Genomic DNA, 144,179 nt, shown 5'->3' on the forward strand with positions numbered 1-144,179 from the left:
TATAGTAGTTACATGTCCCCTCATATATTTCCAGTATACCCCAACTGTTTTTATTGTTATTATTCAGTGGTAAAAATAATTTTTAGAATATATTCTAAAATCACTTTTAAAAGTGTTAAAGCACTTTTGAACATGTGGATCTTTTTCTTATTGAAATTGCATCTCCAGTGTGCTATCACTCTATGCCAAGATTTTGTAAAATAACTGAACTAGACTTATTGAGTCAAATTTTTCAACAGCAGTATTTAGTAAATAACTCAATATCAGACAAAAGAAGCCCATTATTGACCTGTTAAGAGTAAAGGATTTTTCATCTTTTTCTATATTTGTGTTTGATTATTGCTGATGCTGCTAAACCTGACTATCTGATTTTAGCTCTTCAGTCTCATTCTGTATTGAGACATGACTCTTTCTCTGTGGGACCTTTTAACACAAGGTTTCACAACTATTTAAATCATTTCAAAAGTTCCTTCTATGGTTTTCTTCAGCTAGAAGTCTTCCATTAAACACTCTGTGGTCATATAGTTAAATCCTACCACACCCTTTCATCACTGATTGAAATCCTAAAATGCATGTTTAAACTGGTACCTCCTCTGAATTGTACATAACTCTTGCTTTCCATGATGCAATATTCATCTTTCGTGCCTCAATTTAGGTTTTCTTCAAAATATTTTCATAGATGTAGTCTCATTCTTGCTGGGAAAATCCCATGGACAGAGGAGCCTGTTGGGCTACAATCCGTGGGGTCACAAGGAATTGAACACGACTGAGCGCCTGAGCACACAACATAGAACATCTCAGAGAAACTCACTGCCGAGCCTAATCTAGCCACCCCAAGGATGGCCTGCACAGACACTCACCAAGCAGAGCAGGACGTTGACTGTTGGCTTCACGCCAGCTACTTCTCTCAGATCCTCTTTTGCCTGCTCATTCAACTAAGGCATAACACAGGCCAAGGTAACATGGCCCTCTGTTACCTTGCAGCAAACCATTGCTCTCACATAGGATTGCCTAAAAATAGGTATAAATCAGAAAATTAAACAGCAATGCATATGATGTTATTGTGATCTTACCAGTATAAATCTGAATTAATCTTAACCCCAAATGATACATATTAACAGGTAACAAACTTTATTCTAGACACATAAAGAGAAAATAGGTCAAAATGTGTGAACTGTACTAAATAAATATTTCCTATAATTTTAAGTTGGGACATGTAGAGTAAGTTTAAAATATATAATTAATATTAATATTATCAGTTATATGTAAGAATATGGACTATCTATTAAAGACATGATTTTAATTGTAAAAATTTAGAAAAACATATACAAAATAATCAATAGTAATTATCTCTGAAAGTGATGAGATGACAAATGAAAAACATCACTTTCAATTTGTTTTTGGTTGAGTATGCTTTAGGTTTATGAGAAAATTAAAGACATATCAAAAATAAGACCAACTGCCCATTTAGAAAGAAACATATCAAACATATCAGGGATTTGGAAATATATTTTTAATACATGTAACTGAAATATGTTAGTGTGCTAAATGTAGATAAAATTCCTAGAGTCAAAAGCACCAACAAAAATAAAATGATAATTCAATGAGGATGCATATCATTGAAGAGGAAGTGGTCATTTAGTGCACAAATATATATATATTAATACATGATAGAATATAAAATGTAAATGTGTTATATGCATATACACAGTTTATTGACAGTTTTTTCACATAAGTATAATTCATATTTATGGTATGAATGAATGTAATATGCATTATTTATATTGCATGTTATATAAATATTATATATATATTATATTACCTATTTATATTAAATATTTTATATATAATAGCACATTTAAATATGGGACTTCCTTGGTATCTCATATGGTAAAGAATCTGCCTGCAATGCAGGAGACCCAGGTTACAATAAATCATATATGTAATATATCACATATATGTTACATGTGTAATAATGGGTATATATAATTATATATAGCATATGTATAACATATATACAACATATTATAATATATATTATATATTATTTTATATGTTATATAAAATAATATATATATATAATACACTGTATATATATAATACACACATTGTATATGTAATATGTATTATATATGTTATATACATATCCAATAGTGTATGTTTATTGTATATAAAAACTCAAATCCAAAGGTAAAGAGGGAAATGCAAATTTAAAGCACAGCAATGCCATTTTATTCAACTAAGGGAATAAAATAGTTAAAAATTCTCCTGATACAGGAAAATGATGTGCCTATACTGAACTATTATACATGTGCAGTAAGAGATATAGAATAGTGCAGTTATAGAATAGTGCAAATGAAAATAATCCAAATATCAATGAAACAAATAGTTAAGTAAATTATTTGTATTCATCCAAAATATGTTATACAGCAGAGAACATAAATATAATAGAGATACAGGCTTGAGCATGGGTGAATCTCACAAATTATTTTAAGCAAAAAAGCAAATTGAAGAATATATGGAGTATAATTCTATTTATATAAAGTTCAAAAACAAGCAAAATAAAATATTATTTATATATGTATATTTGGTTAAAATGTGAAAAGCAACATAATTAATGTAAAATGTAATGTTGTGATTCCTTGAAGTTTGAGACACAGGGTTGCTGTCAGGAAGGGGTATAAGGTCAACGAAAAAGGTACTGATAATATTTTATTTCAAATATGAGTGGTGGGTACATGGATGTTCATTTATACTTACTTTATTTAACTCATGAATTCTATCATTTACATTATGCTCGTAAAATAAGAAAAGGTTTTTTAACAAATTTATCAAATATAATTAATTATACTTTACTAAGAGTGTTACAAGGGGCTTCCCAGGTGGTGCTAATGGTAAAGAACCCACCTGCCAATGCAGGTGGATCCTGGCAGGCCACAGTCCATGGAATCCCAAAGAGTCAGACAAAACTGAAGTGACTCAGCACACACACACACACATTTTTGGTAACTTACTAAAGACATTGTAATCTGGTGTGTGCCAGTTATTTACCAGAGATATTCTTGGAAAATAGTAATTATGCTATTATGCTATTATTCCTGTACTATCTTGCATTTTTTCATAAATATCTAATTATTTCAAAATACTTTCTGTATATTTGGATGCAAAGTGAAAGATGAGCAAATTATTTAAATAATATCACCTGATCAGAATTTCTATATGTTCCTAAACCAGAATTATTATGCAAAGTGCAATTATCTCAAGTAGTGTCCTTTCTGTAAATGTCAGAGAGAGAGAAAATAAACTTAAGGTCATATTCAGCTGTATTTTCCTAATCATTAATTATTTTCATAAATATTTTTGAACCTTTGCAATTCACAGTTTTATAAACTGTATAAAACTAAGCTACACATGCATCCATTCCCCTACCAGAAAGCAGGGAGATATGGAGATGTTCTGCATCACCCCACAGTCTGGTACACTGTATATTGTTGGAGATTTCAATGGTAGGGAACAGCATAGTTATCCACTTATGGCAAGTCTCAATGGGAGAATAAATATGTAAGAGCTGAGATTCTAGAGTAAGGCCATACTTTCATCAGCAGAGACTCATATGTCTTTTAAAATTCTTGGCATGTCAAGGCCTTGGCAGAAAGAGAACATTTTGATCATGGAATACCATGTGACCATGCACCTAAAACTTCTCATTATGATCTGGGTTCTGTTGATCTTACCAAGTCACAAAGATAATACATATCCAGAAGCAAACCATCACAAGAATGAACTAGTATATCCAGGATTGAGTCTGAGAATGACCAAAAGGCATGTGTAAAATGCAATAGCAGATGAGTAGACCAGATGCCCGTGTCACCCACCAAAGTTGTACCAGTTCAACTTACTGTTTGTTCCTGTCCAATGGGAAGGTTCCACGTGACCAACTGAAGGAGGAAGAAAAAGCCCAAGATTAAATTTCAGATTTTTTAAATCAAAGTATAGTTGATTTGCAATATTAGTTTTAGGTTTACAACATAGTGATTCAAATTTTTTGTAGATTATACTCCATTTAAAGTTATTATAAAATATTGGCTATATTCTCTTTTCTGTACAATATTTCCTTGTGGCTTGTTGATTTTATAGATAGTTGTTTGTACCTCTTACTGTCCTATCTCTATCTTGCTCCTCCTCACTTCCCTCTTCCCACTGGTAACCACTAGTTTGTTCTCTATATCTGTGAGTCTATCTCTATTTTTGTTATATGCATTTATTTGTTGAACCTTTTATATTCTACATATAAGTGATAGCATAGAGTAATTTTCTTTCTCTGACTAATGTCATCGAGATAATACCCTCCAGGTACTTAGGTTGCTTCCCTATCTTGGGATACACAATAGTGTATATCATGCTGCTCTGAACATTGGGGTGCAGGTTTCTTTGTTAATTAGCATTTTCATTTCTTAAGATATATACCAAAGAATGGAATTGCTAGGTCATATGGCAGTTTTAATTTTAGTTGCTTGAAGAATCTCCATACTGTTTACCACCATGGCTGAACCAATTTAGATTCCCCAGCAATGTATAAGAGTTCCCTTTTCTTCACATCTTTGCCGACATTTCTTATTAATGATCTTTTTCATGATACTCATTCTGCCAGGTATAAGGTGACATCTCGTGGATTTTTCTTCATTTCTCTGATCATTAGCGATGTGGAGCATCTTTTCATGAGTCTTTTTGCCATCTATATTTCTTCTTTGGAAAAATGTCCATTCCAGTCTTCTGTCCATTTTTTAAATTGGGTTGCATTTATTTTTTTGAGTGGTATGAATTGTTAATATATTTTGTTGATCACTTATTGGTTGTATAATTGGTGACATTTTTCTCCCATATTGTAGGTTGTGTTTTCATTTTGATGATGGTTTCCTTTGCTGTGCAAAAATTTTTAAGTTTAACAAAGTCCCATTTGTTTACTTTTGGTTTCCTTTGTCTCGTAGATAGATAAAAAAAATGCTATGATTTATGCTAAAGAGTGTTCTGCCTATATTTTCTCCTAGGTGTTTTCGGCTTCTGGTCTTACCTTTAGGTCTTTAATCCATTTTGAGGGTTTTGTTTGTTTGTTTTTTATGGTACGAGTGAATGTAATTTCATTATTTAGCATGTAGATGTCAAATTTTTGCAGCTTACTTGTTGAAGAAGCTATCTTTTCCTCATTGTATATAGTTTTGTCTCCTTTGTCCTAGATTATTTGACCATAAGTGCATAGGTTTAGTTCTAGGTTCTCCATTCTATTAAATTGATATGGATCTACATTTTTAAAACGTATTTTCTATTTTTCCTCAAATTCTTACTTACTATTAAAATAAATTCCATAGTAATAATAGCCTCAGATTGTCTTCCAGAAAAAAAGTAATATAGGGTAAGTTGGATAAGAAGAATGAAATATTAGCTGTTATTATAAGTCAAATTTGTATTATTAACATTTCTGTATATTATATCATTTGCAGAAGGAAATGGCAACCTGCTCCAGTATTCTTGCCTGGAGAATACATGGACAGAGGAGCCTGGCAGGCTACTGTCCAAGGGGTCGCAAGAGTTGGACACAATTTAGTGACTAAACCACCACATATTCTATTTATAATTCAGTTGCTCTGCTTTTGTTATTTCAGTGAAAATAAACACATGCTCTTTTGAAAACACAAATAATAAGTCCTGGTGGCACAGTGGCAGAGAATCTGCCTGCCAATGAGGGAGATGCAAGAGGATGTGGGTCCGATCCCTGGGTTGAGAATATCCTCTGGAGTAGGAAATGGCAACCCACTCCAGTATTCTTGTCTGGAAAATTCCATGGACAGAGGAGCCTGGCTGGCTACAGTCTGTGAGGTTGGGTTGCAAAGACTGAGCACAGACACACAAGTGACTGAACTGGATTTTCTGGACTAAGTAAACCAATTTTGGGGAGCCTGTTATATGTAAAAGATTTTTCCAAATCACATTTGAAAAAAATTTTCTAACAAGTGTGTTACCATTTTATTGTCTTAGCAGTTGCTCATATATGTAATTTCTTCTAGACTCCATGATCAATTTTCCTTTTCTTCTTCAAATACTACAGTTTGTTTTTATTGTTGATTCTTAGTCTCCCCCTCCCCTCTTCCCTTTGCTCTGCTCCCCACACCCCTGCTTCCTCTCCCTCTTCCTATAGTTTCTAACTTTTCTGTTGGAGAGAAAACAAAATAAAGTAACATAGCAACCCATCATGAGATGTTTTCGTATCAATATCTTAATGGGGCAAATATTATCAATTCTTCTACATTAAAAATAATATAGATTATAAACTATAAGTTTGCTCTGGAATTAGATTGCCTGGATTTGAATGTCAACTTCAACACTTGCTAGTTGTGTAAATCCTGTTTACTACTCTTTTTCTGTAGTATTTTGTAAAATAATTTATAAAGTAGGAATTTTTATATTAATAGTAACCACCTCATAGGGTTGCTTTGAGATTAAATAATATGTTTAAAGACAGAGTACAATTCCCAACACTGAAAAAGCTCTCAGTGAATGCTAGCTATTTATTTAATGCTCTTGGATTCTTCCATTTCTTTAGCATTAATAAACATATGTAGAAATAGAAAAGGCCTGCTTGTCAAAGCCCTTGGTTGCTGGTGGGTTGTTTATTATGGTATTGAAAATAGGCAGCAGTTAATTTTTACCTGGTAATTCTCTTTTCCTTCTTCTTCCCTGAACTCCCATGATATTATGTCAAACTTTTTTCTGTGTGTTCTAAAGCAATTGAGAGTTTTATTTAAAGAATAACACATGAAAATAAGGCAACCAGATATTATAAATTTGATTTTACTCCAAGATGCCAAAAAAACAAACCAAAAAACAAATACCAGTGTTTTCTGAAGCAAATGGAGTTTAGGACAGATGCTCACAACAGGAAGAAACACTGAGGTTTTTCAAATTACTAAAGAGATCTGATGAGCAGATTCTCTTGCTCTTGCTTTTCAAAAAGCAGCAGAGGATGTTTAAATTTCCACCTAATGCTGTGAAGTGTCTGCTTTTTCTGTTTTTCTTGCAGACTTGTTTCTACAAAACCAGAAGAGACCCATTGCGTCATATCCAAACATTTCATATCACAGTATCATATTCTCATATCTGTGCAATTGTAATGACTGATCTTCTATGTTCAGAGCTCTCCCCTCAGAGACTGCTGGCTTGTTTATAGTTTAGCTGCAATTGGGTCAGATAATTACTCTTAAGGCAATGACAGTACAGTTATGTGGTAGCAGCATAATGCCTTACAGATGAGACTGTAGTCAGGATGCTTGTCAACTTTTTTTTATGGAAAGTATCAAGGCCAACCTTATAGTCCAATAACTAGAAACAGTGTAGTATAAAGTTTAAGGATGCAGTGTGATTGGGTTAGAACCTTAACTCTGCCATATTCTAGTGGCTGAAACTCTCTGAGCATTGATTTTCTCATCACTATAAATAGGCATAATGACAGTACTGGCAACAATAAATGTACTTTTAAACCTCATTCTCAATAAGCATTAGTTATTACTACTATCTTATGCCTACCATTAGATGCAAATGTTAAGTTCTGATGCCTGATTTTCCTGCCAGGTAGAGAAACACCCAAAGAGTAAAACTCTTGACCCTTCTATATGTATTCACACAAACGCCTCCAGAGAAGAAGGGTGAGTTGACTAGTGCATTTCAGAACACAGCCAAACATAGATAACGATGCTCCCTCCTACTTTTCTCTGGAGACCTTCAAGAGACAGATCTCCTACTCCATTACTCTATTCTGTAAATGTTTTCCAGAGAAGGCCACTCGGAGGGAAGCTTATGATTTTTCACTTAATGACTAGACAAATTAGTAAGTAATTACTTGATTCATTAAATCTAATTTTTTGAGTCATTCTTAAAACCTCAGTGTTGCCAAAGTGTCACCTAAGTCATTTACTCCAGTATCAGCTAATCTTTTCATTTTGAAATTGTCTAGAGGGGGGGGGGGGGGGAAAACAACTTAGAATTTTAAGGTGATTTTAGCCTCCTCAAAGCTCTGTATCTCCTAATCTAGTGTATACTCTTAGGGACCAAGTTTTAATTATCCTTGATTCCCAATTATCTTTGAATGTCAGCTAAAGTTCCTGGTATGTAGTACATTTTATAGTTTATATATAACATTTTTCATAATAAGTTCCTATATCCAGGTTAGGATACAACCATTTAGCTTCAAGCCTGCCACTCTCACTTTTCATACAACCTACTGTGATCTGTCACTTCATTCCTTGCCATCAGAAAATAACACTACCAAGATGCACTGAACTATTTGCTTTGTGTTCAGCTCATTCCTAGAGACACTGCTTAGGATTCAATTTTTCTTTGAAGTTTCTCTGAGCAGTGGAGTCAGCAAATATTTATTGAGCATTATATGTCTCCTACACTGGGTAAAAAATTGATAAATATGACAATATATTTCTAGCATAATGGAATAGACAAGCCCATTATAAACATATTTATGATTTAAATGAGTATGTATTTGTAACACGCTGGTGTAACTTAAAGGAGAAAATGTTAAAGCCTTGAACCCAGTTCAAGTAAAACTGACAGAGTCTGAAAAACATTTAGAATAAACATAATGTCATTTTTATCTTGAAGAGTGTTTTGAAGACAGAAGAGATGTATGGATGTATAAAACAGTGTCGTTTTCAAGATGGGCAAGCAAATGTTAATGGCAGGATATAAACCAGATTAAATTTGAAGAGACTTCCTGAGATCTGTCATTTTTAAAGTCTACTTCAAGCAATATTGAAGGGATAGGATAATGACAGGAAAGATACAGAGCAAAACTAGAGTGCTCTGAGAAGCGAGTGGCAGATGAGTAAGTGGAGACTTGAACAAGTTTGAATAAAAAGGTGAAGAGAGATTTGTTAAAGGGAAATGTTGGAAAAATATTTTTAGGATGGGCAAATTTGGATGTGTTTACTGACTGAGAGGAACAAAAATTAGATAAGTGTGTGGTAAATCATAGTATCCAAAGAGATGGCTGGCTTTTCCCCTGAGCTTCTGAGAGATGCTCTCTAAGCACTTGAAATGTCCTATCTTTATAGGATTGTCTTTGTTGGCCAAGGGACATTATTAAGTCTAAGAATGTGGTTTAAGATAGGACTTTAAGTCATGCATTCTCAGTCTGACCTCCAAGGTGTTGCAGACTGAGGTTGCCATATAGGCAGTTGACCATACAGCCCCAGTAAAAATCTTTGGACATCAAGGCTTCGATAGACTTCCCTGGTCAACAGTGTTGCACGTGCTTGTAACACACAGATGAGACTCTTCTCCACAGGCAGAGGACCATGGAAGCTTCATGGTTGACACTTTCCTGGGTTCTGCCTTTTGTGCCCTCCTCTCTTGGCAGATTTCGATCATATGGTTTTCTGGTGATGATCCATAACTTTGAATATAACAGCTTTCAGTAAGTTCTGTAAGTCCTTCTAGTGAATTTACCAACCCTGAGGGCAATTTGGGAACCCTCCACCCCCGAACTTGCAGTTGGTACCAGAAGTGAGGGCAGTCTTGCAGACTCTGCTCCTTCTATCTTTTTAAAAAGGATGTTGAAAGCTAATAAGAATGCATATCCAGCCAATCAAGGTAGTGAAATAATGCAATAAGGATAAGAATTGTGTAGCAGGTATATATTTGTCCAGCTGGGAGGCACCACATTCTTGATACTTTGAGGGTAAGAGAACATGGCATGGGTGGTGTGGTGTAGAAGAACTTATAAAAGGATGAAAAGTTCTTGGGATTTATAGTAGAGGAACCCATTGTTCTTCATGAATGAAAGAGAATTTGTCTTATAAGTGGTTTTAATAAAGGTTAAAATAAGGATACTGAAGAATGAAAAAAACCTGCAAAAGAAACTAAGAGGTGTTGTGGTCAGCCAAATGAGGTCAGAGACAACCAAAAAACTGTAAGTCAAGCCAATCTTTAAATGTGAATATTTACCCACAGCACAGCTTTATTCCTCCTTTTCCATTTCTGCGCAGTCAACTGTGAGCTCTATCAAGTCTTCTGCCACAGCAGGGCACCAAGGCAGCAGTGGGTAGAGAGAAGGTATTCTGTGAGCAGAGTGCTTATTGAGAGATGCTTCTTGAGGGAGGTAGAGAAGGAGTTAGATAAGAAGAAACTTTTGGGCTTTGTTTTCAGATAGTTCCAGTTAATATATGATACCACCCAAAGGGAAGAACTATTAATAGATAATTTGTGCATTTGTGCTCAGTCACTTCAATCATGTCTGACCCTTTGTAACCTCATGGACCATAAGGTTACATGGGCTCCTCTGCTGGGCTCCTCTGTCCATGGGGTTTTCCAGGCAAGAATACTGGAGTGGGTTGCCAAGTCCTCCTCCAGGGGATCTTCCCAACCCAGGGATCAAACCCATGTCTCCTGTGTCTGCTGTGTTGCAGGGGGACTCTTTACCACTGCACCACTGGGGAAACCCCATATTGACACCGCTGGAAGAGAAAAAGCTAGATGATTGGTTGCCAATTAATAGGCAATAATGCAGCTACTACACCATGGACAGGAAGGAGGATGTCTGGACCTGTTGGATTTTCTGGGTACTCACCTGTCCAAAATTCAAGTGAAAACTATAACAAGCCAAAATAAAAATATCCACTAATGACAGCCTCCTTAGGAGTGCGTATTTTTGCCTTTCTGCCAAATAAATAGGTATGTCAAGTTTAGGTTCTGGATGAGGGCAAAGCAAACACTGAGTTGAAACTGGGAAAAGGAAGTTATGACTCCTAACTCCAGCCACATAAACAGTTTCAGGCTGAGGATAATAGTAACTGTGCATATTTTTCTTCCTTGCTTTGATATTTAATTGCATTAAATATTTTTTCTTCCATTTCCCACTATCTGATAATAGATATAAGTTGTGTAAATAACATTTGACTCTATAATTCAGCATTTAAGTTTCAGTATATAAACTGTTGTTACTAGGCAGAGAGAGAAAAACATTACCCCTTTTAGGGAAAATGTCAGCATGCGTGTGACTGCACAAAGAGCAAATACATCACATCAGGCAGGCAGACTGCTGTTATCCTCTTCATTCAGAAGTGAACTGTGTGTCAACAGGTCGCCTATAAATACAGATTTGAAATGGTGTAGACCGCTGGGTTGTCTGTCATCAATTTATTCCCTTTTCTGGTCTCCTTTGCCTCACAGAAAATAACACAGAGCTTAATTTTGCAAAATCCCCTTTCACATATGGTTTCAGGTTAGAGTTTGACATTGAACGACATTCACGAGTGATTTACAAGGGAAAGACAAATCTATTCCTCAGGGACAGTTGAATTGAAGTGAACTTCCTGGCAGGCTTTTGAGAAGAGACAGCTGCCACGGACTGAGGTGGATGGTGAGAGCTTAGCAAAGATCTTTAAAAATTGCACTTACTTTATTTTGAGTTCTTGAGAACCACACTCTTCAGGATTTGAGGTGGAGATATTCATTAGAAGCTTCTATGTTCATCACTCACTCCTCAATTGTTGCCAATTGGGTGAACCTGTAATTCCCAAATTAATGTCTTTATCTCTGGAATACATGTCCTTGCTTTTATTTTCCTAACCAAACCCTGACAGAAATAGCAGATAATTTCATTATGTAGATGTGGAAATGTGCTAGAATCTTATTTAGTGGGTTTTTATATGAATTGAATCATGTGAAATTTGTCCCAGGGTTTAGGAAATCAAATTTATTTGAGATTACTTAAAAATATTTATGTTGGTCATTTGTCATTCACTTGGCTTAATATTGAATTTTCTTGTTATGGCACAGAATTATTGGCAAGCTGATTGCCTTTATGAGTGTTGAAATAAGCAAATTTCAAGAAAAATGCAGGAAAAAAATCCAGAAAAAGAAGGTAGTGTTTATATAACATATAAACATATAGGATATATATATTTAATATATAATATCCTTTCAAAGTATAAAAATAATGAATTTTGGGAGAATGGATTTTTTAAAGCTGGAAAGCTGCAATGGTTGTTTTTAAAGTGGATGAAGTTTCTGTGCCGTAAAGATCAGCACTCCTTACTTCTCCATCTTGGCTGCAAAGAATATAATCAATCTGATTTCTATATTGACCATCTGGTGATGTCCATGTGTAGAGTCTTCTCTTGTGTTGTTGGATGAGAGTTTTTGCTACGACCAGTGTGTTCTCTCGGCAAAACTCTATTAGCCTTTACTGTGTTTCATTCCGTACTCCAAGGCCAAATACACCTGTTTCTCCAGGTATCTCTTGACTTCCTACTTTTGCATTCCAGTCACCTATATTGAAAAGGACTGAAATTATGGATAGTTTATTATTTCTCTTTGTATTTGCCAATTCTGCACCCAGTCTAGGGGGAGGGAAGTAGTTCTTTGACAACCTCCTGGTGTCCTACAATTTAATACAGTTCTGACACTGCTAATCTGGAGATAGCATCAGATCCCACAGGTTAAGAACTCAGTCCTAACCTATGACTGATTCGTGTTGAGGTCTGACAGAAAACAGCAACATTCTGTAAAGCAATTATCCTTCAGTTAAAAATGAATAAATTAAAAATAAAAGAAGTCCATCCTAAAAGAATGCCCCCCACTTCCCTTTAGCTAGCCAGTGGGAAGTCTGGGTTGTCACCTATGCTTCTGATTAACTGGCTATCAATAGGGGTTTCCAATGACACCCTCCTAGGGTTCAATTAATTTGCTGGAGCAGTTCAGAGAACTCAGAGAAACATTTTATCTACCAGATTACTCCTTTATGATAAAAGGACATAACTCAGATAGAACCAAATGAAGAGATGCATAGATGGGATATGTGGGAAGGAGGTCAGAGCTCCCATGCCTTCTCCGAGTGGGCCACGCTCCCTGCGTCTCCACATTCAACCACCCAGAAGGTCTCTGAACCTGCTCCTTTTGGTGTTTTATGAGGCTTCACTACATAGGCATGATTGCTTACATCATAGACCTTAGGTGAGGGAACTCAATTTCTTCTCCTCCCCACTTTGTAGGGGAGTTGGAGGGCTAAAGACTCTAGTCATGTAGTTAGTTCCTCTGGTGTCTAGCCTCACACTTAGATGATATAGGGGCTTTCTCAAGTAAATCATCAACATAAGAAAGGACACATCATTGCTCTCCTCATAGGAATTCTGTGCTGGAAACAAGATGAAAACTAAATACTTATTTCTTATTATAAATCATGAATCTCCATCCATAGTTCTTCAGGTGCTCTGTCTACCAGATCTAATTCCTTGAATGTATTTGTCATCTCCACTGTATACTCATAAGGGATTTGATTTAGGTCATACCTGAATGAAAAGTGAAAGTGAAGTCGCTCAGTTGTGTCCAACTCTTTGCGACCCCATGGACTGTAGCCTACCAGGTTCCACTGTCCATGGGATTTTCCAGGCAAGAATACTGGAGTGGGTTGCCATTTCCTTCTCCAGGAGAACTTCCTGACCCAGGGATTGAACCCTGGTCTCCCGCATTATAGGCAGACACTTTACTATCTGAGCCACCTGAATGGCCTAGTGGCCACTAGGTGGTTTTCCCTACTTTCTTCAATTTAAGCCTGAATTTTGCAGTAACGAGTTCATGATCTGAGCCATAGTCAGTTCCTGGTCATGTTTTTGCTGTCTCTATAGAACTTCTCTATCTTTGGCTGCAAAGAATATAATCAGTCTGATTTTGGTATTAATCATCTGGTGATATCCATGTATAGAGTCTTCTCTTGTGCTGTTGAAAGAGGGTGTTTGCTATGACCAGTGTATTTTCTTGGCAAAACTCTATCTGCCTTTGCCCTGCTTCGTTTTGTACCCCAAGGCCAAACTTGCCTGTTACTCCAGGTATCTCCTGACTTCCTACTTTTGCATTTCAGTCCCCTATGGTGGAAATGATATCTTTTTCTAGTGCTAGTTCTAGAAGGTCTTGTAGGTCTTCATAGAACCATTCAACTTCAACTTCTTCAGCATTAGTGGTTGGGGCACACACTTGGATTACTGTGATGTTGAAGGATTCGTCTTGGAAACGAACAGAGATCATTCTGTCATTTTGGAGATTGCACTCAAGTACTGCATTTCGGGCTCTTTTGTGGCCTGTGAAGGCTACTCTATTTCTCCTAAGGGATTCTTGCCCACCGTAGTAGATAAAATGGTCATCTGAATTAAATTCACCCATTCCCATCCATTTTAGTTCACTGATCCCTAATATGTCAATATTCACTCTTGCTGTCTCCTGCTTGTTCACATCCAATTTATCTTGATTCTTGGACCTAACATTCCAGTTTGCTATGCAATATTGTTCTTTACAGCATTGGGCTTACTCTCACCACTAGACACATGCACAACTGAGTGTCATTTCCACCTTTGCCCAGCCACTTCATTCTTTCTGGAGCTATTAGTCATTGCCCTCCACTCATCCCCAGTAACATATTGGACACCTTCTGACCTGGGGGCTCACTTTCCAGTGTCAGATCTTTTTGCCTTTTCATATTGTTTGTGGAGTTCCTGGGACAACCATTTCCTCCTCTAGTGGACCACGTTTTATTAGAACTCTTCATTATGACCCATCTGTCTTCGGTGGCCCTGCCTGGCATAGCTCATAGCTTCATTGAATTACCACAATAAGACTGTGATTACAATGAAACCTTGCACCCCTAATTGAGAGTCAAACCCATGGTCTTTTAATTGAGATCACACACCTGGCTTCAGGGTTTAGTGATGCTCACATTCTTGATGTTTCATTGCAGAAATAATTCAGTGAGAGACAAAGTGATGATCAAGAATGAGGTTTTTTAGAGAGAACCACACTCCAGAGAGTATGGGCTACGTCAGAAGGCAAGAGTGGCCCCAGGGTGTGGGGTTGTCAGATTTTATATGGGTGGGTAATTTCTCAGTCTACAGAGTGGGAGGAGTTTTCCAGCTCTTTTGGGGAAGCTGTAGAGATTTCCACGAATGGGGCCACCGCCCACCTTTTTACCTACATGGTCGGCCTTGGAACTGTCATGGTACCTGTGCGTATGTCATTTAGCTTGCTGTTGTGTTACAGTGAGTGTATGAAAAAGTGAAAGTGTTAGCCCTTTCACTAACCCTTTCTTAGCCCTCCAGGCTCCTCTGTCCATAGAATTTTCCTGGCAAGAATACTGGAGTGGATAGCCATTCCCTTCTCCAGAGGATCTTCTCGAACCAGGGATCTACACTGCAGGCAGATCCTGCATTGCAGGCAGATTCTTTACCATCTGAGCCACCAGGAAAGCCCACAGTGAGTGTATACTGAGGCTCAAAGCCTAGTGGAAGGTAACTTGTCTGCCATCTCGGGATCTGTTTTGTTCTAACCAGTTTATGTTGTGTACTCGGGCGATGTCATTCTTTTAAAGGTTGTGCTCTGCCCCCATTCCATCTTGTTCCCTCCATCAATATCACATATACTTTTAGAGATTACCTGAAGTTTTCTTTGTGTGGTCAATGTATTTTACACACACACACACACACCCCTTCTATTCCTTATCATTTGTAAATTAGCATTCCCATTTTGAATTGAAAATATTTAATCACTAAATTTGACAGGTCTGTTTATTGTTTCAATGAGTTGAATTTGTGTTTTTTGGTTCAAAAAGCAAATTTCTTATCTATTCCAAGGCTTGAATACATCAGGTACCTTTCTGATACAAACTGATGTTCTTAAAAATAGACTTTTAATAAGAATTCTGGTTTCAGTTCTGTCATGTCAAGAGCTTGGAAATGGTCATTTCAGTCAATAACATTTTAATTTCTAACAATAAGGAAAACCTGAACAGACTTAAAAGTAATGGCTTTTCTTGGACCCATTAAACAATTGAGAATGTAGAGCAAACTGTCACCTTGAAGTTTGGGGAAACAGGTATATTCAGGGAGTCACAGCTGAGATCAGTTTATCTAGAACAGAAGCTGCTAGAGTCATAATCTGGAGGAATACTTAAGTGATAATCACAAATTGCTAGAGGTTGAATGTGGACTGTCTTAATCATGAGAAACTCCAAAAGGAATGAAGTCTTAGGGGTCCCTACCACATTTGTGAGTTCTCCCAGTGAAAAGTCAAAATACATTATTGATTCTGGCAGAAGGAGGGGGAAAGTAATGTTTCAAGAATATAATCTATTGTCTATAAGAACCACTGTAAATATTAAGACAAAGGGATACAGAAAGAGAAAGCATAGTAACATTTTTTAAAGCCTTAAATAAACAAAATGTTGTTGCAGAGATAAATTAGACAAAATCAAACAGGATAAAATAGCTACTTCCCAAGATTATCTCCAAGCAGAAGTTTCTTATAAGGTGTTAATAGTTTTATTTAAATCTGCAGAATATAAAATAATAAATTTAAATTACTATGTGATCATACCCTATATTTGCTTATCCCATAGCTAACTTATCCCATTGGCTCCAATGGACTAGTAATTCCTACAAATTTTCAGAAATGATAACTACTTGAAGATCATAATATAAATATCATTTGTACCAAGTCTCAAGTGAATTAATGCTTTCCTATTCTTTAAATATTTAAAATACATTCAAATAAACAATGTGATTGTAACATAATTGTGTCATAGCATAATAATAGTATGAAGCGCGGCTTGTATAATAATTTATTTTACCCATGTACATGACAATAGGTAAGACATCCCACTTGTTTCTCTCTTCAGGCACATGGAATTTTGATTATGACGCTAAAGTCACAAAAATAATTTTCTATCTCATAACATGTAATTCATTTGTAAAATGCTAATATAATCTGTTGGGTTTTGCCACTGTTGCTAAGTTTATTCAAAAGAGTTATCAAATTATAATTAAATGAACCGGGATCTGCTTGTCCTGTGTAAATATTGTAATTGGTTCATAAATATGTAAAGCCATTTGTGTTATCTCAGGTAATGTTGAAATAAGTATTGCTGTCTCCATGGCCATCTTATACATAAAATATTTTATTTCCCAATAATATAGTTTGAAAAGAAATTCAAAGTATAAGTAGAACTTTCCTAAAAAGTAAAGACTAGGAAAATACTAGAATTATGTTTCATATATGAATGAAAATTGCCAAAGACTTTGATGGATTATTCTATAGGACCGTTCTCCTTTACCACCATAGTTGATGGGAGGTGTTGCCAAACTTCCCATTCCTATGAAATGGCTACAACCCTACCCCGTTAGAAATACTCATGGAACATGGCAAGTTTACCACCTCTGTCAAATCCATTTCTTTATAGTTTAAAAAATTTATCTTCACAGAGAGAGTTGATTGGTCTTTAGAGACATATAACGTGTGCGTTTTTCATCTTAGGAGTAGACTACATAAGACCTCACATTAACTATGAAATTATAGTTCACTTTTTACCCTTTCTCCTTTTTTCATCTTGATTTTTACCAAATTCACTGCTAAAATGTTGCATTGTCATCATTTGTCTTTTCATTGCTATATGTTCTTAAATGTTCTTTAGTGAGCAGATTTTCTTTCAGCTTTAAAAGATTCAAGAATAGAAGGTTTTATTTTTTGCCATCTATTGGCTTCCCTGATAGCTCAGTTGGTAAAGAATCTGCCTGCAGTGCAGGAGACCTGGATTTGATCCCTGGGTTGGGAAGATCCTCTGGAGAAAGGAAAGTGTATCCACTCCAGTATTCTGGCCTGGAGAATTCCATGGACTACATAGTCCATGGAGTTGCAAAGAGTTGGACATGACTGAGCGACTTTCACTTTCATTTTCTGTTCTCTTGGTTCAGATTTAAGAAAATAAAGTGATAGATGGCTGTATATTTTCTTCTTTATTGGAATCGCTGAAGATTTTACCATAATAGTTAACCCCTTTAAAAAGTGTTAAAGCCATTTTACTTTCAGCAAGCCAGCTCATTCATGATTCTTCCTCTATTTTTATTTAATATTTCAATTAGCCCAACAGAATAGTCATTCTGCTGATTTATTTATCCTGTTGATAAGTGATTTCAAAAAATGATGAATCGTGTCTTCATTAAATTGTTTGACTAAGAGTATAAAGTAAAAAGGGGGTGAACAAAAAATATGTTAAATTCAGTCATTAACTAGATGAGGTAACAGGCACTTTGTTTGGGGATTGAAGATTAATGTTCCTTTAGGATCGTATCTTGGCAATTTAGAATAAGCATATTTCACCAGGAAACTTCTGGCATTAATACGGCATCTATAAAATATTCATTCATTTGCAGATTTCATTTATGTCAAATCTTGTTAGAACAGTTAATTTTACATGAAAGTTATTCTCAAAGGAAGCTCTTAACAATTGGATAGTAGCATTTTTGAATGAGTCAGCATTTTTCATGTAACAAGATTCCTGTCTTGTTATATTTGCATAATTTAATCATTGCACAGTATGGCATAGATCTAAGAAGGCCATTTTCTTGGGTTAAATATCAAAATTATGTGTATAGTAAGGTAGTCAATTATAAGAGAATATATTTTACTAGAAAATAAACAAGAATGAATTATGGCCTTAATTCATTGACTTGTACTCAAAATGTTAAATCACTCATAGGAAGTATGAATTCTGTCATCTGGACATATATGTAAGTAGCTGCTGCTGCTGCTAAGTCACTTCCGTCATGTCTAACTCTGTGCGACCCCTTAGACGGCAACCCACCAGGCTCCTCTGTCCCTGGGATTCTTCAGGCAAGAACACTGGAGTGGGTTGCCATTTCCTTCTCCAAGGTGAATAGCATGTATTCTTAACACTTCATTGACTGTAGTTCCATTTCATAGACCGTTTCTGTGGATTGTGTGCGGTGTGTTGTGCAATGCTAAATCACTTAGTCGTATCCGATTCTTTGTGGCCCTATGAACTGTAGCCCACCAGGTTCTTCTGTCCATGGGATTTTCCAGGCAAGAATACTGGAGTGGATTGCTATGCCCACCTCCAGAAGATCTCCCCAACCCAGGGATCAAACCCACGTCTCCTGCATGGCAAGCAGATTCCTTCCTGCTGAGCCACTGGGAAGTCCCTATTGTAAATTAGTGTAATAATTTGCCACACAAGATTATATTGCCATTAAATTTAAATTTATGTCCAATAGAAATACAAGTGTTTCTCTTAGTTAAAAAATATATTATTCAGCACCGATTAAAAACCTTGAGATTTTCTTTGGTTTCTTAAAAAAAAAAAAAGATAATGATGCTAGTAACTAGGTTAATACTCAAGAATTTTAGCAAATGACACTCTGAGTCTGTCTTCTACCTCTTGCATTACTAGTTCTGAACATAAGCCTTTTCTCAGATACTTGTTTGATATTAGAGTGGGAGTTTGGTCCTGAGAAAGATAGCCTTGACCTTTCCAGCAGCTGAATTGAACTTTAGCCAGACTTCTTGCCTCTAGACCCTGCCCTTCCTCTTGCCAGGGCTCTTCAGAATCCAGACAGCCTAAGCACACAGGTCCCTTCTCTCCCTTTTCTTAGAGCATTTACTTAGAAAACTTGTAATTATAAATCTCCTCTCTCTATATTTATTTATTTAAAGATATAACTAAATAATTTTAAAAGTTTCTTCTCAGCTTTAAAACCCAGGACCTGGGACTTTCTCAATGACCTGGTAGTCATTCTTTTGAAATGAATCATCAAAGATATGTCTTTATCTCCTATTTTGGGGGCCTCCCAGGTGGTCCTAGTGGTAAACAACCCACCTGCCACTGTAGGAGATACAAGAGATTTGGGTTCCATCCCTGGGTCAAGAAGATCACCTGGAGGAAGGCACCGCAACTCACTCCAGTATTCTTTCCTGGGGAATCCCATGAGCAGAGGAGCCTGGTGGGCTATAGTCCATAGGGTTGCAAAGAGTCAGACACAAATGAAGCAACTTAGCACGCATCTCCTATCCTCAGTGAGGATCCCCACTTAGGTGGGCACCTTACTCCAACTTGTAAAACTACATCCTGTCAAACAGAGGTGAGAAAGTTTACTTTTCCTTTGGGTAAAGTCAATGAAAAAGCAGATGGCTTAGCAGCCCCACCCCAGCTTTTATAACCTCTTCTACCTTTTGTCTCAGTGAAGTTGAGTTCAGACTGTGTTGTGGTTTCTGTTCCTATTGAATAATTTCTTCCTAATTATCTCTGGTATGATTCTTGTTTTGACCGTGACAAATAACTGATTTCCTTGGAAACACACATGACAAGACTTGCAGATTGGCTGTGCCGAGGCACTCTTGTCCCTGAGTATTGGAGGGCATGGTGATTAGAGGAGAATGAAGTTTAATGCAAAGGACTTCAGCCACAGACCGGAGGCCTTTAAACTCAGTTGGCTTATGGTGGGGAGAGACTGATTTCCTTTCTCCACTTTCAGAGCTGAAGATACTTCGAAAGTGAAAGGGAAGTCGCTCAGTTGTATCCGATACTTAGAATGAATGATAATAAAAATCTAAGTTGTAATGTATAAATAAATACAGGAACAATTAAGCAAACCTACGAGTAAATAGCTGCCCTCTCACGGGGCTCCGCGTCACAAAGAGGGACACTAGTCAGGAGAGAACCACGCGATCCATGAAGGAGAGCGGCAGCAGGGAAGCAGATGGCAACGTGATTTTTCAGGAGAGCAATTTAATCAGTAAATTGATGCTGCCTTTAAGTATTGAGTACCTTTAAATTTATTCTTGAGGGTTTAAAGAAAAAATCTTATTTATTTTTGGCTGTGCTGGGTCTTCACTGCTTCCTGGGCTTTTCTTAGTTGCAGCAAGTGGGGGCCACTCTCTAGCTGCGGTGCTCATCTTCTCGTTTAAGTGTCTTCTCTTGTTGCAGAGCATGGGCTCTAGGGCCCCTGGGCTTCAGTAGATGCACCGCCCAGACTCCAGAGCACAGGCTCAATAGTTGTGGTGCACATGCTTAGTTGCCCCAGGGCATGTGAGATCTTCCCGGATCAGGGATCAAACCCATGTCTCCTGCATTGGCAGGCAGATTCTTTACCACAGAGCCACCAGGGAAGCTTATTCTTGAGTTTTAAGAGGTTTTTTTTTTTTTTTTTAATATACATATTTATATATGTGTGTGTATGTGTGTGTGTGTGTATTCCATAACAATCCTTTTCAGATGTGTCTTTTCATATATTTTTTCCAGTCTGTGGCTTGTCTTCTTATTCTTTGACATTGTCTTTCACAAAGCAGAAATTTTTACTTTTAATTAAGTCTAGCTTATCAGTGATTTATTTCATTGAGCAGACCTTTGGCATTATATCTAAAAAGGCATATCATATCCAAGGTCATCTAGTTTTTCTCCTATGTTTTCTTCTAGGATTTTTTATAGTTTTGCATTTTACATTGAGGTTTTTGATCCATTTTGAATTAATTCTGAGGAAGTGTATCTATATTCTTTTATTTTTCTCCCCGTATGTGAATGTCTAGTTGTTCCAGCACCATTTGTAGAAAAGACTATCTTTGCTCTATTGCAGGGGTTCCCAACCCCAAGGCCATGGACCAGTACCAGTCCATGGCCCGTTAGGAACCAGGGCCATACAGCAGGGGCCCTGCTGTATGAATGGCAGTGAGCTAGTGAATGAAGTACCATCGATATTTATAGCTGTTCCCCATCACTGGCATTACTATCTGAGCTCCATCTCCTGTCAGATGAGCAAAGGCATTAGATTTTCATAGGAGTGAGAACACTATTGTGCTTGAATCATCCCCAAGCCATTCTCTTCCCCCACCCCATCCATGAAAAAAATTGTCTTCCATGAAACTGGTGTCAAAAAGATTGGAGACTGTTGCTCTATTGTTTTGCTTTTGCTCCCTTGTCGAAAGTTAGTTGACTGATATTTATAGTGGAGTATTTATGGGCTCTCTATTCTGTTGCATTAGTCTATTAAATATTTTTTGCCAATACTACACTATCTCTTCATTTTTTATTTGTTTATTTTTAATTGGAGGATAATTGCTTTACAGTGTTGTGTTGGTTTCTGCCATACAACATGAATCAGCCATAGGTGTACATATGTCCCCACCCTCTTGAGCCTACCTCCCACCCTCCAACCCATTCCACCCGTCTAGACTGTCACAGAGCACTATGTTGAGTTTCCTGACTACACTGTATTGATTACTGCAGATTCATAGTAAGCCTAGAAACTGGGGGTTTCTGTTCTCCAACTTTGTTCTTCTCCTTCAATATTGACTGTTCAGGGCCTTTCATCACTAAAACCAGTTTGTTGATACCATAATGTACGCGCTGGGATTTTGATTGGGACTGCATGTAATTTAGAGTTGGGAAGAACTGACATTTTGACAACATTGAGTCTTCTTATACATGAGCATAGAATCTCTATATATTTATTTAGCTCTTTACTTTCATTGATCAGAGTTTTATAGTTTTATTCTTGAAAATCTTATTATATTTTGACAGATATATACATAAGTAATTCATTTTGGGGGTGCTATATAAATGGTTTTGTGTTTTTAAGTTCAAATTTCCTCTTCATTGTTGGTAGAAGAAAAATTGACTTTTGCATATTAATTAATTGACTTTAATATTAAATTAATTGACTTTTGCATTTTAATTAACTACACAGAAGAATATACAAAAAAGATCTTAATGACCCAGATAACCACGATGGTGTGATCACTCACCTAGAGCCAGACATCTCGGAGTGGGAAGTCAAGTGGGCCTTAGAAAGCATCACTAGGAACAAAGCTAGTGGAGGTGATGAAATTCCAGTTGAGCTATTTCAAATCCTGAAAGATGATGCTGTGAAAGTGCTGCACTCAATATGCCAGCAAATTTGGAAAACTCAGCAGTGGCCACAGGACTGGAAAAGATCAGTTTTCATTCCAATCCCAAAGAAAGGCAATGCCAAAGAATGCTCGAACTACCACACAATTGCACTCATCTCAAACACTAGCAAAGTAATACAAGAGAGGCTTCAGCAATACATGAACTGTGAACTTCCAGATGTTCAAGCTGAATTTAGAAAAGACAGAGAAAACAGAGATCAAATTGCCAACATCCATTGGATCCCAGAAAAAGCAAGAGAGTTCCAGAAAAGAATCTACTTCTGCTTAATTGACTATGCCAAAGCCTTTGACTGTGTGGATCACAACAAACTGTGGGAAATTCTTCAAGAGATGGGAATACCAGACCACATGACCTGCCTCCTGAGAAATCTATATGCAGGTCAAGAAGCAACAGTTAGAACTGGACATGGAACTCTGGACTGGTCCCAAATTAGGAAATGAGTACACCAAGGCTGTATATTGTCACTCTGTTTATATGCAGAATACATCATGCAAAATGCCAGACTGGATGAAGCACAAGCTGGTATCAAGATTGCCAGGATAAATATCAATAACCTCATATATGCAGATGACACCTCCTTAATGGCAGAAAAAGAAGAAGAACTAAAGAGCCTCTTGATAAAGGTGAAAGAGGAGAGTGAAAAAGCTGTCTTAAAACTCAACATTCAGAACACAATGTTCATGGCACCCAGCCCCATTACTTCATGGCAGATAGATGGGTAAACAGTGGAAACAGTGACAACTTTATTTTTCTGGGCTCCAAAATCACGGCAGATGGTGACTGCACCCATGAAATTAAAAAGCACTTGCTCCTTGGAAGAAAAGCTATGACCAACCTATATAGAATATTAAGAAGTAGAGACATTACTTTGCTGACAAAGTTCCATCTAGTCAAAGCTATGGTTTTTCCAGTGGTCATGTATGGATGTGAGAGTTGGGCCACAAAGAAAGCTGAGCACCAAAGAATTGATGCTTTTGATCTGTGGTGTTGGAAAAGGCTCTTGAGAGTCCCTTGGATTGCATGGAGATCAAACCACTCAATCCTAACAGAAATCAGTCCTGAATATTCATTTGAAGGGCTGATACTGAAGGTAAAGCTCTGATACTTTGGCCACCTCATGTGAAGAACTGACTTATTGAGCATCCAGATGCTGGGAAAGATTGAAGACAGGAGAAGCAGACAACAGAGGATGAGATGGTTGGATGGCATCACCAACTTGATGGACGTGAATTTGAGCAAGCTCTGGGAGGTGATGATGGACAGGGAAGCCTGGCATGCTGCAGTCCTTGGGATCACAAGGAGTCGGACATGATTGAGTGACTGAACTGAAGTGATATTAATTTTAAATTTTGAAATCTTGCATTAACCACTTATTAGTTGCAGTAATATTTTTGTCTCTTATTTCATAATATGGTCATGTTATCTGCAAAAAGGACTATCTTACATCTTCTTTCCCTATCTGTGTATTTTTTGTTGCCTTTTCTTTCCATGTAGCATTAACAAAGAGTTTCAGTATGACGTTAAAAAGATGAGAAGTTAGCCTGGCTGCAACCTTGAGTTTGATCTGTGAGACCCTCAGCGCACAACCAAACTCAGCCAACCCAAACTGTTTATCTAACAGAATAATAAATAATGCATAATGGAATTTGAACTGGATATGGCTTTAAGTTTATTGTGATAATTTGTTATGCAGTGAAGAAAACTAATACACTGATAATGAATCAGCTCTTATTAAAAATGGAAGCTTCATATGGTTAATCAAGTAGATTTGCCTGTTAACCCCGAAGTATAAAAACTGAGCAAGACAATAAAGTGTTTCATGTATTATCCTGGAATATTCTTTATGAATATCCTTAATTCACTCAGTTGAATTATGATGTTGCTTTTTTGATGGTTAACTACTAATTTAAAATATTTCCAAAATGTCATGATGGACTATTTAAGTTTTTAGTATCAGTTGGCTACAGTACTGCAGAATATTTTTTTATGTAGGAAAAATTCTTTTAAGCATTGAGGTAAATAAAATGCCAGTAATGTCATTGCTCTGTCTACAAAGTCATCATAAGGTCTTCTCTTGAAACCTAGGATGAAACTGCTAATTTATTGTTGTTTAGTCACTGAGTTGTGTCTGGCTCTTTGGCGACCCTATGGACTGTAGCCTGCCAGATTTCTCTGCCCATAGTCTCTCAGGCAAGAATACTGGAGCAGGTTGCCATTTCCTTCTCCAGGGGATGTTCCCAACCCAGGGATCACACCTGCATCTCCTGCATTGCAGGCAGGTTCTTTAACACTGTGCCACCAGGGAAGCCAAAACTGATAATTAAAACTGGGCAAAAGAGGGTAGTGATTCAAGAGATGTGAAAAATGTGAAGTTTTCTACACTTTCTTATTCAATTTATTTATAACTGTCTAGCAGAATAGTCACTAAAACTAATGGCAAGATAAACTAAAGGGAGAGTGAACTAGTGCCTTACAATGAAAGTTCATTTTGCCTGGTAAAAGCAAAACCTATTGCACTATGGATCCCACAGGTTCATGGTCCTAGGAAATTTTTTAAAAAAATAGCTATTCTAAATTTATGCTCCATTGATTTAGTGATGATAATAAAAAAGTGTTTCTTTGATATTCTTAATGTGCACTCTGATAACTGGTTTGTCAGCTTAATAGGCTTCATTATTCTAGTTTTTTCACAAGTATAAACAGAATGAGTGAGTGGATAACAATGCATTGTAAAGTAGGTGGTTAAAACATAGTTTTGATATAATGAAAGATTTCATATGTGCAAGAACTAGACATTTAAGGAAATAATTTCAAGAAATAAAAATATTACCTCATAGAAATTATTTGATTTGAAAGCAAATAATTAAAACCAAGGCACATATACCCATCTTATGACTGCCATTCTTTCTTGACAGTGTGACTGGATTTTCAATCCCAAGTGTTAATCTCTTTTGTAGAGAAGATAGATGGAGAAAACCCCTTTGAAAAGATCAGTTTTCTTTGCTTCCTCAGTAGCATTTGTTGATTACATATTCCATCAGTCATTCACTGCTCTATGAAATGTTTCATTGTCCAATTAAAAAAAACACCTTTTGTTTCTAAAATTTAATTTCTGGAAAATACTCTCAAGACTTGGCTTCCCCATAGATGATAAGAACTGAGGAGACAGAGGGCAAGTATAGTCTCTTTTTCCCAAGTGGATTTCGGTACAATTTAATTTAATCATCCCCTATAGGCTTGTTCATTTATCTTTTTGATTAGTGCAGTTGACACTTCCATTCTGGAATATATGCTATGGTTTACTATATCTTCAGGATCCACTCCAGTTGGTATGAAATCTACTTCATCAAGACAATGGATTGTAAATAAAACAAATAGTGTTATGGGAAATTTAAAATAGTCTGAGTCCAGTGGCAGGTTAAAGCAAAAAGATTACATTCCCAAAGCTATAAAATATAGTTTTAGAAGTTTTCAGTAACTATCTGTTAAGATAATCTTAAGCTCTTTTACTGTAGACTTTTAAATAAAATTCTAGCTGCCAACATAAATGGGAAAATACAAAAAAAGAAAAGAGTTAATTGATTTTTTTCTAAAGCATGGACATATTTTTCATCCACAGGGAACACAAAGAAAAGTCCCAGAGACACCAATTCAAGAACAGAACCAGCAGCAAGTAGTAAGAATGTTAGCCAACAAACCTGAAACTAAAATTGACTTATGTCTAAAAAATCCTAAATATCAAGTAGTATCAAAAATGATATTATACATTGCATTTATTTTACTCTCTAAAGTAAAAATAAAATAGTTTTCTGACATGAGCAATTTTCTGATAAAGAGAACAGAGTATATTTGAAGGACTTTTCTTGTCGCTGTATATTTTTCATTACATTTTTGATAAAGAGTTAGATGCATGAAAACTTACTGAATACCCAGCATCCAAAGAGGGAAGCAGGGAGCAGATGTTTAATAATGTATTCTTCTAATCCTCTATCATGAAAGATTTTGGTTACCTTTCTAGCATTAAAAAAAAAAAAAAGAATGTACCAAATGAAGTCTTGAATTTTCCCTCTTTAACAGTGAATGTTATGTCTATTTTGTCACAATAGAAACAATTTAATTCATATGCCTTGAGGGAAAACACATTTTTCCCAAGCTCAATAAGAAAAAAACTCACAAATATACCATAGGACTCTCTTGGGATTGAAATCTGCACTGTTCAAAACTTTTCCGCCAGTAGTCACATGTGAATATTGAGGCTTAATATGAGGCTACTGCAACTATGCAAGTGAGCTTTTAAATTTTATTCATTCATTCTTTGTCATTATTGTTTGCTTGTTAATTATCAGCTCTGGAACATACATACCCATATCTACTGTTGAGGCAGTCTGAAAAAGAATTTCCAGACACAGACTTTTAGAAAGGAATGAGTTTATTAAGAACAGAAAGCAGAGATAAGGTGGGCACTGCAAGCACAGTGGGCCAACCTCCTGAAAGACCAGAGAAAGCTGACAGTTTTCATGAGTTAACAGCCAATTTCTGTAGCCTCAAGACAGAGAACATTCCTGATGGAAGGTTGGTGTTAGGTGATTATTTGGGGGCTACAGGGAGTTTACTGGACTGGGCATTGCCCACTTGCCCACTCTTTGCCTAATTTGGGGTCAGAAAGCTTATTAGTGATGATCAGGGGCTTTTGAAATGGTTACAAAGGGTCTCAATGAACTTGGGAGGTGTCCTTGGCTCTGGGCTCCACTTCTGTGGCCTTGGTACAAGGTCTCATACCTGTGCCCCTGGGGCAGGACTCAATGTCTACCCTCTTAATTATACAACTGGAACATGTCTTAGGTTGACTAATGGAAAAAATTAGTTAAATAAGAGAATTATAAAAAATGAAACTTATAAGCACAATTTTAATAATTTATTTAAACTTACAACATAAGCTTATACTCATCCATTGATTGGTTATTGGTTGTAGGAACAAGGCCTATTCATCACGATGCATTTTCTACCATTACTAGCTTCAGTTTCTTTAAAATAAAGTGACAGATTTTTTTTAACAAATCTAAGAGCAGGATCTTAAGATATTTTTATGTTTTTTTCCTCAGTCTTTCACTGTTTTCTCATCCATACCTAATTCAACTTTTATAACTCAAGCATTTCTAAAGCATTCAGCCTTTTTTCTACTTTTCTATATCAGCTAACTTAAGTTTTAATTAAGTATACAACTGTACATGTAAAAGTGGCATGGATATTTTGGGGACCCACCTGACTCTTGATGTGTGTACAAGCCAGTACTGTGAGAGCTGAATCCAGCCACAGCACTGAGCAGGAATAGGCTGGGTGTACTGGCATCAGTGTCTACAGAATGCAGACCAAGAGATGGTTAAGTGGAAACTGGCTAAGGGAATTTCTTCTGCCCTAACAAGAAATGACAGGCATTGGCAGTTGATCTACAGAAAATAAGGGGACAATTCTGAAGTGGGAATGACTGGATGAGGCACTGTGTGTGTGTGTGTGCACGCATGTGCTTCAGTCGTGTCTGACTCTTTGAGACTCCATGGACTGTAGCCTGCCAGGCTCCTCTGTCTATGTGATTTTCCAGGCAAGAATACTGGAGTGGGCTGCCATGACCTCCTCCAGGGAATCTGCTTGACCCAGGGATCAAACCCACATCTCTTTTGTCTCCTGCATTGATAGGCGGGTTTTGTTTTTTGTTTTTTGTTTTTTTTTTTTACCACTAGTGACACCTAGGAAGCCCTATGTATTATTAGGTTGGTGCAAACATAATTGTGGCTTCAGATCATCAATTTTAAATCATTATATCTAGACTCAGACATATCTTTATTAAATAGTAACCTTTACAATCAACACATTTTTGCCAATGAGGAATAATTTATTTATTCTTGTAGCATAAAAATCCATGCTTTGGGATTTGATGGACTCTTGGAAAGCATTTTCAGCCTCCTGCTGGTTGCAAAAGTGTTTTCCCTGCAAACAGTTGTTGAGATACTTGAAGAAGTGGTAGTCAGTTAGCCAGAGGTCAGGTGAATATGACAGATGAGACAAACCTTCATCGATCAATTCATTCAATTTTTGAAGTGTTGGTTGTATGACATGTATCCACATATTGCTATAGAGAATTGAGCCCTTTCTGTTGACCAATGCCAGCTACAGGCATTGCAATTTTTGGTGTGTCTCATCAAGCAGCTGAGCATACTTCTCAGATGTAACGGCTTCAATGGCATTCAGAAAGCTATACTGGATCAGACCGGCAGCAGACAATCAAACAGTGACCATGACCTTTTTTCGGTGCAAGTGTGCCTTTGGGGAGTGTTTTGGAGTTTCTTCTCAGTCCAGCCACTGAGTTGGTCATCACCAGTTGTATAAAATCCACTTTTTATCACGTCACAATCTGCTCTAGAAATGGTTCATTGTTGCTGCATAGATTAGGTGACACTTCAAAACAACAATTTTTTAATTTACATTCAGCTCGTGAGGTACCTACTTATCAAACTTTTTCACCTTTCCAATTTGCTTCAAATGTGAAATGACCTTTGAATAGTCAATATTGAGTTCTTCAGCAACTTATCGTGTAGTTGTAAGTGGATCAGCTTTGATGATCCTTTCAATGGGTTGTTATCAACTTCTGATGGACAGTCACTGTGCTCCCCAACTTCAAGGCTCTTGTCTCCTTTGCAAAACTTCTTGAATCACTATTGCACTGTGTGTTTGTTAGAAGTCCTGGGCCAGGTACAGTTGTTGATGTTGCAAGTTGTCTCTACCACTTTATGAGCTATCTTGGACTCGAATGAGAAAATTGTTTGGATTTGCTTTTTGTCTAACATCACGTCCATAGTCTAAAATAAATATAAAATAAGCAGCAAATAATGTCATTTTCAAAAAGAAAAAAACATTTAATGAGAAACGTGCATTAAAATGATGTATAACAATCACATTTATTTAAGAATGTATTCCAATACCAAAGGACAAAGTTAAACAATGCAAAGCCACAGTTTTGTACCAAACGAAGTTATCTAGTACTGCAAAACAAATTCCTCTATGCTCAGCAAGTTGAAACAACAAATGTTCATTCTCTAACAGTTTCTTTTTGTTGTTGTTTGTGATTTTAGTACCAGTTTTGGGGGGGTTGTACAGCATGTTGATACATTTAAATATCGCAATATGATTGTCACTGTAGGCTTGGCTAACACCTATTTGATATTTCCTTAATCAGTTTTATTTAACTATAAGCAAAAACAATTCACCCACTTATATTTTAATAAATGTAAGTTTAGACTAAAAATGTGAAGCAGTAAAAAATAATTTTTGTATTAACTCAATATTATTGTTCTGGTAGGACTGCATTTGACTTTAATGGCTGCATTGTATACAAAGGTATTATTGCTGATTTTTTGTGTGCCTGTCAGATGCCTACTTTGTTGCCAGAAATACACAGGAAACAAGTCACTTATCCACTTTGTGTCAATGGATTCATTTAGTATAAATAATATATTAATACTTTATACTCTAAACATATAAAGGTAAAATTGTCATGTGATAATTTGGATACTTTATTCAGGCAGCATGAATTACAGAGAAACCTACAAAAACCATCAATGGCGGATACATTGAAAATAATACTAATTTTAACAAAATTATTTTCATGATTAAATCATAAACATAAATACATTTGAAAATTCAAAATGAAGACATACTACTTACTGATGCTCTATTAAGCAGAGATACAGATGACATTATGAAGATTAGAACTTTAAAGGAAAATAAAGATGGAAAAAGGGTCTGTAACAAGTATAGTATGAGAACCACAAATTGCTGTGACAGAGCCCAACACAAAGTTTTTTTTTGTGTAAGCTCTTTTGAAGATAATAATGTGGACAATATTAATAATAGTTTCAGCAAAATATATGAGATCTTCAATTAAGCATGAAACCTCTATTTGTAGAACATAAGCTTTTCTAAAAATACTGAGTATTACCTGAGTCAAAATTTGAAAATTAAACTTGTTCTTTGGCATTACATGAGTCATGCATTATAAGACACTGAACAGTTAATACTTTGTGTATGTTTTGTTTCATATGACTTCAATTCACTACCTCAATAATCAGATTCATTTTATGAATATTTTAGAATCATCTTAATCTGCTAATAAATAATTTCAGGTAGATAAGAAGTTCACTTGTATAATTATAAATAAAGTCTTCTAGTTATATTATCAAAAATCAGGGCTATTTGCACTTTTAAAATATAGATAATTGCTGATAATTATATAATATTCCACTATATGATGCAAAATGTAAATAGTGTGACCTTATGAAAAGTACCATGCAGTTATTTAGTGTCCAATATTTATTTGTATTTGTAAATACTAGTAATTAACTAACACAATTTGTTATTTCTAGTGATGATGCTGAGGTGACCCCTGTAGGATCCTCACTGACTCTTTTGCCTCAAAAAGGCTCATTGTTCACTGCTATCTACTTTTACTAAAGAAAAATCTCTGTGATACTCTGCTGAAAAATACGTGGATAAATGGATAATGTCAGATACATGGATAAATGTTAACAAAAAGAATTTAGTGTCAGAAAATAGCAGAGTTTCTTTGAATCACAGTGGCAGCTCAATTATGAAAACTCTTGATGGCTTTAGGTATAAATCGAATATTTATTTTCAATAGACTTTTCGCTAGTCAGCTTTCCTCCCTACTACCTCCACCTCAGATTGTAGTCCTTAGGGATTTATTGCAATTTGTTTTTCTAGTTAGAGCACTGGAATTAGTAACAGAGTATTAAAACTCCACTAAACATGACAGTAAGTTTCATTTACTCTTTGCATATTTTCATCTTGCACAATACACAAGAGTTTTGTTTTATAACAGAATTGTTACTGAGCAGATACAATAGCTACCAGGGAAGCAGGACTAAGAATTTACAGTTGAAATACACTGTTGTAATAATGTTTGCTGAATGTTTTTGAAATAGGAAATAATTTGTCTTAGAACATGGAATACATGTTTTTCTTGGGAGGGGAGAAATTGAATGATTTTTATAGTATAATTTTTTTACCAGCATAGTTACTAATCAATGAAATGACTAAGATTGTCAAAGTAGGCAGAGAGAAAGTTAAATCAGTTTTGTGAATCCTGTCTACATAATGAGAACAATTGTATTCACATTGATTTACTCTTCTGCATTAACTAAAAGTAAAAAAACAGGTTTCTACGTAGACCTGGGTTGGAAATTAGGGTGAACAGTCTAAAGCCACTTATTCTTGTAAGTGCAAGATTATTTCCTCGTTAAAACTTCAAAATAACAACATGTAGAATTATGTCTTGTCAAGAGATGTTTTTCTTTTTGTGTACAAAGTAATATTCCATTTATAAGTTAAAGGTTCAATGATACTACAGAAACATGAAAATGACCAGAATCATTCCAGGGCATTTCATTTTACTCTTTCTTAAAAGAAGAAAAAGTTTGCTAAAAGTACTATTTATTTTTTTTCCATTTATTTTTATTAGTTGGAGGCTAATTACTTTACAATTTTGTAGTGGTTTTTGCCATACATTGACATGAATCAGCCATGCAGTTACATGTATTCCCCATCCCGATCCCCCCTCCCACCTCCCTCTCCACCCGATCCCTCTGGGTCTACTATTTATGCTTCTAGGATGACTTTGTAAAACTTTGACAAAATTATTTTCTTTTAAGTATAAAACCTGGACACACACAAAAACTACAGGAGGGATTTGGAGAACAAAGCAAAGTAGACATATTTTGGGAGGCAGCTGAATTTTGGGGGAAAGGGTTGATATGGGGTGCACTGATGTTGCTAGAGGTCCTTCAGATGTGACACACGATGGCTAATGGCCTGAAAAGAGTGGGAGCAAACTTTGGGAATTCTATGGCCCATACAGAGTGGGAGGGGTTACTGAGCAAAAACAAACAAAAAACCTGAACTATGGTAGTCCCAAATTCTCTTTGTTGACTTTACTCATCTCTGGCTGACCCCAAGCCAGACACATGCAGACAGACTCAAAGCAATGAGTATAAACATATTAATGAGTTGCCCCTCACCACCGAGATATAAGAAAACAAATTTTGCTATTTGAATTGTTTTTATCGTTTAGTCACTAAGTCGTGTATAGCTCTTTTGTGACACATGGACAGTAGCCTGCCAGGCTCCTCTGTAGATGGGATTTCCCAAGCAAGAATGCTGGGGTGGGTTGCCATTTTCTTCTTGGGGGAAACTTCCTGACCAAGGGATTGAACCCATGTTTTCCACATAGCAGGCAGATTCTTTACCACGGAGTCACTGGGGAACCCATAGTCTGAACATAACCAGGTTAACGGCTTTCTTAAATATAAATGTTTCCAATCTACACAAGTATATATCAGAATGCTGATTTCTCATAATGTAATAAACTCTGGAAAATTCTGAAAGAGATGGGAATACCAGACCACCTGGCCTGCCTCTTGAGAAACTTGTAGGCAGGTCAGGAAGCAACAGTTAGAACTGGACATGAACAACAGACTGGTTCCAAATAGGAAAAGGAGTACATCAAGGCTGCATGTTGTCACCATGCATATTTAACTTATATGCAGAGTACATCATGAGAAATGCTGGACTGGAGGAAGGACATGTTGGAATCAAGATTGCTGGGAGAAATATCAATAACCTCAGATATGCAGATGACACCACCCTTATGGCAGAAAGTGAAGAATTAAAGAGCCTCTTGATGAAAGTGAAAGAGGAGAGTGAAAAAGCTGGCTTTTAAAGCTCAACATTCACAAAACTAAGATCGTGGCATCCATTCCCATCACTTCATGGCAAATAGATGGGGAAACAGTGACTTTATTTTTCTGGGCTCCAAAATCACTGCAGATGGTGATTGCAGCCATGAAATAAAAGACCCTTACTCCTTGGAAGGTAAGTTATGACCAACCTAGATAGCATACTAAAAAGCAGAGACTTTACTTTGTCAACAAAGGTCTGTCTAGTCAAGGCTATGGTTTTTCTAGTAGTCATGTATGGATGTGAGAGTTGGATTATAAAGAAAGCTGAGTGCCAAAGAATTGATGCTTTTGAACAGTGGTGTTGGAGAAGGCTTTTGAGAGTCCCTTGGACTGAAAGGAGATCCAACCAGTCCATCTAAAGGAGATCAGTCCTGGGTGTTCATTGGAAGGACTGATGTTGAAGCTGAAACTGGAAAAAAAAAAAAAAAGCTGAAACTCCAGTACTTTGTCCACCTAATGTGGAGCTGACTCATTGGAAAAGACCCTGATGCTGGGAAAGATTAAGGGCAGGAGGAGATGGGGACAACAGAGGATGAGATGGTTGGATGGCATCACCGACTCCATGGACATGGGTTTGAGTAAATTCCAGGAGTTGGCGATGGACAGGGAGGCCTGGTGTGCTGTAGTCCATGGGGTCACGAAGAGTTGGACAGGACAGAGCGACTGAATTGAACTGAAATATATACATATATGGTATAAGTGTATATATACATGTTGATATAAAAGTTAAAGGTTCAGTGATACATTGCGCATATACACAATGAAGACTGAAAAGAAATTTCAGCAGAGGACTACAAAAAACAAAATACTGAATGTAGATTTTAGAACTAAAAATTACAATATAGAAATTTTAAAACAACTGGGCAAAGGGAGATATACATGCTGAACAATCACTAGATTGACCACCACAAACTAACTGCTAAGTGACTTCTAAATTAAAATAAAATTCCAAAAAGCTAAAAAAATAGAGAACAAGAAAAAGAAAAGTGGAGAATGCCAAAACCAAAAATGTCTTTTCACATCATGTAATATATATTCTACAGTTTTTGCTCTAAGTTTTATCACTCTTACCCTCCAGTGGAATGTAACTTATGTGAAAGCTGGAATATTTTTCTTTTTTTCTGTTTTAATGTGTTTATTTATATATGTCCATAGGATTCTTTCAGGCAAGAATACTAGAGTGGGTTACCATAGCCAATCTGCCTGCAATGCAGGAGCCGCAGGAGACACAGGTTTGATCCCTGGATGGGGAAAACCCCCTAGAGGAGGCAAGGCAACCCACACCGGTATTCTCACCTAGAGAATCCCATGGACAGAGAAGCCTGGCAGGCTGCAGACCATGGGGTCGCAAAGAGTCAGACACGACTGAAGTGACTTAGCATGCCCAAGCACAAGCTAGAACTAATAATCTAATGTGAGCCAAATATACTCACCTGAGATAATAAAGGAAGTCATTTATATTCTTTACCTGAGTGCTCAATTCAGTTGCATGTAATCGGAAGCTTTCTATTATTATCATCATGTATTCTTTTTTTAAAATTTATTTTGTATTCAAGTATAGCTGATTAAAAATGCTGTGATAGTCTCACATGAACAGCAAAGGGACTCAGCCATACACATCCACATGCATGTGTCCATTCTCCCCCAAATCCTCTACCATCCAGGGTGCCACATAATAGTGAGCAAAGCTCCATGTGCTATACGGTAGGTTCTTGTTTTTCTTGTCCAATTGCTAAGTTCTGTTGGAATTTTTGTGATCCCATGGATTGCACCATGCCAGGCTTCCCTATCCTTCACTATCTCCATGAGATTTCTCAAACTCATGTCCATTGAGTCGGTGATGCCATCTAATAATCTCATCTTCTGTCGTCCCCTTGTCCTCCTGCCCTCAATCTTTCCCAGCATCTTTCCCAGTGAGTTAGCTCTTTTCATCAGATGGCCAAAGTATTGGAGTTACAGTTTCAGCATCAATCCTTCCAGTGAATATTCAGGGTTGATTTCCTTTAAGATTGACTGGTTTGATCTCCTTGCTGTCCAAGAGACCCTCAAGAGTCATCTCTAGCACCACAATTCAAAAGCATCAATTTTCAGTGCTTTGCCCTCTTTATGGTCCAACTCTCACATCTGTACATGACTACTGGAAAAACCATAGCTTTGATTAGACAAACTTTGTGGACAAAGTGAATCTCTGCTTTTAAAATACTGTCTAGGTTTGTCATAGGTTTTCTTCCAAGGAGCAAGCGTCTTTTAATGTCATGGCTGCGGTCACTGTCTGCAGCGATTTTGGAGCCTAAGAAATTAAAATCCATCACTGCTTCCACCTTTTCTTCAGAAATTGATGGGACCAGATGCCATGATCTTAGTTTTCTGAATATTGAGTTTTCAGCCAGGTTTTTCCACTCTCTTCGTTCACCTTCATCAAATGGCTCTTTAATTCCTCTCCTCTTTCTGTCATTGCTGCTGCTGCTGCTGCTGCTAAGTCGCTTCAGTTGTGTCTGACTCTGTGTGACCCCACAGACGGCAGTCCACCAGGCTCCGCCATCCCTGGGATTCTCCAGGCAAGAACACTGGAGTGGGTTGCCATTTCCTTCTCCAATGCATGAAAGTGAAAAGTGAAAGTAAAGTCGCTCAGTCGTGTCTGACTCTTTGCAACCCCATGGACTGCAGCCTACCAGGCTCCTCTACCCATGGGATTTTCCAGGTAAGAGTACTGGAGTGGATTGCCATTGCCTTCTCCTTTTCTGTCATTAGGGTGGTATTATCTGCATATATGAGGTTGTTGATATTTCTCCCAGCAATATTGATTCCAGTTTGTGATTCATTGAGCCTGGCATTTCATGTGATACACTCTGCATAGACGTTAAATAAGCACAGTGACAGTAAACAGCCTTTTTGTACTACTTTCCCAGTATGGAACTAGCCCATTAATCCTTGTCCTGTTCTAATGGTTGCCTCTTGACCTGCTTAGGTTTCTCAGGAGGCAGGTAAGGTGGTCTGCTATTCCTATCTCTTTAAGAATTTTCCGAAGTTTGTTGTGATCCACACAGTTAAAGGCTTTAGTATTGTCAATAAAGTAGAAGTAGATGCTTTTCTGGAACTCTCTTGCTTTTTCGATGATCCGGTGGGTGTTGGCAGCTTGATCTCTGGTTCCTCTGCCTTTTCTAAATCCAGCTTTAACATCTGGAAGTTCTCGGTTCACGTACTGTTAAATCCAAAATTGAAGGATTTTGTGAATTACCTTGCTAGCATATGAAATGAGCACAGTTGTTTGGTAATTTGAACATTCTTTGGCATTGTCCTTCTTCAAGGTTGGAATGAAACCTGACCCTTTCCAGTCCTGCGGCCATTGCTGAGTTATCCGTATCTGGTGGCATAATGAGTCCAGCACTATAACAACATCATCTGTTAGGGTTTGAAATAGCTCAGCTGGAATTCCATCACTTCTAGCTTTGTTCATAGTAACACTTCCTTAGGCCCACTTGACTTCACACTCTAGGATGTCTGGCTTAGGTGAGTGACACCACCATTGCTGTTATCTACTTTTTGGTTACCCATTTTAAATATAGCAGTATTTAGTCACATATTCTTAGCTTTTGAATTGCAGTAATTTCTGGGTAGTTGGCAGCTCAAATCCTATCAAGAAAAGCCTGATTAAAGATGAATGACTCTCAGTGAAATCTGGTAGTACTCAGATTAGCAACATTTCCAATTGCTTTATGGAGATACAGATGCTATGTGAACTTCTTAATTCTTAAACTTGTTCATTTGAGCTACGTAGTCCTTGAGGGACCCTGTTATAATATTTTGATATTCTAACATGTGGTCTTGGAAGCAGCAATTCATTTGTAGGAGTATCTTAAGAAGCTTGGTAGGAGGGTTATTTGAATTTAATGATTTTGTGTATATTCATAATTACTGGTTTTATCATTCTGACATTTGGAATTGATGCATATGTTTTACATTAAATAGTTTAAGTATATAAATTACTTTTCAAAGTATCTGTCACATTATTTGTCTTAAAATATAAGTAAATAGAATTTGATGAATTTAAAGCAATGATTTCTCTTATTTCATACTAGCTTTATCTGTTTATGTGGACAAGCAAGTCTAAGATTACCTCTGAGTTTGCTAAGGGTCTTGACTGGAGACAGAGAGAGGTGATGTGAGAGAGAGAGACAGAGACAAAGAGACAGAGACAGAGTTTGAGTGAAAATAGTTTCCAATATTTATTTCTACATTTCAACAGATTACCACAGTGCAAGAAAAGATATGACTACACTATTACGGTGTGTTCAATCAAGCCAACAACTATAGCTTCTGGCTATCTGGAGAAATTAAAATGGGGAATGAGAATGACCCAAGAGAAGTGAATTATTTCTACAGTCAATCATATTAATCTGTTCCTTTTATGAAATACAAATTTTAGTAAATGAAGAAACATCAAAGTAGCTCAACTGTCTCACTGAATCTTTAGCAAAGACTTAATTGGGGGGTGGGAGGAGGCAGGGAGACAAAAACAAAACAATAAAAAGTCAATCACACATAGCCTAATTCTTAAGAAACTCAAATGGAAATTTTTCTCCATTAAAAAAATGAGATAATTATTTGTTTAGTTAAAGAACTATTAACAAGACCACTTGGGAAGTTTCATTAAACCAGAAATATTTCTTAAAAAAAATAAAAAACTAGTAAGTTAATTCTCAAACACTTTTTCATTAATTTAAACATTAAATCTAGGGGAAACTCTCTCTCTCAGAAGGACAGCTGAGTGCCTCACCTGCACGCTGGAGGACTCACTTTTTTGATCATTGTGGTGGCCGCCATATGCTGCCTGCTGTGGGCACGGTGCTCAGCAGGGCGCTTCCGCTGTTCTCCAAGGTGTTTCTGCAGGATACTTGCGCCTTTGCCAAGTAGGGTGGCAATGTTACCTGAGGGACTAGAAGACTGAAGCATGTACCATTTTTGTGACATCAGTTCAGAATTACATGGAATTATTTATGCTGCACTTCTTCATTGAACCAGTCAGAAAATTCTACCCAGTTTCAAGGGAAGAAGATATAATCAATCCCTGATATAGGAGTGGTAAAATTCTAGACATAGAGTAGCAGCCATCTTTAGAAAATCAAACTTCCACACTTGGCCACTTTATGATCTACCCACAATATTTCTGACAAAATAAGCTCTTTAGCCCTCAGTAAACATAAGAAGATCTCACATTACCGCACATATTATTTGAGCTATTTTATTTTTTTTTTATTTGAGCAATTTTAGATGCTTAAGTTCAAATTTGTGGGGAAAGTTTTAGTGATTCAGTTGTTCTGCTACATTTATTCACACATATTTATAATTGCTGGCTTATATGTACCACTTTGCATAAACCTAGGACATGTTTTCATGCAAATATGCTAATTTTTATTATACTGAATAAAAAATGTATTTAATTATTTCTAAAATTCATAAAATTCTTTACTTCAAAGCATAATTGACCAAACTAGTGACATTGATTTTTTACTTCTCTTCCTATTGACTTTATTTTTTACTTCTATTCTTTTTCATTTCAAATTGCCCTCTTCTAAGTTATATTTACATTAGAATATTTTTAAAAGTTCACTTTTTGGCTTTATTTTAGAGATAGAGAGTATCAATTTGGTATAACATAGTATCTCTTAGATATTTCTTGGACTTTTCTTTGAAAATAAATGAGTAAAGTTATTTCTAAATTTTAAAAATAAATTTCTTTGTTTTTCTATATTTTATGAACTTAGTAGCAGTTTCTGATTGTTTTCCAGAAATGTAAATATATTTTGATAATCTATAAAAACTCAAGTGAATATTGTGAATATAGTAATGTGAAAATTATACAAATCTTCTGATATATACAGACATTAGCAACCTATCTCAGTAATGGATGTTGGCCGTGATTGTCAATTGATAGCTAAATTGTTGGTTTGGGGTTCTTTGGGGCTGAGCCAACTAAATGAGTCACCTGAATTCTAATCTACTGTATAAGATATACATGGTCCTCAAAAGTGAGTTCATATATCAATAAATATAGTTATTAGTAATTATATTGGAACTTTTCCTGGTGGTCCAGTGGTTAAGACTCCACACCTCCATTACAGCTAATGGGTGTTCCATCCCTGGTCAGGGACTAAGATTTCACATGCCTCCTGGTGTGGCCAAAAAAAATGATAACATGCAATAGTCCAATATAAGGTCTATTTTTCTAAGTGTAGTTTTTCATATATATGTTTACCTCAATATTAGTAATGAAGCAAGTCATGAATATAAGCAGTGATTAGAAAGCCTAACATAATTGTCTTCAACATTCCTCTCATTTTCCAATTGAAATTAATAGGATAATGTGTGGTGACAGTACAAGTCAAAAGGAATTATACAATTGTTTTACTAAATGGATCAGATGAAATTTGTGATCAGGTGTAACCTTTTTCTTGGTTTGCTTCAGTTTTGCCTCTGCTTTCATTTCAGCAACTAAATGTGATTGGTAGCCAAAACAAATTTCTCTTTTGTTGAATTTCATTTTATGGAATTTCTAGGATCATAGATGATTTCCAGTGTGTAGAGAAGTGATTATAAAATAATAGGAATATTTAACCTATTAAAATGTTCTTAGAAGTTGTTAATTATATGAAGCCCATTAAATTGACCATCATTTGTTGTCTTTCACAAACATTACCTTTTTAGTCAGTGAAGTTTCAATTGATTAAATATTTTTGGTATTCTCTCCTTGAAAACATTACCAAAAGATATGACTAGAACACTGAATCTTATTGTATTTTTATATCTCTAATGGGAAAAATTATTATTCCTCATTGTTAATTTATTTTTATTTTATTTTATTTTTTTTAGTAATTTTGTGTTGTTGTTCAGTCTCTAAGTCATGTCTAACTCTTTGCAACCCCATGGACTGCAGCATGCCAGGCTTCCCTGTTCTTCACTGTCTCCCGGAGTTTCCTCAAACTCATGTCCATTGAATCAGTGATGCCATCCAACCATCTCATCCCCCTTTTCCTTCTGCTCTCAATCTTTCCCATCATCAAGGTCTTTTCCAATGTGTCAGCTCTTTGCATCAGGTGGCCTAAGTACTGTAACTTCAGCTTCAGCATCAGTCCTTCCAGTGAATATTCAGGGTTGATTTCCCTTAGAGTGACTGGTTTGATTTCCTTGGTGTCCAAGAGACTCTCAAGAGTCTTCTCCAGCGCCACAGTTTGAAAACAGTTCTTCAGTGCTCAGCCTTCTTTATGGTCCAAATCTCACATCCGTGCATGACTACTGGAAGAACCATAGCTTTGACTATACAGACATTTGTGCGCAAAGCGATGTCTTTGCTTTTTAATATGCTGTCTAGGATTGTCATAGCTTTGCTTCCAATGAGCAAGCGTCTTTTAATGTCATGGCTGTAGTCGCCATCTGCAGTGATCTTTGGAGCCCAAGAAAATGAAACCTGTCACTGCTTCCACCTTTCTTCCAGAAAGTGATGGGACCAAGAGGCTCTTTTTTTTTTTTTTTTTTTTCATGTATTTTTATTAGTTGGAGGCTAATTACTTTACAATATTGTAGTGGTTTTTGCCATACATTGACATGAATCAGCCATGGATTTACATGTGTTCCCCATCCCAATCCCCCCCCTCACCTCACTCCCCATCCCATCCCTCTGGGTCTTCTCAGTGCACCAGCCCTGAGCACTTGTCTCATGCATCCAACCTGGGCTGGTGGTCTGTTTCACCCTTGATAGTATACTTGTTTCAATGCTATTCTCTCAGAACATCCCACCCTCGCCTTCTCCCACAGAGTTCAAAAGTCTGTTCTGTACTTCTGTGTCTCTTTTTCTGTCTTGCATATAGGGTTATCGTTACCATCTTTTTAAATTCCATATATATGCGTTAGTATACTGTATTGGTCTTTATCTTTCTGGCTTACTTCACTCTGTATAATGGGCTCCAGTTTCATCCATCTCATTAGAACTGATTCAAATGAATTTTTTAATAGCTGAGTAATATTCCATGGTGTATATGTACCACAGCTTCCTTATCCATTTGTCTGCTGATGGGCATCTAGGTTGCTTCCATGTCCTGGCTATAATAAACAGTGCTACGATGAACATTGGGGTGCACGTGTCTCTTTCAGATCTGGTTTCCTCGGTGTGTATGCCTAGAAGTGGTATTGCTGGGTCATATGGCAGTTCTATTTCCAGTTTTCTAAGGAATCTCCACACTGTTCTCCATAGTGGCTGTACTAGTTTGCATTCCCACCAACAGTGTAAGAGGGTTCCCTTTTCTCCACACCCTCTCCAGCATTTATTGCTTGTAGACTTTTGGATAGCAGCCATCCTGACTGGCATGTAATGGTACCTCGTTGTGGTTTTGATTTGCATTTCTCTAATAATGAGTGATGTTGAGCATCTTTTCATGTGTTTGTTAGCCATTTGTATGTCTTCTTTGGAGAAATGTCTGTTTAGTTCTTCGGCCAATTTTTTGATTGGGTCATTTATTTTTCTGGAATTGAGCTTCAGGAGTTGCTTGTATATTTTTGAGATTAATCCTTTGTCTGTTGCTTCATTTGCTATTATTTTCTCCCATTCTGAGGGCTGTCTTTTCACCTTGCTTATAGTTTCCTTTTTGTGCAAAAGCTTTTAAGTTTCAATAGGTTCCATTTGTGTATTTTTGCTTTTATTTCCAATATTCTGGGAGGTGGGTCATAGAGGATCTTGCTGTGATTTATGTCAGAGAATGTTTTGCTATGTTCTCCTCTAGGAGTTTTATAGTTTCTGGTCTTACATTTAGATCTTTAATCCATTTTGAGTTTATTTTTGTGTATGGTGTTAGAAAGTGTTCTAGTTTCATTCTTTTATAAGTGGTTGACCAGCTTTCCCAGCACCACTTGTTAAAGAGGTTGTCTTTTTTCCATTGTATATCCTTGCCTCCTTTGTCAAAGATAAGGTGTCCATAGGTTCATGGATTTATCTCTGGGCTTTCTATTCTGTTCCATTGATCTATATTTCTGTCTTTGTGCCAGTACCACACTGTCTTGATGATTGTGGCTTTGTAGTATAGCCGGAAGTCAGTCAGGTTGATTCCTCCAGTTCCATTCTTCTTTCTCAAGATTGCTTTGGCTATTCCAGGTTTTTTGTATTTCCATACAAATTGTGAAATTATTTGTTCTAGTTCTGTGAAGAATACCGTTGGTAGCTTGATAGGGATTGCATTGAATCTATAGATTGCTTTGGGTAGTATAGCCATTTTCATAATATTGAGTCTTCCAATCCATGAACACGGTATGTTTCTCCATCTGTTTGTGTCCTCTTTGATTTCTTTCATCAGTGTTTTATAGTTTTCTATGTATAGGTCTTTTGTTTCTTTAGGTAGATATACTCCTAAGTATTTTATTCTTTTTGTTGCAATGGTGAATGGTATTGTTTCCTTAATTTCTCTGTTTTCTCATTGTTAGCATATAGGAATGCAAGGGATTTCTGTGTGTTAATTTTATATCCTGCAACATTACTGTGTTCATTGATTAGCTCTAGTAATTTTCTGGTAGAGTCTTTAGGGTTTTCTATGTAGAGGATCATGTCATCTGCAAACAGTGAGAGTTTTACTTCTTCTTTTCCTATCTGGATTCCTTTTATTTCTTTTTCTGCTCTGATTGCTGTGGCCAACACTTCCAAAACTATGTTGAATAGTAGTGGTGAGAGTGGACACCCTTATCTTATTCTTGACTTTAAGGGAAATGCTTTCAATTTTTCACCATTGAGGGTAATGCTTGCTGTGGGTTTGTTATATATAGCTTTTATTATGTTGAGGTGTGTTCCTTCTATGCCTGCTTTCTGGAGAATTTTTATCATAAATGGATGTTGAATTTTGTCAAAGGCTTTTTCTGCATCTATTGAGATAATCATATGGTTTTTTTTTTTTTTTTTTGCTTTTAGTAATACAATCATTTTATTATTTTTTGATGTATTTTTTTTTTAATTTTTTTATTAGTTGGAGGCTAATTACTTCACAATATTTCAGTGGGTTTTGTCATACATTGATATGAATCAGCCATAGATTTACACTTATTCCCCATCCTGATCCCCCCTCCCACCTCTCTCTCCACCCGATTCCTCTGGATCTTCCCAGTGCACCAGGCCCAAGCACTTGTCTCATGCATCCCACCTGGGCTGGCGATCTGTTTCACCATAGACAGTACACATGCTGTTCTTTTGAAACATCCCACCCTCACCTTCTCCCACAGAGTTCAAAAGTCTGTTCTGTATTTCTGTGTCTCTTTTTCTGTTTTGCATATAGGGTTATCGTATGGTTTTTATCTTTCAATTTGTTAATGTGGTGTATTACATTGATTGATTTGTGGATGTTAAGGAATCCTTGCATTCCTGGGATAAAGCCCACTTGGTCATGATGTATGATCTTTTTAATATGTTGTTGGATTCTGTTTGCTAGAATTTTGTCAAGGATTTTTGCATCTGTGTTCATCAGTAATATTGGCCTGTAGTTTTCTTTTTTTGTGGCATCTTTGTCTGGTTTTGGTATTAGGGTGATGATGGCTTCATAGATTGAGTTTGGAAGTTTGCCGCCTTTTGCAATTTTCTGGAAGAGTTTGAATAAGATAGGTGTTAGCTCTTCTCTAAATTTTTGGTAGAATTCAGCTGTGAAGCCATCTGGTCCTGGGCTTTTGTTTGCTGGAAGATTTCTGATTACAGTTTTGATTTCCATGCTTGTGGTGTGTCTGTTAAGATCTTCTATTTCTTCCTGGTTCAGTTTTGGAAAGTTATACTTTTCTAAGAATTTGTCCCATTTCATCCAAGTTGTCCATTTTATTGGCATAGAGCTGCTGGTAGTAGTCTCTTATGATCCTTTGTATTTCAGAGTTGTCTGTTGTGATCTCTCCATTTTCATTTCTAATTTTGTTGATCTGGTTCTTCTCCCTTGCTTCTTGATGAGTCTGGCTAACGGCTTGTCAATTTTATTTACCTTTTCAAAAAACCAACTTTTAGCTTTGTTGATTTTTGCTATGGTCTCTTTTGTTTCTTTTGCATTTATTTCTGCCCTAATTTTAAAGATTTCTTTCCTTCTACTAACCCTGGGGTTCTTCATTTCTTCCTTCTCTAGTTGCTTTAGGTGTAGAGTTAGGCTACTTATTTCACTTTTTTCTTGTTTCTTGAGGTAAGCCTGTAATGCTATGAACCTTCCCCTTAGCACTGCTTTTACAGTGTCCCATAGGTTTTGGGTTGTTGTGTTTTCATTTTCATTCGTTTCTGTGCATATTTTGATTTCTTTTTTTATTTCTTCTATGATTTGTTTGTTATTCAGAAGCGTGTTATTTAGCCTCCATATGTTGGAATTTTTAATAGTTTTTTTTTTTCCTGTAATTGAGATCTAACCTTACTGCATTGTGGTCAGAAAAGATTACTGGAATGATTTCAATTTTTGTGAATTTCCCAAGGCTATATTTATGGCCCAGGATGTGATCTATTCTGGAGAAGGTTCCGTGTGCCCTTGAGAAAAAGGTGAAATTGATTGTTTTGCGGTGAAATGCCCTATAGATATCAATTAGGTCTAGCTGGACCATTGTGTCATTTAAAGTTTGTGTTTCCTTGTTAATTTTCTGTTTAGTTGATCTGTCCATAGGTGTTAGTGGGGTATTAAAGTCTCCCACTATTATTGTGTTATTGTTAATTTCCCCCTTCATTCTTGTTAGCATTTGCCTTACATATTGTGGTGCTCCTATGTTGGGTGCATATATATTTATAATTGTTATATCTTCTTCTTGGATTGACCCTTTGATCATTATGTAGTGTCCTTCTTTGTCTCTTTTCACAGCCTTTATTTTGAAGTCTATTTTATCTGATATAAGTATTGCGACTCCTGCTTTCTTTTGGTCTCCATTTGCGTGGAATATTTTTTTCCAGCCCTTCACTTTCAGTCTGTATGTGTCCCTTGCTTTGAGGTGGGTCTCTTGTAGACAGCATATATAGGGGTCTTGCTTTTGTATCCATTCAGCCAGTCTTTGTCTTTTAGTTGGGGCATTCAACCCATTTACATTTAAGGTAATTATTGATAAGAATGGTCCCGTTGCCATTTACTTTGTTGTTTTGGGTTCATGTTCATACAAACTTTCTCTGTTTCCTGTCTAGAGAGATCCTTTAGCATTTGTTGAAGAGCTGGTTTTGTGGTGCTGAATTCTCTCAGTTTTTGCTTGTCTGTAAAGCTTTTGAATTCTCCTTCATATCTGAATGAAATCCTTGCTGGGTACAGTAATCTGGGTTGTAGGTTATTTTCTTTCATTACTTTAAGTATGTCCTGCCATTCCTTTCTGGCCTGAAGAGTTTCTATTGAAAGATCACCTGTTATCCTTATGGGAATCCCCTTGTGTGTTATTTGTTGTTTCTCCCTTGCTGCTTTTAATATTTGTTCTTTGTGTTTGATCTTTGTTAATTTGACTAATATGTGTCTTGGGGTGTTTTGCCTTGGGTTTATCCTGTTTGGGACTCTCTGGGTTTCTTGGACTTGGGTGGCTATTTCCTTCCCCATTTTGGGGAAGTTTTCAGCTATTATGTCCTCGAGTATCTTCTCATGGCCTTTCTTTTTGTCTTCTTCTTCTGGGACTCCTAATATTCGAATGTTGGGGTGTTTCACAGTGTCCCAGAGGTCCCTGAGGTTGTCCTCATTTCTTTTAATTCTTTTTTCCTCTCTGCTTCATTTATTTCCACCATTTTATCTTCTACCTCACTTATCCTATCTTCTGCCTCTGTTATTCTACTGTTGGTTCCCTCCAGAGTGTTTTTGATCTCATTTATTGCATTATTCATTTTTAATTGACTCTTTCTTATTTCTTCTAGGTTCTTGTTAAACATTTCTTGCATCTTCTCAATCCTTGTCTCCAGGCTATTTATCTGTAACTCCATTTTGTTTTCAAGATTTTGGATCATTTTTATTATCATGATTCTAAATTCTTTTTCAGGTAGATTCTCTATATCCTCCTCTTTTGTTTGGCTTGGTGGGCATTTTTCATGTTCCTTTACCTGCTGGGTATTTCTCTGCCTTTTCATCTTATTTAGTTGCTGGATTTGGGGTGGCCTGTTTGTATTCTGGTAGTCTGTGGTTCTTTTTTATTGTGGAGGTTTCTCCCAGTGGGTGGGGCTTGGTGTTTGGCTTGTCGAGGTTTGCTGGTTAGAGAAGCTTGTGTCAGTGTTGTGGCGGGTGGAGCTGGATTTCTTCTCTCTGGAGTGCAATGGAGTGTCCAGTAGTGAGTTTTGAGATGGGTCTATGGGTTTGGTGTGAATTTGGGCAGCCTGTATATTGACTTTCAGGGCTATATTCCTGCATTGCTGGAGAATTTGTGTGGTATGTCTTGCTCTGGAACTTATTGGCTCTTGGGTGGTGGTTGGTTTTAGTGTAGGTATGGAGGCTTTTGGATGATCTCTTATTAATTAATATACCCTGTAGTCTGGAGTTCTCTGGTGTTCTCAGGTTTTGGGCTTAAGCCTCTTGCCTCTGGGTTTCAGTCTTATTTTCCAGTAGCCTCAAGACTTCTCCCTCCATATAGCAGTGATAATAAAACTTCTAGGTTAATGGTGAAAGGATTCTCCACAGTGAGGGACACCCAGAGAGGTTCACAGAGTTACATGAAGAAGAGGAGAGGGAGGAAGGAGATAGAGGTGAGCAGGAGGAGAAAAAGGGGGATTCAAGAGAGGAGAGAGACAGATCTAGGCAGTACTCTGTTCCCTAAGTGTTCTCCGCAGCCCAGAACACCCACAGAGATTCACAGAATTGGATTGAGAAGAGAAGGGGGAGGGAGGAAATAGAGGTGATCTGGGGGAGAAAAAGAATCAAAAGGGGGAGAGTGTGATCAAACCAGTAATCACACTCCTGCGTAAAAATGTGTACTGAAGGTTGGATTCTTAAATGTCCAAAATTGATAGCAAATACTGAAAAACAAAGATTAAAAATCTAGAGTAGAGTTTAGACTCTTAAAAATACAATAGTAAAAAACCACAAAAACACACAAAAATTTAAGAAATATATATGGAGTTTGCATTAAAAATAGGATCCTAAAAAAAAAAAATAAAAATAGGATTTTTTTTTAACCAGGTTATAGTGGGTTATAAAAATGAAAATTAAGGAGTAATAGAGGAGCAATAGAAGACTGTAATAAAAGAAAGAGAAAAAAAATTTTTTAATTAAAAATAAAAAAATAGTAGTAAAAATATATCTAGGAATTTCTCTGGAGCTGTTGTGGGCAGTGTGGGTTCGGCTCAGTTTCAGACAGCTACTTGTTCCAACTTACACTTCTCGCTATCTATAGGCCCCTTCCAGTGTAGTCGGTGTTAACTACAGGGATTTTAATCTGCTGCACCAGTCACTTCTGAAGCGGTTCCCTTTGTTTCTTTGGCTTCTGTTTGCAGGTCTCTTCAGAGCCTCATTTCCACCCTGACACAAGCGGGCGGAGGTGGTCTCTTGTTTAGGTTCGCTTGTTCAGTCGTGCTGTGGGAGGGAGGGGCGCTGCAGACAAATGTCACTGGCCTGTGTGGGGAGCACTCGCGGTTTTCCGGCCACACTGGGTTTGCCCCCACTCGGGGCGGGCGTGTGTGCTTTCCTGTCTACACTGCTCAGGCTCCAGGCTGCTCTCCGGGGAGCTGGCCCTGCGTTGCGTGGACTTCACAGGCCTAAGCCGCTCAGATTCAGGTTTTCAGGTTCTCCACAAAAGCACAGACTCGGTTGGGCCTACCTTTTGTGCCTTCCCTGGTCGGGGCAGCTCAGGCAGCCAGGAGCTTGACGAGTGCACTTTCCCCAGGTGCAGGGTGCCTCATCCCCTCCGCAGTCCCAGCCTCAGTTTCCCTGCGCGCTGGTAGCGCGCGCCTTGTGTCAGTTCTGGGGAGCTGGACTCTAGCTGCGACCCTCCTGGTGGATGTCGACTATCCAGGATCTCAAGGAAGTCTTTGGTTAGAAGCTGGAAGCCTGTTTGCTGTTTGGTAGGGATGCCATTTCTGGGGCCGAGTTTGCCCCTTTCCCCTCCCCGCTGCCTCCTGCCTTCAGCAGGGGATGGGCCGGTCCGCCGCCAGGTAGCTCTTCTCTGGTATTTGCTCAATCCTTCGTTCTGGGAACCGGCGGGTAGTGCCTAAGTTTAGGGATTTTCCCAACTTAATTCTCACAGTTTAAGTTGCTATCTCACGTTAGCTCCCTCCGATTGCCCTCAGGGCATTCGGGGCTGGTCCACACCCACACTGCCCCCTCCCCCCCCCTCCACCCCCCCCCCCGCTCCTCTCCGTTCCGCCCCCACTTGCTGGTGGTGTGCTGGTGGTGGGTGCGGGCGTCTGGGGTACTTTTCTGCTGGGAGTTGCTTTTAGGCATGTAAACTGTGGGTTTTATTTATTTTTCCTCCCAGTTAGTTTGCCCTCCTTCGAAAACTTCCCCCAGACCTGCCAGTGAGAGGGTTTCCTGGTGTTTGGAAACTTCCTCCATTAAGACTCCCTTCCCGGGATGGGTCTCTGTCCCTAGCTCTTTTGTTTCTCTTTTTATCTCTTATATTTTGTCCTACCTCCTTTCAAAGACAATGGGCTGCTTTTCTGGGTGTCTGATGTCCTCTGCTAGTGATCAGAAGTTGTTTTGTGGAGTTTGCCCAGCGTTCAAATGTTCTTTTGAGGAATTTGTAGGGGAGAAAGTGGTCTCCCCATCCTGTTCCTCTGCCATCTTAGTTCCCTCCTCTCAAGAGGCTCTTTAGTTCCTCTTCATTTTCTGCCATTAGATTGGTACCATCTGCCTATCTGAGGTTGTTGATATTTCTCTCAGCAGTCTTGAATCCAGCTTGTGATTCATCCAACCCAGCATTTCAGGTGATGTACTCTGCATAGAAGTTAAATAAGCAGGGTGACAACATACCCTGGTCATCCTCCTTTCCCAATTTCAAACCAGTCAGTTTTTCCATGTCCAGTTCTAACTGTTGCTTCTTAATTTACAAACAGGTTTCCCAAGAGATAGGTAAGGTGATCTGGTAGTCCCATCTCTTTAATAATTTTCCACAGTTTGTTGTCATCCACACAGTCAAAGGTTTAGCAGAGTCAATGAAGCAGCAGTAGGTTGTTTTTTTCTGGAATTACTTTGCTCTCCATGATCCAACCAGTGTTGGCAATTTGGTGTCTGGTTGTTCTGCCTCTTCAAAACCCAGTTTGTACATATGGAAGTTCTCAGTTCATATACTGCTGAAGTCCAGCTTAAAGGATTTTGAGCATAAACTTGCATGTGAAATGAGCATGGTTGTACAGTAGTTTGAACATTCTTTTCGTTGCCCTTCTTTGGGATTGGAATGAAAACTGACCTTTTCTTGTCCTGTGGCCACTGCCAAGATTTTCAAATTTGTGGACATATTGACTACAGTCTTTAACAACATCATCTTTTAGGATTATCAATAGCTCAGTTGGAATTTTGTCACCTCAACTAGCTTTGTTCATAGTAATACTTCCTAAGGCCCACTTGAGTTCACATTCTAGGATGTCTGACTCTAGGTGAGTGACCCCACCATCATCGATATCCAGGTCATTAGTAATTTCCTTGTATAGTTCTTCTGTGCATTCTTGCCACCTCTTCTTAATCTCTTCTGTGTTTTACCATTTCTGTCCTTTATCATGCTCATCCTTGCATGAAATGTCCCCTTGATATCTACAATTTTCTTGAAGAGATCTCTATTCTTTCTCATTCTATTTTTTACCTCTAAATCTTTGTATTGTTCATTTAAGAAGTCCTTCTTATTGCTCCTTACTGTTAAGTTGAAAGTTGGTCATTCAGTCGTGCCCAACTCTTTGTGACCCCATGGGCTGTAATCCACCAGGCTCCTCTGTCCCTGGAATTCTCCAGTCAACAATACTGGAGTGGGTTGCCATTTCCTTCTTCACCTTGCTATGAAACCCTGATTCAATAACACTTTCTGTCAATGAAATTTTAGCCGCTTAGTCATGTCTGACTCTTTGTGATCCCATGGACTGGAGCCCACCATGGAATTCTCTCTGTCCATGAAATTCTCCAGGCAAGAATACTGGAATGGATCCAGGGATCTTCCTGACCTAGGGATCAAACCTGTGTCTCCTGCATTGCAGTCAGATTTCTTTACCATCTGAGCCATCTGGATTCTTAATCATTGGCCCTTTCTGTCAGTATCTTATGCTAAAAATAAATCCAGATTATTCAAGTATCCATTATACATGTGAAACATTTAAACTATACCAGATTGATCTGTCATAACATGCCTTGATGCCTTCCTAATAGACTATAAAGTCTGGAACCAGACTGCTTGTGTTTCAATCCTTGGTCTACCATTTGCTGTCACCTTAGCATTTTACCAAACTCCTTCAGTGCTATCTGTAAGATGGTTAAAGTGAAAAGCTGTATTAGTTATGATATTGGCCTGAGAATTAAATATTTTATCTAATTTTTTAGCATATGATCTTTCAAAAATGATATATCTTACTCTTTTTTGATGATTTTTCTGCCCAAGACCATATGTTTAGGTGATGCAAATTATTTTAGATTTGGTCTTATCAGAAATAATTATTAGCAATGTAAATACTAATTTCTACAAAAATTAATTCTCTCAAAAGCAAATAAAAATGACATTTAAAATTTCCTTTTGTTAATGTTTGTTCTGTGACTTTCCTATATTAACTTGAAAGAGGAAAAGCAGCACTTCATCTCATTGTTTCTGCCTCATGACCATTGACTTTCAGAAAACAGAAAAATAATTTGATACTGATTGCAGATTTTCTAGTGATTCATTTCACTGATTCAGCACCCTTGCTGGATAATAAGCACATATTTATTTTTCTGTTTGCAAATTTTACAATGCAGTTGTCTCAGTACTCTACATGAGACATATCAATATTATAAATGAATTTAAGCAAGCACATCAAAGCACACTTGTGCTTTTTTCCTTGTGTTTATTCATTTACTTATCCATTAGAGGGAAATAAAACTCACAATACCTGTCCACGGTGCATTACAATTCTTGGGCTACTAAATTTTATCAAGGCTCTTTACTCTGACATCATTCTAGTAACTGTTCTTCCTTCAGAATCAGAGCAAAGCCAAGAGATAATAGTCCTTCAATTACATGGTTTTCAGTATGCTGATAACCTTTCAGCTCAGATACATTGTTGAGAACTAAAAAAAAAAATAAAAAGAAATCCAGGACACAGATTCAATTTACAGATGTCCCTTTTGGAAAATTAGAAATAAATCTCATATATTTTGCTTTATTGACAATGCCAAAACCTTTGACTTTGTATATCACAATAAACTGTGGAAAATTCTGAAAGATATGGAAATACCAGACCACTTGACCTGCCTCTTGAGAAACCTGTATGCAGGTCAGGAAGCAACAGTTAGAACTGGACATGGAACAACACACTGGTTCCAAATAGGAAAAGGAGTACATCAAGACTGTATATTGTCACCCTGATTATTTAACTTATATGCAAAGTACATCATGAGAAATGCTGGGCTGGAAGAAGCACAAGCTGGAATCAAGATTGCCGGGAGAAATATCAATAACCTCAGATATGCAGATGATACCACCCTTATGGCAGAAAGTGAAGAAAAACTAAAGAGCCTCTTGATGAAAGTGAAAGAGGAGAGTGAAAAAGTTGGCTTAAAGCTCAACATTCAGAAAACTAAGATCATGGCATCTGGTCCCATCACTTCATGGCAAATAGATGGGGAAACAGTGGAAACAGTGGCTGACTTTATTTTTTGGCCTCCCAAATCACTGCAGATGGTGATTGTAGCCGTGAAATTAAAAGACGTTTACTCCTTGGAAGGAAAGTTATGACCAACCTAGACAGCATATTAAAAAGGAGACACATTACTTTGTCAACAAAGGTCCTTCAAGGCTATGGTTTTTCCAGTAGTTATGTATGGATGTGAGAGTTGGACTATAAAGAAAGCTGAGCACCAAAGAATTGATGTTTTTGAACTGTGTTGTTGGAGAAGACTCTTGAGAGTCCCTTGGATTGCAAGGAGATCCAACCAGTTCATCCTAAAGGAGATCAGTCCTGGGTGTTCATTGGAAGGACTGATGCTGAAGCTGAAACTCCAATACTTTGTCTACCTGATGCGAAGAGCTGACTCATTTGAAAAGACCCTGATGCTGGGAAAGATTGGGGGCAGGAGGAAAAGGGGGTGACAGAGGATGAGATGGTTGGATGGCATCACCGACTCAACAGACATGAGTTTGAGTAAACTCCCGGAGTTGGTGATGGACAGGAAGGCCTGGAATGCTTCAGTCCATAGCGTCGCAAAGAGCTGGACGTGAGTGAGCGACTGAACTGAACTGAACTGAATATACCTTGCAATAGTCTCAATTATTTCAAACTAAAATAGTTTTATTCCCTTACTGGTTTATGTGTTTGTCTAAAATTTATGAGAATAATGCTAACTTCTGAGTATTTATAATTTTATTAATTTATTCCACATATTTTACTGCATATTAATCATGTTCAGATGACTCTGCTAGCTGAATGCTGTGAAATATGAGAAAAATAATTTAGGGAAATAATAATAACATAGTTTAGACAAATAAAGAGCCAAATTAGTAATAGTTTTTTTTTTTTTTTTTGGTCTTACTTTCCTGTTCCTTAAAAGGAAAGATTGAAAAGGGTTTAGATGATTCAGTGCATACTAGATAAGTCTGGCCTTAAGAAATTACTTTGCTGTCCTCAGTAATATAAGATTCAAAAATGTCATGATAATGGGAATGATTAAATCTCTTTTTCAGTCTTGTATAACTTCAGAGTAGGGCAGAATCAAACAAATGAAAATAATTGGCAAATACATATATATCACACTGGAGTATAGTTTGTAAAATTTATTTTCTTTTTATAAAACATGTTTATTATTGAAATTTTGAATGACAAAATCACTTTACAAAGTTAAGAACATCCTTCCACTTTACCAAATGACTTGACTCTTAGTGTTTTGTAAGAATAATAATTCCTAAATCAATTGAGGTACTCAAACATGTTGAAATGCTAGTGGCAAATGCACGTTTTCCTTTCATAAGTTCACTTACACTCAGATTTGAAATGTATCACTTCCGTGTTCTTCTTTTATCTAATCAACCAGCGCACTAGTTTCAGCTCAAGTATATATGCCCCAAATGGCTTACCATTTGTATTTGGAGATGTATGTTGTCACTTTTATGTTGTAGATGATATATTTTATATGAAATTCTACCATTATAAAATACAAATATGGTATAAAACTGTTAGCAAAGGTTTAATTTTCATTTCTTTGTCATATAGCTATTATCTCCCTACAAATTACTGTTACTATAGTTAGCAGTTGTTATTGTTGTTTGGTGCTCAGTCATGTCTGACTCTTGGCAACCCCATAGACTACAGCATGCCAGGCTTCCCTGTCCATCACCATCTCCCAGAACTTGTTCAAACTCATGCCCTCTGAGTCAGTGATGCCATCCAACCATCTCGTCCTCTATCATCCCCTTCTCCTGCCTTCAAAGTTTCCCAGCCTCAGGGTAGTTTCTAATGAGTTGGTTCTTTGCATCAGGTGGCCAAAGTATTGGGACTTCAGCTTCAGTATAAGAGCTTCCAATGAATAGTCAGAACTGATTTCCTTTGGGGATTGGCTGATTTGATCTTCTTGCAGTCCAAGGGACTCTCAAGAGTCTTTTCCAACACCACAGTTCAAAAGCATCATTTCTTTGGTGCTCAGTCTTCTTTATGTTGCAACACTCACATCCATATATGGCTACTGGAAAAACCATAGCTTTAACTAGGTGGACATTTGTCAGCCACGTAATGTTTGCTGTTTAATATTCTGTCTAGGTTTATCATAGCTTTTCTTCCAAGGAGAAAGTGTCTTTTAATTTCATGGCTGCAGTCACCACCTACAGTGATTTTGGAGCCCAAGAAAATACAGTCTGTCACTGTTTCTGTTGATTCCCCATCTATTTGCCTTGAAGTGATGGGACTCAATGTCAGGATCTCAGTTTTCTGAATTTTGAGTTTTAAGCCAGCTTTTCACTCTCCTCTTTCAACTTCATCAAGAGGATCTGTAGTTCCTCTTTATTTTCTGCCATTAAGGTGGTTTCATATGCATATCTGAGGTTATTGATATTTCTCCAGGCAATCTTGATTCCAGCTTGTGCTTCATCCAGCCCGGCATTTCGCGTGATGTACTCTGCATAGAAGCTAAATAAGCAGGGTGGCAATATACAGCTTTGACGTACTCCTTTCCCAATTTTGAACCAGTCTGTTGTTCCATGTCTGGTTCTAACTGTTGCTTCTTGACCTGTATACAGGTTTCTCTGGAGGAAGACAAGGCAATCTGGTATTCCCATCTCTTTCAGAATTTTCCAGTTTATTGTGACCCACAGAGTCAAACGCATAGTCAATAAAGCAGAAGTAAATATTTTCCTGAAATTCTCTTGCTTTTTCTATGATGTAACAGATGTTGGCAATTTGATATCTTTTCCCTCTCCTTTCTTAAATCCAGATTGAACTTCTGGAAGTTCTCTGTTCATGTACTATCGAGCCAGCCTTGGAGAAGTTTGAGCATTACTTTGCTAGTATGTGAAGTGAGTGCAATTGTGCAGTAATTTGAACATTCTTTGGCATTGTCCTTTTTTAGGATTGGAATGAAAACTGACCTTTTACAGTCCTGTGGCCACTGCTGAGTTTTCCATATTTCCTGGCATATTGAGTGCAGCACTTTAACAGCATCAGCTTTTAAAATCAGAAAAAACTCAGCTCGAGTTCCTTCATGTTCACTAACTTTGTTCATAGTGATGCTTCCTAATGCCCTCTTGACTTTGCATTTCAGGATGTCTGACTCTAGGTGAGTTATCACACCATCATAGTTATCTGGGTCCTGAAGATCTTTTTTGTACAGTTCTAGGTATTTTTGTCAACTCTTCTTAATATCTTCTGCTTTTGTTAGGTCCATGATGTTTTTGCCCTTTATTGTGCCCATCTTTGCATGAAAGATTCCCTTGGTATCTAATTTTCTTGATGAGATCTCTAGTCTTTCCCATTCTATCGTCTTCCTCTGTTTCTTTGCATTGTTCACTTAGGAAGACTTTCTTACCTCTCTTTGCTGTTCTTTGGAACTCTGCATTCAGATGGTATATCTTTCCTTTCCTCCTTTGCCTTTAGCTTCTCTTTTCTCAGCTATTTGTAAGCCTCTTTGGACAGCCATTTTTGTCTTTTTGTATTTCTTTTTAGGGGGATAGTTTTGATCACCACCTCCTGAACAATGTCACAAGCCTCCATCCACAGCTCTTCAGGCATTCTGTCTGTCAGATCTGATCCCTTGAGTCTATTTGTTACTTATACTGTATAATCGTAAGGGATTTGATTTAGGTCATACCTGAATGGCTTGGTGGCTTTCCCTACTTTCTTCAATTTAAGTCTGAATTTGGCAATAAGGAGTTCATGATCTGTGCCACAGTCAGCTCCCAGTCTTGTTATTGCTGACTGTATAGAGCTTCTCCATCTTTGACTGCAGAGTACAGTCAATGTGATTTTGGTATTGACCGCCAGGTGATGTCCATGTATAGAGTCATCTCTTGTGTTGTTAAAAAAGGATGTTAGCTATGACTTGTGAATTCTCTTGGCAAAACTCTGTTAGCCTTTGTCCTGCTTCATTTCTACTCCAAGGCCAAACTTGCCTGTGTGTCTGCTTGTAACTGCCACTTTGTGAACTGAGAAAATTAGTTTTTATAAGATTTTTAGTATTTTAACTTTTCATTGTGACATTTGAAACACAGAGAAAACAGCAGAAACTAATATTACATATACCTACCAATTTATTATTGTAATCAAATGAACATTATATTACCTTTAGATGATTTTATTTCTCTTTTAGAAAGAAAACTTGCAAAAATAGACTTTAAGTCCACATACTGTTCTTTCCTCTTTCTTAGAATCTAGAGTTAATAAAATTCCTGAAATTGATGAATACCATTCCCATATTTTCTAGTATTCTTTTGTTGTGTATGATCAATATGTAATATACACAAAACATACATCTTTGCTTTGCTTCTTGAAATGTTACAAAATCATGGAATCAAGAAACTGTCTTGTGTAGGATTTTTTATATCAGTGTTGAAGAAATGAAATTGGTCTGTAGTATTCTATTCATGTGTTTCCCTTTTTGTTTTTAGTATAAAATGAAATTACACAAAAATACATATATTTTGAGTTCAAGTTCTGGAAAAGATACATATACACACTACCTGTATGTTCTAATGAATGCTGAGGGCCCTCACAAGCAGATAGATCCAGCAGAATCTACAGGCAGTTTACCATTTTTTTCCCCCTAGTATGTAGTGATTTGAACCCAAAGTGCCAAGAGATGCCACTGGGAATAAACAGAGGGAACTCCAATACAAAGCCTTTAGTCTGGCCAAGGGGTGCGAAAGGGAACCTCTAACACTCAGAGAGTGTGTATAACTATTTCTTTGGTTTGCTTTCTTTCATTCTTCTTTGCTCTGATCCTTAAGCAGTCCCATCAAGGCAGCCTCAGCTGGCAGCAATAGAGCTTAAGGAAGCCAAAATTCTGAGGGAGAGGAATCTTCTTTCTCCTTCTTTGGAACTGTGTTTCCAATAGAATGGGTGGAATTCCATTTTGTTTCTTGTTTGTTTGTTTCTGTCCTTGTTTTTCTGTATGCAGGAGCAGTTTGGGGCCTGACCAGCAAGGCAGAGTATATAAAACCCCAGCCTTCTGAATAGAGTTCCAGAGATGAACCCAAAGAAACCAGAAGTATGAGGTGATGTGTAGAGGGAAGTGCTGTTTAAACATTTCTTACCTCACCCTCAAACTCTGCATGTGTGCATCTGATTCCATTCAGTACGTCAAATGCTTTAAGAATTGAATGGGTAGACTACTACCTAGGTCTGGATATTGACTGGTACACACATGGAACTGTTCTGAATAATGCAAAAAGGATTGGAATCAAAATTGAATTTAAAACTGTAGCTCACGGGAGGCTGTCAAATTAAATCCTGTTCACCACAGGATTTAATCAAGACTCAGAGTCTCATTGTACAACAATAAATATGTCTTGGGTAAAATTCAGAATTCCTTGGAATTTGAAGAACCAGAAAATTTTATCTCATATGGGAAAAAAAAAGATCAAGACACACCAGTGATGAAGTGACATATATATTGAAATTATTTGACAAAGACTTTAAAGACACTATTAATTTCACAAAGCTCTAGAAAACGATTTAGAAAGATACTTGAAACCAAAAGGAAAATTAGTTTCAGCAATGAAATGTAAGATACATGTTACTTGGGGGAAAAAAAAAAACTAGACAAACACAAATTACTGCATACAGGGAATAATTAGCAGAGTAGAGATAACAGAGGAATAATGAAATTGAAGATAAAGGTTCATTATCTAATTGAAACATGAGTGAAAAAAATTAATGACAATAGCCTTATGTCCTACAACCAAATATGTACATTATTTCTGTCTTTGGATTATCAGGAGAAGAGAAAGAGCAAAGTGCTGAAAAAACTTTGAAAAAATCAAGAATAGAAATTTCCTAAACATGGTGCTGAGATGTAAACTTACCAGTTGAAGAAACTTAGTGAATCCCAAAAAAGGGTAAATAGGACTCCATGACCAGATACTACTGAAAATGACATATATAGAAAAATAATATTTAAAAAATTCTCAGAGAAAACAAAATAGCAAAGCACTGTCTGTAGGGAACAGTAAATTAATGACTGCAGATTTCTCACTAGATACCATGAGCTCCTGAAATTAGAGGAAGCAGTGGTAAGTCCTGAGAGGAAAAAGCTGTAAACTCAGCTTCAATATTCAGGCAGATATCATTTAAGGATAAAGATAAAATAAGAGCTTTCTCAGATGAAGCAAAACTAAACTCATTGCAAGAGAACTGTTCTAAAATAATCACTTAAAGGAGTTTCTTCAAAAAGAGAATGTTACAGATTGATGTGTCTCCCCCCCAGTCTCCCCAAAAAAGGTATATTGAAGTCCTCAGATTTCTTACAGAGGGAATCAAGTGAAATATGACCATTGAGGTGGTCTCCAATCTACCTCAATGTGACTGGTGTCATTATACAAAGAATTTTGGACACAAAGACAAGGAAGGTGGGAAGACAACATGGAGACACAGAGAGGAATGGAACAAATGTTCCTTCACAGATCCCAGAAGGAACAAATCCTACAAACCACTTGATCTTGGACAGCTAGCATCTAGAACATATGAGACAGTAAGTTTCTGTTTTGAAGACCATCCACCAAGTGTACAGTACTTTGCTTGGCAACCCTAGGAAGCTAAGACAAAGGGGAAATGATAAAAGAAATTTGGAACATCAGAAATGAAGACAAAAAGCAATAGCTTAAATATAGAAATTAAGGAGAGCATAAAGACATTCTCAAATAATGGGAAACAAAATTTGTTGCCAGCACACCTACTACTGTAAATGAATGGCTAAAGGAACTTCTTTAAGCAAAATGTTCATGATTAAAGAAGGAATCTTGGGACTTTAGGAAGAAAGAAACAACATGGAAATAGCTACTATGTGGCAAATTAGATTTTTTTTCAAGTTTTCTATTTGATGACTGAAGTAAAAATTGGAACACAGGTATATGTAGAATGAGTGATATACTTTCAAACTGTGGTGCTGGAGAAGACTCTTGAGAGTCCCTTTGACAGCAAGGAGATCAAATCGATCAATCCTAAAGGAAATCAACCCTGAATATTCATTGGAAGGACTGATGCTGAAGTTAAAACTCCTATACTTTGGCTACCTGATGCGAAGAGCCATCTCACTGGGAAAAAACCCTAATGCTAGGAAGGATTGAGGGCAGGAGGAGAAGGGGGTAAAGGAGGATGAAATGGTTGGATGGCATCATTGACTTGATGGACATGAGTTTGAGCAAACTCTAGGAGATAGTAAAGGACAGGGACGCCTGGTGTGCCGCATCCATGGGGTTGCAAAGAGTAGGATACAAGTGAGCAACTGAACAGCAACACAGAGTGAGTGGGCATCAGGAGAACAGTATGAAGGCAGCACTGAGGGTGGGAGTGTGCAAGCTATGTGGTGTGTGAGTCAAGCTAGGGCAGCACTGAGATACTTCTAGTCCCTTTGTGTTACCAATGAGGCAGAATACTTGGTGGCATACTTTCCTTCAAAGATGTTGTTAGAACCTGTCAGTTTTTTGAAGGAACCAATCCTAAACATTCATAACCTAACTCAGATCCACTCAGACCTGAATCTGTGGCCCTGTTCTACTCACCAATAGCCAAAATGGACTGGAAGATCCCACTTCCAAGTAGTGAAGATTGAGTGAGTGTGAAGAAGCCTTCCAGGGAACCAGGGTGTTAATGATGCATGGGATGCTAAAAAAAGCAACCAGAAATTACTGGACATTTTTGAGAAAGTGAAACCTGTGATCTGGCTGCTGATCCTGAAATGTGACTTGGTAAAAATGTGGGTACAGCTCCTAACTCCTAGGATAGACGATGGGAATGACTTTGGGGTATATATTCAGGAGAAGACAGTTACAGAACTAAGAATGTTGAGAGCTGCATTTCATCTGAATCAATTTCTGGATATTATGTTACAGGAGCCAAATCAATTTTCAAAATAGCTAAATATCCCCATATGGAGGACTTTCCTCCTGCACCATGACAGAGATTGATGAGAAAGACTATGACAGCCTTCAACTCATTGTATCAGAACTAAGGAATCAGTATGTCACTCTACATGACATGATCCTGAAAAACATCAAAAAGATCAAATGCAGAGACTCTGTACCAAGGCCAAGGCCAGAGAACTTTGCGAGTCTGGCTCAAGACCCAACATCATCTTGGTCTGTTATGTGACTATGATCATGGGGCACCTGGCTGGAAATAGTAGTCATAGTTCTCTGTGTTTTTAGCTGGAGTCTAATGAGACTCTCATGTAGCTCTGTGCATCTCTTTTTGCAGGCCTCAGTGCATGCATACTAAGTCACTTTGTCATGTCCAACTCTTTGCAACCCTATGGACTTCAGCCTGTCAGGCTCCTCTGTCCATGGGATTTCCCAGGCAAGGATACTGGAATGGGTTTCCATTTCCTTCTCCAAAAGATCTTCCAACCCAGGGATTAAACCCACATCTCCTGCATTGGCAGACAGATTATTTACCACTGAGCCACCAGGGAAGCTCTATCTTAAGCCAGTAGGGAAATGCATATTTAACCATAATGAGTTATAAATACACATCTATTAGAATGTTTATAATTAAAAATAATGACAATGCTAAAGACTGACAAGGACGTGGAAAGACTAGGTTGCTCATATGTTTCTGGAGGAAATATAAAATGGTTCAGTTGTTCCATAAAACAGATTGGCAATTTCTTAAAAACCTAAGCAAGCAATTACCATCTGAACCTGCTATTGCACTCCTGGGCATTTATTCCAAGGAAATGAAAATTTATGTTCACACTAAAACCTGAGTATGGATATTTGTTCAAAGCAGCTTTATTTGTAATAGACAAAATCAGGAAACAACCCAATTATCACTTATTAGTAAATGGTTAAACAAACTGTACGATATACCTATCATGGAATATTATTAATATTCAAGGATAAAAAGAAGTAACTGTTGATACAGGCAACACGTTGATTGAATCTCCAGAATATCATGTTTTTGTAGTGTACTCCTGAATTCCCTTTTCCTCTTCTGCATCTTCAAATAAACTACAACTCTAAATTCTTGGCACAGGTTTTGCATTTGTAGAAACCTAAGATAAGTCAATTCTAGAATCTGTATTTTTTTTTTTTAGTTTGTTTTGAAGAAATTCTGCAAAGTGTAGAGCATATTCTTAACTTTAGGAAGTGCTAGTTCAACATAAGGGTGTTTCCCAGGTGGCCCAGTGAGATAGTCCGCCTGCCAATGCAGGAGATGTAAGAGACACATGTTCAATTCCTGGGTCAGGAAGATCCCCTGGAGGAGGGCATGGCAACCCACTCCAGTACTCTTGCCTGGAGAATCCCCATGGACAGAGGAACCTAGTAGATGACAGTCCATTGGGTCACAAAGAGTCAGACACAACTGAAGCAACTTAGCACCCACACAGTTCAACATAAACCCTCTTGGCACACAAGAGGAAAAATAACACTGCTGACTTTGATATAACAATATTCCCTGAAATTGAGCAATTTTATAAAGCTACTTTTTGAAGGACAACTTATTCTGATAACAAACATGATTGGAATTAAATATATGTACCAAAAATATTGTGGCTACATGCATATTGATAACATAATATGATTTACATATCTTTAACATTAGAATTCCAAAATTATCTGCAAAATGTCTGTCTAACTTGGTAATTTTACACCAAAAAACAAATCTGTGTGTACATTCACATTAATAAGCCAATATACAAGATATCGTGCAGGTAATTTTCTGCAACCTTTACTGCAACACTCCCTAATAAGTATTATTCCCGTGTTATTGATGATATCATGGCCTTGAGGACCGTGAGTACACTTACTTCCTAGCAAGTGGCAAATCAAAGAGCTCTTCATTGTTGTCACATTCTCAAACTCCACACTCTTGTAGCTCTGCATGGTCTTACTAGATAACCCTCTGAATCTGTACTGCAACCCTGACCTCTATTCCCGGAGGCCCAGGTCTCTGCCAGGACTGAGGGTTTGTCTGAGCCCCCATCCCTGTAGTCGTGTTTCCCTCTGTTTATTTAGAAATCTGTTTAGGTGTTATTTTTTCTCCTATAATCAATCACTCCAGTTACAAAACTCCACTTCATAGATTTTCCATAGCTGCGTACTACTCAAGTTGGTTTGAAACCTCAACGTTGATAACTTAAGTATCATCCCTTTTGTATCTCAGGAGAGCCTTTGGTGTTCTGCTCCTTGAAGCAGTTTAGTCCATCTGCCCACTTCCTCGCCACATGAGATGTTTGTTGCAATGGGTTGATTCTCTCCCATCTTCACCACCATATTTCACTGATCGCAGGTCATTAAAGCTGTAATTGTAAGAATATATGCAAATGGGCTTGTTGATAAATCTTTGAGGGGAAGAAGTAAAATGAACCTTAAGAAAGAAAAACAAAATCTGCCAGAAGCTTAGCAAAGGGATGTAAAAAACTAAAAACAGACATTTTCTTTTTTTAAATCCTCTTTATTCAAGAACCTAAAAAGAAAGAAAACCTTGTCACCAGACATCCTGGAAACCCTAAGTGATGGAAAGTCACTTTGATCTTGGTGGTAAGTCACCTAAATGATTAATAAGGTGTAAACTTATAATTTGTACCTAAACATAGCTATGGTAATTAAAATATAAGTGGTAAGAAACTGACCTGGATTACTTAAGTGACTAACAGATTTCTAAAACATCTGATTGACACTGGAATATAAATTCTGATTAGGAGTCCAATACTTATTAATGATGGTAAGGAAGACTTTATTCAAGAAAGGACTACCCCAAGGAGGCATTGCAATAGAGGAGCATTGGGCTCTACTCTGACTACAACCCCAACTAAAAAAAGAAAGTGGAGATGTGTAGCCAAAAGCAGGGTGGGGCTGAGTGGATGGTTGCTTACTAAGGGGAAGCATCAAGGGAAAAGGGGATTCTGGCTACACAGACCCAATAAATTTCTTGGTGAAGGCAAGTCAGGGTTCTCAGATATCACCTGGGGACTCGCAAGGTAAGGAATCTGACCAGAAATGGAGAGTAGTCAGATATGAAGATCTCAAAATGAGGATTCTGGCTAAACAGAGTAGAAATCTTGAGAATGCAAAGATTAACATGGAAATGCAAATGTAGAAACCTGGTTGAGAATATGTCTTAGAGGAGACTGGCTGAAGTTTGGTCAAAAGAGCATCTTTGTGATACTTTATAATGTACATGCTATTAACCTCCATTAGCTACAATATTCTCATTAGATTTGTGATTTGTAAGAGCATGTATACCATCATTTATGTATTTAGAAATACAAAATGCTAGAATAGAAAGGGAACTTAATATGTAAGTAAATACAATTTTTTAAGTATATATAATGAAAATTATGGTGCAGGAATATGAGAGAGGCAAAGTAAGGTTATAGATGTTTGGCATAACTAAGTTTCTTAGTTTTAGTTTTATATCATTTTTGTTATATAAAACTGAGATATGAGCCTACATTTTTAATGTTTAAGAGATTTTCCGTTTTAGCAAAAGAACATTACATATTCTTAAGTGAAATTGTTCAAAAACTGCATCCAAATGGAACAACATTGACTTCATTTATAATTTACCAATTTCTCAAAAAGTAACTGTGGAAACATATTAACAATGTCTTATAGCTAGATAGTTCTATTCTCATGAATTCCTTTGATTCTAGTTGTGCGAATCATTTCCTTTTCATAATGTTTATAGGTATACATGATTAATAATCTGATATTTGACAAAGTTGTACTCTATTTTCATAAAAAGATTCTACCAAAATCAGACGTGTGGGCTTTGTTCTCCTGAAGTAAGGATGGTAAATCCACTAAAATGTCGGTGGCTATAAAACTGTGGAGGTTTTTTTTAAGTAACAATCACCACTGACTTACATCTTCTACTTATGGCCAAGGAAATGTAATGAAATAATTGTGAGTTTACCCTTATATAGATTTTCCAGGTTTGTTTTGAACGTAAGATGGTACATATTAAGAATATCCAGATTCTCGTTGAGGAAGAAAGGAGAGGAGGAAGAAAAAGGGAGAAAAGAAATGAAGATCTGTTGCCAAAGATGAAACAGATATAGAATACATAATTATAATGAATGAAGAGAAATATAATGGGATTAAGAGAGTAACTCTTCTATTTTTGAAAAGTGATAGCTAATTCCTTTAGATTATATACTTCTCTCATGCAGTAATACTGCTCTTACCATAAAGAAGTCTCAACAGATAATGATTACTCCTTCTCAAAGACAAACGAAACGAAGTGAGTTAGAATTAAATAAAAGTGGAAAATATGATGATTTGGGGATTATGTATAAATTTTTATGTTGCTGTTAATAGCTATTCAATTCAGTTCAGTTCAGTTCAGTCGCTCAGTCGTGTCCGACTCTTTGCGACCCCATGAATCGCAGCACGCCAGGCCTCCCTGTCCATCACCAACTCCCAGAGTTTACTGAAACTCATGTCCACCAAGTCGGTGATGCCATCCAGCCATCTCATCCTCTGTCATCCCCTTCTCCTCCTGCCCCCAATCCCTCCCAGCATTGGGGTCTTTTCCAATGAGTCACCCTTTATCAAATGCCTAATATGTTTAAGGTACATCATATACATTGCTTATTACATTCAAACACATTCTCTTCATCTGTCTTCCCTTGACAGTCACTTTATATTGAGGTAATTAGTGACCTGCTCCTATTCTGTCATTTATACTTCTTCTTTTAAGGCAAGACATAAAGAGATTAATGAAAAAGTAGAAAAGTCTTTTTGTTTCACTTTTACTATTAGGTAACATATGCTTGTTAGTGAAGGAAAGATTCTGTACTTAAATTTTTATTTCTTACCTTCATGTTTAATGTCTATTTACAGATTTCTTTAATGTGTTCACCCCCTTGTCTCCGGCAGTCTCAGCTTGATCTTGTCTCCTTTGCTCAGTGGAGTTGTGGCAGGTGCAAGTCATCAAGGCCCTTTGTCCTTGTCACCTTTCCTTCCAATGTCGTAAGAATTGACAGCATGTCCCTGATACTGCCTCCCTCTGCTTGTTCACAATACAGGTGTCACCTTCCTAAGTGACACCTTTGAAAACTGCTTAATTTAAAAAACAAGAAAGGTTTTGATTTATGGAAAGTATAGTGATTTTTTTTTTTCCTTTACTTGCTTTCTGGGCCAACTGAATGTCCTGCAAATGTCTGAAGAACTCAGCTTCCTGATAGTTATAACTGGGTTTAAGGAATCTAAACACAATCTGTACCCTTAATTGTCAGCTGGAGAAGAGGCAAAGTGGTTAACTGAATCTATTAATAGTTAACGTATTTCAAGTGCTTAAGTTAACTTAAAAGTTTAGTGCATGTTCTAAACTCTTTACTACCATTCCTTCATTTAATCATGAAAAATGCACTATGAGATGTCAGATTTGTGCACGTGTTTGTCTCATGGGAGAAGGAACCAAGGCACAGAGAAATTAATGGACTTTTCTAAGCTCATTCAGCTCACCAGTGGTGGCACACATTCTAAGACAGGTCTTTCTAACTCTAGAATTCTCATTCTTAACACCATGCTTTCCAGTACCTTTTGGGGAAAGTGCAATGTTATCATTTTTCCTTCCTCTGGCAGATGAATCTTTGTGGTTAATGCTAATCAGTCTCTCTCTGTAAGACAACAGGATAATTACTTTGTGTTTTGTAAGATTTTCACTGTGACCTCTTATTTCTGTCTTTAAAAGGAGAGCAGGAGAAAATGTCACATAAAATCTGGGTGATTAGTTTCAAAGCTACTGTAAAACAAAGGCTAAAAATATACTCAGAACAAGGCTGAGAAAGAGAATTGAGTGAAAATTAATTAGTTTCTAAGTCCTTTCAGTATTCCTAACAACACAGAGACCCATGATTTTACAGATCTTAGAGTTTATTTTATAATTCATAACTTATCTAAACATTTGTGTAACTTATTTTGACTTTTTTCTGACTTATTTAAGGATTGAAGGCATCTTCTCACTGTGGATGGCAAGTTTGTATTTTCAAACATAAAAACATTTTGAAATGTTTCAAAATAAGACTGATGGAGCATAGGAGCCCTTAAAACAATTGTGTGCATGCTAAGACAAGAGATTTGTGAATTCTATTCATAGTCGTAGTAATTAAAACTGAAGTTTATATACATTTATTCATTTACTTAAAAAGTCTGTAGGTGGCAGTTACTATCATCAGCCTGATCTTACGAACAAATATATTGAGATTTAGATTGATGCAACTTGTATTTTAGGTGGATAAAAATAAGCAGCAACTTGGAAAGCAGGAAAGCTGAAGGCCAACCTATGTTCCTAACAATTTACTTATCCTTATGCATCTTTTGGGCTTCTCTTGTAGTTCAGCTGGTAAAGAATCCACCTGCAATGCAGGAGACCTGGGTTCGATCCCTGGGTTGGAAAGATCCCCTGGAGAAGGGAAAAGCTACCCACTCCAGTATTCTGACCTAGAGAATTTCATGGACTATACAGTCCATGGAGTCACAGAGTCGGACATGACTGAGCAACTTTCATTCATTTTCACATGCATCTTTTGGGCTTCCCAGGTGTCGCTATTGTTAAAGAACCTACCTCCAAGTGCAGGAGATGTAAGATGTATGGGTTCCATCCCTGGATTGGAAAGATCCTGTGGAGGAGGGCCTGGCAACCCACTCCAGCATTCTTGCCTGAAGAATCCCGTGGACAAAGGAACCTGGCAGGCTACAGTCCTTTGGGTTGCACAGAGTTGTATATGTGTGTGTGTGTGTGTGTGTGTGTGTATTTTAAATTGTGGGTATATTAATGAATAAATAATTGAATTAATAAATGTTCTTAGATATTTTTGCTCAATCTCAGAATATCTGTTAGAGTTTGTCTCATTTTGGTATATCAGTGTATCTGATATGGTGAGGATTTGTTTTTTTATTTGTCTTTAACACTTGTCCTAGTTGAGGAGTTAACAGCTTTGAAGTAATTTTTGCTTTGGTCTTGAGAAGATGTTAGAAATGATTCGTTTTTCTCCCTATTCAATAAACTCATTAAGATGATTGTATATTAAGCAACAATATAATCAACAAAGACAACAAAAGTAAGCTAGGAGTAGAATAATGTTTGTGGTTATATAATAGTGTACTTCTGAGAAAAGGTGAGCAGTTAGACAGTTTTTCTATAACAGTTTGAGAAAATATTAAAAGAATGATAGTTAATAATTATATAAACTTGTCTGCTAATATCTATTAATAGATATTGCTAATATCCCTCAATTCTTCCTGTGGGGATTAAACAATTTTATAAGGCTTTCCCTAAGTATGACAGCTCAGTTTGAGAGAAGTGCTGAGAGAAATGACTGTTCTACACCATCAGATTTTCTGTTAATTAATTCAGATATATTTTTCCTCCCTATTCTCTATTTAGAGAGTATCCAAAGAAAAGCTCTTAAACTATGAGTTTTCTTAGGTGCTAAAATAAAAATAATATATATTAATTATAGTTTGTGATCACAACATATTTCAATGGCTTTGTTGCTGTGCTGTCTCCACTTTATGTAAATAAATTTTTCGTTTAAAATAACTTCTTAAAACCTAGAAGTCAATTGACAAAACAACAACCTCTATGACTATTCTGTAACAAATATGGGTTACTGATTACAGTCCAATCTAACTGTGGTAAGAAATGAAAACATATTTTTGTTATATTTTAGTTGAAAAGTGAAATTGAAAGTATTAGTTGCTCAGTCATGTCCGACTCTTTGCTACCCCATGGAGTGTAGCCCACCAGGCTCCTCTGTCCATAGAATTCTCCAGGCTAAAATACTGGAGTGGGTTGCCATTTCCTTCACAAGGGGATCTTCCCAACCCAGGAATCAAACACAGGTCTCTCACATTTCAGGCGGATTATTTACCAGTTGAGTCACAAGAGAAGCCCAGCCTCTATCCTATAGATGAGTTAATCTGAGCAAACTGAAGAACAGTTTTGCATTTTGTTAGGTTAGATAAAAGAGTACTACTTAAAGATGATAAAAAATGTACTGTGTGGAATTACAGTTGCAAGTTATTACTCAAAGGAAGTTCCAAGTATCAAGTCTCAATGATTTATCTATACATATTTATAATTTCAAACCAGATTTAGTGTCCTCTAGAATAGCCTTCTAAATAAAAATAATCTCAAAAGCAATTTGTGATAATGAATAAATATTCAAGCTTAATTTATTTTGATAGATTTGATAGAGCTCAAATAGGGGATTTAATCTCTTGTTACACTAGAGAGCTAAATTATTTGACATGCAAATACATACTTTGAATTAAAATTTAAAGGGTTTATACAGCATTGATTTTTCTTTTTCTTTTTTTTTTAAAGAGGGAAATGGAAGTTCTGGACAAGAAGTCTAAGGCTTGATTTTTCTTTTATTCTATGAAATAAGTTTAAAATGACTTTCAAATAATACACCTTTGAAATATTTTTCAAACTCTTCTAGAGAACAAAAGCATCAAATATTTCTAACTTGTTTTTATGATTCCAGCTACCAAAAAAGGAAAGGAATTGGTATTGAAAAAGTCAAAATACATGATATCCATGATAAAGAAGGCAACTAGAAGTACATTTTTCTCATAAATCCAGATGTGAACATTTTAAGCCAAATATTGCCAAATCAAATGTAGTATTTGCGGAGTAATGTACTATAGCGTAACAAAGTGGTTTTATTGAAGAATGCCTGAATTAGAAAATATGTAAATATCAGTTACTATAGTACCATAAAAATGATGTTATACAGTCATTTCTCTAGGGTGTGAATTCACCACTAACTCTTCTATAGATTCAGTGTAGTTCCAATAAAAATTCCAACAAATTTTTACGTGAAAATTGTTAGGTTGATTTTTAAATTTACATGGAAGATTAAAAGGCTGAGAGAAGCTTACATCCTATATTCAGAAAAACAAGACTATGAAAGGTAGAATTATCCTTCCCATTATGAAATGTTATTATAAAGATCTTGTAAATAAGATATTGTAATACATTTTTTTTTCCTTTTGGTTGGAGTATAGTCCATTGAAATGTAAAAAGAAACCAAACATAGAGCTGAGATATATATGGAAATTTTATATCTGCTCAATTGCATGCTTCATAGCTTTGGGTCAAGGAAGAATGACCCAACTTTACTAAGATACACTTTATGTACAAAAAGTTACATATATTTAATATATATATATATTTGTATGAGTTTGCACGAATGTATATACCCATGATACCATAACAACAAGAAAAGATAAAAAACATATCCATCACCTCCAAAAGAGTTCTTTGCTCCTCTATCTTTTCTCCTTTTTCTTTTATTCCATGTGCGGGGTGGGGGCAGGTAAGAACATTGAGTATGAGAGCTACTCCCTTAAGTTTTTTTTTTTTTTTTATTAGTTGGAGGCTAATTACTTCACAACATTTCAGTGGGTTTTGTCATACATTGATATGAATCAGCCATAGATTTACACTTATTCCCCATCCCGATCCCCCCTCCCACCTCCCTCTTCACCCGACTCCTCTGGGTCTTCCCAGTGCACCAGGCCCGAGCACTTGTCTCATGCATCCCACCTGGGCTGGTGATCTTTTTCACCATAGATAGTATACATGCTGTTCTTTTGAAACATCCCACCCTCACATTCTCCCACAGAGTTCAAAAGTCTGTTCTGTATTTCTGTGTCTCTTTTTCTGTTTTGCATATAGGGTTATCATTACCATCTTTCTAAATTCCATATATATGTGTTAGTATGCTGTAATGTTCTTTATCTTTCTGGCTTACTTCACTCTGTATAATGGGCTCCAGTTTCATCCATCTCATTAGGACTGATTCAAATGAATTCTTTTTGACAGCTGAGTAATATTCCATGGTGTATATGTACCACAGCTTCTTTATCCATTCATCTGCTGATGGGCATCTAGGTTGCTTCCATGTCCTGGCTATTATAAACAGTGCTGCAATGAACATTGGGGTGCACGTGTCTCTTTCAGATCTGGTTTCCTCAGTGTGTATGCCCAAAAGTGGGATTGCTGGGTCATATGGCAGTTCTATTTCCAGTTTTTTAAGGAATCTCCACACTGTTTTCCATAGTGGCTGTACTAGTTTGCATTCCCACCAACAGTGTAAGAGGGTTCCCTTTTCTCCACACCCTCTCCAGCATTTATTGCTTGTAGTCTTTTGGATAGCAGCCATCCTGACTGGCGTGTAATGGTACCTCATTGTGGTTTTGATTTGCATTTCTCTAATAATGAGTGATGTTGAGCACCTTTTCATGTGTTTGTTAGCCATCTGTATGTCTTCTTTGGAGAAATGTCTGTTTAGTTCTTTGGCCCATTTTTTGATTGGGTCATTTATTTTTCTGGAATTGAGCTTCAGGAGTTGCTTGTATATTTTTGAAACAAAAGACCTATACATAGAAAACTATAAAACACTGATGAAAGAAATCAAAGAGGACACAAACAGATGGAGAAACATACCGTGTTCATGGATTGGAAGAATCAATATTGTCAAAATGGCTATTCTACCCAAAGCAATCTATAGATTCAATGCAATCCCTATCAAGCTACCAACGGTATTTTTCACAGAACTAGACCAAAGAATTTCACAATTTGTATGGAAATACAAAAAACCTCGAATAGCCAAAGTAATCTTGAGAAAGAAGAAGGGAACTGGAGGAATCAACCTGCCTGACTTCAGACTCTACTACAAAGCCACAGTCATCAAGACAGTATGGTACTGGCACAAAGACAGAAATATAGATCAATGGAACAGAATAGAAAGCCCAGAGATAAATCCACGAACCTATGGACACCTTATCTTTGACAAAGGAGGCAAGGATATACAATGGAAAAAAGACAACCTCTTTAACAAGTGGTGCTGGGAAAACTGGTCAACCACTTGTAAAAGAATGAAACTAGAACACTTTCTAACACCATACACAAAAATAAACTCAAAATGGATTAAAGATCTAAATGTAAGACCAGAAACTATAAAACTCCTAGAGGAGAACATAGGCAAAACACTCTCCGACATAAATCACAGCAAGATCCTCTATGACCCACCTCCCAGAATATTGGAAATAAAAGCAAAACTAAACAAATGGGATCTAATGAAACTTAAAAGCTTTTGCACTACAAAGGAAACTATAAGTAAGGTGAAAAGACAGCCGTCAGATTGGGAGAAAATAATAGCAAATGAAGAAACAGACAAAGGATTAATCTCAAAAATATACAAGCAACTCCCTTAAGTTTTTAAGTGCACAATACCATATTGTTAATAGTAGGAACTACAACTCAGTAGCAAAAAAAAAGAACCTGGTTAAAAAATAGGCAAATATTTGGATAAATATTTTGCTAAAGAAGATATACAAACAGCCAACAGGTTTATGAAAATGTGTTCAGTATCACTAATCAGAGAAATGCACATCAAAACCACAGTATGATAGATGTATTTATTTTTATTTCAGGCTCAAATGAGGCTCATATTTTCAACATGACAATCATGACAGAGCAATGGCTAGGATCTTAGACTCAAGAAGGTAAAAGGAATCTGTGAGGAGACAGTGTTTTTTGAGTTCCTTAAAGTTGTAGCTGCTTCAGGAATGTTGTGGTTAATCTTTCCTTGGTTCATAATGATCAGATTCATGATGAAGAGACTAGAAATCTATATAAAATCTATACTTATTTATAGTTTATTGCAAGTATTTACACACAACTGGTAGCAAATCATTCTGCCTGGGTTTACCATATGTTAAATAGCAAAGGTTATATGTACAAGAATTAGAGATAGTATCAAGAAGTTGATTACTGTATTGAATACTGGTCAGAAGTGGATTCTAGCAGGAGGTAATATCTAAGTCCATTGATATGCATGGTAGTAGAAGGAGGAAATGATTTTTAGACCAGAAATGCTGATGTGTGAAGAATCACCCTTGTTTCTTCTTTTCGGATTTCTGTCACTAATTCCCACTGGCTTAACTGACTCACAAAATAATTAGAAAAAAAGTCCAAGTGATGCCACTTCATAGAAATAAACCTTCCAGGATACAGAGTAAAGTAGGGATTGAATCTAGAAGAGTGGTAGAGAAATGGGAAAAGCAACACATCTATTTTAATTACATAGTTCCAATAAATCACAGCCTCATGTATCCCACTTACCCTGTCCTACATTTAATTCGGCTTATTAAAGTTTTCATTGCTGCCATTATTGTTTATATTCCCCCAGGAGAAAAATGATCTTATCTCTTTTATTCACTTATGTATCCTAAGTGCCTAGAATATTGCCTAGCATCTGGTGGACATTCAGTAAATATTTGTTAAATAAGCAACATAAAATATTTCTCCATTTAAATTACTTCATTATTTATAAAACATTCTGCAAGTTAAAATAAAATTCATTTCAAGAAGGCTCAATCCTTTATATACTAACTATATCATATACTACTGTGATACTAATTGATATACTATTATGAAAAATAGAAATTTAATTCAACTTTTTTTTTGCAAATCTATGATATGTGCTCAACCTGATTATAATTTCCAAAGTATCTCATTTAGCCCCTCCATAGCTTTGTGAAGTATATTTTATTGCTTCCATTTATCTAGAGAATATTGTAGCCAAGAACTCATAAAGATTAAATAACAAGCCCAAAACACAGCTGATATGACAGAGACTAGATTTAAAATTATTAATTTTTCCTTATTTTATTTTTCCACACCCAGCTTAGATTTATCACCTCCTGCTAGAATCCATTTCTGAACAATATTCAATTACAGTGATCAACTCCTTGATACTCTCTCTAATTCTTATACATATAACCTTTACTATTTAATATATGGTAAACCCAGATAGAATGATTTGCTATGAGTTGTGTGTAAATATTTGCAATAAATCAAAGAAGTAATATGTAGATTTGATATAGATCTCTACTCTCTTTTTCATGAATCTGATGAAAATTCTTGGGCATAAACATGAATATAATGTTGCATTTTTCCTTGCCAAGTTCAACAGAGTTCCACTTTTTGTTACATGACTCACATTTTCCTATCTTTTTCTTTTGACTAAATATGATTCTAATTTCACAACAGTCTTTCCTAATTAAAAGAAATGCTCTTTTTATTTAGGCCTTTTAAACTCCTGACAGAATACCATTATTCTCCACTCATGCAGTTGGATAAAGTTCATTTCAGAGATTGTCAGTACTTTATCACATTAGTTTGCTCATACTGCAGGATCCATGTTGTGCAAACATGCATTATTTGCATTTTGTTGTAACAATTACAGTGCAATGCAATGGTATTTAATATTGTTGGACAGGGTGGTTGGTTGTTCAGTCACTTAGTGTTATCTGACACTTTGTGATCCCATAGACTGCAGTATGCTAGTCTTCCCTGTTCTTCACCATCTCCTGGAGTTTGCTCAAAATTCATGTCCATTGAGTTGATGATGCCATCCAACCATCTCATCCTCTGTCATCCCCTTCTCCTCTTGCCCTCAATCTTTCCCAGCATCAGGGTCTTTCCAATGAGCTGGTTCTTCCCATCAGGTGGGCTACAAAGTACTGGATCTTCAGCTTCAGCATCAGTCCTTCCAATGAATATTCAGGGTTGATTTCCTTTAGGATTGACTGATTTGATCTCCTTGCTCTCCAAGGGACTCTCAAGAGTCTTCTCCAGTGCCACAATTTGAAAGCATCAATTCTTCTGTGCTCAGAGTCGGACAAGGTAGAGGTAGTAATTCCAATGCACTATAAGACCTATGTAACTAATTAATCTGTTCAGTGGAGATGATATATAGGTCCACTTGTCTATCTTTTTAAAGACTTTTTTTAAAGAGAGTTTGTATGTTTACAACAGAATTGATAGGGAGGTACAGAGATTTCCCAAACACCTCTTGCCCCCACACACTGCATAGCTTCCCACATTATCAACATCACCCACCACAATGCTACTTTTTTTTCTTTAACCAAGTTTGTCAGTATGAACCCACACTAACACACCATAATCACCCAATGTTCACAGGTTAACTAAAGATTTACCTTGGTGTTGCACATTCTATGGGTTTGGACAAATTTATAATGACGTATATCTATAATTATAATTTCAGATAGAATATTTTCACTGCCCTAAAAATTCACTGTGCTCTGCCTATTAATCCCTCCCCCATCAACAACCACTGATCTTTTTTTGTTATCTCCATAGTTTTAACTTTTCCAGAACATCATATAACTGGAATCATACAGTATGAATCCTTTTCAGATTGATTTTTTCACTTAGTAATATGCACTTAAGCTTCCTCATGTCTTTTCATGTCTTGATAACTCATGTTTTAGCTCTGAATATTACATTGTTTGGATGTTTGTGCACAAAAAATAAATAAAACCAAGGAATATTTATCCATTTACCTTCTGGAAAACATCTTAGTTGCTTCCAAAGCTTTGTAAATTATGAATAAAACTTCTATAAAAATCTGTAGGCAAGTTTTGATTCATACAATAAGTTTTCAAGTCCTTTGAATTAATACCATAGAGTGCAATTGCTGATCAGATGGTAAGAGTACATTTGGTTTTGTAGGAAAACACCAAACTGTCTTCCAAAGTGACTGTACAATTTCACATGTGCACCAGGCATATATGAGAGTTCCTGTTGCTCCACATCTTTACAGACATTTGATGTTGTTAGTGGTGTCATTCTCATAGGTGTCTAACATCACCTTATGGTTGCATTAAGTTTCATTACCCTGATGACATGTGATGTGGAGCATATTTTCATAAGTTTATTTCCCATCTGTCTATCTTCTTTACTGAAGTGTCCATTAAGGTCTGTTTCTGTTTGCTTTTAAGTCTTTGTTCTATTTTAATCAAAAGAATTTTTTGTTCTTTCTGTATTTTATGAGTCACTAGAGGAAATCATCTTTAGAGGTAGGAATCAGATGACATATGTTTGTGACAGGAGATTACGAGTTTTTTAACCATCTTGATTAAGGCCATAAATTGAAGTTAGGTGGCAAAAGTAGAAAAGAAATTTAAAAATGATAAATATAATACAATAACAGACATTTATCAAATGCTTACTAGGTTTAATTATTCCTCAAAATAATCATATGGTAGCTGATAGTATTAATTCCAATTTATAGAGGTGTCATTAAAGTATTAAGAGGGAAACAGCTTTCCCCAAATTATGCAGCTAGAATGTGATGGAACTGCAGCATTTCAGCTTAACACAATGTCATAATTCTACGCTATTAGCACTAAAGAATTTTTATAACACATTTTAAAAATAATTTTATTTATTTACTGGCTATGTTGGGTCTTTGTTGCTGTGTGGGCTTTTCTCTAGTTGCAGCAAGTGGGGGTTACTCTGTAATTGCACTGTGTGATCTTCTCATTGCAGTGGCTTCATATGTTGCAGAGCATGGGCCCTAGGGTGCACAGGCTTCAGTAGCTGCAGAACTTGGGCTGAGTAATTGAGGTTCCTGGGCTCTAGAACACAGGCTCAATAGTTGTGGCACACAGGTTTAGTTTCTCTGGGGCTTGTGGTATCTTGTTGAACCAGGGATCAAACCCACAGCTCCTAAATTGGCAGGCTGATTCTTAACCAGTGAGACACCAGGGAAGCATTATACCACTTGTTTTGTCCGCAAATTATTTGCTAATATGCCTTGAGAGTAAGGATATGCTTTATTCATATCAGTATCCTCAGCTTCTCCTAGTGTCTGGCCCAGAGTTAAACACTCAATAAATTTGTTCATTCATGTATTAAATATTTACATTTCGGACACAAGGACTCTTGACCTCGTGGAGCTAATGTTTAAATAGGAGAAGTAGCCAATAGAAAGAATAAATATCCAGCTTGTTAAGGCTCCTGTGTGGCATAGGTTCTTGTGATTGAAGAAGAGCATAAATGTTGATGTGGCTAGAGGGAAGTCAGAATGGTAGAAGTAATCATTGAGATTGAGTGAGAATGCATAGTCTTTTTCTTTGAAAACCATGCTAGAAATTTGGATTTTATTTACACTTTTTAAGTCAATAAAAGAATTTCATAAGTAAATGATAGGATCTGACATATTTTTATAAGTCAGAGGAAGTCTATGACTGTTTAGTAGAGAATTAACTATATAAGTTTAAAGTAAATTGACTTTAATACTCACTGAATTACATGTGTCTTTAAAATTAGGATGTGATGTTCATATAAACTTCCCTAAAATTGGTTCAGTTCAGTTCAGTTGCTCAGTTGTCAGTGATGCCATCCAGCCATCTCATCCTCTGTCATCACCTTCTCCTGCCCTCAATGCTTATCATCAGGGTCTTTTCAAATGAATCAGTTCTTTGAATCAGGTGGCTAAAGTATTGGAGCTTCAGCTTCAGCATCAGTCCTTCCAATGAATATTCATGACTGATTTCCTTTATGATTGACTGTTTGATCTCCTTGCAGTCCAAGGGACTCTCAAGAGTCTTCTCCAACACCATAGTTCAGAATCATCAATTCTTCAGCCCTCAGCTTTCCTTATAGCCCAACTCTCACATCCATACATGACTACTGGAAAAACTATAGCTTTGATAGATGGACCTTTGTCAGCAAAATAATGATTCTGCTTAGTAGATGCCTACTATATAATAAAAGCAAACATAAACATAAAAGTCATATTTTAGATATTTTTGTATTCATCAAGGGATGAAATATTAGCTCTGATATTTTAAAATACACATTATCAATTAAGACTATTAACAGGAATCAGTAAAACAAAAACATTGATTAAAAGACACTTTTGTAGCAAGAGAAGAATATTTATAAAATTAGTTATATTTTATGTTGATGTTTTAATAATTTTAACTTAAGATGAATATTTCACAGTCTGGAAAATGAACGCTGTTTTGTTTTCAATGTAACCCAATATGAAATTTTTCTGTTGCTGGTTACTGAACAAAGGAAATGATAACTTCTGATATTTGTCTGTGTCACTTTGACAATGTATATGAAAACATGGAAATGTTTAAACATGGCATTTATATATCAGAAATTCTTTCATACTGTATGTGAATAGAAAAGAGATGAATAAATTCACAACTTTGACTTAAATTTATATGACTAGGAAATGAGCATAATATTTTTCTTTCCTTCAGGCAAAAGTTGATACTCCTCATGGCACTGTTCTCTTGTGTTGTAAATCTTGTACATGACAAGAAATTTTCCTACCATAACTTTGCAGAATTTAATCTATAGGTATACAAGTGCATTTGTGAGCTTAATTTCCATCTCTTGTGTTTTACACATGAAATATATATGTAATTGAATAAAAGCCCTTTAATTTTGTTTTATATTATTCATTAATATGGTTTATATGACATAGAGGCAATCTTAAATACTTTATAGTCACCAGGAATTGTAAGAATCCAACCTATTTTTGACTTCCCTGATGGCTCAGATGGTAAAGCGCCTGCCTACAATGCGGGAGACCCGGGTTCAATCCCTGGGTCGGGAAGATCTCCTGGAGAAGGAAATGGCAACCCACTCCAGTATTCTTGCCTGGAAAATCCCGGGGATGGAGAAGCCTTGTAGGCTACAGTCCATGGGGTTGCAAAGAGTTGGACACGACAGAGTGACTTCACTTCACTTAACCTATTTTTAATGATGAGTTTCTGAGAAAACTAGCTACAATTGAAGCTTAATTAGATAAAGCCCACAAATTATTTTTAAAATCTATATAGTTATTAAAGATTATTGTTTCAACTTGTGAGTATCTAAGGGATTTAGTGCACATAGAATGTCCACAAAAAATCTCCTTGAGAATAGAGATGTACTGTGTAATAGATAGACTATGTTTGTGGAGTTTGACCAAGTTGGCTTTGTAGCTGTGCTTCTTCACTTACTAATTGTGTGGACTTGGGCAAGTTATTTAAGTTCTCATTCTTAGTATCTTTGCGGGGAAAAAAACAGTGCCAAAAAAGTTTAAAAGAAAGAATCAACATAATAGCAATAACAAAAATATTTAAAGATTTGTAGGTGTGTTAGTCTGGGTTTTCAAAAAAAACAGAACTGAGAGGCTATGTATGCACACACATACATAAAGAGATTAATATAAGCAAATGTCTTATGTTATTATGGAGGTTGTCAAGGGAAAGATAATTTTTTAGTGTGAGTCAGAAGGCAGAAAAAAAAAGTGATGTCCCAGGCAGAAGCCAGTCAGATGGGAGGAATTTCCTTTTAACTCATAGGAGGGTCAACCTTAACTCAATAGGAGGGTCTATTCAGGTATTTACCGATTGGAGGATGCCCATCCTTTGTGGAGTCTAATTGCTTTAGACTTTAAATGTTAATTTCATGTAACCCATTAATGTTTGACCACATATCTGGTCACCTCATGGCCTAGTCAAGTTGAAACATAGAAGTAATCATTACAGTAGAGTTAATTTGAAATAACATACCTGTAAGGCTTTGAACAGTGTCTGCCACATAGTAAATACTAAATGGATTGCCTTCATAGATCACAACTTTGTCGTGGTGAAAGGACTTGTATAACTCGATGAAGCTATGAACCATGCTGTTCAAGGCTATCCAAGACAGACCAGTTATAGTGAAGAGTTATGACAAAACTTGGCCCACTGGAAAAAGAAATGGCAACACACTAATTCTTGTCATGAGAAACCCATGGACTTATGAAAAGACAAAATTAAATGATGCCAGAAGACGAGCCCGTCAGGTTGGAAGGTGTACAGCATGTTACTGGGGAAGAGTAGAGGGCAATTACTTCAGCATGAATGAAGTGGCTGGGCCAAAGCAGGAATGATGCACAGCTATTGTTGTGTCTGGTGGCTAAAGTAAAATCTGATGCTGTAAAGAACAATATTGCATAAGAACCTGGGATGTTATGTCCATGAATCAAAGTGAATTGGATGTGGTCAAGCAGAAGATGCAAAATGGTTAATACCTTAATAATCAGTGAACTAAAATGGATGGGGATGGAAAATTTTAATCCAGATGACCATATATCTATGACTGTGGGCAAGAATATCCTGGAAGAAATGGAGTAGCCCTCATATTCAACAAAAGAGTCAGAAATGTAGTGCTTGGGTGCAACCTCTAAAACAACAGAATTATCTTGGTTCCTTTTCAGCATCAGGGTCCAGTAGTCATGTAATGTAAGAGTTGGACCATAAAGAAGGCTGAGTGCTGAAGAATTGATGCTTTTGAAGTATGGTGCTGGAGAAGACTCTTGAGAGTCTCCTGGACTGGAAGGAGATCAAACCAGTCAATCCTAGAGGAAATCAACCCTGAATATTCATTGGAAGGACTGATGCTGAAGCTGAAACTTCAGTACTTTGGCCACCTGATGCAAATAACTGACTCATTTGAAAAGACCCTGATGCTGGGAAAGATTGAGGGCAGGAGGAGAAAGGGGCACCAGAGGATGAGATGGTTGGATGTTATCCCCGACTCAATGCACGTGAGTTTGAGCAAACTCCAGGAGATAGCGAAGTACAGGGAAGCCTGGTGTGCTGCAGTCCCTGGGGTCACAAAGAGTCAGACAGGACTGAACAGCAGTAATAATAACAACAGGAGTGATTTACTCCTCTGATCAAGCTTAGAAAAATCACAGCTTCTTTGAGAAAAAAAAAAAAGTTAAATTTACTATTATTAACCATTCCACATTTGAAAACAATTAAACATATTTTTTAGCTTTTTTCTCTTTGAGGGTCTAAAATTAGTGTGTAAAAGCTATGACTTTGTTTCACACATAAATAGAACAAATGTTATTTGAAGTCTCTTTACTGGCTCATGTCATTCTTCATTGAAATATAGTTGTGTTCATAGCTTCAATAAGAGTGAATCTACTTTCATATCTGGATATAGTTTTTTTTTAAGCTTGTGGGAGCTCCACAATTACAGATAAATTCCATTTGATTAGCTATAACAAGCTATGGAACTATGGAACAAGAGCAACCCGTCATATATACCTAAAATATCCTATCAGTACCAGGATATTGATCCAGTATTTGCTATATGGTTTGGTTCACTCACGGTTCTAATAATGTGATCTCACATTAAGAAACATATGGGAAAACCTTGAAAGGAAACACTGGATTCTTATTTTCTGTCCTTTAATCATAGAAAGTGGTAATAGGGCAGTAAAATAACATTATTTTAATTTCTGAGAAAATAGATGTAATCAAAAATATAGCTCTGGATTCCTATTTTTAGGAATTGTCTTGACAGAAGTTATTTTCTTACCTTAGTTCATATGCATCACTTGTTAGAACCAAACCAGACCAAGAACTTTATGTGTGTTAATGCTTCTCATTACACTTGCAAAAGAGAGAGAAGAGGGCAGAGAGGAGTAAAGAAGAAGGCAAATAAATTCAAACATACAAAATATAAAATGTCAGGTCCAAAGACTAACTGAAATATCTACCATAGAAATTGAATTGCAAAGAGATTTTTGTTTGGAAAATTTCCCTTAATGTAGTAAATTTACTTAAAAGAATCATATCAATGTATTTACAATATTTATTACTAGTAATTATGATTGTATATTTACTGTATAAATTAGCCAATATCTATATGGAATTTTAAAAATAATAAAATAAGCAACAAATGCGATTAATAACTTTTTCATAAGTAAGCAGATCTTTCTTAATGGGAACTGAAGAAAGAAAATGGCCCTAAGTCTTTTGGATACAGAACATCCTTGTAATTCAGCCATTTGTGGGCATATTTGATATCCTGAATTAAATACTTGAATGATATTTGATAGACTTTAATGAAATTAAAATTCTTTAAAAATTTAGGATCACTAGTGAACTGATAGTTTAGTTTAGTAACCTTTAGGCAGATAGTCCAGCATCTTACTACCTCCTTATTTATATTACCTCTTCTTATCTCCCTTCATACCCATCCTCCCCAAGCTGGGGCTTACTTTTCTTCTCTGTTCAAGTTTCAAATATAATTTTGACACATGGTTGTAATGTTTTTTTTAAAGAGAAATTTATTTAACATTAAATTCATCCCAATGAATGTGATTACATATATTCATCAGTGAAAATAGTGCTATGCATTAAGGTTTTCAGAATCAAGAGGTACAGTAGATGGCATAACTAAAACCTGTACAGCTCATACAATATGACAGGCCCTATTTCAACTTCTTATGTTTTATTGATATATTCACCCTCCAAAACTCCACACATAAAAGTGCTGCTCTTCTCATTTTACAAGTGAGGAATCTTACATAAAATAAGATTAAGAAATTGATCAGGTCTTCACAATGGTGGGAAATACATGATATACAATGTTTTATATACTTGATTCATTTCAAGAAAACACAAAAATAAATTACCAATGATAATAATCATAACCATTAAGTCATACCATTTTTAAATGGACAATTACCAAAGACAAATTATAATTTCTCATTTATGAGATATCCTTTAATGAAAATATTTCAGTGTGGTAAGGTATACATAAGCAATTTAGAGAAAAAATCTTCAATGTGTATAGAAAAGCAATTTATTCATCTCTTCCAAATATTATAGATTGATTAAAATATTTCAGGGATCTAGCATTACTGAGCTGTTTATTAATATTTTAATTTTAATAATGTATATACCAATTTTGAAAATATAAAGTTATTTATACAGTTGGGTTTCATATAACCTTCCATGTTAACATATTTACTATTTCTTCAAAAATAATGAAGATAGTAAGAATGTAAATTGGTACAGCCACTCTGGAAAAGTATTAAATTTCCTAAAAAAACTAAACATAGAACTATCATATGATCTAGGAATTCCACTTCTGGATACAAAGAAAGTGAAACACAAATCTGAAGAGATACATGTACCCCGATGTTCATAGCAGCAGTATTTACAACAGCCAGATATGGTGGCAACCTAAGTGTCCATAAACAAAATAATGGATAAAGAAGACGTGATACACAGACACAGACACAGACACACACACACACACACACACACACAATGAAATATTAGCTGTAAAAAAAAAGAAAAAAGGGAATTCTGCAACTTGCAATAACATGGATGGACCTAGAGACTATGCTTAGTGAAATAATTCAAAGACAGATTCTCTGTGTTATCACTTCTATGTGGAATCTAAAAAAATTGGATATGACAAGACAGACATAGAGAAAGAGAACAAGCTAATTGTTACCAGTGAGGAGAGGGAAGGAGGAGGGGCAAAATAGAAATGTAATGTTAGGTAGTTAGCATAGGAAAAAGGAGTCCAGAATGGTGGTGGCTAAAAGACAAAGAAGGGAAAAGCCCGTGAAAAAAGAAAAAAGAAGGGTTCAAGGACCCGAGTGAGGACCTCAGGTAAAACAAACAGGCCCCCTGGCTAGCCCAATTTACATAGGGCAGGCCCAGGAGGAGGAGAAAAAAAAACATAGAGGAGCCAATATTGGGTCGGGGGCTTCTGCTGTGCTTGGCTTCTGCCTCGCCAGGGCCGGGTGGAGGTAGTTTCAGCCAGATTAAATCCACATTATGGCACCATAGATGTTGGGGGAGTTTGTAATTTCCTTGGTTTTGTCTCATGGCAACAAAAATTTGAAGTGACGCCGGACCAGTGTTTCAGCCCCAGCCCCATGTAATTTCCTCAGATGGACCAGTGTCACAGCCCCGTGTTACAGCTCAGTTTTATTTAGAAAGTAAAGAAAAAAACATCTTGAGGCATGAGGCATGCCGACCCAGAAGATGCAAAGAGAAGAGAAACCCCCGGCCCAAATTTGGCTCCTCTTTTTATATGTTTTTCCTCCTCCCCTTGGGCCTGCCCTATGCAAATTAGGCTAGCCAGTAGTGTTGTTTTTTTTACCTGAGGTCTTCACTCCGATCCTCAGACCTTCCTTTGTTCTATTTTTGCAGACTTTCCCCCTCTTTGTCTTTTAGCCACCTCCATTCTGGATTCCTTTTTCCTATTCTAGGTACCTAACATGTGAGATTAAGAGATACAAACTGCATACAAATCTTCAAGCTGTGAACTTCTAAGATCTGAACGTGTGTTCACATGTCAAATCATGTAACTTAGTTCATGCATCTGGCATACGTTGTCATGTGCGTCCATCTTTTATAAGTCATTGTACTTTTGTGTACTTTACAGTACTGTATAGAATACAGTAGTACAGTATCTTTATTTCAAGCCTAGGATATCTGGAAGCAAGCATAAAAGCAGTGGTGATGTATCAATAGCTGATACTACTATGTAAATCATCATTCTGAATGCGGTAAGTGGCAAGGGGATTTCTTTATTTGAAGAGGCCCTGTTAGTTTTTGAAGCACAGGACCCAAACTTTAAACCATACAGGAAGGTTGCAGCAGCCATTCAGGATATAATCCAGTAATACCATGTCATCTATGATGATAGAAAAAAGACTACTATCCAGACATCACCGTATCATTTTTTGCAAGAAAGTAGAATTGAATCCAGCAAGGAACCAGAACCTGTGCCATCAACATCAGGTGTGAGAGCAGAGCAGCCTGCTCTCTTTCCCCTTCTGCTGATGATCCTTCAGCTCCACTGTCTCCCACCTCCTCTCCCTCCTCCAGCCAGTAACTCGTCTCGCCTGTTCACTCGATGACAGCCCCTGTATGCCAGTTGTTGTACTGTACTACTGAACTTTTCAAGATATTGTACTGTAAGATTGAAAATGTTTTAATTTGTGTGCGTTGTTATGTATTATTTGTGTGTACTCTATAAAAAGATTTCTTGTCTTTCTCTTAACTGTAATCATATACAAGGAGTAGTTGTGGGGGGAAAAATGTTACTTCTGTACTGTAATATACAAACTGAGCATATTCTCAAGTGCCATGAGATGGACCTACTCTTTATCTTCACCATAAGGCCTGATGTGTTTTCCTATCATATCTTTGCTCAGCTTCTACTGTGCCCACCATCAACACTACAATTCTTTCTGGACTCCCTTTCGTTCATCCACACCCTTCTATTTTTTCCAAGATCATGAGCAAATTCTATCTGCTTTGTAAGTTTCCCTCTGAGTAGTCTAGATAGCTTCAATATTTCTTTTTTTGAACTTTATTTGAAATTGCACATAATGTCTCACTGTATTTTTTATTTCAAGAGTCATCTCTTCCTGCTTTCAAAAAAAAAGAAAAAGCACCTTCTTAAGTGAGACACCAAAAAAGCAACAAGTTCTTTAGATAAGGACAAATATATGTTTTTTGAATATGAAACAGACATGAAAGGTATCTGGCTAAGTTACTTGGTTTTTTAGACGAAGGTAAAGTTTTGGAAAACCTAAGGGACCTGTGTATACAAGGTTCTTGGAGAAAATGTATTATCTGCTTGAATGAAGAGAACTTGGCCTCCTGGTTGCAAGTCTTAATCTGCCACATTTTTAGCCTCTCACCTTGGGCAAGTTTACTCAAATAATTTCTTCATCTATAAAATGTCATCAATATTTTCTCTGATGAAATGGAACCTGGTCTTATAAAAATATTTTGGAAGGACACATTTTAAAGGAGCATTCAGTATTTTAACATTTAACATTATATTTCTTTATTAAATCAAGAAAACCATGCATGGTTTTTGTAAATAATATATGTAATATTTAGCTTATAACTTTTCTCCATAGACACATACCAGTTTATGCTATTTTTCTATAACAGATATCATTATCTGAGACAGAAATGATAGCAAAAATCCATCCATTGTCATGAAATCTAATTAAAGTATAATATGTGAGTAGTCTTAATTTTAAATTACATATATGTAAATACATATATATATATATTCTAAAGCAAATGGAGGCTTATTAATGATTTAAAAATAACTAGGCCATGCAAGTTATGCCCCTTTACTAAATTATAAGTCAATTCTGTAAGTAATGGAGATTGAATAATTGCTGCATTCCTGTTAGCATCATTGCATAGAGATTGTGGACGTTAGGTGAACATTTGAATTTGCAACAGAGTATAATTTTTATATTGCTAATTACTTGATCTTTTGCCTTGTAAGATAAAGCCCTTATTTCTCAAACAAATGAATTTCAGAAGATTAATTAAGGCTTCATTAATAAATGATTAAGCATTCTGTCTCTACATTGCCTGAAAGCAAGTGTAAATTACATCTTGCCCGTGTTGCTAATTTGATGTACAGCAAACAGCCTTGCCTATGGAAATTTTGTAAATCAAGCTTATGATATATTATCCATAGTTTTCTTGTCTTTTAATCCTTCTTGGTTGTTGATAATGCAAATCAAGCCACACGAATGAAAACCTGTCAGAAAACACTGCTCTGGAAAGCCATACTCACATTAATGCTAACTGTTCAGAGTAGTTATATGGAACATTTCTTTCTATAATTAAAAAGTCAAACATGCCAAAGAACATGCTGTTTCATCAAGTTTTGCTTGAGGATCATTCCCAAAGTGAACTTTTAAAGGGGGCCCCATGAATTCTGTCAAGAAAGAATAACATGTAAAGCATCATGGTACTTTAACAGCTAAATTAGCAAACAGACATCAAATATGCATAATAAATTTAATATTTAATTATGTGTACTGTGAAGTTTTAAACTAAACTCTACTTAGATGTTAGAAGTGCACATGGTTTTATCAAGACAATAGTTGAGACTATTATGTAAATCTCCAACATTGTATTCTAGGCACAGCTTTCTTAAAGATTGGTTTCTCTATGAGATAAATCAATCCAATGAGACTGTGTATTTTTCTTCATAGGACTACTAACCACTAGATCATATCTAGTGAAAGCATTCAGTAAAAAGTTGTATGTAAATAAAACTACTATAGGCAAATAAGAAAATAATTGCATTTATGAGTGAGCTTATTAAGCTTTATCATTTCCTCTAAGTCACTCATTTCTGTTTGGAAAAACTAGTTGTGTCCTGGAGATGTCACTCAACTAAAGAAAAGGAACATGAAGGAACATCCAAATAAGATAGGCTCTGCCTCAGAAAGGACTGATGGAAAGGAAGATGGGAAATGGGGTCATTTAATCTGGTTAAGACTACTGACCTCAGAATGGACCAGGCAGAGACACAATGCATGCCTTTCTTGGTTGAAGCCACCTGGCTGCTAAAACTAAGTGCAGATCTTACTCTGGATCTGCATGTCAAAAGTGAGTTTCCTACTCACTGTTGTCAATTACTACCTCCTGAGTATGTTTTATAAGACAGATTCTGAATAAAGTTTTGTTCACTAGCTTAATTGAAAAAAGGAAGCTTAATGAAGGGTAGAAATTCTTAATACCATAGTAATGGAAATTTTTCATATACATAATTTTCAGAAAAATTTCCTATTAATAGAGCTCATAGTATATAATAACACCTAATGCCTCAAAATAGAAATTATATATTTAATTTTATACTTTTGCCAAATATTAAAGTGAACCACTGTTTTATATTGTTCTGTACTATTCATCTAGAATCATTTTGTACCTGTCTCTTAACAGGAATATTCACAAAAGTAACTCAAGAAATAAGCTATAAACTGGTCAATATTTTACTCTTTCCCTTAAAGTCTCTTATTTTAACTGTGAGAGGTTTCAGTACATTATGGCAGTGCTTTATTATGTAACATAAATCTAATAACATGCAAATATGACATTAATAACAACAAATCACATGTTTTTAGCAAACATTTGCTTGTGCATTTTTATATAACTGAAAATGTTCAATCTTCATGCATTGAAAGAATTTGCATTTAATAATGGCTACAGAGTTGAAATGTAGACTCTAAATTCTTGAAGGTGGGAACAGAAGTTATGTTCTGCAGAGGGCAGATGTCAAAAGACAAAGTTTAATACTTAATAATATTCAAAGTTTGAACAGAAATGTTGTACATGTTTAGCCACTTCCATAAGTATGGGTGTCTGAGACAGAAAATGCATGTCACTCTCAGGAGAATGATAAAGGGTAAAGCCTTGTAGTTATGGGCACTCTACACTTAACCACAGCTGTTCTTCCACTTAGAACACAAGGCGGCAAGAGAGAGGAGAAGACTGACAACTTGACTGGTTCTGCCATTTTCTTAATATTATGGGCTGTGTCACTTTTTGAGGTTCTTAGATAAGATCCAATTGCTCCTTGGTCCTTTTTAATTACCTTTCAGAATTCCTTTGTTACAGGATTTGTTACTATGTATCCAAGAGACCTTGTCTTGTCACTCTGACAGAAAGGATTGGGCTATTTAACCAGAACTAATGAATATCTTCTATTTCCTTCATGAACAAAAGTAATAATTGTTATGCTGCTTCCTGGATTGCATATGTAATTGACAGCAAGTAACAGCCTTGGAATAGTAATAATAAAAATCTTCTTTGTTAACTCCAAAGCTTAACAGCAGAAATTTGTAGAAATACAATCTGAATTTCTTTCATTTCTCTTTCCTACTGAAATTTGCTAAGGAAATACTTGTGAATGCCATGTCAGTTTAGTTTTATAATGAGAAAATGATTTATTCCTTTTTTCGTTTTAATCACAATTGACCAAGTAATTCAGGTTTTACACAAGCCGATGACTATCATATGACATGTAACATGATAATAAAGAAAATAGCATTCATTCCTAACAAGAATTATTATTTATATTCTCTAACCACCAGTGACACATTTCAGAGTGTATGTTGTTATATTATTTACATCGTTATTTTCTGTTTTCCTGGTTACGTAATTTGTCACTGTCACGTTTATGATTCTTTTCTGTGCAATAAATACACCACACAAAATATGTGCAAACAGTCTAACAGTAATGCAAAAAGCCAGAGTGAAATTTCCATTTCTGTAATAGATTACTTGAAATGTCAACATATGCTAAAAATTGATATTATCTATCAATATATTGGGACTTCTCTGGTGGCTCAGTGGTAATGCAGGAGATGCAGTTTCAATCCCTGGGTCAGGTAGATCTCCTGGAGAAGGAAATGGCAACCCATTGCAGTATTCATGCCTGGGAAATCCTATGGATAAAGGAGCCTGGTGGGCTATAGTCCATGCAGTTGCAAAGAGTTGGACACAACCTAACGGTTACACGAGAATCAATATATTGCTCCAGTTTATAACATACTACAGTCCCTAGGGTCGTACAGAGTAGGAAATGACCCAATCAGTTGAAATCTGTTCTGAAATCTGTTATATTTAAATGAACAGATCTGAAATTTTCAGTCATATATTTCTTCACTTTTATATAATTCTCCATCATATTTCAAGATTAATAGAGCTTTTATAAAAGTTTCTCTTTCTAAAGCAAAAATTTTGGCCTAGTTTATTAAATGTGAAACGAAACCTTCCATATTTACTTATATGTGCTAAAATAGCTGCAGTTTTAAATGCTGCTGCTGCTGCTGCTAAGTCGCTTCAGTCGTGTCCAACTCTGTGCGACCCCATAGACGGCAGCCCACCAGGCTCCCCTGTCCCTGGGATTCTCCAGGCAAGAACACTGGAGTGGGTTGCAATTGCCTTCTCCAGCGTGTGAAAGTGAAGTCGCTCAGTCACGTCCGACTCTTAACAACCCCATGGACTGCAGCCTACCAGGCTCCTCCGCCCATGGGAGTTTCCAGGCAAGAGTACCGGAGTGGGGTGCCATCGCCTTCTCCTTCAGATGCAGAATATTAATTAATATATTTTATGCAATATGTCTTCTGTGCATAACCAGTTTAAATAACTTCTTTCAGTTATTTTATATCCTATCCTTTGCATTCCTGGATTCTAATCCTTTCTGAGTCAGAAAGAGGGTATAATTTTTGACATTATGCACATTTTAAAACATCTTATTTTTGTTTTTTCTTATGTAAAAGTTAAAATTATTTGATCCTACATTTTGGAAGAGGGAACATAGCGTAGCACCATAGTACTTATAAAGCCTGAGGTCCTAGCTGTAATTCCTATGTCAATCATTTTATAAGATCTATCATTGGATAAGAATTTTAAGCCATCCATGCCTCAATTTCCTCACTTCTTAAAGAGAGATAACACTAGTTCTTACCGATAACGCTTTTGCTGTGGATAAACTGTGCCAGACACATAGTAAACCCCCAATATATAGTTATCATTGCTAACCTCAGTACTTGACACCGTGCCGACTTCTGGCATTTGAAAACAGAAATCCAAGGAAAGTCTGAATTTTGTTACACAGTAGGTATTATTTTCCTTTAATCTGATGTATGTAACATTTACTCTACCTTATAATGTTAAGAGACAATTATATTTTACATTTTGGTTCTTGTTTCATTGATTTTTTTTTTCTTGAATATGTCAAATTTTTGAACTACTTTGTCAGATTATCCTTCAGCTGAGAGAATAGCTTGAATCCATGTTCTGTAATCGGCTGAGAGGTACATGGTACTTATTCTCCATCTTTCTTTACTTAGTTATTAAGCGAATCTCCCCTCAGAGCTACAGTCACAGCAAGAAGTCAGGTATACGTAGAAGATTCTAGTCAATTCCCTGTGACGAATTCAGTTCTGCTGTCTTGAGATAACAGTATTCCTCACTGAGATTCCTAGTCCTCTGACATAGGATAGAGTAGAAAAGTCTTGATTCTGTCATCACATGCTGCTACTGAAGTGTTTTTCTTTAAATGTACCCCATCCCATCAGTTATCTAATCCCAATCCAACTCTGCTTCTCCTTCCTCCAACTATTTACAGGAATGTGTAGCCTGCAAATGAACTGTATGTAATAAAAGAAGGTAGAATCTTCAGAAAACAGTATTTACACAGATGAAGAATAGCTCAGGTTTCTCATGGTACAGGGCTTCCCTTGTGGCTCAGCTGGTAAAGAATCCACAGGCAATGTGGAAGACCTGGGTTCAATCCCTAGGTTGGGAAGATTCCCTGAAGAAGGGAAAGGCTACCTACTCTAGTATTCTGACCTAAAGAATTCCATGGACTTTATAGTCCATGGGGTCACAAAGAGTCAGACACGACTGAATGACTTGCACTCACTCACTAGTACAAGACTTACGTTTGTAAGCCAGATGCTCAGAAAATAATTCCAGAATCATACTCTTTTTTAAAAAAATTTATGCTAAGAAAACTTAACAAAAGATGGACCCTCTTAATAGATTTTTAAATGTATAATACCCTACCACTATTTGTAGTTACAACATTGTACATCAGATCTCTAGAACTTACTCATCTTGCATGACTGAAGTTTTATACCCCCTAGTCAGAAGTTCCCCATATCTACCTCCCCCAAGCCTCCGACAACCACCATCCTATTCTCTGCTTCTACATTTCATTATTTTATATGCCTCATGAAAGTGGCATCATGTGGTATTTGTCCTTCTTAGATTGGCTTATTCCAATTATGTCCTCCAATCTCATCTACATTGTCACAAATGACAGGATTTCCTTCTCTCTTCTTTTTTTTGTTAAGGTTGGATAATATTCTACTGAATGTACAGTTGACCCTTGAACAACATGTGTTTGAACTTCGTGGGTCCACTTACACCCATTTGCTTTTTTCAATAAATAATGTACACTATCTGTGATTGGTTGAATCTGAGCATGCAAATCTTGAAAATGGACAACTGACTGTAAAGTTATGTGGAATTTCAAATTGCTAGCAGGGTTACCTTAACCCCCACATTGTTTGTTGTTCAAGGTTAACTGTATAATCCATTTTCTCCAATTTATTCAGTACACTGAAGGATATTTAGGTTGTTTCTACAATGTGGTCATTGTGAAAAGCACTATAATGAATAGTTTAATATGTTTTTGAGACCCTGATTTTAAATTTTTTGATAGATAACCCAGAAGTGAAGTTGTTGGATAAAATAGTAGCTCTGTTTTTTATTAGCATTTTCTGATGATTAGTGATGTTGAGCTATTTATATGTCTTTTTTGGAGAAATATCTGTTTAAGTCTTTATTCCATTTTTTAAATTGGGTTATTAAGTTTTTTTGTGTTTTTGCTACTGAATTGCAGGAGTTACTTATGCATTTTGGAAATTAACTCTTTATCGGACATAAGATCTCGCAAATATTTTCTCCCATTCCATAGGTTGCCTTTCACTCTGTTGTTTTTTTTATTTAATGAAGTCCCACTTATTAATTTTTTATTTTGTTGTCTGTTCTTTTGATGTCATTTCCAAAACTAAAATCATGAGGTTTTCCCCTTACTCTAGAGGTTTTATATTTTTTATTTTATGTTGAAGTTTTTAATAGATAGTGAGCTTAATTTTGTGGATTGTATAAGTGTGTTAGTTGCTCAGTCATGTCCAACTCTTTGTGACCCCACGGACTGTAGCCCACCAGGAATTTTTGTCCATGAAATTCTCCAGGCAAGAATACTGGAATGGGTTGCTGTTTCCTTCTCCAGGTTATTATTGTATATGATAGTTTATTTTTGTGTGTTCATTTTCTTACATGTGGATTTTCAATTTTCTCAGTATCGTTTATTAAATACCTTATCCTTTCCCACTCTATTTTCTTGGCACAGTTGTCAAAGATCAGTTGACCATTTATGTGTGGATTTTATTTTAAGAAGCATATTCTTAAAAGCTCTACCTTAACTTAGTTTGGAATGTTCTAAGTTAAAGAGGCATCTTAGCTGAAACATTATTCATAGTGTCTAAAAGATTATCAAGCAGCCCACTCTATTCTGAGGCTCATACGTTTGTGTACATATATGTAATGTACACATACATCCTAGGTAATTTTATTTTCATATCTATATAAATGTAGTTCACAGCTAATTAATACAATATAATATGATGATTTTTGTTCCTTTTGGGGATTTTAATTTTCCCTTTTTAATGAACTTCCTTATTGTTGGTTGCTGTTAGGATAGTTTTCTCTGTTCTTAAAGCTAATTCATATCTAAACCATACCTTAATTTTCTCTATATATTTTTCTCAATACAGTAAAACATATCCAATATTCTGTTCATTTTATCTTCTCAAAATCATGTCTACCAGAATTTCTGACTTGCCTCAATAAAGATATATTGCTCAAAAGCCAGCTGCACAGTTTTCATTTAGGGCCTGTCCTTATCCTTAACCTATGGATTTGCTTTACTTCTCTTGTAGGTTGGATCAACTGCTTCTTGGGTCCCAAGCTTTCCCTCTTGTTTTATTCCCTCATCTTATGGAAGCATCAAATCTAGCAGTTTCCTGAAAAGGAGATGGGTATGGAAGACAAAATCCATTTAAATCTTGCGTGTCTGCAAAACTTGTTATAATTACATAACTATGAAGTTTGGAATAGAATTCTAAGCGGGAATTTTCTCCCCCACAGCTTTAGGACACTGTTTCATTGGCTTTTGTTTAAAATGTTGCACTTAAAAAGTCCGAGCTCATCCAATGGTTGATCATTTGTAAGTAAGCTGTTTTTAATTTATAGGACATGCACTGTCTTCAAGAAAAGTCCTCAGATTTTTTGATTACTTAAGACTTGATGTGCATCTACTTATATTTATCATACTTATATAGATATATCACATATATAGATATACATAGATATATCATACTTATATCTATCATATTTGATCGTTTCTTTCCATTGGAAATTCAAACAATGATTTTTCCTCCCATATCTTAATTTCTAGAAGTCTTCTATTTAGAAATCACTGCTCTTGGAATTAACCCTATAGCTATCTTTTGCTATAGACTGGGAGGTGACTATGGCTCAGATCTTGAATTCCTTATTGCAAAATTCAGACTTAAATTGAAGGAAGTAGGGAAAACCACTGGACAATTCAGTTATTACCTAAATCAAATCCCTTATGATTATACAGTGGAAGTGAAAAATAGATTCAAGGGATTAGGTCTGATAGACAGAGTGCCTGAAGAACTATGGATGGAGGTCTGTGATATTGTATAGGAGACAGGGATTAGAACACTTCCAAGAAAAAGAAATGCAAAAGACAAAATGGTTGTCTGAGGAGGCCTTCCTTACAAATAGCTGAGAAAAGAAGTGAAAGACAAAGGAGAAAAGGAAAGATATACCCATTTGAATGCAGAGTCCCAAAGAACAGCAAGGAGAGATAAGAAAACCTTCTTCAGTGATCAATGTGAAGAACAGAGGAAATCAATAGAATGGGAAAGACTAGAGATCTCATCAAGAAAATTAGAGATACCAAGGGAACATTTCATGCAAAGATGGGCACAAAAAAGAACAGAAATGGTATGGACCTAACAGAATCAGAAGATATTAAGAAGAGGTGGCAAGAATACAAAAAATAACTGTACAAAAAAGGTCTTCATGACTCAGATAACCATGATGGTGTGATCACTTACCTAGAATCAGACATCCTGGAATGTGAAGTCAAGTGGACCTTAGAAAGCATCACTACGAACAAGCTAGTGAGGTGATGGAACTCCAGTTGAGCTATTTCAAATCCTAAAAGATGATGCTGTGAAAGTGCTGTACTCAATATGCCAGCAAATTTGGAAAACTCAGCAGGGGCCACAGCACTGGAAAAGGTCCATTTTCATTCCAATCCCAAAGGAAGGCAATGCCAAAGAATGTTCAAACTACTGCACAATTGAACTCATCTCCCACACTGGCAAAGTAATACTCAAAATTCTCCAAGCCAGGCTTCAACAGTATGTGAACCGTGAACTTCCAGATGTTCAAGCTGGATTTAGAAAAGGCAGAGGAACCAGAGATCAAATTGACAACATCCGTTGGATTATTGAAAAAGCATGAGAATACAAGTAAACATGTACTTCTGCTTTATTGATTATATGAAATTTTTGACTGTATAGATCACAACAAACTGTGGAAAATTCTTAAAGAGATGGGAATACCAGACCACCTGACCTGCCTCCTGAGAAATCTATATGCAGGTCAAGAAGCAACATTTAGAACCGGACATGGAACAACAGACTAGTTCCAAATAGGGAAAGGAGTACATCAAGGCTGTATATTGTCACCCTGTCTATTTAACTTATATGCAGATTACATCATGAGAAACGCTGGATTGGATGAAGCACAAACTGGAATCAAGATTGCCAGGAGAAACATCAATAACCTCAGATATGCAGATGACACCACCCTTATGGCAGAAAGTGGAGAACTAAAGAGCCTCTTGATGAAAGTGAAAGAGAAGAGTGAAAAATTTGGCTCAATGCTCAACATTCAGAAAACTAAGGTCATGGCATCTGGTCCCATCACTTTATGGTATAAATGGGGAAACAATAGAAACAGTTACAGACTTTATATTTTTGGGCTCCAAAATCACTGCAGATGGTGACTGCAGCCATGAAATTAAAAGATTCTTGCTCCTAGAAAGAAAAGCTATGATCAACCTAGAGAGCATATTAAAAAGCAGAGACATTACTTTGCCAACAAAGGTCCATCTAGTCAAAGCTATGGTTTTTCCAGTGGTCATGTAGGGATATGAGAGTTGAGATATAAAGAAAGTTGAGTGCCAAAGAATTGATACTTTTGAACTGTGGTGTTGGAGAAAACTTTTGTGAGTCCCTTGGACTGCATGGAGATCAAACCAGTCCATCCTAAAGGAAATCAGTCCTGAATATTCATTTGAAGGACTGATGCTGAAGCTGAAGCTCCAATACTTTGGCCACCTGATGTGAAGAACTGACTTGTTGGAAAAGACCTTGATGATGGACAATATTGAAGGCAAGAGGAGAAGGGGACAGTGGAGGATAAGATGATTGGATGGCATCGCCGACTTGATGACATGAATTTGAGAAAGCTCCGGGAGTTGGTGATGGACAGGGCAGACTGACGTGCTGCAGTCCATGGGGTCGCAAAGAGTTGGACACGACTGAGTGGCTGAACAGAAACTTTGCTTCTCTTAATTTTCTTTTACTTGTATTTTCTCTAATTTTTGATGTGTCCTCAAAGTTACTCGAGAAATACTTATTGAATTATTCTATAATTTTGCTTTTAACATGCCATTTTTTAATATTAATGATGTGCTTTTACCAAAACACTCTTATTCATGGATTCAATGTATTCAGTTATTCACTTAGATTTTGGAATTATCTTTGCCTTGTATGGTTCTTACTCCTCCAGGTTTCTATTTTTCACATTTTTAATATGTGTGTATATATATATATATAATTTGATTTGTTTATTTTTGGCTGTGCTGGGTGTTCGTTCCTGCTCAAAGTTTTCTCTGGCAAAGGGGACTACTCTCTAGCTGTGGTGTGTGAACTGCCCACTGCAGTGGCCTCTCTTTGTTTTGGAGCATGAGCTCTAGGGCACTCAGGTTCAACAGCTGCAGCTCCCAGGCTCTGGAGCAATAATAGTTGTGGCACATGGGCTTAATTTCTCCATGGCATGTGGGATCTGCCTGGATGAAGGATTGAACCCGTGACTCCTGCATTGACAGGTGGATTCTTTACCACCAAACTACCAGGAAAGCCCTATCTACTTGTTTAGATCTCAGTATTACTTCTTAGATACTTTGTTCAGGTATCTAGCTACACTTGACTGTCTATGCAGAAATGAAGGCAGCACTAGGTTGATAGAAATTGTGTATGTGTGCATGGCCATCACTTCTGAGCATCAGTGAAGAAGCATGTGAATGGGCTTTTTCCCTGAAGAATTTCCTATCAGTATCTAAGGTGGTTTCTCTGGCATGTTCAGAGCTCATAAAGAAGCCTTTTTCAGCCTCTGTCTTAGGTAGACTAAATCTCCCTGTTAGTATTCTGAGAGTAAAGTTTGGATGACAGCTGGTAGGTTCGGGACCCTGCTTCACATACTCCCAGTTTTCACTATAATATTTAACCTCAACTGGGTCTGGATTTTCTAAATATCTCATACTCTCTGTTTTATTCTCTAGACCAGAAGTCCCCAACCTCCTGGATCTAAAGCCTGGGGATCTTAGGTGGAGCTGATGTAATAATTATAGAAATGAAGTGCTCAATAAAGATAATGCACTTGAATCATCCCCAAAGCATCCTTCACACACCATCCATGGAAAAATTGTCTTCCGTGAAAACAGTCCCTAATGCCAAAAAGGTTGGGAACTGCTGTTTAGGCAATAATTCTCTAGTCTGCCTGTCGGGTTAAATGGGTGTTTGCCTCATAAAAACTCACAGCTTAAGTTTTTCTTTTATTTTCCTCCTTAAACTCTGCTTCCAGAGGCATTTCCTGAGTTTTTTTGATGTTTACTTTATTGATTATGTTGCCTTTCAACTTCTCCCACCAAAGACTTAGAGTTGCCACATAATGAACAGGATTCTCAATTAAATTTGAACAGATTTATTCTAAAATAATTAGTCATAGTATTTCTGAGATTCAAGTTTACCTGGGCATCTTCTATTTGTATTTGCTAAATATTGCAATCCTATTTAAAATATGACTTCCCTGGGTTGTTCAATCAACTATGATCTACCCTTTAGCTTACAGTTTCCAACATTTGTGGCTCTCTCATATCTCTTGTTTTTTTTGTATTTACGTATTTGCACCTTAAAAATTGTTTTACTGTAATTTGTGTGACTTGAAGGCATTAGCTATTGTTCTGTTCACTATCTTAATCGAAAGAAGTTGTTTTCAATGCAAAGTGCAAGATTTTTTCTTAGTTACCAAAAGAGACCACCTGACCTGCCTCTTGAAAAACCTATATGCAGGTCAGGAAGCAACAGTTAGAACTGGACATGGAACAACAGACTGGTTCCAAATAAGAAAAGGAGTACTTCAAGGCTGTATATTGTCACCCTGCTTATTTAACTTATATGCAGAGTATATCATGAGAAACGCTGGTCTGGAAGAAGCAAAAGCTGGAATCAAGATTGCTGGGAGAAATATCAATAACTTCAGATATGCAGATGACACCACCCTTATGGCAGAAAGTGAAGAGGAACAAAAGAGCCTCTTGATGAAAGTGAAAGAGGAGACTGAAAAAGTTGGCTTAAAGCTCAACATTCAGAAAACTAAGATCATGACATCTGATCCCATCACTTCATGGGAAATAGATGGGGAGACAGTGGAAACAGCGTCAGACTTTATTTTTTTGGGCTCCAAAATCACTGCAGATGGTAACTTCAGTCATGAAATTAAAAGACGCTTACTCCTTGGAAGGAAAGTTATGACCAAGCTAGATAGCATATTAAAAAGCAGAGACATTACTTTGCCAACAAAGGTCCATCTAGTCAAGGCTATGGTTTTTCCAGTGGTCATGTATGGATGTGAAAGTTGGACCGTGAAGAAAGCTGAGTGCTGAAAAATTGATGCTTTTGAACTGTGGTGTTGGAGAAGACTCTTGAGAGTCCCTTGGACTGCAAGGAGATCCAACCAGTCCATCCTAAAGGAGATCAATCCTGGGTGTTCATTGGAAGGACTGATGCTGAAGCTGAAACTCCAATATGTTGGCCACCTCATGCGAAGGGTTGACTCATTGGAAAAGACCCTGATGCTGGGAGGGATTGGGGGCAGGAGGAGAAGGGGACAACAGAGGATGAGATGGCTGGATGGCATCACTGACTCGATGGACATGAGTCTGAGTAAACTCCAGGAGTTGGTGATGGACAGGGAGGCCTGGCGTGCTGCGATTCATGGGATTGCAAAGAGTTGGATATGACTGAACAACTGAACTGAACCAAAAGAGAACCTGAATCCTCTTCATTTAACTATGCTTAGAAATACAATTAAGCTTTAATGAAAATATACATGAATTTGCTTTTAAACTAATATCATCAGTGGGATTACAATGCCTCCAAGTCTGAAGGAAACACATTTTATGAGCTATGAATGTGAATGTTTGTACATGGAAGTTAAGACATACTTTCTGTATATACTACTGTACTTGAAGAAATAGTCTCATAAAACAGGAAAGACAAAAACTCTTCAAGAATTATTGTTAATTCATTGTCCTGATTGTCATTTTGCCAGAGTGCTGTGTTAGTTTGGACAGAGTAAGGAGATTATTTTCAGGTTCATTATATAAAATTCATGCCAAGTTTAATCAATAATCCTGCCCATAAAATGACATATAAGAGAAAGGTTGAAATTTCTCTGGGACTAAAATATGAAAGCTAGAGGAGATCTTAAAATTCAGATTTTTCCTCTGTCCTTCTGATGGCCCTTTATATGACTCTTATCTCTTTCACAACTTCAACTTTTTGCAGACTTATTAAAGCATGTACATTTTAAAGTAAATTCTTATAAATAGCATAATATACAGCATGCCAGTTGGAATTCTTTTTCTGAATTCTGGGAATATATCTAAGTTTAAAATAACCTGATTTTACATAAAACCTTAATCCCTTGATTTTTACACTAGTAGCACTTATTCTTTTTTTCTCAAATACAGTTTAAAATAAGGCACAAAGTATTTATTTATAAGTGACATAGTAAATACAATATTTTATTGTTTATCTTAGGACAGCTGTAGTGAATCATGGTTAAGGAAAGTTAAACGTATATAAACAGTGTCCATAAGTTTGTGAAATTGTTGTGAGAACAATTTCTACAACCCTAAATCACCTTGGATACCATGATGAGAAGTTATCTTTTTAAGGGAAGTCTCTGGGGTATAGTTTATGATCCAGTGTCCTTTAAGGGTGATGTTTAACTTCTACACATGAACTTCTTAATGTAGTTCAGTGCAGTGTGTGTGTGTGTGTGTGTGTGTGTGTGTGTGTGTGTGTGTAAATCAAGGATCTCTGATATGTGTGTTTCTCATTTCTGACAGTTAGCATTATTGCACTCTGACAATTGGGTCTGTGCTACCATCTGTCACTCGGGGAATGTGTCTGTCAATTAGCACTTCGACAATACTATCTGTCGACACACAAAAGTTACCAGGAAAATATCTTGAAAGCTACTGTCAGGAGGAAATTGAACTAGGCATTGAGTTCTTTGGAAGTACATTTATTTCACAGCATCTGTGTGTCAAGTAGTGATGAATGCCCTTTTTAACTAGGTGAGAAAGTGAAATTTGTCTCCTTAAAGAAGCTTCTATAAAGTAGGCTATGCCCTTTCAGCCATGCCAATCGGTGTATAAAATGATTTTAATATTTATTCATTTGTTTATTTATAATTTTCCAGTATACTCAAGAAAAACCTTATAATTTTAAAAATTTAGATTTAAGAAATGACTAGTATCTATATTTAAGAAGTGACTCATACGAAAATGTCTGATTCCATTTATTCTGGTGGTGGTGGTTAAATTGCTAAATCATGTCTGACTCTTGCAATCCCAAGGACTGTAGCCTGCCAGGCTCCTCTATCTATGGGATTTCCCAAGCAAGAATACTAGAATGAGTTGATAGTTTCTCCTTCAGGGGACCTTCCCAACTCCGGGGTCAAACCCAGTTCTGCATTGCAGACAGTCTCCTGCATTGCAGGCAGATTCTTTATCAACTGAGTCACCAGAAATGATTGCTTTTATTCTACTTTAACTTCAGTGCATAATATATTGGGGTTCAACTATTGAGGGTGAACATCCTTTTCAAAACATTCCTCCTTGTATTTTCATGACATTTCTCTAAAGTTTGTACGGTCAGACCGCTCAGGATGGCTGTTCTCCTGTCTCTACACATCACCTGCTCAATCAACACCTGCTTCACCCTCACTCGACTCACACGTCTGACCTTCCTGCCCTGCTAATGACTCTTCTTATCAAAGTGGCGGTGAAGGATGTGCCCCTCTGCTGGCTTCCCTGGTAAAGGGCTTCCCTGATAGCTCAGTTGGTAAAGAATCTGCCTGCAATGCTGGAGACCTGGGTTCAATCCCTGGGTTGGGAAGATCCCCCAAAAGAAGGGAAAGGCTACATACTCCAGCATTCTGGCCTAGAGAATTCCCTGGACTGTATAGTCCATGGGGTCGCAAAGAGTCAGACATGATTCAGCAACTTTCACTCACTTGTTCAAAAGATAGATTTCTGAAACCTAAATGCACTGGAGAACAACTGTGAAGGTATAAGGTATAGTCTTGTCAGTTGTCTTCTTTTATGCTTGTTCAAATATATCCTCTAATTATACATTTTAGAGATCAAAAATAAAATCTCTTTAGTCCAAGGATCTCATCAACAAGCTTTGTTATTTACCTTTCCAACACTAAACAGAATAGATAGATTTGTGAACAACTGTGAGTGTATGTGTGCATATAGTATACACACTAGTATATAAATATATGCACATTGCTATATACACAGTTCTTATAATAAACAGACTTTATTGTCCTTTAAAACTAATTTCACACATTTTTGTCATTTTTAGTTTTTTCTAACCTGTTACACTGCAAATTACAAAAATATCTACATATGTGAAAACACATATACACACACACTTTAAAAACATGCCATATATATATATATATATACACATATACATACATGCACACACAAACCTATGCTTTTATACATGTATATGTGTGATTGTGTATTTAAGTGTGTATAAATACACACGTGTGTGTGTACATACATGTATTTATCTGCAGTATAATAGGTTAGAAAAAAATAGAAAACTATAAAAATAGGTTAAATTACTTAAAAAAGACAACAAAGTTCATTTGGCGTGACAACTGTATATGTACTAGATAGTGTGCAAGATGTCTTGGAATCAAACAATGACTCAGATCCACCACATATTAGCAGTGAAATAGCAATTTTATACAACTTATCAGCATGAGGTTTCTAATTTATAAAATGAAAATATTCTAATAAGTATTCAATAAAGTAATAAATATAAAGCTCCTAACTAGAAAGTGATACATAATAAGAATTCAGTAAACTTTAGCTAAAAATGGTCAAATCATTTTATAGATTTCAGACACCTTGAAAGATATAACTGTATCATAACACAGTGAAATAATTCCATAATAATAACATTGAGCTATCTGAGTCATACATCATGAGATAGTACAAAAGCAAAAGGATGGATAGGGGATCTTATTATATAATAAATCTGAATCTCTGAAATCCTTGATGAAGAAAAACGTAATTGTTTTCAGTTTCCTGTGTTAACTCAATTACAGAAAAGTACGGTTGATCCTTGAAAATAAGAGGGTTAGGAGCACTGAGTCTCCATGTAGTCAAAAATTTGCATGTAACTTTACTGTAGGCCATCCCTATTTGTCTTATCTAACATTCTACATCCATGAATTCTGTCAACCACAGATCACATAGTATTTAGTGAAAAAAATCCATGTGTAAGTGGACTCATGCAGTTCAAACTCATGTAGTTCAAGGATCAATTGTATAATTAATTTTTGAAAACTACTCACAACATAGTGAATATTTTTGATCATTGTTGTCCTCTAGCTTCAGTGTTATTTAAATTCTTGGTATCTGCCATTCAGATCACTAGGATGATATGTTTTAGCACATCCTCTAGAGAAGTGACTCTGTATACCACAAACTGTTCATCGTTATATCTCTGCAAAAACAATGCTTGTAACCATAAAAAGGTCATGCTTACACTGAAGTTCAGGTAATGTCTTTGGGGGAGTATGAGAGTTGTGATAAGCCCCAACTTGGGGGTCTTCCAAATTCTGATATCATTGCCACCAACCCCAGTGTTGTTCCCATGAAAACCTATGTTGGGGAAGAGGAAATTTCCCTCTACCCTTCTAAGTTCTTTTGACTGATATAAGAACTAAATTGACATGATACCGAGCAACAGGAGAAAATCAAACAAAAGTTTAGTGACATGTATATGTAAGAGAGACCTAGGAAAACCAAGTAACTCACTAAAATGTCCAAAACCCTCACCTTAAATACCACCTACAATGAAAGACAAAAGAGAATATTTGGGGGCAGTGGTTTGGGACTTCAAAAGGGAGAAAAACGATTCATATGGAGATGGAAAAGCAAATGTTTGGTAATTAAATGTTTGCTGGGCCTTGCACAGACAATGGGACACAGAGATGTATTTTAATAGACTTTGCTAGGTTCCTCTCTATCCACACCTGTAGTTCATATTGTAGTTATTTATGGTGATAGGTCCCTTCCTGGAACAGGCCATCCATCTATAACATTCTTTTAGGCAGTTAGGGGGAAAGTCCAAGGTTATTTCTGGGTCTCCTGGCCCTCGATTATTTATTCCTAGAGATAACCCACATGCCGCTGAAGAGACATATTTTGGGGTGGTGAATTTTGTCCCTTACACCTTTAAATATCAATGAGGCAAGCTTTAGGCAGTTATACTTGATGTCCTTAGGCGAGATTTCCTTCAGATTTTTGAAAGTAGCTTGTAGTTTCTTTAAGGTTCATATTTTAGAGGGCTCCTATTTTTAGAGTACTCATTTGATATTTATGTCAAACCTCCAGCCTTATCCTCTATGGGCTCCATTATATGTCTATCTTTGTTATCAGGGAAAATGTTTTTGCTTCTCAGTGCAAGGTTATATGAGGAAATACTTCAATAAAACACAAAAGAGGAATTGTTGCCTTTTACAGCACTTTGAGATTCTCCCCAATATAAAGTATAACATTTCATTCAGAATATTTCCTTGTGGTCTGAGGTTCTTTCATTACATCATTCTTCTACTTTTTTTTTTTTTGGTAATTAGTTTAGCCATTTAAAAAATTATCTGGCTTGATCAATAAGCAAAATTTTGCCTACAAAATAGAAACTGTTAAGGTCAGGATGTATGAATGTCATTATATTATGTAATTTTACCATCAGAACAAATGATTCTCAATGTCCTTTCTTGTCTGTGTTAGAATTGGGGCAGTAAGTTAAAAAAGCCTAATTCAGACAGATACAAAAGAGAAAAAAATGACTCATTGATCTAGAGGGGAAAATGAAATAACATGGTATGAAAGATAAGTATTAATTCCTCAGCAAGGGGGCAAGTTCCTTAAAGTTAGATCTGTTAAATTCAAGAAGAGTGTTGTTTTGAAAAAATAAAGAGTGGGCAGATGTGGAAGCTACTTAGAAATTTAAAATGATAAGAGACCCTAACCCTAAATTAGGCAGGTGGGAAAGATAACCCATTTCTATTTGCATATTGGCAAACAGAGAAAATTTGGATGTCAAAATGAAATCTTCCCAATATCCATTATGACAAATAGTATGATGGTGGTTTTTCATGGCATAATTGTTTGATTTATCATATAAAATATTATTTTATAGGAACTATTTAGTTGCTGTAATTTGTGTTTTTCCTTTTGTTTTCACTCTTAAACTCTCTCTCTCTGTCTTTTTGTGTTAAGGGGCAACATAAACACTGAGGAATAAATGGAGTGAGACACAATGAGTAAGAGCAAGATGGAAAATTAGATGATTCCTGACTTCAGTTCCCCTCAGAGAAAGCGACTAGCATCTGTCCACAGACAAGATATTTCTATGAAGATCTTAGAACCTGGGGGTGAAGATGAAACATCCCACTGGACCACAAAAACTGAGAAAGTCTATGTTAAAAAGGTAAGAGAAGTGGTTTCCCCTTGACTGCATTGCCCCTCCCCAGGCTGATGTGATGTTATAGTAAGGGGGTCCCCCTGGACTGACAGCTTCTCCAGTGGTAACACAAGAATCTAAGGTAGACATTCATATTCCCCAGCATTTCCCAGATGCTTCCTGAGAGGCCCACTTAGGTATTGCCTCATGGGGTTGAGGGCCCACAAGAAGCACATGGATCTTGGCAGACTGCATTCTTATGTGGATGATATGCAAGCAGAGACCCTAGCTGTTCCTCTGCAGAGCCACGCCTGGGGCACCATCTAGCCTGAGAGATCAGTTGGCAGTTCTGCCCAATTTGGGTCTCAAACCACTGGACCATTCCATCTGTGGAACAGTGTCTATGGCCCTGTTTGGACAGGAACCAAACCAGCAGCCACACCCATCTTGGAGCATAGCCTCTGGACCTGCCTGACCAGGGAGCCAAACCAGAAACCCTTGGCAGTCATGGGGCCCATCCTCCAGACCCTCGAAGGCATAGAGCCACACCAATAGCCATATTCTACTAGGGAGCATGGCTTCTGGCCCCACCTCACCAGGACCCTGAATGATGACCCTGGGCAAACTTGGAATTCAACTCCAAAATGAGGCTACCCTTGTTTACTCAGGAGCACTTTACTTAAAATATTAAATGGCTCAATATCCCTAAAATAGGAATGATTTTATTAGAAAAGTTGAAGTAATCAATGAAAACTGCTCAGCAATAGAAGGCATTCATTACAGAATATCCAGTTGGGATTCAGACTGAATTTGAAAGGATCCATCATCATATGTGGTTGCAGTAACTATTTAGAACTTTATGTGTTCTTTTGGTGATTAAGCAAAGTGTCTTCATTTGTAGAAGGAATAGTTCTTTTAAGCAAAAGTATGATTTGTTGTGATTTTATTATATGAAAATTTATGTATTGAAGGGACTCACTAGTTGTTCAGTGGTTAAGAATTCATGCTGACACTGCAGGGGACGTGAGTTCAATCCCTGTTCAGGGAACTAAGATTCTGCATGCCACATGGCGTGGGCAAAAAAATAAAAATAAAAAAGGAAATATTGAAAAATAGTGTGAGGAAGCTGAATAGCTAAATAGATAAAGTTAGATCAGGTAGTCTGTTGTTTCTCAGTATAGCTCACTCATTAGGGCTCTTGGTTATTAGGGCTGTAAGTCGGTAAACCAAATTTTCCAGATACACCTGCTGGTTCATCTCCTGCCAGGTTTTGCTTTATACTTGCCCTAAAAATTGCTTTTTGCAAAAGATGATCTCATTCCATTATAATTACATTGTTTAAAAGGTAAAGTGAAGGATAACTGGCAATCTGAGGCCATCCAGCCCATCTACACTGGCGGTTTTCTGATACCCACCATGACAAGCAGGCACATTCCGGTCATACTGCCCCACAGAGTTTAGCTGACAACCATTGCTTTCTGAAAAGCAAAGAGGAAAACAGTGATCCACACAGGAAATGTTGGCAAAAGAAAGAGCACAAATCAAAAGCTCTTCCTTATCCTATCCTGTAGTTGTATCATCTGGCTCTCTCCTCTGGGGACCTTTTAGTTTTCTAAAAATCCAAAACATCTTATGGAATCACAAGCCTGTATTTTATTTTCTTATATTATAAATAAAATCTAGAGGAAATCTAATTGTACTAGTTAGAAAATTAAGATTTTGGCATGCTATTTTATAGATTTATGCTTTTAGGACTATGAGCTACTCTTCTACTGTAATATTTCAGTGATATTTATAGATGTCAGAATATTGTATGTCAGATTAACAAGATTGATTTTAAAGTGACTTTTTATCAATATATTTCTACTTTGCTCTGTTGTGGAATATTGAATGTTTGATAAAACACGCAGAAAATGAATCAGTCAGAAGCTTTAATAGTCTGTTTTCTTTAAAGAGAAATTTCAACTGTTTTCTCAGAAAAGGAGAATTTATTTTTTAAAGTGCATATATTGATTTATTATTCAGAGCTCTGAATAATAAAGAATGGCTCTACAAAATAAGTATGAAGCTGATCATTCTCCCTCCACACCACCACATTTCTTTCTCACCTCTGTTTTTTGAATCCTTAACTACAGTTGCCTTTTGTTCCCAGACTTCCTAATTCTGGTACTCTTCCCTCTGGATTTGCTCACAGTCCAGCGCAAATTTAAACCATCTCTTGCTCATGTATAAATGGCTATTAAAAATGTTGGTAAGGTAATCTGTATGTGTGGATGTGTGCTAAGTTGCTTTAGTCATGTCCCACTCTCTGTGACCCCATGGACTACAGTCCTGCCAGGCTCCTCTGTCCATGGGATTCTCCAGGCAAGAATACTGGACTGGGTTGCCATGTCCTTCTTCAAGGAATCTTCCCAACCCCGGGATCGAATCTGTGTCTCGTCTTCAGCGTTGGCAGGAGGGTTGTTTACCACTAGTGCCTCCTGTAATCTATATAATGCCTAAATCAAAATAATATTTGTTAATGGAGAATTTCTGAAATCAAAACTGTGGTAGAGTGAGTCTTTGTGAAGAAACTCTGAATCACACAACAAATATGGCAGCATGTAACTCTTTGTAGTCATAACTCTGGGAATCGTATAAAATGGAATACGGCTCATTATAATGCAAGCAAATGAGCTAGTAAAAAAGTAGACCATATTGTACATGTACCATCACTGTTAACATTATTATAAAAATATAATGCTAACATTTTAGTGATTACATTAAACTTGAGCTATGTGGTTTCTTCATAGATAGCTACAAGATACATTACCTGTGGTATACAGATTTGACAAAAATGGTTCTTTTGCTGAAAATAGTTTCACATATTGGAAGAAATATATCTTAATCCTTAATATAAGTCTGTGATTATGGGACAGACATGATATTTACTTAACAGTTTCCAAAAAATCACTCATAAATGTTAATGAGTATTAAAGTTTGAGAACTATCCAATATTATTAAATTTTAATTATAAAGTAGTAGGTGAATGTTTTTTCTTATAACATATGCATATTGTTAACAAAATTAAAATTATCCCCTAATCATCATTCCAGTCCCCTGTCACTTCTCTTCCTCACCAGAGACAATCATTATTTTTCAAAATCATTCATCATTGATTTTGAGATTTTATGTATAGTTAAAACATTATAAAAATTACAAATAATATTTTATATAGTTTTCTACATTTTTAAGGTAAATTATATTTAAATACTGCTCAGGGGCTTTTTTAATATTAAGTTATGTAGATTGAATTTTCATTTATACATGCTTTGTATTAAATTGTAGGATGCATCAAATTTAATATAGACATTTATTTTTGGTGGGTCCTTAGGTTCTTTTTTAAAATAATAAGTGATACAATTAAAATCTGGGACTTCCAGTGTATAATTGGAATGTTTTTTTTTTAATATTAGACTTTCAAAGTAAAAGTTATGGGACATAGGTAGAAGCATTCTTAGTTTCAATTGATGGCACTACACTAATGTGATGTTGTGATTTATAATAAGAAATGTTTATTTGATCCCCCACATTTCTGGTATACAATTCTTAAAACTTATAATTTCCTGAGCAATGCGAGTGATGGGAGTATCTTCTGTTTCAATATTTATAGAGTATTTCTGTCTTCTAAAGCTACATTTCCTGAAATAGTTCCAGATTAAATAGCTCCAAAGGTAAAAGTGAGTTTTTTTGTTTGTTTGTTTGTTTTCAATTAACTAGCTCCTTTAACCACCCTGGGAGTTTATATTAATAAAGTAACTTTTCGAAAGCCCATAAGCATGGGGGTTTGTACCAGGGGAACCAACTGTGTGAACAGAGAGTTAGAACTTAGCTCTTACCCCAACCTTTGGGGAAGAGAGGCTGCAGGTTGAGTTAATCAGTAATAATCAATGATTCAACCAGTGATTAAATCAATCATGCCGACATAATGAGGCTTCCATAAAAACTCTAACTGAAGGGGTCTGGAGAGTCTCCAGGTTGGTGGTAAACGGTGGAAATACCGGGCTGATGGTAACCCAGAGAGGGCATGGAAGCTCTGTGTCCACTCCCACATACCTTGCTCTGTGCATCTCCTCCATCTGACTGTTCCTGAGTTATAACCTTTCAATAAACCAGAAATCTAGTAAGAAAACTATGACTTGGTTCTGTGAAGCATTTTAGCGAAAGATTGAACCTCACTAGAGGGGTTTGGGAACTTCTGGCTTATAATGGGTCACAGTAGCCCACATGATCTCCTGGACTTGCTATTGGCATCTGAAGTTGGGGATAGTGTTGTGGGATGGAGCCCTTAACCTGTGGAATCTGACATTATTTTCAAATAGTGTCAGAAGTTAAATTGTAGGATACCCAACTGCTGTCACAGACTACTTGGTGTGGAAAATCCATGCATTTGGAGTACGAAAGTATTCGGTGAGTTGAAGGAAAAGAAGAGCTCTGTTATTTCCTCTGAGTAGAAACCTTTTCTTCTTCAGTTATTGTCACATTGTAAGTAGAAGATCAGTAATGTTTCTAAGAAAAAACAACATTTGTTTTTCACATTACGAAACTTAATTCAGGATCCCTTATGATGCTGTACTGGTGAAAAGTGACAAATTTTATAATATATATAAACTATCTTCTAAAAACCTCAGTCATAACATAGGTTTGACTTTCTCTTTAATGCCCCTGAAGAATGAGGCATCTTTTAGATTTATTATTGGTCTCCCCTGGTGACTCAGTCGGTAAAGAATCTGCCTGCAATGAAGGAGATCCAGGTTTGATCCCTGGGTGGGGAAGATCCGCTGGAGAAGGAAATGACTACCTACTCCAGGATTCTTGCCTGGAGAATTCCATGGACAGAGGAGCCTGGTGGGTTACTGTCCGTGTAATCGCAGAGTCAGACACAACTGAACAACTGACACTGTCACTTCACTATCAAACATGTATTAGGCTGTAACCTGAGTTAGTTATGATGGTGGATTGGCAGTGTCCCTCTGCCTCCATAAATGAATCCTAAAGATAAAGATATTTCTCCATAAAGAAATCCATAAAAGTATCCTGTGGTACAAAGAGGAACACAGGCAGGATGGAACAAAGCTAATATTTCTATTTAAAAACCATTAAACAGAACCACAGCATAATTTACTAAAGTGTGACCATTAGCAGTTTTTTTAATTCCATGGGAACTCAGTTTCTATTCTCTATTCTCAAAATATCTTCAAATTTAGCACTACTTCTTTTACCTAAATATCATTAGATTGTGAGCATGAAAGAAAGTATATCTTTTATTTTGTACAGCCTAGCAATTTATACTGAGATTCTGTTTTCATTGGAGAGTTTAAATATAATTCCACCAGGCTTTCTTTATTTAAGAGAAAATATTAGTGTATCTATTTGGCAGAGGGGACTTTGGTGAGGAATCATTTTTCCAGCAAAGCAAGTTAATGCAATGTCACTAAAAATGTTCTTTAACTACATGATGGTACGTCTGGGAGTCCTCGGAAATGGACTCCTTAGTTTATATTAGCCATAAAGACATTTTAAATCCAAGACCTGCATTGGGGATTTACACACATTCTCTCTTATTGTGGCTAATAAAAGCATTTTGCTTTATTCTATCATTTTAATTGTGTTTTCTTCCTTTGGTCTCCTCTAGGGATTTTGTTACTTTATACGATTGGCTCCAATTGACATTTTGTTCAGTGTTTCATAGAGGAGAAAAAAGTAGGGAAACTATTTGTAATTTGGAAAATTAATGAATAGGCATCCTCCAGCAGAGGAGAGCATGCCCCCAGGCAGAGGCACACACAGTGAGCTGCCAGGCCCTCTCCTCTTTTCTCCCTTGATCACAGTCCCTTTTCAGGAGTTCCCAGGTAATCAATACAAGGTATGCTAAGAATGTTCCACTTAGTTCAGAGGATGTCCACTTAGTAAATGAACATTTAGTACCAGGACTTTAATGAAAAAAACCTTACAATTCCCCAACTTGCATAATGACCTCCTGGAATAAATTTTACCGTTCCTTACTTGATTTTAAGCAACTTGAATCTGATTAGGAGACAATTTCTTGTTAAAGTCAGTCTAATCAAAGAAAAAAAAAAGCTTCCTTGTGATTACTTTTTCCTCATGGGACCAGCTGTAAAATCAACAGCACCTGTGTGCTAAATAAATGTATACATTATAAGCTTTAAAAAAAGTCATTTATTAAATGCATAGAAAGCATAACAGAAAAAAAAAAAAAAAACCTTGATGAAACAACCTGACTTCTGAGAATATGCCTGTAGTTTGTATTTGGTACTTCAAAATACTTCCATTGGTGATTAATGGATCTAAAGAATTCCCCATTTAAAAATGTAGGAAATAGCAGCAGTTGTTATTATAAGAAGATAATTGAACTAGAAAAGCAAAACAACAGAGCACAAAAGTTTATCAATAATGTATCTGAGATCAAGTGAAATGTGTGTGTGTGTTGAGAGAGACTGTGGAATCAACAAAAGAAATACAAGTCCAGGGCAATGTAACTGAAGTTTCAAATGTCCGTATGAAAACCAAAGAGAAAAGAAACTCAACATCATTAGTCAGGATAGAAATGCAACTTATAATGAAAACAACATGCCTCTACACATCCACTCATGCTCAGTCACTCAGTCATGTCCAACTCGATTGTGAACCCACGGACTGCAGCTTGTCAGGCTCCTCCGTCCACGGGATTCCCCAGGCAGGAACACTGGAGTGTGTTGCCATTTCCTTCGCCAACACATTTACTAAAATAGCTCTAACCAAACGACAAGCAATAATAAGCGTTGTTGAAGAACTGGAAGTACTAAAACTCCCCTGTATTTCTGACGTGAATGTAAAATGGTGATGCCACTTTGCAAAACTGTTTGACAGTTTTTAAAAAGTAAAACAAATTTACCATGTGACCTGAATTTTCCACTTTTGGGTATCTATCCAAGAAAAATATAAAACCAAGTCCCTAAAAGACTATGCATTTTCTTTTTTTTTTTTTTTTAACCGTTAAGTATGTAGTAAGTTTTATTTATTTATTTTTTTATTAGTTGGAGGCTAATTACTTCACAACATTTCAGTGGGTTTTGTCATACATTGATATGAATCAGCCATAGAGTTACACGTATTCCCCATCCCGATCCCCCCTCCCACCTCCCTCTCCACCCGATTCCTCTGGGTCTTCCCAGTGCACCAGGCCCGAGCACTTGTCTCAAGCATCCCACCTGGGCTGGTGACCTGTTTCACCATAGATAATATGCATGCTGTTCTTTCGCAACATCCCACCCTCACGTTCTCCCACAGAGTTCAAAAGTCTGTTCTGTACTTCTGTGTCTCTTTTTCTGTTTTGCATATAGGGTTGTCGTTACCATCTTTCTCAATTCCATATATATGTGTTAGTATGCTGTAATGTTCTTTATCTTTCTGGCTTACTTCACTCTGTATAATGGGCTCCAGTTTCATCTATCTCATTAGAACTGGTTCAAATGAATTCTTTTTAACGGCTGAGTAATATTCCATGGTGTATATGTACCACAGCTTCCTTATCCATTCATCTGCTGATGGGCATCTAGGTTGCTTCCATGTCCTGGCTATTATAAACAGTGCTGTGATGAACATTGGGGTGCACGTGTCTCTTTCAGATCTGGTTTCCTCAGTGTGTATGCCCAGAAGTGGGATTGCTGGGTCATATGGCAGTTCTATTTCCAGTTTTTTAAGAAATCTCCATGCTGTTTTCCATAGTGGCTGTACTAGTTTGCATTCCCACCAACAGTGTAAGAGGGTTCCCTTTTCTCCACACACAATGCATTTTCAAAGCTGTATTATTTATAGTGTCCCCAAAATGGAACTATTGCAAAAGTTTATGGCTCACGGTTAATGGCTAATCACACTGTGACAAGTCTACATAATGAAATACTATTCAACAGTAAGAAAGAAATGAAGTATTTATACACAACATAGATGAATCTTAAAAACACTATGCTCAGTAAAAAAAAAAACCAGATGCAAAAAAAGTACAAATATTATGTGTCTGTTTATCTAAAATATCCAGGAAAGATAGAAAGTCTATAAAGACAGAAAGCAAATTAATGAATTTGTGAGACTTGGGTGGGCTTTCCAGGTGGTGTTAATGATTAAGAACCCACCTGCCAATGCAGGATACATAAGAAACTCAGGTTCCATCCCTAGGTTGGGAAGATCCCCTGGAGGAGAGCATGGCAACCCACTCCAGTATTCTTGCTAAGAGAATCTCCATGGACAGAGGAGCCTGGCAGGCTACAGTCCATGGGGTTGCAAAGAGTTGGACATGACTGAAGTGACTTAGCATGAACACACACACACATTCACTGGAACTTGGGTGGAAGCAGGAACTGACTGTTAACAGGTAGGAATTATCTACAGAGTAATTGAAATACTCTAAGACAGGTTTGTGGTGATGTATGCACATATCTGTAAATTTCATAAAAATCATTGAGTTGTACATTTCAATATAAAATAGGTGAACTTTATGGTATATAAATTACATCTCAATAAAATTGTTAGAAATAAATGTAAAAAACATTTTAGCATATCCAAAAGAATAAAACAAGAGAGAGAAGGCAATGTTGGGAAAACTAAAAGCAGAAAATAGCAAATCACCCAGAAGCCAACCCATGTGGCACAGATTGTGTACTCTCTTCTGGAACTTGATGTTGGGTTAACTATAAAATCCTAGTTCAGTAGTGAGCAGCAAATGCTGTAGATGGGGCAAGATAGAAAAAAAAAAAAGGCATGCATTTGAAAGCACTTCTATGTGAAGGACAGCAAACGCATTGAATCTTCATGGAATTGGTAAGATAGGTATCTCAGTGCCATTGGATGAGACTGCTAATCAGAAAGATACCTTTCTTGGGGGGCGGGGGATGTTGGAGATACTTGGAGTTGGTTTCATGTTTAGTGAGGAGTCTGACTCTGTTTTTTGGGTAACTGACATCTCTTAAGGCTCAACCCTCCCTCTCCACTTGTGCCCTACAACTTGGACAAGTTGATTAAGACAGCCTCAGTGGTCTCTGCTTTGGTGAAGGTGGGAGATTCAGCCCTCACCCAGGCCCCACCTCCTGACCACAATAAACATCTAGGCCAGTCTCCTTTTCTTGCACTCTAAAGCTGTTTCACATCTGCAGAATTTTGTAAGTAACATGCTTTCCATGCCTCTTGGGGACACATCAGATGTGTGGTGTCATCAGCCTTGATATCTGCACTGAACTTTGAATAGAAGTCCAGCTGCCTCACAGGTGACCATAAAAATTGTCTTTTGTCATATAGAACCTGATGTGAAAATTGGAAAAGTTTATAATCCTTTAACATAGACATTTATATTGTGTGTGGTAGTTATAACTATTTTCTTACTCAATAATTTATTCATTTATTGTTCAGGTTGACAATTGACAATATACTTAATTAAAAAAAAAAATCTACACCTTCACAGCTCCACAGATTCCTTTTTAATTAAAGGAGATCCTTTGACCAAGTTTTGACCAGTGAGATATAAGCAGAAGTATAAAATTAAGATCTCTCAGAAATCTGCTGTTTTCCTAACTAATGAAAAGGAGGTTTTTCAGTGATACATGTCCTTCTCCCTTCTTCCTACCTAGTAGGAGGATATGATGCCCAAAGTTGGTACAATCGTTGCATAAGGATAAAGATGTAAGTATGTATGTAAGTATCCATGCTAAGACCAGTGGATAAGAAAATGAGGTCATGAAAATACTATTCCAGTCCTACTGTGCCTGCCTCATGGTGCATTAATGAGGGAGAAACAAACAAACAAAAAATTCCTTGGGGTTGTGGGAAAAGAAAAGTCACTAAGGAAAAAGACTTAATTCAGATTGCTCTGCTAAAAAGGCCATTATTCTGGGAGGAAGATAAGTTACGGTAACCAGCTGGTACTGGGAATTTAGATTTTAAAAAAGACCATTATAAACTCAAGAATTATACAATACACTAAAAGACAGAGATGGGGAAGAGATTGTCCAAACTCAAGAGGGCTGTTAATTAGCCCAAGGAAAATGTTCAAGGATACTAGCCCCAGGACCAAAAGCTATAAATCCTGGGAAAATCATGGCTCCCCTAAGCTATGGCACCTCAAAAATGATGAATGCAATTTATGTATATGTTCTCTTACGGATGAAAACTCTCATTTAAACATAAACAAGACACATCAATTTGTAGTTGGTGATTATAAGAAATATATTGAATTTGACTATTTTCCATAGAGGAAGGTGAAAAATAATTGTAGAAGAATAACTTTGAGAACATATATCAGTACAACATTTATTTTAAAAAAATTTAGCAATGCCCACCAAAGATCTGGAATTTGGCACTTACTGAAACTTGGTTCTTGATATATATTTCACTTTATGTTAATCTAGATATATGAGTAAAGGACAATTTTTCTGGGAAGGGATAGATATTCCTACACTAAGTTAACATTTGTTAGTAATGAACACAATCCATACAATAATTTTGTTAATATTTATTACAAAATTAATTTGTTTAAAAAATAAGATAATGATGAAAAACATACCAGTTTCCATAGGACACAGAAAATGCCACTTCTTGTTATAAACCTGTAGATAATCAAAAGCATGTACCTACATAAAAACGTGAACATGAAAAGAGTGAAAGTGACCTAGGGAGAATCCTGGATAAGCATGAGCAGGTTAGGTTTAGAGTATGTGTAGACAGAGGACTAAATCTACAGTTGAAAAAAGGGTGACCTTTTTTTCAAAGAAATAAAAGGGAAGTATATAAATATACTGTTGATGCAAAGCTGTTTTAGAATACAGAAAATTGACATAGAGGGAGTTTTCTAATGGAATTTGTCAGTAAGTCATGTCTTATTCCAGTGCCCATAATGTGGTTTTCAAGATGTCTGGGGATGGAGGTTTATAGAAATAAGTGAGTGAAAGTGTTAGTTGTTCAGGTGTGTCTGATTCTTTGTGACCCCATGGACTATAGCTGGCCAGGTTCCTCTGTGGGTTTCTCCAGGCAAATAAGAGCTGCCTAACTCATTAAGTTCAGGAGAGAAATATACACAAGCATAGGTACCCAAATTGATTTTGATTGGCCTAGTAATCTCATAAAGCACAATCACATGTCCACAAATGCATATTTACATAAATAAAGTGATTTAATGAGAACTAAGTTATATGAGAAAAACTGATTTAAGTTTAGCTGGCCCTTCATATCCACAGGTTTCACATCTGCAGATTGAACTAACTGCTGATTCAAAATATTTGAATAAAAAAATTCCCAAAAGCAAACTCAAACTTGCTATATGCCAGTAACCATATGCATAGCATTTACATTGCATATGTTATTATAAGTAATCTAGAGACAATTTAAGTATACAGGAGGATGTGCTGAGGTTATATGCAAATACTGTGCCATTTTTTTTTCTTTTATTTATTTATTTATTTATTTTTTAATTTATTGTTTCAGTGGGTTTTGTCATACATTGACATGAATCAGCAATAGATTTACACGTATTCCCCATCCCGATCCCCCCTCCCACCTCCCTCTCCACCCGATTCCTCTGGCTCTTCCCAGTGCACCAGGCCCGAGCACTTGTCTCAAGCATCCCACCTGGGCTGGTGATCTGTTTCACCATAGATAATATACATGCTGTTCTTTCGCAACATCCCACCCTCACGTTCTCCCACAGAGTTCAAAAGTCTGTTCTGTACTTCTGTGTCTCTTTTTCTGTTTTGCATATAGGGTTGTCGTTACCATCTTTCTCAATTCCATATATATGTGTTAGTATGCTGTAATGTTCTTTATCTTTCTGGCTTACTTCACTCTGTATAATGGGTTCCAGTTTCATCCATCTCATTAGAACTGGTTCAAATGAATTCTTTTTAATGGCTGAGTAATATTCCATGGTGTATATGTACCACAGCTTCCTTATCCATTCATCTGCTGATGGGCATCTAGGTTGCTTCCATGTCCTGGCTATTATAAACAGTGCTGTGATGAACATTGGGGTGCACGTGTCTCTTTCAGATCTGGTTTCCTCGGTGTGTATGCCCAGAAGTGGGATTGCTACTAACCCTAACCCTAACCCTAACCCTAACCCTAACCCTAATGAAACTTAAAAGCTTTTGCACAACAAAGGAAACTATAAGTAAGGTGAAAAGACAGCCCTCAGATTGGGAGAAAGTAATAGCAAATGAAGAAACAGACAAAGGATTAATCTCAAAAATATACAAGCAACTCTTGAAGCTCAATTCCAGAAAAATAAATGACCCAATCAAAAAATGGGCCAAAGAACTAAACAGACATTTCTCCAAAGAAGACATACAGATGGCTAACAAACACATGAAAAGATGCTCCACATCACTCATTATCAGAGAAATGCAAATCAAAACCACAATGAGGTACCATTACACGCCAGTCAGGATGGCTGCTATCCAAAAGTCTACAAGCAATAAATGCTGGAGAGGCTGTGGAGAAAAGGGAACCCTCTTACACTGTTGGTGGGAATGCAAACTAGTACAGCCACTATGGAGAACAGTGTGGAGATTTCTTAAAAAACTGGAAATAGAACTGTGCCATTTTATATAAGATATTTGAGCATCCGAGAATTTCGGTATCCACAAGGGATTCCTGAACCAATTTCTCTTGGATAGAGAGGTCTGACTATATACCTCGTGAATTCTTACCAAAAAGTTGCTAAATATGTTATTAATCCCAGTTTATTTGTTAGCCATTCTTTGAGTGTAAATTTTCACTATTTTTATAGCTAAATCAGTGAGCACGTAATTATATTTCAGGTAAATATTGAACACAGGTGTTAAAAATCACAAAATATGGATCTATCATATGCATCATTAGTCACTATTTTTTCAACTATGCACATATTTTTTCTTTCAAGACTTGAATCGATAGTCCCTTACAGAATAAATTTTAATATTTGAAATAAGTGAGGATTTAAGCCCAGCTCAGATATGTTTATTTTATAAGATTGGAATTAAAAAGCCTCAATTCCTCTAGGCTACCAGTGATTGGGTTCAGTAAAAGATTCAATTCAGTTCAGTCGGTCAGTCATGTCTGACTTTTTGTGACCCCATGGAGTGCAGCATGGACAGGCCTCCCTGTCCATCACCAACTCCTGGAGTTTACTCAAACTCATGTCCATTGAGTCGGTGATGCCATCCAACCATCTTATCCTCGGTCATCTCCTTCTCGTCCTGCCTTCAATCTTTCCCAACATCAGGGTATTTTCAAGTGAGTCAGCTTCAGCATCAGTCCTTCCAATGAACACCCAGGACTGATTTCCTTTAGGATGGACTGGTTGGATCTCCTTGCAGTCCAAGGGACTCTCTCAAGAGTCTTCTCCAAAACCACAGTTCAAAAACATCAGTTCTTTAATGCTCAGCTTTCTTCATCGTCCAACTCTCACATCCATACATGACTACTGGAAAAACCATAGCTTTGACTAGACAGACCTTTGTTGGCAAACCAGTGTCTCTGCTTCTTAAAATGTTGTCTAGGTTGGTCATAACCTCTCTTCCAAGGAGCAAGTGTCTTTTAATTTCATGGTTGGAGTCACCATCTGTAGTGATTTTGGAGCCCCTAAAAATGAAGTCTGTCACTGTTTCCATTGTTTCCCCATCTATTTGCCATAAAGTGATGGGGCCAGATGCCATGATCTTAGTTTTCTGAATGTTGAGCTTTAAGCCAACTTCTTCACTCTCTTCTTTCACTTTCATCAAGAGGCTCTGTAGTTCACTTTCTGTCACAAGTGTTGTGTCATCTGTATATATGAGGTCATTGATATTTCTTCAAGCAATCTTGATTTCAGCTTGTGCTTCTTCCAGCCCAGCATTTCTCATAATGTACTCTGCATATATGTTAAATAAGCAGGGTGACCATGTACTGCCTTGATGTACTCCTTTCCCAATTTGGGACCAGTCTGTTGTTCCACGTCCAGTTCTAACTGTTGCAACTTGACCTGCATACAGATTTCTCAGGAGGCAGGTCAGGTGTTCTGGTATTCCCATGTCTTGAAGAATTTGCCACAGTTTATTGTGATCCACACAGTCAAAGGCTTTGACATAGTCAATAAAGCAGAAGGAGATGTTTTTCTGGAACTCTGTTGCTTTTTTGATGATCCATCGGATGTTGGCAATTTGACCTCTGGTTCCTCTGCCTTTTCTAAAACCAGCTTGAACATCTGGAAGTTCACGGTTCAAGTTCTGTTGAAGCCTGGCTTGGGGAATTTTGAGCATTACTTTGCTAGTGTGTGAGATGAGTGCATTCATGCAGTAGTTTGAGCATTCTTTGGGATTGCCTTTCTTAGGGATTGGAGTGAAAACTGACCTTTTCCAGTCCTGTGGCCACTGCTGAGTTTTCCAAATTTGCTGGCATACTGAGTGCAGCACTTTCACAGCATCATCTGTTAGGATTTGAAATAGCTCAACTGGAATTCCATCACCTCCACTAGCTTTGTTTGCAGTGATGCTTTGTAAGGCCCACTTGACTTTGCACTCCAGGATGTCTGGCTCTAGGTGAGTGATTACACCATTGTGATTATCTGGGTCATGAAGACCTTTTTTGTATAGTTCTTCTGTATGTTCTTGCCACCTCTTCTTAATATCTTCTGCTTCTGTTAGGTCCATACCATTTCTGTCCTTTACTGTGCCATCTTTGCTTTAAATGTTCCCTTGATATCTCTAATTTTCTTAAAGAGATCACTAGTCTTTCCCATTCTATTTTTTTTTTTTCTATTTCTTTGCATTGGTTGCTGAGGAAGTCTTTCTTATCTCTCCTTACTATTCTTTAGAACTCTGCATTCAAATGGGAATATCTTTTCTTTTCTCCTTTGCTTTTCACTTCTCTTCTTTTCACAGCTATTTGTAAGGCCTCCTCAGACAATCATTTTGCCTTTTTGCATTTCTTTTTCTTGGGGATGGTCTTGATCCCTGTCTCCTGTACAATGTCACAAACCTTTGTCCATCATTCTTCAGGCACTCTGTCTATCAGATCTAATCCCTTGAATCTATTTGTCACCTCCACTCTATAATCATAAGGGGTTTGATTTAGGTCATACCTGAATGGTCTAGTGATTTTCCCTACTTTCTTCAATTTAAGTCTGAATTTGGCAATAAGGAGTTCATGATCTGAGCCTGGTTTGTTTTTGCTGACTGTAAAAATAAGTAAATCTCAGTAAATGATTGAGATCAACTTTTTATTAGTACTCTGTGATTGATTGAAATATCAAATTTCTAGCAGTAGAAGACAAAACTAGAACAAAAAGTGCAAGAAATAAAATTTATAATGGAAATTGAAAACTATGCCTATTTTAAAATAGTCCAAATTAGTAGTTGTTAAAATAAATCTGTAAACACAAGCTAGGGCTTCCCAGGTGGCACAGTCATAAAAAAACCCACTTGCCAATGCAGGAGACACAAGAGACACAGGTTCGATTCCTATTCCAGGGGATCTTCCTGACAGCCTGCTCTAGTATTCTTGCTTAGACTTCCATGGACAGAGGGCTTTGGGGACTACAGTCCATGGGTTCACAGTCTGAGATGACTGAACATGCATGCTTGCAAACACAATCTAGTTTGAATAATTGAACAGTTAATCAAAGTTGTCAAACTATGTGATTTGAAGCACATTTAGGGAGAGTGGGCTTTTTTCTCAGTATTAAGATACCTTGCTTTTCTAGTACAGCAATTCATTTTATACCCCAAGGGGTTTAGAATCTTAGTGTTAATAGTACTTCTTTAAAATGTGAGAGAAAAAAAAAATAAAAACACAAATTTTTGAAAATGGACGCACACAAAGTTGCTTCAGTTGTATCTGACTCTTTTTGACTCCATGACTGTAGCCCGACAGGCTCTTCTGTCCACGGTATTGTCCAGGCAAGAACACTGGAGTGGGTTGCCTTGCTCTCCTCCAGGGTATCTTCCCTACCCTGGGATTGAACCCACATCTCCTGCACTGGCAGGCAGATTCTTTATCACTAGTACTACCTGGAAGCCTGAATAAATGGAGATGGAGATCTAAAACTATTTACATTTGAGTCTTGTATATATTGAGACCACAGTATATGTTGAAGTTTTTTATGTTTATTACATAGATTCCAAAAAATTTTCGAATAAGAGTCCTTGCTGCATGCTAGGCAATATGTTGTTTAATGCTGGATATCAGTGGGGAATACTTAAGACAGATGTTCCAACTATTGTGGATATATGTATACATATTTTTTTTTCATTCTAGGTTTTGTTTATATATAATATTATAAATAAAAAGAAGAAATGTAATAGACACTTTCATTTTTTAATTTCCTCAAATTAAGAATAAAAATTCATTAGTATGTATATATTTTAGAATTCTAAAATTTAATATATATTAAAATTATATAATGTAAACTATTAATCAGTATCTATTTTATTTTATCCTCATCTAAAAAGGAAATTCCCTGAAGGTCCAATGGTTAGGACTCTGCTTTTCCACTGCAGGGGGCATGGATTCACAGCACAACCAAAAAAAGAAAAAAAGAAAAAGAAAGCATCAATAAAAATGTAATAGTTTTTTACAACTTATGCTATAAAAATCGTGAGTGGACACAAAATTCAAAACTCAGTTTATCCACACCTAAATCTAATATCATAATAATTTAAAGAAAGCAAAGTTCCAAGTCAAAAGCTCAAAGCAAAACTGCTACTGAAACAATAGCCATATTGAGAAAAACTTTAAATTAATCCAATAAGATTTTATCTCACAATATTAAATAATTCCTGCTTTCTCTCAACAAACATTGATTCAATTACATTAATAATTTTTCCTTGTTACTACTCTAATCTACTAACAAGTATAATAGCCCTTTCATTTGACAAATTACATTTAATCAAGATCAATTTGGTATGAATAAAATGAATAGCTTCCACATCAAAGTTGCTCAAACCCTTTGTTATCTTAAAAGACATTACTTCTTTTTTGAGAAAAACATACTAGTCAATATATTCTCTCCATGCAAAGTTATTTCAGGCCATCATTCTATACTATCAAGACAATCTACAATTAGTTTCAAAGGGTATACATTAATAAAATTGGCCATTTTGGAGTTCATAGCAATTCTTTGAAATTTCTGAATGGTTTTTATCCTTTTATCCTTGTTATATATTTGTTCTTGGACCAAAAAAAAAAAAAAAAAACCTCTTCTCCTTTTATAAGTAGTGTAGTATTATTCATAAGAACTCATTCACAAAATCTTGCTAATTCCAAACAGAAAAAAAATCAGCCAGCAGATATAATGTATACACAATTTATTCTAAACTTTAAAAATATATTTTATGTTATTCCCCAATTTGTGTTTCTCTCAACCTGTAGGAATTACAAAGTGACCAAAGTTTTGGCTAAATATAGTTCATGTTAAAATACATGTTAAGAATGGGAAAACTAAGCAAGTACATCTCACCTAATTTCAGGTCGTAATTTATGAAAAGTAGCAACTGTTTAGTTATTTAAACTTTGTTTCATTTTGCAAGATTTTATTGTTTCTACTGAGTTACTAGAAATATTTTATTGCCTCAGAAAATGAAGGGGACAACAAAAATTATAACTTGCAGTGATCAGTGATGCCCTTGAGGAAAGCATTCAAAAATGTTTCCCCAAACTTTGGTATTATAATAATAAATGTTATCTAGATGTGCTTGCTAAAATACAGATTCCTGAAGATCATCTTTGATATGCATCAGAATGTTTAGACAAGAATTCTGCATTATTTTCACATACAAATGTACCTTGAGTTAAGCAAAATTTATTAAGTGGAAATCTTCATTTTTGCAATGACCGGAATTGAAATAGAAATCTTGAGACCATAAGCTAAAATGCCACAGGCTGAGAAAGATTCAAGAGGAACACATTTTTTTTTTTTTTTGAGCATTTGCCACAATTCTATTGGCTTACATCAGTTTTTTGTTTTATTCAGTATTGGGCATTTCATAGGTAAATACTGTCCTAATTGATCCTAAAGCATTAGTCTGGAAACGAAAATATTGAAAATTTTAAATACATGCCACAAACAACCTTCCTATTATAGATTTTATATATTATTTATAGTAATATCTCATTTAGGATATCTATAATTTGAAGTCTTTTTCAAAATTTATTGCTATAGCCTGTAGTAAGAGACGGCGTGGTATAATAGGACCGACTCTAGCCTAGGAGTCACAAGTTCTGGTATCTTAAAGTTCTATTCCCTTGCCATGCAGTATATATAAAATGGAGAAATAACCTTACAAGATTATTCAGTTAAAAGATTATAATCAATTATCATTAGTCTTCAGTCAGTAAATCACATCAATAATTAAAGGAAAAAGTTTTTCAAATTTGGCTGAGAAGTTGTAGATTCTTTATTATACACTGCTTTAACGTATTAGCATCTTATAAATGCATGTGGGAGATTTAGCAGATCAGGTAAAAAAAAATCTGAAACTCTGTAGAAATTATTAAATCTTATCATGGAAAAATAACCAATTTTAAAAGCCCAAACTTAAAGTATAATTCATCAACTTGGTGGTTAACTAGTTTTTAAAACAGATTTATTGAAGTATAATGGACATACAAAGAACAGAACATATTTAGCATGTACAATTTGATGAACATAGCCATATGCAAACACCTGGAATGCCATTACCACAATCAAGGAAGTAGACATATCCAGAAACTCCCAGAGTTTTCCTGTGTCCCTTCATTTGTGTGTGTGTGTGTGTGTTATAAGAATGTTTAACATGAATGCTGAAGTATTGTTGAAGTGTACAATGCTGTATTGTTAACTATAGACACCATATTGTACATTCTCTAGAATGTATTCATTTGCCTAATCAAAACTTTATACCCATTGAACTACAAATCTCTGTATCTCCCAGCCCTCAGCCCCTGATTGTCACTCTTATATTCTCTGTTTTAATAAGCAAGGGAACTTATGAGGTTTGTCTTGGAGTCGATCTCTGCACTCACCTGTCAAATCTTAAAACTTTATGTAGATATCTTAACTCGGTTGAGTCATGTATGCTATCCAGATGGTCTCAAAATCTCACTCTCTCAAGGATGTGTCCTTGAAACAGTTTCTAATTTGAGAATGATGGTCAGAATGTCATTCCAAGGTCACGGGTGGGAGTGAGGAGCATTTGATCACCAGGATTCAGCTTGTGGGTAAACCAGCAATCATGTCCTCTCAATTCCTGCCCCCACCCCAACATTCCACCCTTCATGATCAGTTCTTAGAATCGTATACTACCTTCTTTTCCCCAGCGTGCCCTGAGAGGTCAGCAAGGGGTTTCACTTGGACAGAGGTGCCTTGTCTGGTGGCTGTCTGTCTGCTTTGGAGGCAGATACCACAGTAGAAATAGAGGCGCATGCAAGACAAAGCACAGATTAAGATAATGATTATCAAATAAGTGACAACTTTTTCTACCAAGAGACCCATATCAGAACCACTAATTTTTTAAGTTTTTATACTGGATTGTATCCTTGAGGGTGTTTATCTGTGCTTTCATATGACTTAATAGAGATGATGCATTAGCAGACTCATCAAATATGAACACAGAACATCTTGTTTTAGTAATGGCACAAGTGCCTTCTTGCAAGGCAGCAATAATTTCCAAGGTTATCCTACTTTGGAGAACATATTTTCTCACTAGAGATATTTCAGTGTTTTGTAAGGACAGGCATTGTTAGCTATCATATAAGTCTTGCTGACTGAACTTAGTAAGGGCTTTCTTTTTTTTAAACTTTTTATTTTGTATTGGAATATAGGTGATTAACAAACAATGATATGATAGTTTCAGGTGAGCAGTGAAGAAATTCAGCCATATATATATACATGTATCCATTCTTCTTACTAAGTTCACACCCATCCAAGCTGCCACATAACATTGAGCAGAGTTCCATGTCCTATACAGTAGGTCCTCATTGGTGCTCCATTTTATAGCAGGGTTTACATGTCCATCCCAAACTCCTTAACTATCCTTCCCCCTCACCCTTCCTCCTGGACTTTCTATTTAATATCCTCCAGGCCAATGGAGGGAACAAAGATGGTGGCCAAATCCTATCAATGGAAAACAGAACTTGCCCACCTGGTCTTAAAAAGTAGAAGATTGGCAGCTTTAGGAACTTGATCTAGTCCTGTACATTATGCTTGTACAAGACGCTTGATCCTTGGAAGAAAAGCTATGAGAAACCTAGACAGCATATTAAAAAGAGACATTACTTTGTCAACAAGGTTCCATCTAGTCAAGGCTGTGGTTTTTCCAGTAGTCATATATGGATGTGAGAGCTGAACTATAAAGAAATCTGAGTGCTGAAGAATTGATGCTTTTGAACTGTGGTGTTGGACTCTTGAGAGTCCCTTGGACTGCAAGGAGATCCAACCAGTCCATCCTAAAGGAGATCAGTCCTGAATATTCATTGGAGTACTGATGTTGAAGCTGAAACGCCAATACTCTGGCCACCTGATGCAAAGAACTGACTCATTTGAAAAGACCCTTATGCTGGGAAAGATTGAAGGTGGAAGGAGAAGTGGGCAACAGAGGAGATGGTTGGATGGCATCACTGACTCAATGGACATGAGTTTGGGTAAACTCCAGGAGTTGGTGATGGACAGGGAGGCCTGACGTACTGCAGTGCATGGAGTCACAGAGTTGGACACGACTGAGCAACTGAACTGAACTCTACATCGTGCATGTTGCTCAGAGGAGATATCACTGTCAGGTATAAGGAGATGGATTGGGCAGGGTATGCCAGACCAGTACCCCCTTTTCTCATTTCTTTCAATGATATATGTTCCATTTCAGGTAGAGTATCTTTCAACAGGTCCAGTTTGCTGCCGGACAACAGAGATTGAGTAGTTTCCCCTCAGGCAGGAGTGCAAAGTAGCTCACCCATCCTGGCAGTATATCTCATTGCATATTCAAATAGACAGTTTCTTTTCCAGGCATGATGAAGGTTGATGTTCTCAGCAGCATAGCACACTGATCCATGGTGAGAGTCAGTGTTTATGTTATTGGGTACCTCAGTAGGGTAAGCCAGTCTCTTATATGGGGCAGCAGGCCCTACTGGTTGATCATTCAAATATGATAAATCCTTGTCAGTACTTTAGTCCATCCAGCCAAAGTGGTTTTATCATTTAATAACTTGATCTGCTGCTTTAACTTTCCAATTTTCCTTTCTTTTAACCCTGCTGATTGTGGGTTATAGGACAGATGGAACCTCCATGCAATGCCATGTTCTTTTGCCCAGACTTGCATATCCTTACCTTTGAAGTGTGACTCCTGATCACTGTCTACTTGATAGTGGCATCTGTATTTGGTAGTCAGTTTCTCTAATCCTCTGATGATGGCAGCCTGGTTTTCTTGGTGAAAGGGAAAAGTTTAGGTTAAGCCAGACACAGTGTTCACACAAAGCAAAGCATATTTCAGTCCTTGCTCAGAGGGAGGCCAATGTAATTGATTTTTGGATCTTTCACTGCTTGGGAACTCTAATGTATGGCAAAGGTATACATTTAATTTTTTCTTAAGTCAATTTTATGTTTTATTTTGAACTTGTTACTTTGAAGATATTTTAAAATTCAAATGTTATAAATTATCTTAATTTTCTTGTCCTTATGTAAATGAGGTAAATATGCTGACTATGGATGCAAAGGAATTATTCTTGGCAATGCCTCAAGAAAATCATTTATCTCAACTTAATATTTCCAGGGAAATGGAAATAATTTTAATTACATTTTAAGTGTATGTTGTAATTTAAACCATAAAACCATAGATCAAAGTCAACTATTTCTGCCACATAATATTTCTGTTGTTTAAAAGAGAACAGAGACAATATCTATAATATATTAATTATGATTATTTTATTATAATATGTATATAAAAAGTTCATCCAGTTTCTCCTGCTCTTACATGCATACAAATACATTTTAATTTATTTTCAGTTAAAATTATATCACTTTACTTGAATTCTTATAAACTTTAAGGCCAAAATATAGACCACAAATCCTGAACTGCTACTAACTTACTTGGTAAATAAATAAACATGCTTTTGAATGTCAAAAGCATTTATCTTACTCTTTTATCCTACTTAAAATGTATTTAATCTATACTTATATTTAAATATTGATTAACTGCTAATTAATCATCATTGACCCTATTTTCCTAAATTCCTATTTGTGTCCAAAATTTCTGTTATTATTAAGTAACTAGCCTTTGTACTGGAATGGTTAATAATAGACTGAAATGAAACCATTTATTTAAAAATAAGTGCATAGTCTTTCATAGGGATATATGATATTAAAATATTTGATCCATGATTGAGGATAATGTGAGTGATTATTAGATTTTTTACTTATTTCTGATAGAATATCATACATTATCAGTGGGATCTTCTATTTCACATTATCAACTGTTTTGTGGTCTGCAATTACTAATCCTCATGATTTACATACTAAATGTAACTTTAGCTCTCTGATAACATCTTTGTGGGTGGGTTAGTCGCTCAGTCATGTCTGACTCTTTGCGACCCAACAAACTGTAGCCCATCAAGCTCCTCCATTCATGGGATTCTCCAGGCAAGAATACTGGAGTGGACTGCTGTTCCTTCTCCAGAGGATCTTCCTGACCCAGGGATCAAACCCAGGTCTCCTGCATTGCAGGCAGATTTTTACCATCTGAGCATAGCTAAAAATAAACAAGTGTAAATGAAAATCCATTGAACATGGCATTAAAATACTCCATAGAATAATGCCAAATTGGATATCTGGTAAAACTTAGTTATTTTTAAAAGAAATCATTTTGATGCCTATTTTTATGTTCCTGAGAATTAATTTTAAAATACAAGTGTAACAATGCCATAAGACTAAAAGAGCTCCAACTGATAATTTGTATTTTAAAATAACTTTACACATTCATTGAAAAATGTTAAAATAACTTGCATGGTTTTAGTGTAGGCAGCAGTGTTCGAGGATGCTAAAAGAAAAATTACAAAAGGATAGAGTGTATTTCTTATTAAAAATAATTTATCAAGCATTTACAATATGCTACCATTGTAAACACAGTGAAATTAATGATGAATTATTGTCTCTGCCTTGAATCAACTCAGTCTAGAGGGATGAATAAGCACAGAGTTACAATTCAGTATGACAAATATTTTGATAGAGCTTGCTTTAGATAATAGCAAGGAAAAACCCACTGGTGTGTTACCAAAAGTTTTCAGGGGGATATAATCAACCAACAAGCCTTATGAAATTAATAAAAATGGATAGTAATCCAACATTTTTGTTGCCCTCAGGAAAAGGGACTTTTAAGGTAATCAGCATATACTTCTGGAAGAAGAAGACCAATGTTGGCCTTAACTCATCCTTTTTAAATTTTTAATTTTAAAATACCATATTGTTTGTTTTAAAATCAAAACCCATCTGTGTTTAACATAGTCATTATTTTCTGATTAGAATCTTGAACAAATTAAAACCTGACATTGATTATATTTCATTAGCAGTAAACAAAACAAAGCAAAATGTTTCTTCTTTATTTTACAAATTGAAGCCAATTCAGCTTTTAAGGAAAAAATAAATCCAACTTTTTCTTTTCATAAAACCAATAATTTCTCACCATTTATTAAACTCTTTATGTTGATGATTATCTTCTTAAGAACATGTCTATCCACATTCTCTTACTGATAAAAATTACAGTTTTAAATAGAGTTTCCATAGTCCGGGTCTGTATTGCTTCAGACTAACTGCTTGGAATTTTTTTAATGATGCTTCATGTAACAGGGTTCAAATACCTGAATTCTCTTAGTTAATACCCTCATAATATCTTTGAAGTTAAGAATGGCACCTTATTTTATGTCTTTAATTTATATAACACTTGAGATAATGTCTCAATGTCTTAGAGAAATTTTAAAAATCTATTTGGCATAGGTCATCACATCTATAATTATGGATAATTTGACTATGAACTAATCCACAGTTTCTGTTCTGGTAACCATATTAGGCTACTGTTTTATGACTATTTAGTACATAATAAAGAAGTGAAAGTGAAGTCGTTCAGTGGTGTCCGACTCTTTGTGACCCCATGGACTGCAGCCCGCCAGGCTACCCTTTCCATCGGATTTTCCAGGCAAGAGTACTGGAGTGAGTTGCTGTTTCCTTTTCCAGTAGTACATATATAGGAACACAATAAATATAGAATGATATGTTATTAAACATTTTCAAAATGGATTACTTTTAGATTCGTCTCCCTTGAAACTTTTGCAGTTATATTTGAGAATGAATATTCAAGCATTTATATACATTGCTATTATATCAAATCTTATAAATTTATCCCATTATGCAAATCTAAATATTATCCTAATTTTGTCATCAATTCTCATTATTAACAGCTTTTAATAACATTTCAAATGTATTTATTTAGGTCATTAATTTAAAATGCTAGAACAGGTTAAGGCAGAGTAGTGATTCTTTCCACATAACTAAGAGCCCTCCTAGAAAATGGCATTCTGTCTTTAGCCAACTCCTTCTAGTTGAGGTCATTGATATGTTACTAATTTACCTAATTGATTTGGCATCAAACTTATATGATTCTTTATCTTAGTTATAAAAATGTGAGAGACTTCATGTTACATGTTCTGTGGATTTTCCAGTGATATACTATTAAGATATTATTTAGGTGGAAGGTGGCTCTTCCTTTTTATTTAATTTTTTAAAATTTATTTATTTTTAATTGAACAATAATTGGTTTAAAATGTGTTGGTTTCTGCCAAACATCAACATGAATCAGCCTAGGTATACATATGTCCCCTCTCTCTTGAACCTTCCTCCCATCTTCCACCCCTCTCGGTTGTCACAGAGCCCGGGTTTGAGTTCCCTGTAATTCATCCAGGGCTCTCTATTTTACATATGGTAGTGTATATGTTTCAACGCCACTATCCCCTTTCGTCTCACTCTCTCCTTCCTGCCTCCGGCCTGTGTCCTTAAGTCTGTCCTCTATGTCTGCGTCTAAATTGCTGCCCTGCAAAGAGATTCATCAGTACCATCTTTCTAGATTCCATATATCTGTGTTAATATGCAATATTTGTTTTTCTCTTTCTGACTTACTTCACTCTGTATAATAGGCTCTAGGTTCATCCACCTCATTAGAACTGACTCAAATGCATTCCTTTATATGGCTGAGTAATATTCCATTGTATATATGTACCATGCCTTCTTTATCCATTCACCTGTTGTTGGACATCCATGTTGCTTCCATGTCCTAGTTATTATAAATAGTGCTGCAATGAACACTGAGGTACATGTGTCTTTTTCAATTATGGCTTTCTTGGGGTACATGCCCAGTAGTGGACTTGTTGGGTCATATGTTAGTTTTGGGCTTCCACAGTGACTCAGTGGTAGAAAAATCTGTCTGCAGTTTAGGAGCCACAGGAGATATGGGTTTGATCCCTGGGTCAAGAAGCTCCCCTGGAGGAGGGCATGAAAACCCACACTGTATTCTTGCCTAGAAAATTCCTGGACAGGGGAACCTGGAGGGCTGCGGTCCATAGGGTCACAAAGAGTTGGACATGACAACAGCACACAAAATAGTTTTATTTCTAGTTTTTTAAGGAATCTCTGAACTGTCTTCCAGGGTTGCTGTATCAGCTTACATTACAATAGTGCAAGAGGGTTCCCTTTTCTCCACACCCTCTCCAGCGTTTATTGTATGTAGATTTTTTGATAGTGGCCACTCTGAAGGATGTGAGGTGATACTTTAGTTTTGGTTTGCATTTCTCTAACAATGAGTGGTGTTGAGCATCTTTTCATGTGTTTAGGAGCCATTTGTTTGTCTTTGGAGAAATGTCTGTTTAGGTCTTCTGCCCACTTTTTGATTGTGGTGTTTGTTTTTCTGGTAATGAGTTGCAGGAACTGCTTATATAATTTGGAAATTAATCCTTTGTCAGTTTCATTTGCTATTATTTTCTCCCATTCTTTGGGTTTTTTCACCTTGTTTATAGTTTCCTTTGCTGTGTAAAACTTTTAAGTTTCATTAGGTGTCACTTGTTTATTTTTGTTTTTATTTCATTACTCTAGGAGGCGGATCATAGAGGATCTTGCTTTGCTTTATGACGTAGAGTGTTCTGCCTATGTTTTCCTCTAAGTGTTTTATAATTTCTGGTCTTACATTTAGGTCTTTAATCCATTTTGAGTTTATCTTTGTGTATGCTCTTAGGAAGCATTCTAATTTCATTCTTTTATACCTATTGAGTTATTTAAAGGTTAGCTTTGAATAAGCTAGATATACTAGGGAATGTTTAGAGTTAACATGTTGCAAGTAGTGAAAAATTGTTTACTTCAGCATTCTGCTTGACCTATGTCTGTTTTCCTCTACCTAAATATTGAGGGGTTTTTTTGTCATTGTTATTGACCTTTAGTGAAAAATTAATTCATATAAACTCATTAATAATGTTTAAGAACATGAAATATTGCTTCTCTCAAGTAACTTAATAGCATTTAATCTTCAGTAAATTTTTCCTGAAAATAATATCTTATGTCAAGACATCAAAAATGTGGAAAAACTTTGAACAGGTTATTTCTCAGATTTGGGATTATTGAGAGTTGATTTATGCCTCATAATTTGAATCCTTTATATTTTTAAACAGCAAAAACATTCTACAGAATTAAAGTTATCTTTTTGAATTTAAATACTTTCTTTAGATTGATTCCTCAGAAAGGAATTCTAAGATATCCAATGCCGTATTATTGCTGATATTAAAAAAACACACACACAGCTTTATATGGCAGGCACAGTTCATTTCTGTGAAGATGTTGTGATCACTTGCCTGAAGTCTTAAAAATATGTATATATAAAATTGATGATGGCTGCTAGCAAACTTTCTGTTAGTTTATTTGCAGAATTCTAATGCATAATGTTAGTTCCAGAAACCACAGTTCAGAAATTTTCATTACTGGTTTTTACTATGAACTCTCAACTATGATAATAAACAGTTTACTCAACATAATTTAGGAATTCATCATTTGCATTAACCTATTTACTATCACTTATTATTGATCCAGGTTTTATATTGAGTTTATGTATCTGTCCTCACATGCTTCAGCAATATTAGATGACAAGTATGAATTGAAGAAAAATTAATATGAAGTTTGAAATGAAATTTCCATAATAAAGTTAGAATATATTTCTTAAGGGGAATAGCTGGAACTGGAACACAGATAGTCTGACTTGAAAGCATGAGCTCTTAAGTACCAAGAAAAACCAGGAAAAATCTAAGTGTATACATGAAATTGATTTTACACGTTTTACCCTCTAATAATTTTAGTATGTAGCTCATCACCTTGCTGTCCTTTATACACAGATTTATACATAATCCTTCTGGTATTAGTGAAAGTAGTAATAACAATGGGAAATAATAATCATAACTAAAGTAACAAGAGCAGAGAAAACAATAATTTGAATAACATATGTCAACATTTAAAAAATGTTTTCAAGTTTAATAGTCACACAGCAGTGTCTATGAAGTTGACTCTATGAGTATATGGATGTGCATATCAGGAAATCAGATTAGTGGATCAGGAAATCAGATTAGTGGATCAGGAAATCTGATTTGCAGATCAGGAAATCAGGCAGAATAAGGCATTGTAATGCTGCACGGTATTGTGAAACCAGCTTTCTAACCCAGATGGTGTGACCTTCTAATTTGTGCTTTTAATGATGACAATATCTCTGTTTCCTATTTAATTTAGTCCTCTCCATCTCCTCTTATTTGCATCAAATAGGATATAGAATCATGACTAAAATGTCAATCAGGCAAGTAAAACTTCTTTCTGTAAGAAATCATCGTTTGTGCAGTAAATAAAAGCCTACGGCTGTGTTTTATCCTTGTATCTGGTGGCACAGTGGCAAAGAATCCACCTCTCAATGCAGGAGATCTTTGGAATGGGAAAATCCCCTGGAGTGGGTAGTGGAAACCCACTCCAGTATTCTTGCGCGGGCAATCCCATGGACAGAGGAGCCTGGAGGGTTATAGCCTCTGGGGTCTCAAAGAGTTCGACATGACTGAGCAACTAAGCACAAATGCAGTCGGATGTATTAAGCCAAAATGAGCAATAAAAAGCTTCCATGAGTGACATTCACAGCTCCCTTATTACTTAGTTATATTCAGCATGATGAAACCAGGTCCTAAAATCATGAAGCAAACTAACACTTTAATGTTTTACATGTTTTAAATAAAAACTTAAGTTATAGATTTTATCAGCGAATTTGTTGACTATGTAGGAATTTGCTGAAATGTACAGCAGACACCATGCTACAGGTTGCTATCTGAGGACTGCCAGGACTTTGCAATTCCCAAATAATTTCCCACTGACTTAATGCTAAATGCCAGCCCTAAAGTCTCAGCAGTGAAGAATCCTGTACTGGTTAGATCTCTGGGTCAGGAAGATCCCCTGGAGAAAGAAATGGCAACCTACTCCAGCATTCTTGCCTGTGAAATACGATGGACAGAGAATCCTGGCAGAGATTCATCTGAGCACACACTCATGCAGTCTTAAAGATGACCATTAAAACTTAAATATGTTTCCTGGAAATGATAATGGTATAATCAATTGTCAGTCACTTAATAATTAAATTATTAATAAATTTATTTTATTATTTATAAAAATAACAGATTTTTACATTATAATGGATAAGCTCTTCAGTTCAGTTCAGTCCACCTGCAATGCAGGAGACCCAGGTTCAATCCCTGGGTCAGGAAGATCCCCTGGAGAAAGGAATGGCAACCCACTCCAGTAATCTTGCCTGGAGAATTACATGGACAGAGGAGCCTGGAGGGCCCTAGTCCAGGGGGTCTCAAAGAGTAAGACATGACTGAGTGACTAACACTTTCACTTTCATACAGTTATCTAAGAATTTCAATAACAGTATACACTACAAAAGATATAAGTCACCAGTAGATATATTCAAGATTACTTCTAGCAACATTATTTGTAACAAAAGTAAACCTGGACACAACCCAAATCTCCATCAACAACAAAGGAGACAAATAAATTATTGTTTATATGCTCAAAAGGATCTTACACAGTGGTGGAAATTAGGAACTAAATGAATCTCAATATAATATGGGGTAAGCAAACAATATTGTTTATGGTATAATTCCATTTACATATATCTAAACTCATAGGGAAACAAGAGAACAGATTTTTATGTATAAATATATATGTGGAATATCAACTAAAATTCAGTTAAACTCCTACTAATTGAGACCTTATTATAGTAACTCAAGTAATTTAAGATTTTATTTTTCAGTGGAAAGGAAGTTAGAGGTAGATAATCCAGAGATTGCATGGAAATTCCACTAAAATTCCTTTTTTTTTTTTTTTTTTTGTAATGCTTCTCCTTACTTAACATTGCCTCTGCGTTCAAGTTGAAAAGGTGACTATTGAAGCTTAGACATCAAGAACACACTCTAGACAGTAATAAGAGGAAGAAAAAAGGACAAATAGAAAAAGAATTCTGCTGGGTGCCCCATTCAATAACTTTCACTTAGATCTTTCATCTCAGAGGTCACCATTATCTTCAAAGCAAGCCAGAGAAGGCAGCGTTATAGCTGAACACATTGTCACCTACAATAAAATCAGGGCTCTGTACCAAGGAGAATAGGGGGAAGGGGGAAGGAAATGGGATAAGTAACTGGAGTCCTTCCCTCTTATGGTTGCTGAAAACAGTGCTATACTTTATGATTTAGATTATCTTCTAGGAAGAGAGCCTAAACCCATATGGGACAGTGACATTGTCAGGCTCTAGATTTATACTTTACATTGGTTACATGAAAAAAAAATCATTTGTCTTTTATTACCAGTAGATAATGTTTCTATTTTCAGAAGAAAACAAGGCACCTTGCACGTCTCAAGTGGATCTTCCCTGACTACCACAGTTCAAACAGATCACACACACACTTTGAACTCTTTATCTTCTTTGTATCATATATGTTTCTTCAAATAATTTATTTTCTATCTTCAGACAAGTCCTTTTCCTGTATGGATTCTTCTATATTCAAGTGCCTTACTGGTGCTTGAAACATATTAACAATATGTTTTCCACATATATTATTAAATGTATGGATGCAATTGTGTTAGGCTATATCAGATTTGTTATTCCTTACTGACCTAGCTCTGAGGAGTTAAAAACAAACACACATAACTTTCTAACCTAGTTTTAGACTCTGAAATAAAAAAAAAACTATTTAACCCAGTTGAAGTAGCTGGTGCACCTGTAAAATCTGTTTTGTCACAAAGTACATTTTTCTTCTAGTACTTGATTATTTTGTTATCTTTGGTAACATTTACAGAAGTAAGGGCTAACAACAGTAATGATACACAGTACTCAGAAAGGGGAAGAAAAATGGGAGCTGTGAGAACAGGCTTATTAGAGGGTAAATGATGGCGTAGATGGAACTAATCACAAAGCAAAAGTCAAACAAGCAAAATCAACAGAAGCCTGAGTTGTTTTGTGTATATTCCTTCAGGGTTATTAGACTTCAGCATAAGCACAATATACCCGTTTAAGAAGATATCTATTTTAAAATCTTATTAAAATATAAGAAATAAAGTCAGAAATTTATTATATCATCATTCATTGAAAGAGTTTTAGAATTATTTTCTTTAAAATGGCAGAAATTGAAAGTGTTAGTCATTGAGTCCTGTCTGACTCTTCCCAACCTGATGGACTGTAGCCCGCCAGGCTTCTCTGTCCATGAGATTCTCCAGGCAAGAGTACTGGAATGAGTTGCCATTTCCTTCTTCAGGGGATCTTCCTGCCCTAGGGATGAAACCCAGGTCTCCTGCATTGCAGGCTGACTCTTTACAATCTGAGGCACCAGGGAATCCTTATGTATAGTGATCTCTGCCCTGCTTCCTGGCACAGAGCACATAAAACCCTTATAATTTCCTAAGTAATAAGAACTAGGACCACCTATTATTCTAATATTTGTCTGACTCCATCTCTAAAACAAGACCCTAAAACCATTGCACATGCCCAAATGATTGGAATACTAGGAGCATCTATTTCCTGGTGAGGTGACTCTTGCTAGGTTCCTGGGTTGGGCTGGTTATCAGAAAGACCGGGGCTGTATATTGTCAACCTGATTATTTAAGTTATATGCAGAGCACATCATGAGAAATGCCAGGCTGGATGAAGCACAAGCTGGACTCAAGATTGCCAGGAGAAATATCAATAACCTCAGATATGCAGACGACACCACCTTAATGGCACAAAGTAAAGAGGAACTAAGGAGCCTCTTGATGAAAGTGAAAGGGGAGAGTGAAAAAGTTGGCTTAAAACTCAACATTCAAAACGCTAAGATCATGGCATCTGGTCCCATCACTTCATGGCAAATAGATGGGGAAACAGTGGAAACAGTGACAGACTTCATTTTGGGGGGCTCCAAAATCACTGCAGATGGTGACTGCAGCCTTGAGATTAAAAGACGCTTGCTCCTTGGAAGAAAATCTATGACAAAACTAGACAGCATGTTAAAAAGCAGAGACATTACTTTGTCAACAAAGGTCCATCTAGTCAAAGCTATGGTTTTTCTAGTAGTCACGTATGGATGTGAGAGTTGGACTATAAAGAAAGCTGAGCGCCAAAGAATTGATGCTTTTGAACTGTGGTGTTGGAGAAGACTCTTGAGAGTCCCTTGGACAGCAAGGAGATCCAACCAGTCCATCCTAAAGGAAATCAGTCCTGGGTGTTCATTGGAAGGACTGATGCTGAAGCTGAAACTCCAATACTCTGGCCAGCTGATGCAAAGAACTGACTCATTTGAAAAGACCCTGATGCTGAAAAAGATTGAACGCAGGAGGAGAAGGGAATGACAGAAGATGAGATGGTTGGATGGCATCACTAACTCGATGGACATGAGTTTGGGTAAACTCCGGGAGTTGGTGAAGGACAGGGAAACCTGGCATGCTGCAGTCCATGGGGTCACAAAGAGTCGGACATGACTGAGTGACTGAACTGAACTGATGTGTGGAAGCCTCTATGAAATTCTAGTAGTATGGGATTTGGAGAGCTTTCAGGTTGGTGAACACGTGGAGGTGCTGGAAGAGTAGCGTACCCTGAGAGGGCATGGAAGCTCTATACCCCTTCCTACACACCTTACTCTACACATCTCTTCCTTCTGGATGTTCATCCATATCCTTAATCATATTCTTAATAAACTAATAAACATAAATGTTTCCCTGAGTTTTGTGAGCCACTCTAACAAATTAATCAAACCCAAGGAGTTGAATCATTGGAACCTCTGTTCTTTAGTCTAATCAGAACCACAAGTGATACACTGGCTTGCTATTGGTGTCCAAAATGTGGGGGAGATGGGGGACAGCCTTAAGGGACTGAGTCCTTAATCCTCTGGGATCTGACACTAACTCGAATAACACTGTTAGGGTTAAGATTAGTTGCAGGACACCCAGCTGATGGAGGCTTTCCTGCTGGTTCACACAGTAAAAAATCTGCCTGCAACACAGGAGACCCAGGTTCAGTTCCAGGGCTGGGAAGATCCCCTGCAGAAGGAAATGGCTACCCACTCCAATATTTTTGCTTGGAGAATTCCACGGTCAGGAGAGCCTGGTGGGCTATAGTCCATGGGCATCCAAAAAGAGTCAGACATGACTGAGCAACTAACACTTTCATACTTTTTTAGCTGGCTTAGCAGAGAATTGCTTGGTGTAGGGGAAAACCCTCATACACACATTTGGAGACTAAAATTGAAGTATTTATGTGAGTAAAAAAGGGAATCACAGGAGAGAAAAATGTAGTAGGTAAGAACTGAATTATTCCATATATGGGGAGGTAAAATCTGTAGGTTTTTCCTTTACAATAACTTTTCTGGATATGTGCTTTTATACAAAAAGACTTATTTTCTGATATTACTGGGTGGGTGAGCAACATTATTGGATTTTATTTTATGCAAAGTTATTTTCATGGTTGTCTCAACAAAGTGGGAAATTATAGGCTTGTACTTCCATAGCTAGGACTGTGCTGTTGCATTTCTATCTAAAATTGTCATAACTGTGTTCACACAGACCCTTGTGAGTTCACAGCTATAAAGACCTTTAGGTAGGATGGTTATAAATAAAGTAGATTAAATATTTCAGTAGGGATATAAGGATTTTTTTTTAATTACCAAAAATATGATTTCATTTTAAATTACACATAAGGAAACAATAAAGAATCTGGAAAAACCAAAAGAGGCAAAGTTAAAAAAAATAAACAACTAGGAGATACTGCAGTGACTTAGTCTATACACTTTGGACTCTTCTTGAACTAATTTGTAGCTAAGGTCTAAACTTAACAAAGACTTTCCTATAAGTTACAGAATCACCACCAGTTTTATTCCTCAGCTGGCCACCTTTCTCTACAGAGCAATTATAACTGAATTATACACTGGTGTTAGAAAACCAGGGTATCACTGTTTTTCCTATTGATAGTAGAGCTACAGCAACAAGCTTAGATATCAGCAGCTAATGATTTATACTCAAGTAAAGCATCTCTGTTCATAAAATATCCTCCATTTTATTCTGAAAATTTTTCTTTCTTTCTTTCTTTGGGGTCAGAAGCAGATGGAAAAATATTTGAAGTTCCTCTCTTAATTTTTTTCTTCTGTTTAATGACATGATACTTTTGCCTTTTAATCACTACCTGTTTAATGAAAATTTTTTAGTGTTAGTTTATATGTCTGATACTATGCTTGTTGCTCAGGATTCAGTCATGAGACCACCATGATCAAATCCTGGTGAGAAATAGTGTCAACTGAGGCACTGAGACAAATATGATGACATTGAATATATTGAGATAGCAGCCACAAATAATCGATTTATTAAATGATTAATTGTCAGTGGAGAGAATGTGAACGAAGTGAAAATTCAAAATAAAATTTATTATTGCCAGCAATTTTCATTTTGAAAAATTCAAATAAGTTAGGCTCATGTTACTCTGATAATGGTTTCAGTTACTCCACTTTGCAGATATAAAGTAATCAAGGAGGCAACTGCAATTGCCTGAGTGGCATCAGATGTGGCTTTTGCCACAGGGTAGGTGATCCATGAGCAAAAGCAAGCCAGAGGCCATATGTCTTTTATGATTTAGCATCAGAAGTCATGCACTGACACTTTCATAATGTAGTATTGGCTACACAACTCTATATAACATGAGAGAGGGCTACATAGGAGGTGAATGCCATGAGGTGAATGCCACCAGGAACCATCTTGGAAGCTGGCCACCACTTTCAGAATCATTCCATTTACTCTTTCTTTGAGATATTTTCCATTGAAAGTCTGGTTTGCTTAGAATCAGTGATGATCATATGCAACATATTTTCAAATCTATGTAACAGATGCTATCTTGTTTGTAATTAGATAAGTTCTTCGAAAGCCATAAGGCAAGACCCTTAGAATTAAACATGGGTTGTACTTCCTTTGTTTATTATGTGATCTAAATTATGAAAAGTCTATATTTGTTTTAGAAATTCATAGGCTGTCTTTTGTTCCTGATGTTAGCTTGTTTTCATGCAATGCTTTTGAAGTTAAAAATTATATATATATTTTTAATTTAGAGATTGCTTTGTGTGTGTGTGTGTGTATTCAACTGCTCATTCATGTCCAACTTGTGGCAACCTCATGGAGAGTAGCCTGCCAGGCTCCTCTGTCCATGGAATTTTCCAGGCAAGAATATCAGAGCAGGTTGCCATTTCCTACTGTATGGTATCTTCCTGACCCAGGGATTGAAACCACATCTCTTGTGTCTCCTGCATTGGCAGGCGGGTTCTTTACCACTAGTGCCACCCGGGAAACCTAAAGATTGCTTTATCCTGCCCCTTTATTTTACATATGAGGTTTCTCATATCCAGACAGTTTGACTGACTAAGGTTACAAAATTTGGAATAAAATCTAGGAATCATGACCCCTAATCCTTTTTCTTTCCTTTACAACTAACTAGCAGCTGATTAGTTTTCAATAATTTCATGCTACTGTAAGAAAGCACTCATAAATTTAGCATCAGGGATCTGCAGGATGCTTATAATGGAACACAGTGCCGACAGCTATAAACTTTCGTGTATGATTACCTTCTTTTCATTACACTGGAGTTTCAGCTCAGCATTGCAAAGACCTAAAACAATGAAATAAGACTTCCCTCAGAGGAAAAACAAACAGTGCAAATGCATGAGAGAACTGCAGTTTTGGAAATTTGTTGATTTCAAAGTTTTGACAACAAAGTAACATTTTAGGAATCTATGTGTATAATTCATGTGTTGTTTGACATGCTACATTGAATAAATGAGAAGACTATGAAGATTAAATTAAAACACACATATATATGGCTCTTTTAGCCCTTAATATCTACTTAGCACATCTATGTTTTCAAATATATTTTATCCCCTTTCAAATAAAAAGAAATTTCCTGTTCCCAAACTAAGTTATTGGCGCTAGAAGCAGTACACCTAAGGGCTGAATCACTTTGCTGCTGCTGCTGCTGCTGCTAAGTCGCTTCAGTCATGTCCGACTCTGTGCGACCCCGTAGACGGCAGCCCACCAGGCTCCCCCGTCCCTGGGATTCTCCAGGCAAGACCACTGGAGTGGGTTGCCATTTCCTTCTCCAATGCATGAAAGTGAAAAGTGAAAGTGAAGTCGTTCAGTCGTGTCCAACTCTTAGTGACCCCATGGACTGCAGCCCACTAGGCTCCTCCATCCACGCATGGGATTTTCCAGGAAAGAGCACTGGAGTGGGGTGCCATTGCCTTCTCCGTGAATCACTTTAGGAGTTGTATAAAATTAATTTATCAATGAGCAAAAATAATGTAGGTACAATAGTGGATCACAAACTATTAGAACATGCTATTTTCTTGGTATGTTGGCATTTGATACAATATTTTGTGATCTTTATCACCTCTGTTCTTGACTTTTTATTCTTTATAATAAGACATAAACAAGAAAAAACCATGCCACAAAGCTGAATAAAATAAAATTATATACTTGAATATCTTAAACTTGTTTTTTAATAGATTATCTCATCAGAATAACTGCACTACAACACATCTGTAAAATAACCATAGGGTAAGTAAGTTAAAAGAACCACCTTATAGTTCCCAAAGTAACGGTTTTATAAAAAGGAAGAAACCTTGTATTTATAATCAGAACTTAGTATTTCACTTTAGCATTTCACCCCAAATATAATACATTATAGCGCAGCTCCACTTTAAAATAAATTTCTGTTTTAGAACTGTTTTAGGAATATAAACAACTGAATAGTCAAAAGAATTTCAACACACCTCATACTAGTTTTCCTAATATAATACTAACATCTTACATCAGTATGATGCATTTTCACAATTATTAAATCAGTATCTATATATTATTATTTTTATTAACGAAAGTTCACACTTTATTCATATTTCCTTGCTTTAATGTCATAAGGAAGATCAAAGGAGTAAAAAGCGATACTTTTGTAAAGCATATATATAACTGACTTATCAATGTTGTAATACTATCTCATTCTATTCATTGTGAGTTCAACTTCATGTTTTCATGACTTATCATAAATTAAAAGAGTCTTACTAGTCAAGTGTGTGGGATTAACTTCATGTCTGTGAAGTATAGATGCCACCAGACAAGTTTGATAAAGTCTCTAGGCTTTTGTACACATGTTAATTTTAAAAAGTCTGAATAAATTACCTAGCTTTCTTCATAAATATTGGAACCTGAAGCTCTGAAAATTATATTCAGCTTGATGACTGTAATATAAATGTCATATCGTTCTCTGTTGTAAATCTGCAAATACTTCATGTTATTTTTACATCCAGAATAAATTTCCTAAGTTAGATTCTTTATGAATTAATTTAATGATCCTTATGAATGGTATTTATTTCAAATTTTATAATTTCATCTATAAGATTTTTTGTTTAATAAGTATTAATAGTAAAATTCAATTTCGATTAAGTTCTGAATATATTAGCTATATAATCTATCAATTTTTCATAATTATTTCCTGACAGTAGAATATCAGAGGACATGTATATTAAATATGCTATATGTATATAGGTCATTGCTGTGGAAGTGTTATCTAGATATGTGAAACATAAGTGCATTTATGAAATGGAATATAAGTTTCAATTATACTTTATATTTTAGCTGTCATATGAAGTATAATAATATGTAATGTGGAAAAAATTTTTTTTCTGGTAGAAACTGTTATCCTCAGAGTAAGTATTACTGTCAAGCCTGAGATAAACTGAAAAATTCTATACCAAGGCCCTTTAGATACACACTTGACATGACAATAATCACAATGGCTGAATCATTCCTTTTAAAGGAGCAACTAAAACATCTAATTTTCCTTTGAGAAAGAGAAGTTTTAAGAGTGAGTGAATAAACTAGTAACTGTCAACAGTACTAGTGAGTTGAAACACTTGACCTTGGTTGGAGTATAGTTTGGACAGAGATTCTCAAATTCATCTCAAGATGTTAAAACACAGATTTCAGAGTCCCATCACTAGAGATTGTGATTCAGTTATCTAGTAAGGGACCTGAAAATTTGAATTTTTAAAGTCCCAAGCCTTGGTGCTGCTGTTGTCCATCTACTTCATACTTTAAGAACCAAAGGCTAGTGTATGCAATGTGTGACCTAAAACAAATAGGCTGTCAGTTATTTCTCCAGCAAAAATGGGTTCATCTCGGATCAGCAAAGAATTTCAATTTGGGGTCTTCAACCATGACAAACCATGTGCGATTCCCTAGCCAAAAATGGAAAGGTGACTTCTCCTAGTAGGAGAAGGCAATGGCAACCCGCTTCAGTGTTCTTGCCTGGAGAATCCCAGGGACGGGGGAGCCTGGTGGGCTGCCATCTACGGGGTCGCACAGAGTCGGACACGACTGAAGCGACTTAGCAGCAGCAGCAGCATAGTAGGAAAATAAAGTTCAAAGGGTTATTAGGAAATGAAGAGTCCGTGATTTTTTCACTGGTTGAATTATGACAGTCTCTCATTAGCTCTTGCCAGGAAAGAAGAGGAAGTCTTTTTTCTTCCTCCTGTTGGGCTCTGCTATCATCATATGACTTGAGAGCTCTCAGTTATGGTCTCCTGACTCTATTTCACTGAGACTTATGTTTATTTATTTTTACTTTTCCTCATTTAAATACTTTTAGGTTTCAAATGCTATGTTGTCCAGGTCCACCTACAAAATTGAGTCAAGGTTATTGGTACGTAATAAAACATACAGGGCTTTGACCATAGAGAGAAATGTGGAATCCAATTTCTACAATAACCAACTATCCCTAGGAATCCTTACAGTCGGCACTTAGATTTTGGAAAATTTAGAACACTATGAGGTTTTTGTTGTTGAGTTGCTAAGTTGTGTCTGACTCTTTGTGACCCCATGGACTTGCAGCATGCCAGGCTTCCTTGTCTTTCACTATCTCCTGGAGTTCAGATTCATGTCCATTGGGTCAGTGATGCAATCTATCCATCTCATCCTCTACCATAAAGACTGTTGGGATCTAATGTAAACCATGTTCTGATATCAGACACCCTAAATGTTGAGCCTGAGTTTGGACAAACTGCAAGGTTTATTTTGTTTTGTTTTGTTTTTGGCAACCACATGTAGCTTTAAAAGCTTCAGTGTAAAGCTTTCATGCTTTATCAAATAGATGCTATCTTCCTGTAAAGAGGCTAGAGGAGGAGCACAGAGAAGCAAATCATTCACATACTGTGAGAAAGTAGAGCCTATATCATCCAGATCAATCCTCAGGGTTTGTATGAAATAAGAACTCTCAGTAAAACCCTGAGTCACTACTGTCCAGGTGAATTGTTTTTCTTCCCAAGTGAAGACAAAAATCCATTGATGAGCTTTATCAATTGCAATATTAAAGAATGAGCTGTACAAATACATCACAGTAAAGAATTTGCTTCTAGTGGGGGAATGGATGTAATAATGGATGAAGATTAGGAACAAGAGTGTGGAGAGGGATATCAATGTTGTTTATTGCTCAGAGGTCCTGTACAAAACTCCACCCTCAGCCTTTAGGCTTTCTCACCAGTGAAATACAAATATTACAGGACTTGTACAGAAGATAATGAGGCCTTGGCCCTTATAATCATCTGCTACTGGCTTTATGCCTTGAAAGACTTATTTACTTATAAGGTATTGATTAATTCTAGGCAGAAGTCTTGTGGGATCTATTTGAATGTTGATGCGAGGTGCTTTGTGAATTTTACCCTTGTCAGTTGGAGATTTTGCACACAAGACCTATGTTATAACTGTCAATAGGGACGAATGACCAGTGTTTCCAGAATCAGTTCTAATACTACCAGAGATGGAGCAAATAAAAGAAATCAAAGGCCATTTATTAAACCTGGTTGGCTGCTTTGATAACTACTGTAAAATTCTGCAATTAAAAAGAAATTCTGCAATTATTTCCCCCCTTTTCATGAATCTCTAAGTTTCTGCCTAATAAATGGCACCAAAAGAACTTAGGAGAAAATGATATGTATCACTCAAAGGGCCTCAACAAGAGGAAGTAGTTTCAGAAACAGGAACCCCTTGCAGTTCATTAGACATCCTTAGAATTTGAGCTGTTTTCATAAGCCAGGACAGGGATTGTTTCAAAGGAATAGGGTAGAGCACCAGGAGTGTGGCTCTGGTGTCAATTAGAACTGGAAGAGATTTTTCCTCAATCTGGAGAAATGTTTTTCTAAACTTATTATGAGGGAGAATTGGGAAGATCACTTGTGGTTTCTCAGAGCCCCATCATTGATAATTGAAAGATCATTAGAAAGGCTGGCTGGAAGTCTGAGAGCAGCTGAAACATTTAACTTTGTAATATTCTGTCCATGTCCTGGCTTTTTGCAATAATAGCGGAAACTAGGAGGGTTTAGGTTTCATTTAGGGCCTTCAATTGCTCGTTTGAAGATTAAGAATCTTGGTAGTGATTCTTGGAGGTGATTCATTTAAAGTATGAGAAAGCTGATTTGATCGATTAACTAAATCTGGAAGTTTTTCATTTCATCCTGGCCCTTTCTCACTACAAAGGAAAAGTCCTGGTTCAGCCCATAAATAAACCCAATGTTAAAAGCTACCTGGGTGGAATAAACATCTGAAAAAAGACCAGAATTTCCTCTAAAAATAATCAGAAGTCAATTGTAATGGTCATAAACCATTTATCAGATTTTTGTGTGTAAGTCAAAATTTAGTTCCCATCACCCAGCTTTGGAACAGCCCTAGGAATTGGAACAGTCCAATGAAGTAGCCTAGTGATTTTCCAAGCCTGTTGATATAATAAGTTAACGGGCTAGTCTCTCAGTTTTTGCTGTAGAAACCTTTAGGATTTCCCCAATTAGCATTTTTCATTCAATGCTGGGACTGGGTTTACTGACAGGTATATTAACTAGTTGAGTTTCCCTGGTGACTCAGATGGTAAAGAATCCACCTGCAATGCAGGATACCTGGGTTTGATCTCTGGGTTGGGAAGATCCTCTGGAGAAGGGAAT

At 36.5% G+C, this 144,179-nt stretch overlaps 1 pseudogene; it reads left to right on the forward strand.

The window, feature by feature from the left end:
- Nucleotides 1-14,996: 14,996 nt before the first annotated feature.
- Nucleotides 14,997-60,502, forward strand: LOC122706425 (annotated as a pseudogene).
- The last annotated feature ends 83,677 nt before the right edge of the window (nt 60,503-144,179 follow it).

Source organism: Cervus elaphus, chromosome 13 (assembly GCF_910594005.1).
Source record: "Cervus elaphus chromosome 13, mCerEla1.1, whole genome shotgun sequence".
Classification (NCBI taxonomy): Eukaryota; Metazoa; Chordata; class Mammalia; order Artiodactyla; family Cervidae; genus Cervus; species Cervus elaphus.